This window comes from Melospiza georgiana, chromosome 1, assembly GCF_028018845.1.
Source record: "Melospiza georgiana isolate bMelGeo1 chromosome 1, bMelGeo1.pri, whole genome shotgun sequence".
Lineage (NCBI taxonomy): Eukaryota > Metazoa > Chordata > Aves > Passeriformes > Passerellidae > Melospiza > Melospiza georgiana.
In genome coordinates this window covers 48,746,268-48,890,446 of record NC_080430.1, presented here as the reverse complement: position 1 = coordinate 48,890,446, position 144,179 = coordinate 48,746,268, and the positions used below count along the sequence as shown (strand labels likewise).

At 39.3% G+C, this 144,179-nt stretch overlaps 1 protein-coding gene across 2 annotated transcripts; it reads left to right on the top strand.

Moving 5' to 3' along the window:
* Positions 1-64,965: 64,965 nt before the first annotated feature.
* Positions 64,966-137,769, top strand: STAC (SH3 and cysteine rich domain). 2 transcript variants are annotated; one of them, XM_058037756.1, is made up of 13 exons: positions 64,966-64,981; positions 65,240-65,330; positions 65,917-66,054; positions 89,460-89,736; positions 109,389-109,489; positions 111,636-111,717; positions 113,116-113,231; positions 117,537-117,618; positions 121,757-121,821; positions 122,738-122,826; positions 126,411-126,462; positions 126,588-126,725; positions 134,749-137,769. In XM_058037756.1, the coding sequence occupies exons 3-13, from the start codon at positions 65,938-65,940 to the stop codon at positions 134,845-134,847; spliced, it is 1,218 nt and encodes a 405-aa protein (XP_057893739.1). In that variant the 5' UTR covers positions 64,966-64,981; positions 65,240-65,330; positions 65,917-65,937; the 3' UTR covers positions 134,848-137,769. The 2 variants fall into 2 exon arrangements, with proteins under 2 accessions (XP_057893739.1, XP_057893731.1); XM_058037748.1 differs by lacking the exons at positions 64,966-64,981; positions 65,240-65,330 and having other exon boundaries at positions 65,767-66,054.
* Positions 137,770-144,179: the final 6,410 nt, after the last annotated feature.

Genomic DNA, 144,179 nt, shown 5'->3' with positions numbered 1-144,179 from the left:
GCATAGCTATGATGCATAAAATAATTGTTGCTAAAGCAACAGCCGTATTAGAGAGCATTTTAAATGTATATGAACAACCTCCTACTTAGGAGTTTTCTGGGGTTTTCTGCATAGCTATTTTGCAGTTTTGTACAGCTTGGCTGTTACATAAAAGGCTTTGTGATGTATTTTGTCTTGGAGAGTTCATGTGGTCCCAGAGCCCAGCAGCCAGGTCTCTGCTTCTTGCATCCCTTCTAAAGCAGTTTTGAAGGGTGGGGTTTTCCCCCAAAGTATCCATTTGACTATAACAGTCTACCATAATACTGCTGCTTGCTTCTGATTGTGAAAATTCATGTTAAATGCATGTAAATCATCCCTTACACCACTGATAGCTGATGAGACACACACTGGACTAACTGAGAGCCATTAGGTATAGATCCTCTAGTGAGAATGAGCAAGTAATAAATGCAGTGACTTCTAAAGTCCTACTTTCTGTTGTTAAAGACAGCTGAACAAAGTGAATAGATTTGGTTGCATGCACATGCTCTGCAAAAAGGTCTTGTGCATTTTTTCCCCCTTCTGGGGCTAGTTTTTCCTGTGGTACTGTAATGGATTCTTTTGCTTGACTTGGCCTGTGTTTTTGTCATACATGACAACCTTAATAGTTTACTCAATATTTCTGTTCATCTGAGGATTCGTGTAGAATATATTTGGCCCTTTTTCTAGGTCTACAAACAATCTCTGTATCCTTTATAACATGTTCCTCTGTAACATCTAAGGAGGCAACATTCCTTTGGCATTAAAAAAAATCCTCTCTTGTCCCCAGAACTGCTTTTTAAATTGATAATACTGCCGAGGTATTTTCTTCCCTGACCACCCTATGCTTACAGAAGGAATTAGATTCCTCAGACTCTGCTTTTCAGCAGGGACTCTGGCAATCGTAATTCACACACTCTTTGAGACCAGACATTCGTCTGCTGGTTTCCTTTAATACAGCAGAAGGTGTATTGATCACATTTATTGAATGCTTCAGAGAATGTGTGCATGTAATCATTTAAATTCTCTCTGTTTGGGTTTTCCTATTACAGATTTGTAACTGAAAATGCAATTCCTTTGTTTTCGGGGCAGGGCGGAGTGTTTGCTATGCCCTTGTATCTCTGAGTGCTTTCATGTGTCTGGTGGGGTACTTAACTGCTCTGCCCTTCCTCTAAGGATAGTCCAGTCTGGTTAAATCCAGGTCTCCAGCATTCTTCAATAATCACTTGGAGCCAAGCTGCCTGGAAGAGTTTGGGCTCATTGGGTGCCTGACTGTCCAGTACCGCATGGTGCAAACTGCTGCAGAGCAGTGTCCAATTACAAACTGCTTTCATCCTGGGGCTGCCCATATCATGGCTCCTTTTCTGAAGGTGATATATTTTAGCTCAATATTTCTTCTGTCAAAACACAGAGGAACAGAGATTCTCTCTGCTTTTCTGAAAATTAGGTCAGTCAGCCTTGCTGGTAGGAAATATACTCATATTCCTCAATCAGGCAAAGTAAGGCTGATGAGATAAGCATCAACAGAGACACCAGAATATATTTTGGGAGAATAATATGTCCCTGCATAGAAATTTTTCTTCTTAACTGTATTTTCCTTCCTATAATATTATTCTGTTTGGTGTCCTTAACTAAATGCATTCTTAGTTAAGTGCCTGTGTTTTAGCTATCTTTATGCTTGCATTGGTAGCACTTTGTGTCCTCTCTCTTATGCAGACATAAAAGCTTGCTGTCGTTTAGTTAAAACCTTGAACATATGTGTGTACATTTCAGTACTTACCCTTTGAACATTTTTAACTTTTGCCTAAGCTGGTCACATAAATGCAGATCCAGGAAAAATATCAAACTGAAAAATGTGTGTTACTACAACAAGAACTTTAAAAAGGCCTTTATTCCTTTATTATGGTAAGTAGAGCAAAAGATTATTGTCTCTAAGGACATAAAACACAATGATAAGCAGCAACTGCAGAACAATATATTTTAGTAAGAAAATGAGAGCTCTCTATAACGTTCACTTTCGACAGCCTCAAGAGAGTAAAATCTAGTATAACACAATGATAAATTTCTGAGAGTTTCCTAGCCCAGCTTTTGGCTTGCTAAAGAAGGAATGTAATATGCAGTGTGTTGTATAGATTTATCATAATGAAATAAAATGTTTTCTCTTTTTTCTGGTAAAAAACTCAAAACATTTTTTAACTGACGAGTTTTAAAGGATGACTTTTCGGTTTTGTTGTCAGCATTCCTGATATTTGCAATATTTCCTTGAATGTATGGTTGATTTCTTTGGCAACCTAGTTTCTTGTTTTGTGTGTGAAAATCTTAGCTGTCATAAGAAATGTTAAAAGGAAATATTTTTTAAAAAACCCAAACACTAATCAAACAAAAACAAAACCCACTTGGGCCAGTCATTACTGTCGTGACATCAAAGGTCACTTATCAAGCTTTTGAAAAAACTTGAGTCACTGGTCTTTTGAAAAATGTTCATAGCAGCAGTTCATCAAAGTTGTTTTAGTCTTGGGACATATATTCCTAGAATTTCCACCTCTGTGAATTTTACAAAGAAATGCACCTTTAATGCCGCTTAGTGTTATCATCAAATCAGTGTTCACAGGAGACAAATATTCTTTATCTGGGACTGAAAACTGAAGAAATCTCAGGGAAACTAATGAAAATATCTGGCCTTAGTGGTATCTCAGGATAGTAGTCAACAAAACATACTTCAGATGAAGGTGTTTAAAAGTTTAAATTCTACTATGCAAAATAATGAAGTAATTTTCTCAACAGGAGAGAGTGTTATTTGATAGCTTCAGAATGTTTTGATCTTGATATTTATAAGCCTTTCTACATTTTTTTCCTCTAAAGAATGCCTTGTGTTATAAAATACTTTGTGTAAATATTCATTATTATTAAGTTTTTAATTTTATGCAGAGTTCCCTTTCTGTATTCTGACAAGGTGAATGGATGACTTTGCATTTAAATTGTTCTGAAAGTCTCCTCATCCTGCCCCCTGCATGCAGTTTATATAGGCCTTTATTTCATTTTTCCCTTTGCTGGAAATCTTTCCAATTTTTTTTTCCTTTATTTTTACGTATTTTGTGATTATCTCCTTTTTAAAACAGGCCTGACAAATTATATGAAGTAGTCAGTGTGCAGTGCTGGCTTCTTACTAGCAAGAAAGACTGGAATCGGTGCCAGTAGCCACTGTTAGTTCGAGTTCCATTTCCACAGGTGAACATCTTTCTTTGTTCTTGCTGCCACTTTGTGCTGACAGCATGGTCTTGCTTCACTGCCCACTGTGGTACTTGGGTCTTCTTGAGTGGATACAGATGACAGATGAATCACACATGAGCAGCACAAATTGCTGTTTCCCCGTGTTCTCAATCTGAGTTCCTAAAGCAGAAATTTGTCTTCTGTCATGTTGTTCTGTGTAAGAGTCCTTTTCATCATCCATGTATGAAGTTAAATGTCTCTGTGCAGATCATGTGTTCTTTATTCCTCAGATGGTTTTGAACTCTGATATAGTCCTGCCTGTTATTCTGTTCCCCTGAAAAATTTTGTTCATACAGCACCTTGTCTCATCAATTCCCTTGACAAAGAACTGGGCCAAAACCTGAAACAAAAATGAACTAAACAAATGAAGAAAACTTGGGGGATGAACTTAGTTTAATCTCTGCTTTCCAAGTTTCAGAATACTTTTCCAAATATAGTTTTCCGTTTAAGGAGTGAAAGGAAGAAAATTTCTCAGACATTTAGATCATGAGGATAGTAATTTTGCTGCAGATAACATTTGTCAGAAAGAAGAGGAGGTAATGAAAAACAAGATTAAATATCAGAGAAAAAAAGGAGTAAATCAAGAAAAAAACTGTGGAAAATGATGAAAAATTACAGAGATTGCATATTATACCATCCTGTTTGTCAAGAGAATGTACATACTCAAAGGGCAAAAGATTTATAATTTTTGAAGCATCTGATGCTATTTAAAAATATTGAGCTATAGTACTGTCTCTACACAGAAATGGATTGTTTAACCTTCATCAGCTCATGTGAGATAAGCATGTGTTTAAGTGTACTTCTGAATTAAATACTTCAGTTGATGTTTCTACAGCTTGTCTGGTACTATTCTGAACAGGGCTTGATGCTATCCTGTTCCATGAACCTCTCTGGTCCCTCTTGAGCCCATTTTTACACGTGCAGAGACTGCTGTGCATAGAACTGAACCCACATTTCCTGGCAGAAGTGAGACTTCTTGTTGTGGATTGCTGCAATCCTTGGGTCAGAAGTGCCTCTGCACACTTTGCTGGGTGTCAGACAGAAGGGAGGGTAATCCAGTGAAGAGTACAGGATGGTGTTTCAGGCTGAGTCTTGGCCACCATGTTTTTAATTAAAGTCTTGCCTAGGAAATCCATCAGTTCACACTGCTGAGTGAACACACAGCACTGTGACTTTAATGTGTTTGTTTTGGGCTGTGTTTATGCCATGGCGAATACTCTGTGCCTCAAACCTCTACCACTAACGTGCAGAATAATTTTTGATGTACGTAAGGTACTCTAGTTCAGACAGCCTATGGAGGGAGTGCCCAATGACAGCTATTGAGAAGTGTGCCCTTTTTAAAATCTGACCCCATAGGAGACTGAGCTGGGGACTGTGCCATGTGTGAGTAAAACAGATTGCTCAGTGCAAACACAGAGGATTATGGTTCAGTGAGAATCTGAAGGCAATTGTTGATACGGGAGCCTGATCTGGCACATTTCACTTCCATTACGCGGAATTAATCCTCTGTTCAACTGAACCAAAATCAAAGCTCTTTTGCCTGTCTGATAATTTACCTCTTGCATATTTGCATCTCATTGTTTTTTTTTATCTACACTTAATGGCACAGCTGCCTTTCGCACAGGATAAAGGAGAATGGGTACCAGAAGAACATGTCAATTTGAAGGTAATGGAATGTCTAATAAACTTGTTACTTCTTGTTTGTATTGGTAAACTCCTATTAGTTCCAGGAATGCTCTGCTTCTTTCCTTCCTCCTTGTCTTCCCTATTAGTTGAAATAGAAGTTTGTTATATCAAATTTCCACATCAGCCTTCTTCAACTGAAATATCACCTCTTATTGAAAAGTTCCTACATCTCATGAGACATTTGTAATTGGTGTCTACACAAATCATTAAACATTAGGAAGGGGAAAGACAAGCAAGGTAGGGAGCAAATAGCTAGTACAATTTAGCAAGAAACATTTTTTGCTCCATTGCTGTTCACCTAAAAGCTTCCTAACACCAAATTAATAATTTCAAGATCTGTTGCTTCCATGCAATGACCATAAACTTTCCTTTCACATCGTGGTTTGTATGTCCTGAAAATCCTGCTTTAGCCAACAGGAAAACCAGCCAGACCCTGCTACTTAAAAATGTGCTGTTTCTCTCAGCCTTCAATGAAAATAATTAGTACAGTGGGAGAACTAATATAAACAAATTACTAACTCTTTCATTTGGATAGCTGATAAGAATTAAAGATCTTAATTAGGAAGAAATATCAGTGTTAGTGCATTGATTCACAGCAGAACTCTGTTGACTTACTCTGCCCTCAATGAAGTTGCTTCATTGAGGGCAGAGAGCCAAATACCTGGAGACAGGTTTCTTGGTCATAAAGCAAAGGAAAATTAGGCCAACTTGAGCTGTATAAAATTTGAATTAAAGGATGGAATCCAAACTTGTTCTGCACTGGATTGTGTTGTGAGAAAACGCTGCAGGAGAGCCGGGCCTGCAAGAACAGCTCTCTCACTGAAGCATTACCAAGGAATATCAGGGTTGTTTTTTCTCTGTAGTATTCCTGGGCAGCCTCAGTAGGCTCAGTATCAACACTGGACTCACTGGAAGTTAGTGGTAAATGGAAGTTTTTCTTAGGTAGATTATCTTGAAGTTTATATTTTCTATATTGATTTTTTCTCTAGATTCAAAGTACTCATGTGCCCAGTTTTGGTTTTAATATCAATGTTTCTCCTATTCTGTTCCAGTTTTCTCCTCTGACACGAAACTACTTTTTGTGACTACTTGGCTCTTATCAGATTGTAGCCTTTGTGATCAATTTCTTTGCACAAACAGTAAACTGAACTGCATGTTTTGATCCCTGTTTTTTCCAACCTTAAAATTACATTACTAGTTCTTTTACTCACACCAGTCAAGAAGTATTGAAAATGTCTTGACATTTCTGTTTTTTTGCTTTGACATTCATTAGTCTAAATCAAATGACAAATATGTGGGTACAACCAGTGGCTTAATTAATTTAACCTTTCACCTTCTCAGAATTTGTTACCATAAAAAAAAAAAAAAATTATATGCTGTAGATGGTGAGTTTGTTATAAAACCTGAAAACCAATAAAGCCAAATTGACAATTTTTTGTATATTAATGGAAATAAAAAGGAAGCATAGAAAGGTGGTGGTGTAGAAAGGAAGAGTAATCCAGCCCAAATTCTCACTGTTGTCACTGGTGCATTGAAGTCTCTGAAGTCTCCATAGCTCATGAGCAGAAGAACTGAAAAAAGGCCAACCATAAATACCTAAAAGCACAGAGATAACATAGCCAGAAGCTGTGTTGAGGGGGAAAAGGAAACCTGGAGGCAGTCATGAGAAAAACTGTTGCAAATTTAGGTGAAGAGCTAACTAGTTGAACATATGTACACAATTGGAATGGGTTTTAATTTGAGTTTAGGATGAGATTTTTATGTGCTATGAAAATTTTAAAGTGACTTTTTCTTTACAAGCCTTTTAAGGTTGCTGAGCACCTTTCCTGGATAAAAAGGCAGAGGAAAGGGATGACTCTGGAAAAAGAACAAAATAAAAAAAAAACCTTGACAAATCTGCAGACTCCACTGAATTTTAAAAATGCAAGAGATGTGGAGAAGCCATAAATAAATTGTTTAGATTCACTGGTTTTGTTAGCCAATAGCTGTTTGCCCTTACTTCAGAAAAGATATCCACCAGGATTTAGCTGGAAGGGATCATGCAGTCCAAGAAAGAGCAAAAGAGAACTGCAGTGTTGAAGATGCCCTGGGCTTTCTCTGGCAGGTACTTGTAACATTTATCATTGGTGTGAAAATGATAAGAGTCAGTTGCTTGCTTGCTTCTAAATTATAAAGATTAGTCTTTCGATGTTGGTGAACAGTGGTTTGAAATAATAATATTTTTCATGTGCAACTCTTATTTCTCCACTGAAAAGGAGGAAATTTCTTGTGTCAGAAGAGAGAAGGAAAGAGATCAGATCTCAGCAGATCTCTCCCTCCTCTTGCTAATTGCCAGAAGAGGAAGGTCTTCATTCCTACTGCCTTCATCTCAAGTAACCCTGTGCTGTGGGCTCCACCCATGTTATGTCATAGAAATTTGCATATTTTTCAAATTCCTGACATTAGAAAAACGTGGGAACAAAGTCTGGTGGACACATAAGTAGTATTTTGTTGTTTTGGGATTCTGTCTTTGCTAATTTTCAGGTGGCTCCTTGTGGTAGGGCAAAGGGAATTTTTTTTCTCATTGCACACTGGGAGCATAAATAAGGATGATTTTCTTTGAAGGCCAGGTAAGAAATTAAGAACATAGATAAAAGGGATGCAAAGGATGATAGTGCACAGTGGGTGAGATAAATGTTTCTCAAATACATCAATTGATCCACCTCACTAGCTATTAATATACCTCTTGTAGAACTATTGCAAAACTAGAAAATTCCCCCTGCTGTAACAACCCTGAGAAACCTCTTCTATTCAAAGATCCCAGTTTAAGGGACACTAAGAAGTTTTGGCTAAAATAGTATGGGTTCTTCTCCTATAAAATTTGTCATCTTGTTTAAAAAAAAACTTTAAAAAATAAAAAAGGAGGGGCAGGAGGGGTTAGAAGGTGATGTCTTGCCTAGTGAGGCTGTGGAAACTCCATATATGGAGGTTTGCAAAACCTGATGGGACAAGGCCATGGGCAACCTGCTCTAGCAGATGCTGCTTTGAGCAGGGAAGGTTAGCTATAAATCTTGAGAGGTCCTGTTCAGCCTTATCTATTCTGTGATTCCTTCATGACATTTGCTGCTATGTGGATGCACCAGTTGTGCTGGATAAAAGGAGGCAGCATGGAGAAGACTGTTCTAGATTAAACCAATAGAGATGATGTCAGCCTACCTTACTTGCCACCAGACCTTATCTCTGAGAACTCACATAATTTGTTGTAATAAAGTGGCTGCTCTAAGTGCATTTGCAACTCTAAAAATAGCATTTCTTTTCAAAATTAGCATGTTTTCAATTAAGGCTGTCTTGCCTATTATAAACCAGGAAACCTGTACAAAACTACTAATTGTTCTGACATGGAGCAATATATTAATTAACCTGAGAAAGGCAGGAATAGATCTCTCTGTAAGTATAGGAGTTATGTGTGTGAAAGCTGTGAAACTAAGCATGCAGAAGATCAAAAATGGTTAATAAGCTGGAGGAAGGTGGAAAAATGAAGGAGGTGAGATGTAGTCATCAAGGAGCAATACTGCCTATGGTGTTGGTTATCTTTCCAAATGTTAAGAAATTCTGAAGATTTCTGAGGGTAATCTGTGGAGAAATCATCTCTGTCACTGTTCAAAGATGCAGAAGCTGCTTGGAAATAGATGAAGTTGTGCTGTACATGAATTGATGATATGCGTACAGCTGGTGTACAAAATGACCAAATTTATTATGAGAGGAGGAGTACTATGTTCCTTCTCCCTAAATACGGATTTATTAATTCTAATCACTTTTCTTAAGCTACAGCAAACCAATTTGGGCAATTCTTATTCATGTAGATACTGTTCTTTTCTGCAGGGGATGCTCAATGCCAGCCTGCCTGGTTGAGCCCTGAGACAATCTGTGCAGAACACCAGACCCTGCAGGAGGTGACACCTCCCCAGGCTGGGCCAAACTTGGACCCCCAATTCCATCACCCCTCTCCAGGCACAGAGAAGAGTGATGAGGATGCTGGTAATTTACTAAGCCATGCTGTCACGTGCAGCTGTGCCTCGAAATTTCCAGCTTGAAAATTGCTAGAAATAAATAAATGCTTGCAAGACCTGACTTGCAGCTTGTAAAGGAATTTTATCTGTGGAACAGTATGAAAAATGAACCCACTAGAAAACAAGTTATGCATCTTATCTTGACAAGTGGAACCAAGCAAACATCAATTATGGATGAATTTTGTAAAACAGGAAAAATAGACACTTTGTGAGGGAAAAAGATAATCTAATAATTAATTTATATCTTTAGATTTGCAATTCTACAGGTTATAGCTGTTATTTGAAGAGAAACAAACACAGACGAGTTTTTTATTTAATATTTTTGTTTAGGGTGTTTTATTTTTGCTTGATAGTTTCTGGACTTTGAGATGCTGTCTGTTAGTATTTATTTAACCTGTTACACAGTTGCCTTGATCACTGTGTTGTGGGCTGGGTGTGGTTGGGAGGTTTTTTCGGGTTTTTTGTGTTGTGGGCTGGGTGTGGTTGGGAGGTTTTTTTGGGGTTTTTTTTGTCTGAAATGTTGCATATCTCCAAGAAACAAAGCCTCAATGTTTGGAACTAAGCTTTCAAAGCTGGAGATAAGATTGCAGGAGCTTCTTTAACTTCTTAGGCTTAGCAGCACTGTATACTTTATTTGTTGCAAATTATTTGCTCAGTTGTCATAATGAAAAAAACCTTCCTGATCTCCTTCAATGCAGATCTGATCAGGACAGATGGTGACATCACCAAGAAACTTTTCTGTGAAAGATTAATCAGTTTCATAACTAGGAAACCTCATTAGACAAGAGTTGTCATTCTACTTCCAAAGCTTGCACCTGTAGCCGGGCAGACGCTAAGTTGCACCCAGACTTACAGACTTTATTCACGTTTCAGCAATATTACTTCTTTCCAATAGGTTCTTGCATTGCCTTTCCCTATCTGCTCCTAAGAACTCATATTTTAATGTTCTCTCTTTGCAACAAAATTAATTAATCTAAATTAACTTTAACACATTTAGACAAAGTCTGGGCTCTGAAATTTGATCTACCTGTGCAAATGGTTATTTTTCTGCAGCTAAACTGAGACACACAGAAGCACACATACTATTCCACTGAGAGACCAGCAAATTAAACTGCAGTGGCGTAGGAAGATATGAGTGACCCTTACTGGGACTTGCTTTATTTAAGCAACTTTAGTACCATAGATAATGTTACATAATGCGTTCAGGCTGGGTGATACATTGCACTGATGCTTGTGTCAAAATCCCAGATGTACATTTTGCAAGAATTTGGATCTAATGGTTGTCTGTTGTTGTTTGTTTACTCTGATAGATAAATCTATAACAGCTTCTCCTTTCTCATTTGGCTTTCAGACTGTTCAAAAGATGATACCCTCACCACCATTTCTTTTATTACAGGAGGCATGTTCACAGGTAGTGTCAAGATAGAAGAACTGTAGAAACCAGGTGGGTGGATGGGCTGCCAGCCAGCCTAATCAAGCTGAGATCATAGGCACAAGACACTGCCCTCCTCCAGTGTTCTCTCACCACGCTATCCCTCACAAAGAACTTCTCAAAATACACCGCATTATGGCAAAGAGCTCTGAACTCTCAGAGGCCAGCTTTAACTTTGCTTGATGAGCAAGTGAAATCATCTGTGAAGGCTATTTCTAGGGGTGAAATATCTGCACCTAAATAGGTTGATGAAGTGCCAAATTTATGGATACACACACACACACACACACACATATATATATATAAAACGGTAACCCTATTGATCCATTCCAGTTTTCGTCTTTAATGAAAACTGGATACACAACTTCATGTTTGCACTATCAGGTTATTTGCAGGGAAGTTTATCCATCATCTTTTTACTCTTTGCCTGATAGCAATCTCTGTGTTAGCCCATCCATCAACCCAATGTGTATTTGAATTACTTGTGCTTTAGAAACTCTATGCAATATTAATGAGATACTTTAGTTTTCTTTAGCTGTAGACATTTTGGCACCAAATTAGCCCAGCTCTACAGTAAACTTTTTTTTAAAGAGGGTTTTATAAGATACTTTAATTATCATTTGAGACTATTAATTCCTGTCTTCTCTTTAGAAATCCACCTTAAGAGAATCCTCCAGGTTCAAAACTACTTTTCTTATTTTAAATTTATTTGATATTTCCAGCCAAACTCTCCATAAGAAAAGCTCCCTGATCTGAACATGAACATTCAAGGTGAATTATCACAAAGTGTATGTCTTGTACTTTAAATGCTGCTGCTGAAAATATTCTTGCTATTGCTTTAATTAGTAGCAGTTTATTTAATTGCCTTAAAGGATTGAACGTTTCAAGGTGGGTTGGCCCTCTGAGTGGTACTGCTTTTTCCTCCCACCACTTTCCAGGTAAGAGGCAGGGCTCCAGCCCAGCTGTTATATGAGTGATATACTAAAATGGGAATGGCAAAGGCCAGGATTGGCCTCCAAGTGGAGCAGAAAGCAAGTAAAGTTTGGCTGGTTGGACTGGGTTTTGTTTTCCTCATCTTCTTAAGACAAAATCCAGAAAGACCTGATGAGAAAACAGAGTTGAGAGGAGTTGAAGCAAGTGTGTGAGTTTAAAGCAAAATAGATGAGAAAAATCCCTTTTTCATGAAAAGCAGGGCTTCTGCTGGCTGTTCTTTTTCTTCCTAGCAGAGATTGGGAGATTCTGTTTTTTTGTCTAAATGTTATTTTCTGTTACTAAATTGAATCACAAGAAAGGAAGACCAGAGGAAATTATCTTCTGTTGTGGTCTGACGGATGCAATATGAAAATGTCAGCTATTGCTCTTTGAAGAAATTTCAGTTGGGAAAAGATTGTGGGGAATGGTTTTCTTTCAAACAACACACAAAGGAGGTAGACTCAAGCATACTTCAAGGTAGTAGGAGGGCTGTTTATGAAGGTTGGTAGACAGGTGGCATGACTATTATGAGTCAATGTAGGCAAATAAACTTCTGGATTGATCAAGAAGAAAAGAAAGATTTTATTAGGTAAATAATGTAAACTTGGCTATTTGTAAAAGGAGATATTTTTTTTAAAAAACAGGGGTTATTGGAGAGGGTTTTAGTGGAATGAGGGATGCATCTTTTTTTGGTTCTTTGCCACACGATATTGAATCAAGTTCTCACGTACCACTTGGCCTCATTGTTCTGCTTATGAAAACTCCTAGTAAACCTTGCCCTATACTCTAATTGCCAAGCTGCAACTAAAACAACATGATTTCTCCTCAGAACTAGTAGATCACAATGAATTGTGCTAGAATTGTGAATATTTTAGCTTTCTAAACATTGTCATTTGTTTCAAGCTTGAGCTTGCATGGCACAACATAATAATTAGTGGGTTTGTGTATGTTTGTGGTTGGTTTTTCTGAATGGTTACCTTGATCCTGATTGAATGTCCATGAATGTTAGTGGAAAGCTGTTTTCCCTTCTGTGACTTTCTTTTTCTTTCTTTCTTTCTTCAGGCTGCTCACTTAAAAATACTTATTTAAAATAAAGAATTTTCCCCACTGGTTCATCAGGAGAGGTAAGTGTCTCAAGTAACATTGTTTTGGCTAAATGTCTTACATTTTCTTTTGATTAGAATTGATTATAATTTTGGATATGCTTAAAATCTTACATCCTGATACTTAGGATTTTGACAGAAGTTTATCTGTTCTCCAGCCCCAGCACTGAAGTCAGTGATTCTCATAGAAGCAAATCATTTTTACTATGAGAGGAGTAACAGGTTGACCCTAAAAGATTTTTAAGAATACTGGACTGATTTTTTAACTACTAATTCTTAAAGAAAACAAGTCTTCCACACCTTCCCGTTGCCCAAAAAATAATTTTTGCTTTATGGACGCTTTAGTTTCACAGTGATTTCTTAGTGCTAGGATGATGCAGACATGTAATCCTCACACACTGCTTTCTCATTGTAATTTTCTTTATAACATATCCCTTTTTTACTGCCATTTATGATAATCTTGAAAATCACATTTTGCATTATTTCAAAATTGCTAATTTCTCATATTGGTGACTACTATCTAACCCTGCTCATTTAGGGAGCCATGTTCACATGATCAATTTGGACAGCCTCATACTAGCTCTGTCCAGGTCCAAAATCAATTCTCACCCTAGTATTGCCCATGCTGTTATCTCCAAGTGGACTTCTCATAGAGTGAGGCTGATAAACTTGCAGAGTCTAAACATGAAACTGGAAAAGGGTCAGGGTGTTATTTTTTGCCTTACGTCAAGTTGTGAATAACACAGACTTGTTGCAATCTAAGTTTCTGCAGCTACAGTCAATGTAAGTATTTTGGGTTGGTTAGAGGGAATTGGCAATTATGCACCAATATTTGCATTTCCAGTTCAGTGACTGATAGCACTTTTCTTTAGTTCTGCATGTGATTAGCTGTCCAAGTGAATGGAAACCTGAGCCTAAATGGCTGTGAATGGATAAAGTCAAGTAGGAAGACACAAATATCATCATTTATAGAGCTGCAGAGCATAAGAGCTAGAGTTACCTATAGGCAGCATGTGGCAAAAAGTTGTTAAAGCTGGTAAGAACTTCACTAGATAGAAAATCCTAGTTCTCTCATAACCTTAAACCAAAGGTAAAAGCAGAAATGTTTTCATTAGGATGTTATAGACCACCTGTGCAGTGATATTTTGTCATGATGCAGTGCCATGTGGAGCATTCAAGGATGTCTTATACAGCAAGGAAAATAATTTTTAACAACCTTTAACATCTTTGATTCATAGAAGTACTATTGCTATAAGGAGTCCTCAGAGAGGAGGGTTTGCCTCGTACCAATGATTTCTCAGTATTATTGATCATTAAAATAATTTTAGGTCCTGAAACCTCTAAATCCATTGCAGGAAAATTTAACTTTTCTCTGTGTGTTGTGTGCTTGATGTGTTCCACATCTTCCTCGCCCTTGTTCCTTTGAAAAAAATGTCACAGTTGGACAGTAGGATTTCGTGGCTAGTAAAAATTATGTTAAGAAACAGTCACTGCACTGCAGTGTTAGATGCCTAATTTCTGAATAGGTGTTACAAAAAAATAGCTTAAAATGGTGTTACATCTAGGGGTCTGAACACCACTGCAGGCATATTTTCCCCCATCCCAGAAAAAAACATTTGCCAAAAGATGAAGCATAGCACACAGTACCAAGTAGACTTAGTGGTGCTGAAAGAAAAATGAGATGGGCAGTAGGCTTGACATCTCTGAGTTTACGGATCATCTTTGTCAGGAAAATGAGCCACAATGATACATATAGGTTGTCCAATTTGCGAAGCAGGCAATTTGAGCAGCTGCCCAGACAAGAACCTATTCCGTGGTGCTGATCAGGTATCATGACATCAAGAGAGATGATTGAAGGACCTGGGCCTGACACCACTGATTAAACTCAGGCATGTCCAGAGGGGATTGATTACATATTGCCCAGCAGTCTGATGCAGTGAGAGAAAAGGGCAAGGCTGCTCTGTAAGGCCTTGTAGCACTCCAGTAACACCTATGAGTAAGAGACACAGAATTGTCTGAAATGTTCTAGCCTCAAATTGAAGTGGGCCCTATTTTCCAGGAGAAACCAGTCACTGTCACAGGCCATTTCTACCCTGGGACCAAAACAAGATGGTATTTGAGGTGCTGTATGTACAATATATTTATTTTGCATACGCAGCTTTATCATCTCTCTTGAGGTCTTCTGGGCTGTGCTAGTGAGGGTTGTGCTAATGTTTCCTTGGCTTCTCACTTGTTTTCTTCACAAGCTGAACTATTTGACTCCTTCCTTGACAGAAAAGTGCAGAATTTGTGCAAGCCATGTGCTTTACCATATCCCTACTTTCTTTGTCTACAATATTGATTAGAAAATGAATCAGCACATTGAGTTGTCCCTTTTGCATGACCTCTTCCTCTTAATATAAGGAAAGAATTCCCAAAACAAAGGTGGCACTTGGATTTCTTGCAGATCTGGATGATACTGCAGATCTAATGGGACCAAGTGAGATAAGATACTCTGAATATAAATGTGGATTCCTGCCTTCTCATTTCTTGCTGTGCTGAACTTGGTCTAAAGCAATGTGCTTTAAAATATTTGAATTGCATCCCAGAAATCTCCTGTGAAGCCTGAAATAATACAGTGCAGTGTGTGTGTAACAATATCCATATACATAATATAGTTCAGCAATAACATGGGACAGGTTCAGCATGAATTTTCTGCCCCATGGAGTGATCTCTGCCTTTTTCTACTTTTTACCTTTCAGTATGCATATAAGGTGCATGAAATGTCATTTTGTTTTCCTTGTTTCCTTTTATTTTTCACTTGAAAACCTGAGGTACCTGGGGTTACAGCAGTAGGCACAAAATGGCACTTAATTTGTATTCTGCAAGGGCTAGAAGAGATTTAATCTTGTAATTCATAATTAGCTATAAGACATTTGCAAAACTATACTCATATTGATGGAATAATTTTTATTTTAACTCTTCACACTGCTTTTACTTTGAATTCTCCTGCTTCAATCTGGGCTGTGGATCTCATACTGTTTTCCCACGAACCATTGGGCAGTTTAGGGCCCTTATAAAGGTGTGCTCTCCTCTTTGTAGGAGGATTTGCAAAAGCCCATATTCAAGAGCTGGTTAAGAAAGCACATCTTACTCCACATTCCAGTGGTCTGGGAATGTTTGTTGGCTGTTAGACTTCAGTATTTTAGTAAATTCTTAACAGCATAAGGAGACACTATAATGTATTATACAAAATTGTGCTCTATCTATCAGTGGGAATTACTGTGTTTATTAGACCTGTGATTTGTTAAGCTGCTTTATTTTTGCCTTGGTTTTGCCTGTTGTTTCTTTGCCTTATACCAATCAGTCAGTCCCAAGCACACTTGTAGCTGTACCTGCATAAAAATTTTGTAACCCTGCATCCTATGCTACAGATATGGTATTGATAAACAGACTTAGAACAATATGGTGTATGGGCAAGACTTGTATTTTACTTCCAATGACAAGTAGAGAGAAGCAGATTTTAAAGTGTTTCCTCAGAATCTTACTGCTATTCTCTCATTTGTATCACCTTACACAACCAGATAAAACAATCAGATTACCTTCCAGGACAGCTAGGCTTTTCCTCCATCCAGGGCTTGTGAATACATGGTAAAACATGAAATTATCTTCTTGAATAACTCTCTATTCTAATCACAATATGAAGAAGAAATTGTTGGGTGACTTATTTTGTTTTTCAATTAACCAAGAAGCTTAATATTCTGCTATGTATTTTGCAGCATACTTTCTATTATACCTGCCAGATGGGTTCAGATGTCTGTAGGGAGCTTTGGGCAAACTAAAACACTTGGCAATGTGGAGACATCCAGGGAACAATGTAATGAATTCCTATCTTCTATGTTTATTTAGACTTGTGAGGTTTTTTCCAGAATTTTCTCTTGGTTTTTGATATTCCAGCACACAAAAATTTCCATTGTATTTTTCAGAAAGCACTCTGAGTCATGTTCTGTAAATGCTGCTTGCGTAAATCCTGTATTTCAATTGATTAACAGTTTACAGCCTTCTTACCTTCAAGCAGTTGCTAAAATTAGTAACACCACATAAAGACTCTGTCTGTAAGCTAGGGTATGTGTTTGAAATAAAAGATTAGGTTATTCACTTGGAGATAAAGTTTATGCAAGCTCTTCTGGTTTTGTTCGGAGTACATTCTCAAGAAGATGAGATTGATTTAGTCTGTAATTAATGAACATATGGTGCTTTGAGACCTATCAAGGAAAAATAGCTGTAACAACCTCTCACTATTACATTTGTTGACAATTAGAAAATCCAGCATCTTAGAATTACTCTGGATGATTTCATTAGCTCTAATCTTGATGTGGAACATTATGAATGAGAGCTCCAATATTAACACTTTCAGAGTACCTACTGTAGAAACTATTAAGGAAAGTGTGCCTGTTTTCTAAGGACACCTAAAAAGCATTTCTCCTTGGTTATTTTGCAGGCATCAGTATGAAACACTTCTTAAAAATATGTAAAAAGTCTTCTGATATCTGGTGTTTCTCTTGTTTTTTCCTCCTCCTTATAATAAAATAAACCCCAAAAGCAAACAGCTAAAATTGCAAACTGTCTGAAACGGTACAAATTTTGAAAACTATTAAGAAAGTAATAAAAATTATGTCATGGTTGGTAGTAAGAAGAGAGAATTATTTGTATTTATAATGCAGTTCTTTTTCTCTGCCACAGTTCCTGGTCACATTTCATCTTTGGAGAACTTTTTTCTCTTCAGTAACTTCTAACATTTTCTATCATGTTTAGTCCTGTATTGATAGGAGGAAATTCCTTTTCCTCTAGAACACAATTAGACTTTCCAAACACTTGCCAATTCTTCTTTGAGTTAAATACCAGGTGGCCACACGGCTTATGGTTATTTTAGCTAGTCACGCATTTTAATGATTCTGAACTTCCAGGAAAGAACTCCAGTTTCACGTAATGCCCATCAAGTCTATGTAGCTAGAGAAAAAAAAATAACACACTTTGGCATACAAAAATATGCCAAGAATGTTCCTCAAGTTTCCAATGTCTTCTTGACTCTATCAATCCATATAACCCATGGTCAGTGTCTTCACTGCTTCTCAATGTGGATGAGTATGTCAGATAATGTCTTCCTTGTCTTAACCTCTGACATACTGATTTTTCATGATGTTTATTTCACAGCTTTATCAGAAGGTGTCAGGCACAGATGAACCAATGTAGGGACAAAAGAGAATGGGAATGGGAACATGTTACTTCTTATGTCCTTCTGGGATTGAAAACGCTGGTCATGGAGAAGTCAAGATTTCATCCTCTTGAGAAAAACTCTAAAATTCCTAATAGAATTATTTCTGAGTCTTCCATTGGTCTAAGTCAGTACAGTTTTCTTTTTTCCTTCTAATACCTTTTGAAAAGAGTGGAAGGAAATGGCTGTCTCTGGTACTTTTCATTATATAGTTTATATCACTGGGCTACGTACCATGGTTTCCAGATCTGTATATGCTGAAGTGTTTGGAGCTCTAAATGATATAAATATTTAATTATTAAACAAAAGACTCACAGCCACCGCATGCATATTTATGGAATTTTTCATCCTGTGAACTCATCTCAGAAGACTTTGAAGAACAAAGATGGACTTTAGTATTGTGACAACAAACTGTAATATAGTTTATAAAATGGAGGGTTATTTTTACTAGTTCAAAGCCTCTGTTAAACAAATGTGCCTCTTAAGTTTCAAAGTAGAGTAGGAAATGCTTTTCTCCTTTCTATAAAGGTAGACTGAGTTAATACAGTGAAGATGAAAACAGACCTGTTCTAATCAAACCAGAGGAAACTTAATACACATTTTCTGTTCTTTTATTCATCATTCTTGTCAATTCAAATTGAGTGTAGCCCAAATATCCTGAACCTTAAATATTAATTAATTAATTAATTGATAAAAGGCTCTACTTTTTATTGGCCTTTGAGTTTCAAGCGAGAAGATAAAACATGTAGTCTAGGTTTTCCCTGTGCATTATGCATAAACCCCTTTTGTTCTGAGTCAAGCTTTTTGCAAACCATGTATATCTGAAATCTGGACCTCTGAAGATGATTTAGCAATAAAGGATCTTCCCAACCGTTTTGTTGCAGAGTAGAAGAGGGAAAGGGTGTTGACGAACACTTCCCTTCTCTGATATGGATTAGATATCTTTAGAATATACTGTAAATATACTGAAGATGAGCAGTTGAAGTTGCAGTGCAGCACCCATTCGGAATTTTCAAAATTAATCTGCATCTTTAGGCAGCTAAATGCCTTTATAAAAAGTGTAAGTTCTCCATGATTTCTCTACAGCAAGACAGTCTTTCTTCAGAGGTTAAACAAGAAGTTTAGAGTGCCATAACACCAGTTTTCATTAGGTCCTAGAATGACCAGCCCTGTGGTACATTGAACTTTGTCAGTGGAACTTCAGCCTATCATTAAAGTCATTCTCCCTTGCAATTCAGCAAGACAGGTAACTGTTCACTCAGAGACTTGTGCCATGCAAGCCACTGTTAATCCCTTTTTAGCCTACTGTCCTGAAGGACATTCCAGTAGAAGCATGCAGCCATTTTGTGCCCTTGGCTCTTGGGAACTGTAGGTAACTTCACCAAAGACAAAGTTCATTTCTGTTTAAACCAGAGACTTGAAATATCAGCATGGATTTCTTTTGCTCTCTTTTTAACTCTACTGTCTATGCAATTTACTGAATGATTTCATCAGGTCATTGGAATATGGCCTTTTCTCCCAGGGCATCTGTGACATCCGTAGTAAATGCTGGCTTACAAGCTTTGTAATTTCTCTCATTTCCACCATTCCACAGACTGGATACAGCACGGCAAATTATTCCTAGGTGGGGATAAGCATAAAAGTGGGAACTTTAGGAAGTCCAAGGAATTAACATAAATATATGCTGTGATTCTGCAGTGTAGCAGCCAGTTTGCATTAGCATTGCAATTGTCCTATATTACCAATAAGTAAGGCTTTATAAAAGAGAGGCCTTGTAAAATCAAGTCTCAGCCTGTTACTTCAGCTAAGAAAAGGACTATGAGAAAGAGACTTAGCTGAGTTAAGGGTAGAAAAACATGTTGCACAACCATTGTGTGTTCACATCGTGGTATATGGTGGTTGGTTGAATTATGTTTGATATGATTTAAAAGTATGCAACTGATAAGCAGCTAATGGCTTTAAAAGGCCAAGTTTTTGGAATAAAGGGGCTCTCCTTTTCACCTGCTTAGGGACCCTGCATCCCTTTGGACCCTCACCTCACAGTCCTGTAATGTTCCAGTACTCTAAAATGCCATTAGTAATCAGTAAGTGGCATTCAGGCCTCTATGCAATTGTAAAGCTGCAATACAAAACATATTCATTTGCAAAGGAGGGCCAAATATGCCTTTACAGTTACACTGGTGGTCAGTCTCTTCTTTCCTATCAGAGTCTTTTTCCTAGAACGTGTCCAGGAAAGCAGTCCCCGAAGCAAAGATTCAGCTAGATCTTTGGCAATGCTGAGAAGCTGATCCTTAGGGAGGTATGGTTGATGAGCGGAAACATATCATGCTGTTTCTCTCAAAGATTCTCTCAGCTTTCAAATAATCTGGGCCTCTGCCACAAAGCTGTTTGGTTTTTTAGTGAAGATGGTATCTTTTTAATTGCTTCAAATTGGTTTCAGTTTCATGAACATATTCAATCAATCCTTGAGACTGCGCCAGCTTTCAGTACCTACAATATGATGCAGCAAGAAATGTCATTCTTGTGATCTGAGGAATTAATTTTTTCTTTGTCTTCTGCCTGATGCCTGTTAGTATTAGTCAATGTCTCTGCTTTTGAGAACACTTGATGATCACTCATGTTTTCTCTTCCAGTCCATCTCATTTGGCCAGAAGAGCTTGGTGGCAGTCTCTTCCTTCCCTACCTTTGCCCACGTCCCTGCAGTGATTTCCCAGGTTGAGAAAATCAGCTTCAGAAAAATAGTAATGTTTAGTCCTGTAACTAAAGTACTCACTCTGTCACAATACTTTTTTTTTCAGGTAGAATGTTCATCATAAATGTACACAGGGTGTAGAGGTTTAAGAGTGTTAATTAGGAAAGGTGGCTTGGGACCCCTAACTCATCATCACCTTCTTAAATTTTCACATCAACCGCTCCGTGTTTGTCATCTAATGTCACATTTTGTGCGACAGAGTGTCACTTTGCATGATCATCACTGTACAAAACAAGCCTCTATCCTTCACTTTTCATATTTCATACACTGAATCAAATGTCTCCCAAGGTTTTCTGCATAGTCTTACTCTTTGGACTGTTTTGGTAATGAAGCTGGGTCATAATATTTGATCAGAGTGACTGGTGTCTTATGGTTTATGACTGGAAGGAGGGAAATGAATCAAATAAAGAGAGAATTCAGAAGAAATACCTTGGCAGGGGGAGGGGGGCAGCTTGATTCCTTGTCCATTTAGAGATGAGCTCTGTCTCCCATGCAGGAGCTGTGGAATGGCTCCTTTATCAAAGGGACAGCAGCATCCATTATCATTGCATTAGAGGGTACCTTTCTGATTGTCCCCTATATTTTATGGTCCTGCTGAGTTTGAGTGTACAGAGAAACTCCTTTGGTAATGAATTTTGCAATTACCCAATTGTTGTCATTCTAGAGACCTCCTGTTCCTTTACAAATCTTAAGGGAACTAATTTGGCAGCAAAGAAGAGGGGGAAGAGAGTGAGGAGGGACAAAGAGTCACATTATTGCATGGCCAAGCAAAGGCTGAAAAACTTGTTAGTTGTAGATATTTTCTTATTCCAGTTAATTTTCTTTCTGACACTATTCTGGCAAAAAAATTTCATTTATATTGCAGTATACCTAAGAGAGAGATCTCCATGGACAGGGAGCATGCTGCTAGGAGCAGAGAGCTGATACACTGCTAATAGGCTGTGTGTCAAGAAGAGGATCTTAGTAGTATTGTGTTAAAATCTTTATAGGTTTGTGGGAGGGGAAGGCAGGAGTGAGAGAGAGATTAAGCAAAAGATACCACCACCACATGGATCCCTGCAGTGTCTTGCTAGTCCTTCTTCACCCTGGTCTTCTTATTGTTGGGGGTCCCAGAGTTGTTCTTTGGAGCTATCACTTTTATACAGTCCAAGTCTCAGGTATCCACAGGGTATAGAGGCCATGGTGGGAATTTTTGTTTAGATAGTAACCTCAGTCACTCCTCATACTGCTTGCTCTCCAGAGTCTTCAGCCCCTCTGTTGCCCCACCCTGGGAGCTATATGATAGTTTAATAACTTTCTTGTATTGTGGTGCCCAAAACTGCACCCAATATTCAAGATGAGGCTGCACCAGGGATTCTGCAAAACAATCTAAATCCAGAGTTAGGGTCTCTTGAAATTCTAGGAAAAGTAGATTGTTGTTTGTAATGTATAAAAGCTGTTTATCCTAGCTCCTCATGAAATTCCCATACTGTGCAAAGGGTTGGCAAGCAAACAGGCAACTTGAATTGCAAGCCTGCTACGTCTTCTCAATGACCTTTTTTGTGAGCTGATATGAGTGTCAGAGGAAGAGGTGAATCTGTATCTGTATCTTTCAGTGTGGGGGGCCTGAATCACAAGCAGACTTTAGAGTAACATTTCTCTAGAGTGTACTATTAGTTTATCTGACAGATGGAGAGCAGTTGGATTAAAACACTGGGGATGTTCCAGTGGATATAATTAGATTTAATGGGCCATAATGAAGACAAAGGAAATATGGGGAAAATACTGGGGAAGGCTAATTCTTTATTTAGTACTTTGTGGCCTCCTAGAGAACTTCAAACTTACATTGGTACTTGAAGAAACTACAAGACAGAGAGGTGAGGACTGAAGCAGAATGACAGCCAATCATTGAGAAATATGCAAGTTAGAAAGGTGGGTGAAAAGTGCACATAATAAATTAAAACTGCCTTGGTTGAGTCACTCTTTTGTTGGCTACTAGGAAGAAGTGGGACTTTAGAGGTGTTTGAAATCCAAATCCTGCTCAGAAGTACTGGAATTCAGTCTTCCAAATAACTCCAGGGTATCATCTGCCTAACACTTCCCAAGTCAAACCTACATCAACATCTTACCTGAAATGAGCTGGAATACACAGCAACAGAAGAGCAGTGTTAAAAACTAGGTGATTCTTAACCAGATTGTAGTTTGAAACAGATGAAAAGGAAAGTGTTCATCAAGCTTTCCAATGGCTGCTTTCATTACCAATTTCACCACTGTGTCTTCTGCTTGCTTCTCAGCAGAATAAATGCAACCTAAGTATGTACTTTTTAATGAAAGTCTTACAAACTCCTGGTATACTTTCCTTACTTTTATTTCCTGCAGAGGTTAGGCAGCACAGTGTACTTCTGGCATCTACTATATTTGCTGTGAAATCAGTTTTTGAAAATATTTTTAAAACTGTTCATCTGGAGTAAGTTGTAGAAGAAGAGAGGAATGGGGAGAAGCAGAACTTAAATGTGTTTCTAACACCATAAATTACTTACCTACAATTCTCCATTGCTAGGACCTGGTGCCCTAATTTCTGAAGGCAAACATGACAATGCCACTCTGCAAGAACAATAGTACTTAAATCCACTTTGCAGAAAGGTGACTGAATGTGTGGGATGAAGCCAAATATAGCCAGAGCCTCTGCATGTACAGATTTTCTTTTTACCCTACCAAAGAAAATCTAATCTGGCAGTGAATAGACCAGTGCTTTGTGTTTCTAATTCCTTAGTTTACTTTCCTGTAATGTATACTTCTTTTGAAAGTTTGTCTGAACTTCTCTTCTGCTTGTGATCCTCATGATGATGGATGATGACAAAACCATATAAAATATTGCCCAAACTTTTTAATACATAGTACATCATCTATCATCTAGGGTTTATATGCTCTAAAGTCATCATTGCCCTTCTTTATTTAACCATAATGTGAAATCATAGCTTTTTGAAAGCTACAAAATACTACCCACGCCTTTTTCAATATCAAAGATGTAGTATGAGTCACTGTTTCATTTAATTCAGCCAGTGACAGCTGTGTTCATGCAGCCTTAAAGCAGGCAGAGCAATGTTATGCAGCCCTCCAAAAAAGCACATTGTGAGAAGAATGACAAAGCCTCCACAGAATGACCAGTCAGTTGCCTTGGAGGGCTTTGCTTAGGAAAACAAGCATCACTTGAAGGAGAGGGCTTGCTCAGCTTTGCTATTGCAGCCTGTTGATTTGGTGGAGTAATCAGAGATTAAATTCTGAAAAGGAATTACAAAAATGAAGTTGTAGGGAGATGTTCTGTTTAAATCCACTTTGCCTTGAAAGTTTTGTAGCACAACACTTTCCCAGAACCACTTGTATTTTGTTTCAGTCATTACTACTGGATGAGAGTGGACATGGCAACATTACAAAGACATCTGGAAAATAAGGAAAAGCAGGGACTGCTTTTTGTTCCTTTGTAATTTGGTGAGTCAGTGCTGCTCACAAGCAGGTAGTGCTTGAGCATGTTGTTCTGTCTCACACTCTCCTCCTGCTGTAACCAAGATGCTTAAAAATATTAACTTCAAACTCAGAGAAATTCATTCATCACATGTGAAAGCTCTGGGACTAAGACTGAAGAGACTGAGGAAGAAGAGACCAAGTGTATCTCTATGCATGGGACTCTGAGGCAGCTGCAGATTTATCCCAAATGTGTAGTCTTGAGCAAGTGCGAGGACACATGTGCACTTGTAGTCTCAGCAGACAAGAGCAGTGAAAATATCCTGTGTTACTGACCAGGCCCCCAAAAGAGAGAATTGAAAAGGAGAGATGCAGATGTAACCTTTGCCAGCAGGAATGAGGCTGCTCAAACACAGCCCACCAGACTCTCTGTGCTGACAGGCCATGGGGTGGTCAGGGAACACAGGATTAAACCTGAATTACCTTCAGGAAATACAGCTGTCACAAACCTTTCAGCAATGCAGGACATGGGAAGCCATAACTGTGGCTATCCTGGACTGTGCCATGCATCCATTTCTCTAAACAACCCTTCTCCTAGAAAATGAGGGTCTTCTGGGAAAGAATTTTCCTGGGGAAGAGATACCAGCATTTGGGAGGGGGAAAACTTCAGATAGCACAGGTAACCAGCCGTACAACAACATTTTCTTGTTTAATTTTTCTTTTTTTAATTTGTTCAGTTAAGGAAGGGGGTGGAGGGGAAGGTATGTGTTGTCACCCATCGGTAGGGGCCATGATGTTTGTTATAAATTCTCATCACTGAGCAAAGATACCAGACCACAGGTCAGGGAATTCCTGTGCCTGTAATATACAGTTGCCTTTACTCTGGCAACCAGCCCACTATTTAGACTCAGAAGGTGTTGGCTAACAAGCTCTCAGGTTTGCACAATAGACCTCCACAAGTGACTGGTAACAAGCCCTTAATTCTGTACAGTACCCTTCAGTAAGCCCTCAGCTCCTCACAATAAATTTCTCGAAGATGCTGGCTCAGAAGCAGAAACACTCCTCCACAAGCTCCCTAGTCCCACAATAAGCTTCAGTACAGAGTATGGAGTAGAATATGAGAGCTGTGCTTTGCCCAGGCAAAGCAAGGGAGGGGAAAAATAAACGTGGAGAAGAGAGAGAAAGAGAACAGAGAATACAGTCTATAATCCATAGGTCCCATGTTGCTCCTGCTGAGTCAATGATGGCTGAAATTCCTTGGAATGTGCACGTGTTATTTATACCCAAGACTTTTTAAACCCCACAAACTGACATATTTGGCTGCATTAAGGATGATTCTGCTGAAAACACAGATTGTGTGATACAAAGATTTGCCTCATCGAATTTATGAATACCAAGTGTAGGAAAATCTGCTTTGCTCAGAATTTTTTAATAAATCAGCATATGTTATTTTGTCACAGACTTTCATTTGAGAAAAGGAAATTGCTCTTAAACTGTTAGCATGGAGGCCTTATATATATGTGGATATCTGTTTGAGAGGGATTTTCTCTTCTTGTATGAAATTTCTTTTGGCAATATCTAGGCTTATCTCTTTGGGGTTTCTATTTCTACTACAGAGAATTCTGAAAGAATATAATTCTATTATAGCTGAATGTATTACACCTTTCTTGTCAACTTTTTTTTTTTTTCAGTGAAACAAATGGCTGAAGTTAAGCCTGTTTCATTTTATTCTTTTTTAAGGGAAGCTGAATGTCAGCTGCCCTTACACTGTCTAAGTGTTCACCTACTGGTTTTAAGATTGTGTGGCCAATCAAGATTAAGAAACTCCAGATGAACTTTCCTGAATGACCTAACATAGATTAACTGTGATGTCTAAGATATTTTTTCCCCCCATTTTGCAGTTTGTGCTAATTCTTTGCATTGCTTTTGCTGGCTGAGCCCGTAGCTGTTGGTTGTGTACCTCAGAGTCCTGCTGCCTGAGCTCTCCATGTAGTTGCTTTCTGGTCTCTTCCAATTCTAAGTTCTCACAGGCCTACTAACTCTGTCATGTATTCTCACCAGACTGTCTGTCTCAAGAGGATATATCTGCAAAGGCCTATGGCACAAGAATTACAGAATTATATTGATGATGTGTGGCACACAGCATTGTGTGTATAGACTGGCAGACTCTCACAAAGCTGCATATGGACCAGAACTGGATTAATTGTGGTTTCTTCTTCCTGCACTTTTTGCAGACCTTTTATATAAATCTTTCCTCCTCTTTTCTCACCCCCCAAAAATTCAGAATTTTTTCACTCCACAAATATTTCTTCCCACCTCCACTTTTCTCCCCTCCCCAGCTCCCAGTGCTGTGGATGGAGCTGAAATTCTCTCTGCTATTTTTATTTGATAACTTGAATCTGCAGTACATAGCACCTTACTTGACAAAACATCACATTTGTGCACAAGCATCCAGTGATACCAGCAGGGAGCTGCAAACAGTGTTTGCTCAATGATGTTTCTATTAATTGTTAAAAATTTTCCCATTACTTTCTCCCAACACCCATGGTATTTGTTGAGAAAAAATCTTCTTAAGTCAGAAACTCAGAAGTAATCCCTTAATAATTTTACTGCTGGCTTCTTGTGCCAGTTTTAAATGGAGGACAAAGAAAAAAAAACTAGAAAAGAGTGCTTTATTACAGGTCAAGGTAGCAGCCTAACTTTAGACCTCAGTCAGTTTATTCTTCTCTCCTTAGTTAGATGTAGAAAGTTCTGAGTTCTGGCTCGTGTGCAATTTGACGGATCCTTTTTGTGGTGCAGCTTTGTCATTCAGAATGTCTTGCACCCTCTACTCATCCCAGCTTAAACTTTGGCACTGCCCAATTAAACCAGCAGCCCAAGAAGGGGTTGCACTGCTCCATCCCTGGCTCAGGGAAGAGGAGAAAGAGAGAGAAATTTTAGAAAGTTATGTCAAGGCCAGCCCTGGCTCCCAGAGGACTCAAAGCTGCTCCTAGTTTGTATTAATTCATGCTGTAGAGACACAGACCCAGCTGATCTTGGTGCAGGCGCAGATGTGATGAAATCCTCTGCAACACCGAGCCTGATGCAGGTCATCCAGTGGGAAGAGCAGAGGGAGTCTCTGATACAGGTTTCCTTTGTTCCTCGTGTTTTCCCTGCTAGCTGTTTCTTGAATGCTTTCAGACCTCTTCTGAAAATGTATTCTGCCTCAGCAGCATGCTTTGAATCCCAAATGAAAACTGGAAAATATTGTGCAGTTTGACTGAATGATAAGAAATTGAGAACTAGGTCCAAATAGCCCTGATTTTTTATGGTCTTGTTTACAGAAAGCTGAGCCATTTGCAATGGCTTTAATGTCAAAAGTCTTTTCAATTTCCAGACTACTCTGCAGCCTGTTGATTAATTCATGGGGAAAGAAATGAAAGTGAAAACACAATAAACCTGTTGAGGTTTTTATAAGTATTCAAATGAAAAAGTCAGAGCATCCAAAATCTTGTGCTTGGCATTCCAACAATCCATTTTTTGACTCACAGTGACAAAATCCAGCCCTAATAAAGTACTGCCAAGCAATTAGATTAATCTCATGAAGATTAAACTCTTCTTCCCCCTGAAAAACACTGCATTTATCTCATCAAGGGTTCTTACCACTTTAAAAATATTAAAAGGCAAAAGCTTCACCTCTCTTGCTGGTGGAAAATGAAATGAACATATGCAGTTGTGTTGGCAGACAAATGCTCACCTGCATTCACAGCATTGCTAGTTGCACTGAGCTGGACACAAGGAATTATGTCAGTGTGCCTTCCAACAGAGAATTTTAAATATTTTGGCAGGACTGAAATGACAGCAACTATAAAAAAAGAGTTTGTTCTTTTCTATCAAGAGTTGTAATTTAGAAATGTATTTTGTGGCTATTTTATTTAAAGCACTCCCTATCTTTTCATATTTTAACGTGCTTTGTGAATGAAAAACTTTTTTCTTTTAAAAGATAGAACATGAAAACTAAAATGCTCAAGAAACTTTCAGGAGTGAATATGAACTCTGAGACTATGTTCCTTTACTCAGTCAACTGCTGGTATTTCTCCCTTTTCTTCCTTGGATGCTGTAACACAAAGCAAGTCTTCACTCATGGGGATTTCACCATTGGTTTTTGCTGCACTTTGGTAATGAGTTGCAGCAAAATGTTGGACTTGATCTCTGCTACTGAATCTACAGAAAGTTGGATCAAGACACTAAATCTTGTCTTCAGCTTATTTGCTTATGAAGGGAAGAAAATCAACCCAAATACAGAGTGGTGAAAAACCACTTTTGAACTGGTAGCACCTGTTACAAAACAAGAGCTTACTCATGTTAGATGCAGAAAGATGCCTCTGAGGCTGAGGATGTTGTGGTGCAATATGTGGTGTGTAGTAAACCCTGGGAAGAAAGGAGAAAATTAGGTCTAAAATTGAAAATCCATGTGGTTTACATAGGCTGCTCTGATCTAGAACTCATTAATGCAATTGATGTACAGATGAGAATTCAACTATACACTAGATAGCTTTTGAATTATTTAAACTAAAAAGTTAGCCTTAAAATTAATATTAGTGTATCTGTGTCTCATAGTATTGTAGTTTTGCAAGAGACTTACCCTATTGTTCAAACGCTCTTAAAAATTTGGTAAAGAGCACATGCATCACACAGCAGATAATATTGTACAAAAATTTTTATTAGCTCTTATTTAATTCTTTGAAACTACACATTGAACAACAGTCAAGTGTTTGAATATTTGTCAACTGGTATAAAGACCTAGGAGCAAACACAGGGATAAAATTTTTATGTTTTAATACGATTTCAAGTATGTATAGTTCCCTTCTTGTTCCATTTGACCTATCATGCTGGTCCTTTCTTAATGTGTTACTAAAACTTGAATTAGACCACAGGGACAATTTCTTGAAGTTTTAAAAATGGAAATGAATGATGCAAACAGGGCAATGCTGTCCCTAGATGTCCTTGTAAATATGTATCTTCTTTCTGGAGATGAGATGTGAAATGTTGCCTGACACCATCAGTGTGTGTGTGTTTGTGTTTGTGTACACTGCAAAGAAGGAGAAATTATCATCCATCTTCCATGAGGGAATTTGAGGTGTTTTAACAGGGTTTAGTTACAATAATTGCAAAAAGAACCTGAACAAACAAACAAATTCCCACTGAACTGGTGATTTGTTGTGGTTCTAAATCCTGATTTATATATTTCAATAAAGCCAAAGAATTTTGCAAAAAAATACTGAAATGTCCTCTGAGAAATACATTCATTAGAAAAATTAATGATATGACAAATACTTGAAAGAAGAAATGCTTATGTTTGCAGCCTTTCATTGTTTGTCAATTCACATGTATCCTTATCTTAGAGGTCTCATTTCTTTACAGTACTAAAGGTATAAAAACAATTAGCATTTTTGCAAAGGCTTTTAGGCCTTGTGGTTACATACTGACGTAGAGGCTGGTTTGTTTTCATGGCCATCATGCTGCTATCTTTACATGAAGAAATATGGTTATTTTTAAGTGAAAAGTGGGACTTTCTAAGGAAAATAGTTCCATATTTTTCACCATATGCATGGTTAAAACGTGCTCTAGCCTTTGATTTTGAAGCTGTAGCAATGCTTATTCTCAAGTACCAAGTCTGTGGAAGAGCCATGGCTGACAATCAACACGGTTTTGCATAGTGCCAAGGAACTATTAGATCAGCTGCCTTGGGCGTTCCTCTGGGCTGAGATACTCTGAAATCTGTTTCCCTCAGTTTTATTCCAGGTATGGGAGAGGTGGCTCTTTCTCTTGCATACCATCTTCTCTGACCTTTCTGCAAGTCTGGATCCCACAGGAAACTTTCATAAGAAAACTCTTATTGTAGCTGTGGTGAAGACATAAAGTGTTTCACTGTTGTTATACTTGTCTGTGAAGATGGATGTCAGTAAAAAGCTGACCCTTTAATTGCTCTTTTGCTTCCCTTAAGATAAGTAAAGTTAATGACTGAAGGATTTTGACAATTTTGCTTCCAAATTTGCTCTCCATAGAAGCAGAAATTTTTAGAAGTTCCTATTCCTGGGCTCATTATTTCAGTGCATTCTTACAGCAGCTTCAAGGAGAGTTTTAGCTCATAAAAATAGAGTTTTATGATTTTAAAGTTACTTTGTACCTCCTTCTTTTTTTAATCTTAACCACTTCTGCTAATTGCTGGAAGTAGTTATTTTAAAGAAAACTCATGTCTTGTGTTTGATCCTTTAATGATGATGTAATAATGTTGTAACATCATTATGGATGACAATAACCATTGAGAAAGAACAGTTTTTATGTCCTCTCTGTGTATTTGTTACTTTTTCACTATTCTGCTACTCCTATACTCATTCTGTATCAGTCTGGGCTAGCTGCAGCAACCTTGTACCATAGCCTCAGTTTTTGAGAACTTGTGAATGCCCCCATCTTAAATGTAAACTGTTCTAAAGTGTTCACAGCAAGCTTTTCAAAAGAATTTTTTATTCACATCTATAAATACGGGCTATGCTTCTAGGCTGATTCAGTATCCACCATGATAAACTCACTTGAAAAGCTTGCCATCTTTTCTGCCATCTAAATGAACACTAAAACCTTGAAGAAATTCATCCCCAGTTATTTCTACTAAAATATTTCCAATTCAGGTGATCAATTTTGCAAAGTATCATAAAGAATTAACAAAATCTGCATGTGTTTCACTTCAGTATTGAAATTAAAACGGGAAATCTTTAAATGAGAGAAGATGCATGGCTGAGTTCTGTTCACAAAGAGTATCTCCCAGAGATATCTATGAGTTAGTGTGGGAGCAAGCTGAAGGAGTTAACAGCAAGTTGTCACCAAAAATGTGTACACCCCGCGGTATAATATCATACTTTATCACTTTTGCTATAACAGGTACACTTATTAGCTTTTGTGTTTTGCCATTTTTTCATTATGTAGGATGCTGTTGAATACCTGTGAAATACATGGAAAGCCCAGATTTCAAATGCTTTAAGCACTGTGTAGAAGAGGTTGTTGCAGTTGTTGCTATTTTAAGTGTGGGAAGAGATTTCATGGTCAGAGGACATTACGTATAACTCAGTGGTTAGAATCTCAAGGCATGGTTTAGGCTCACCTTATTTTGTATGCTATATAAATAGTTAGAAAGATTTTTTTTCCCCCCTAGAATTTAGAATAGAAAAGCAAGACAGATAAAGACAATTTTAAAGATGCAAAGAAATAGTTGGATGATGATGGGTGCATTTAACATATCTGTGGTCTAATTGTCAAGATTAGTTGTGAATTTGTAGGAAACAGGAGAGGAATAGATGCCTTTTTGTAACCTTTGAAGTAAGAGTTTTAGGGAAGTCAGTGGATGTAGATAAGAATGTAATACTGCAGTTATTAATAGGTTGCTCTTCCCCAACCCTCAGATGTAGAATAGCAGAAAGCACACAGTAAGATCATTTTCATATTTACCAGGGGAGCAGTGAAAAGCAGCAATGCAGGCTAAGTTAAATCTTTCCTCTTGTATAAAATTTGAGATAAAGGCTTGTGCAGGCATAAGCTGGGAAAGAGCTGACTGAAAATAGGAGAAATGATATTTCCAGTTGTCACAAGACAAACCATAATGGAGTATCACAAAGACAGAGAAGATGACAAAGTAAAATAAATAAGCTAGGAAAAAAAATAAAGGCATTATTTGGGTATTCTTACTAGGAACACATCAAGATTGTTCTTCTCTGGGCAAGCAATGTGGATATTTGAATTGCCAACTTAACTGATCATGATTTTGGGGCTTTGTTCTGGCAGCAGGAATTTCATTTCCTAACAGTCTATTACTCTAAGTAGAGTTAATTTGAAGTAGAATAAATGTGTGTCTCTACCCTATAAGAAAACTTTGCTTTTATTTTATTATTTCCTAAAAATAAGCTCTCTTGCTTACACACAAAATTTTCAGTTCAGCCCACTTAGAAAAATGTCATGGAAACTAGGTAGCAGCTAGGTCATCTTGATAATAAATCTCATATCTCAGTAGACTTGAAACTCCAGCAAAATCTCATTAGTGTGCAAAATAACATTTATATTCCATATTTCCTCAGAAAACATAATGATTTCCAGTATACAGATGCCCATTCAGAGCTCTTTTGCTGTAGTTTCTCCAGTGCATATATTGTATTAACATGCAGGAACAAACTGCAGTCTTTAAGAGTGGCACTTACTGTGGGCAGTAAGAGTTTGAGAGACAATTAAAGGAATTACATAAGGCACTATGTGTGACCCTAGGGAAGAGTATCTCAGGATAAGGTTTAGGGATGTATCAGCTACATCAGGACAATTACTTTTAAAAAAATCAATAGTGTTCTCCTTGACTGCTATGACTTATTCTACATTGATGGCATAAGCCTGAAGTATTTTTGTTTATATCTATTACTTTACATCATTATTTAAGTAACCTGTGCAGTCTGATTTGTATTACAGTTTTATGTATTATGTATTACAGATACTGTTAAAGTATCTGATGCATAATAGATTTTTAATCTGAAAACTATTTTAAATAATGAAATCAGTCTCCAGGTACATTTCTTCCCTCTTTCTTCATTTTCTCACCACAACTTCCCCTCTACAATTGTTTGGTGGTTTGTTTATTTGGGGGTTTTTTTCGATTTTTAGTTACTCGAGTCAGTTCCTCTGGCATGACCCAAATATCCTCTGTCAGCAAATACAAAAGCAACAGAGGAGCTGCTGACAGCTCTGTAATTCTCTTCTTGGCTAGAGACTGACCCTGCCACAGCATAGGCCAACTTCAAGACTTTTCTAAAACTTTTTGTCCAAAATTTGCAATAAAAAATTTGACAGGGATGCAGGGATGGATACAGTGTTCCTCTTATATCCATCTGCCCATGCTCAGCGTATTCAAAGTCCAGACACACAGTAAATCAGTCCCAAAGAACCTATACAATCAAACCACCAAACCCTGGGAAAACCAGGAGAAATATTCTGATCATATTTCAGTCACTGCTTTATGGACACTTTACGTTTTATGGGGTTTTTTAACATTTCTGGCAATATTTCTTTTTGTCTTTTTTTTTAATCTCTAAGCTACATTGTAAATGACTAGTGAAACAGCTATCTTTGGGAAATTTCTTGGTTTAATCATTAAGAAAAATGTAATTTCTTAATAATTTATTCAATAATTATTAAGTATATCTTCCTGCAAGTGCCCTCTACGCTTTATCATTTAAATATATTAATTTCTGCTAACTTTTTGAGCCATCTATTCAGTGAGACACCACAACTTGATGACAAGCATGCATGGTAGTTTTTCATGTATTGAGGCCATCAGGAGGGGCAGTTCAATGGCTAAAAGCATAGTATTGAAATTAGACACAAAGTCCACTTTCCAGAAATGTTCTTTGAGATTTTGAACAAGTCTTCTCACCTTTTTCTCATGAACACTCAAGTGAAAAAAAATAATATTGAGAGATTTATTGCTCCCTTCTTTCAATTTATGTCAAGTGCAATTTCGATGTATGGTTATTTATAAAGAGTGAGATTTTTGTTGACTTGGGTATCTAGCAGGAGACCATAGAGAGCAGTAGGTTTTGGAAAAGCTGTATGTCCAAGCTTTTTATAAAGTGTTGCAAATTAGGTGTGAAAAATGGCTCATTTTTAAAATTTTTTTACCAAGTCTGAGCTGGTTCTGTGAAGGCTGTTAAAGAGCAATTGCAAAGTATCATTATTTACATACCCAGACTGGCTTTGTACAGACTATTTGTATTATATCCATGCTCATGTCTGGCTTATATTACCTTTAATAGAAGGACATAGGTCCTCAGGATGTAGAAATGGAAACCCCTACATTATGCTTAATACACATATTTTAGAGCCATTATGTTATACAATGAAATTGCATAGCATATAAGACCTCAAGCAGAGAAGAGATTTCTCAGGAGTATTGGTAGCAAATGGCACTGGTTTAATGTGGGGTATAGAGGAGATATGGTGCTTCACAGAAGCTCCCTTTTCAGTGTTTTACTAACAGTCCCCAAGCAATCCTAGCTTTGGGATCCTGTCCCCTAAATGCCCTATCTTAATTGGATTGTGCTTTAGGTAATTAGTTTTCCTAATGCAATATAGTCAGTTCTCTCTGAAATTTTCTTTTAATGCCTAGGGACACACCATGTCAAAACCTGATGAGTTTTCTAAGCTTATATATGCAAAGGATGATTTATAGTCAAGCTTACTCCTCCTCTATACCAACATAGTGAAGAAAGGAAGGACTAGAAGTATAATCCTTTCGACATCCCCAGCAGGAATCTAAACTTATTCCTCTGCCATTATAAGATTAATGTCTTGCCATAGTATGAACTAGGGACAATTATCCAGCATCCCTGAGTATGGCAAGTGTTTTCCATTTCTATCTTTCATTTTTGCTGGTGAATCATCAACATCTGTCTTTGGGACTGGATGCATCAGCCATGTGCACTGATGGCCAAATAGTAGCTGGAGTAGAAAAGGGGAAAAAAAGCCCTAAATTATGTTACACCCCAAAAAATTTGTACTTTTGACTTGACCAAATTCATTTTCCAAACCTGTTTATTTTGCTGTACTGCTAAGAAAAGCAAAATGAGATTTAAATCTTTTGTTTGAGGCTTCTTGGAGTGACATTTTCCAAACTGATAGTGTCTCACATTAAATATATTTTTATGTGACTAACATTTTGAAAACAATTAACTTTGATGAAATCTGAGATTATTTTTTAATGTCTTTGCTTGCTAGAGATCTTTCTATACCCCCTAAAACATTGGAAAGGTCTAAATAATCAAAATAGAACTGAAGTGTTGAGTCCAACCCTTGAATATGATAAATTGCTTTAAATTATTTCAGTTGCAGCTTATATTGTTATACTCCTTGAGTATTTATCTAACTTTAAAAAAATACACAAAGGTTTATAAGGTATTTCTCTATATGACATCTGATGATACTGAAATGAACATCCAAAGGTTTCCTATCTCATAGAAAAGTATAGAATATTTTGTCAGTTGGTGAAAGTGGTAAAATCAGAATAGCTTTCAAAAGTCATTCAATTTAGGAATGTTTCAGCTGTTCCAATTAAAATTCTCAAAGGATGATTCCTTTGAAATCCCATAATACTTTGGAGCAACTTATCACAGTACATTTTCCTCATCAGTGTGAATTTTAAAAAAGAGGGAAAAAAAAAACCCTTTGAATTTTTCATCTTTCAGCATCTCCCTCCAAACAGAGCATCCTTCCCATGGGATGCATCTCCTACAATCCCACCTTCTGATTCATGACCCTTATGTTTATGAATCAGGAGCTAGGTGGATGGCTGCAGGGGCATTGCACAGGAATAGCCTGAGGGAGTGCAGCACTTAGGACTAAAGCCAGACTGAGATGTTCTGGCACTCATCTCCTCTTCCCACACCTCTGTGTTTGGGAAGATTTTGGGGGCCACAGTGTAAATCAGATTAAGAACAGGGCTCCAGTACAAAATCTTACCCAGTCCAATGACCAAGGTTAGAGCGTAATCTCTGAGTGAATGGCATTGGAGGTGGAGGACAGAAACCGGCAGATGTGGAATATCTTCTATCATTTTTGCTGTAGAAGGAAAAGTACAATATAACCTTTCCCTGAAAGAATTACACTTCCAGGAAATGCACCACCATGGGGAAAAAGTCAGACCTTACACTCATTTTTCTCAAGTCTGTGCTGTAGTGTGAAGAACAGCATAATGTTTTATCAAATATTATATGTGCTTAATGCTTCTTGATGAACTGGATAAACTGAAATATTCTTAGTTGAACAGCCACAAGCCTCAATAGTTTCTTTTCTGAATGTAAAATGACTTTTTTTTTTTCATATTGGAAAACCCTTGATTCCCCTCCTGCTAAAATTCCTGACAAAAATGTATTCAAGTCAAAATTTCCCCACTGGTTCTTATTAAGTAATATAAATAATAAATAAAATGGACACATTAAATGGTGTTTGTGGTGTCTTAGCCAGATCCAGAGAGTGTGCTACATTTTAAGAGGAGAGATGGTGCTGCAGCTCATAATACCCCTAAAATGGGAATGAACTAAAATGAACTCATTTCAACATTGTTTGTAGCAGGCTGTAAAGAACAAGCCTCAAGTAAGTCAGTCAAAATGTTGATTTTTCTTAATTTTTCTTTCTCGTGTCACATTAAGGAAAAGGCAGACAAAGAAGAAAAGACCAGTTGTTTTTTCACTTGTGGACAACATATAACACTGAGCCTGAAAAACAAAAACCCAAGCAGCACATTTCCTGAAACTGGGAAAATGAGACCTCAGTACTTAAAAGAGCCCATGAAAAGGGAATATTAAAGCAATTTCTCATTTGATTTGCATAGCACACTGCTGCAGCTGTAGTTCAGCTCTTTTAAGCTGGGGTGAATGTGATACAGAAAAGGAAGGCTCAGCACTTGGGCTGTGGCTATTTGACAAGGGAGGGACTGGTGCTCTGCAGCCCGGCTGTGACCCACATGCCCAGCTCCCATTTCTGTGAAAAGCTCAGCAAGGGGATGGAAGGCAGAAAAATATCTTCTTCTTGTCTAAAGTTAAAACGCCACCAGGTTGAGTTCTCAGCTTTGGGAAGTGACTCACACAGTTTATCTGCAAGCTTCTAGCCTCAGCATGCATTCGACACAGAAGCAGGGCAAACCCTTGGCACCCTCTCCATGCAGTATGTGGATGTATGCTGAGGATTTTAAGGCAATCTTCCTTATCTTCATAGCACACAACAAGGTTTCTCGAGTCTATGTGGGTACTTTAAGTTGGCATTTTTGTCGTGGGTGGTGTTCTCCCACATATTTTATATTCATTGGCTCTCCTGCTTAGGGATATTTTCTCATGCAGATTTCAAAGGCAAGGCAGCCTGGGAATGGGACATTTAGTCTGAGAGGCTGATGAGATGTTTAGTTTAACTTACTGCATTCAAGTAGCCAATAGAGCCCTTGAGCACATTAGTATGGCATTTAAAGACTGTTACACAACATGGCAGAAACCCCTGCTATAATTTTCACCTTCATTCTGTAGGAAAAAGTATGGGCTTGGAACGTCTCCAACACAGGTCTAAGTGATCTTTTGTGCCCTGTGTAGTGGTAAACAAGGGGTGACCACTTTGCATTGCAAAAATCTTCTGTCTTTATTCAGGACCAAAGTTCAAAATCAAAGCTCTCTACCTGGGCACAAAAAGGGGGAGGTTTCCTTAGGCAGCTTTTCAATGCTTAAGCAACAAATAAATTGCCAGGTTTTGGGCAGAGCTAAAAGAACCAAAGTTTCACACCAAAGATGAAGCACATAAAAGGTTCACTTAAACCCTTGGCTGGAAATAATGGTTACTATAACTCATATTAATTGTTAACTGAACTAATTAAAACTTTTGCATTTATAGCATTTTAGGCTTAGGGGGAAAAAAGAGTTTTTCCTCTTATTTCCTAGCACTTAAAAATTTGCTCAAAACTTGGAAAAAAAATATGAACAGCTTAACCTCCTAAATTAATAAGGGCTCTGAGAGGAACACTTTGATGTAAACCCATTCAGCCCTCTCACTACCAACACTGTGATCTCTTTAATTACAGGAACAGTATGTTTTATAAATATTAGTTTACAGCCTCCTACATGACAGCAAGGGGAAAATATTGAAAGAAATTTTTATAATTACAGTTCAAGGATCTGCATTTTAATTGAGATTTTTTTTACCAAATAATTTCATAGGAAGACAGGAATGTTCCAAAAAACTGATTCATGGTTACTCATTTAGGATTTAAATTGTCCTACTTTGTTATATTTGGACCTAAAATGACATGGAGACAGAGACATCAAAATATTTCTAAGGGTTAGGGGGTTTTTCCCTCACTTCTATTTGCAATATTCTAGAAAAACACATCTTACTTTCTTATGTCTGCCTACTTCTGAACAGTCAAATGCATTATACAGTGTTTTCAAGAAGCCCTGTAATTAAATTTGATAGTGGGGTCTCAAACATACTTGCAAAACACTTGACTCTGCTGCTGTTATTCTCTGAGATGCCTTCTCTGTAATTCCACTTTGCTGAAAAACCATACTTTCTTTATTTTGCATTTGCCTACTTATCCAGTTTCTACCCTGTTTTCTCATCTAATGCTTACTTGACAGGTATTGTTACTTACCAAACAGAGAGTTAATAATGAGATAGTAGAGCTGACAGAACTTCTTCCAAAATAATTTCTCTTGGTGTGAGAGCTCCTGTGTTGGCTAAGCAAGCAGAAGTGGACCAAGATGTCTAATGGCCTGTGATGCTGCTACTGAATCCTTATTTGGAGCTGTAGCAAACTCCTCTCTGCCGTCACTCTGGTCCAAAGGATAAACACAGCCCCAGTAATGCTAAACTTAATGCTTAACTCCATTAAATGGTGTTGGAGAACAATTTCTCAGAGTTCTTTTTTTTTTTTTTTTTTTTTTTTTTCTGTATTTCCTAGGTCAAGAAAGTGTTGAAAAAAAAATTCTGACTACCAATCCTCTCCTTCACTTATCTGTGACACCATTAGCCAGTCTTAAGCAAACTTGCCAGATACCTGGAACTTCTTTTCATGCCAACAAGCTGTGTGAGAGAGGGAGGCTCAAGATTGTGTCACTCTGGTAGAGGTGGTGAACTTGCACTCTGTTACCCCATTTAACACACTTCAGATGCAGATCTGCTAGAAATCAGGTCTCAACAGGTGAGGTATGGCAGAGCAATTACCAGTCCATTTTTTGCTCACTTTTATTGCAACTTTTTGCGTGTGTGTGTGTTCATATTTCAGATTAAACTCAGAGTAAAATACCAGATGAATGCAGCTCACTGTTTTCAAAATAGTCTAATAATTCTTGTTTCCCTACTGCTGTGTTCAGAGTTCTCAGCTTAAATGTGTTTATTTTCTTTGTGATTTTTCCTTGCTGCCAACTGCTTAGGGACTTAACACTTCCTTCAAACACGTTTTGTGATTGTTCATTTACCACAGGTGTGGGAAATTTTTTTTTCTTAGTATAGACATAGCAAATCCAAATGTTCTTGGTAAGTGCATCAAATAAAAATGCAGTTCTACCTTCATGTATGAAACCATTCAAATACATCTCTCTGGGTATGGTCCTTTTCCAGATGTGCAAAGTACTCTTTTGGACTGACAAGATCACAACTGGGACAGACACATTGAGAATGCATTGGAAATTGTGTTTCACTTTGGTTCTTGCAGAGATAAGGTTTTAATGTTGTATCTTTTTATGTTCCACTTTCAGTTTTCCCAGAAATCTTTTGAATATTTCACCTTCAATATCCAGCCTTGCCTTTTCTCTTGTGAGCTTTCATCCATTTAAATTAGTAATCTTGGTCTACAGTGACATAAACAGGAAATCAGAGTATTGTCCTTTCTGGGCATGGAGATTTGCAATTTGTGAATATTAACTGATTTCTGCCAAGCCTCCCAAGTTATAGAAGACTCTTTATTTGAGTGCACACTTGAGTTTCCAGCATGCACTCTTCCCATGAAAAGTTAGATTTGGAAGAACCACCTGAGTCACATGAAGTACGTGATGAGCAGAAAGCTCTGGCTCATTTTACTTCAGGTACTTTTCCAGCTGTGTGCATGTGTAAAAATAGGTTATGTGCATACACTATGCATAAAAGTTATCCATAAATAACCTTCTCATTTGGCTAAGAAAGAACCCTCATATAACACATCTCTCTCTTTTGCATGTAGCTTTTGTAATCCATGCCTTGGATATTATCCTAGATCTGATTTTAATGAGTATCTTTCAAATTAAATATCTCTTTTCCTTGATCATCTTCCTCCTTTCTTTTTGTAAGATAAGTTTTCTCTTCCAGGCATGATGTATAGCTGTCTCAAGTTATATTACAGCTGAGTGTCTCTGACTTTCATTTCCTGTGATTATCTTTGGTACCTGTGTTTAGAGAGTACATTCCATGCTTTGTCCTATGCTAAGCAGCCAGTCTGGTGATAAAAACCATGAAATCACCAAATAAACTGGTACTTAAAACCAGGAAAATAAATATTGCACTTAATTATCTGTACTCTCATTTAACCCTAGGTGATACTCTATTAGGTTCTGATTGAAGCTTCCAGCAAGTGTGTATGCACCCCAGGAAACAATTAGTGGAGAGTAATGCTGCACTCTTCTCCAGAATGAAAATACAATCTCATCACTGCAAATTAATGCTACTTATTATTGATGTTCCATCTCAGCTGATAACAAGAATGCTCAGTTGCATTAGATAAATATCAATATGCCATGAAGGCTCTAAAATTCGGTACCTTAGAAAGACATTTTTCAAAAGCCATAATAATAATTTTTGTCTTTTCTTACATCAAACTACTGACCACTGGTGGAAAAAAAGATAATGGCATAAAGTTAATATCACTATGGTATCACTGTGGTATCCTAAAGATAATTCATGTTTGATCAAATTTAGATGTAACAAGTTGAAATGTTCTTCCTGTACTAAAATCAGCAGCAGAATTTCCAGTGGGATTGGGGCAAAGTAGCTGAGTCACTTACTGAAAGCTGTAATTTTTAGGAAAAAAAAGACAGCTCAGACTATGATATTGTCCCATGACTAAATATAGGGGAAAACCAAGCCTTTCTGTCTTTTTTTTGTATGATTGCAGCGTGGTGAAATTCTCAGAGGATGAAAGGACAGATCTGAATGTGATATTTCCTGAGAGAAGAATATTAGTTTTATGAGTCTAAATATAGAGAGTGGACAGACTGCATGAGAGTCACAAACTCCTAAACTCAGTGTGAGAGAATTATAATCACCAGAAATATAAAACTGCTATTTGTGTAACGTCAAAAGAGTCCTGACCCATGCCAGAAAGAAAGAAACCAGAAAGAATCCATTTTCAGAAAGACACGTTATTCACTTACAGGAGCTCCTAATGTAGGCAGAAGGATGTGCCCTTCCATGTGAGAATGGATGTCGTACACAAAAGGTAGATATGCATAGAAAATGAGATTATGAGAAAATGCAACTTTTTTTGAGAATCCAAGATTCAAAAGATTAACTGCAGAAACTGAATCTAAACAAAAACCACTCCACTTCAAAACTGTTTTTATAAAGAGAGCCAGATTGTATTCATGAGCCTTTCAAACTTTTCTCACTTGACATGTGTTTGCTTATTACCAGGAAACATAGAGCAAATTCATCTTATTTTATTCTTCCTCCTCTTCAGAGCAAGAATTAGTCTTCATGAGGTTTTTCTGGTTTGAGCTGACTCCTGCATGTCCTTAGTTGGTGTTGGCTCACACTCAGAGTTATAGTAATGCTCAGGTAGGTTACTTGAGGAGAGTTTTGTGGGGAGGCATTGTCCTTTTGATTGCAAAGCAGCCTGTGAAGAAAGTACTGTAACTTTGCACAGCTTTATCCCAGGGGTAAAAAAACCTATCAAGAGGGCTCTAAAACCAAGTTATGAGGGTGAGAAACTTCCTTTCAGTCTAGAGAGAGGGTGGTTGCTTCACAAACTGGTGTTCTTCCCTCTTCTGCTGCCAATAGCTATTTCTCTTCTAATGACAAGACAGAGAAACCAGGACTACTCCTACACTTACTGCTGTCCCCATTCATTTTTTCATACTGTGGGGATTTGGGCAAGAAGCTCCTGCCCCTCGTTAAATGCAGAATTTGTCTGCCTGAGGCTGAGTGGGGTGGTGTTGCATTGAACATACTCCACTGCACTGATCCACTTCACCCAGGGAGGGCTGTTGAGTTGTACCCCTTTGAAATAAAAAGGTTGCTCCCTCTCCACTGACAGGGCTTTTTCCCTCTCTACTGACAGGGCTTTTCTTCCAAGTTCAACAGCATGGATCACTAGTGGGTTTTATGTGAGTTGCTAGTTAGGGAACAGTTCGAAAGAATTATTTACCTTGAGGGAAACACAATCAAAAATCCTTTCAAATCAAAAAGCCATGTCTCTTCTCTAACACTCTTTATTTTTTTCTTTAAACTTTAGTCACAAAATAAAAAAAAAAAAAAGTTGAAAATATAATGGGGAAATATTGAGGTGGTGAAGAAAACAATTTGGTGGCCTTAATGACTCATGTCACTGCTTTGCTTACCACCTTATTCAGTTTCTTATTAGCAGATAAATGGACATACAAACAGGAGCACTTCCTCCTACTGGCTGCTTATGATCCCTCAGCCAGCCATCTCCTCTGCCTTTGGATAAGTAACTCCTCAGGAAGCTACTGCAATGCTTGGATATTTGGCCATTTCCAAAAATAATTCCTTGTGCATGTCCCTGAGTTTGTAAATGAATCATTTCAAACGATGAATCACTGAGATGTGCTACAATGGGAAAACAATAGCCCCAGTCACAGTTAAATTTACAGCTCAAAAGCTATAAACCCAAGGCTTGTAGAAACAGAATTCTAATTTGAGTAAATACTCCAAACTCAAGACGGAGAGCGAGGACAAGAGCTGCCCCTGAGCAGCTTCTCTTCAAGCAGCTGAAGCTGTTGGCTGTGGATTGGGGTGCTGAGCTGCAAACCTCCCCTGTGCTGCTCCCAGGAAAGGCAAGCCCTCAGCCTGCTCTGCCTCCCAGGCTATAGCACAGCAAAGATGGGACACTCACACCTCCTGGGAAGCATTCAGATCTTCCTTAATTCCCAGCAGATGCAACCAGCCCTGCTGCTGATGACCACGACCTGGGTGTGTGTTTCAGGCATGGTCTCATTGGTATCTTCTCTTGTGTTGCCTGATATATCTGCAGCATGCAAGTTGTCATAATTAGGGCAAATAAGAAATTGCCTCTCCAAACAAGATTCTTTTGCACTGCCTCCATGAGCTGGTAATATCAGCCACAACCTTGTCAGTTTTAATGAGATTGTTGACACCTTCAAATGGACAAATAGAACAAAATAGCTCTCCTGGCTGCAGAAACTGCTGTGATTTACATCAAAAAAGCTCAATAGGCCCCAAGACTATGGTAGAGCATTTGAATTTCTGCTACACACCATTGTTCTTCAGCTTCATCAGTGAGTTTCAGGTAAAGGCAGGGAAATGTCATCCTATTTAATTATCTGTTTATATGTGTAGGTGTTTTTCTCAGGAGAAACATATTATGGTGTACCTACCATAAAGCTCAGAGCCAGGACATAAAGTTTTATAATCCTTTTATCCTCTCTTCTTTAGACCCCCCAAAATATATTCTTACAAATTATTTCTCCATTTTGTCTTCCTAATGTGTTTTCCTCCTCTCCCAGCCATAGTGGGACTATCTACCATGTTCCTAATTTTTTCATTAACCAGCTGCATTTTTGTACATTGTTGCATACAGGTAGTTTTTAATCTTTTCCAGCACTGCACTTTTGTAGATGCAAATATTTTTTTGCGTCCTGGTATTCTTCTTAAAATGTCCCTAACTGACATCACCACACATTTAAAGTGCACAGAATGCTAAGTGTGGGCATCAGTCTGTAAGCATATTTTATAAATACATTACTGTGCGTGGAGAAATGTTTTTTTCTTCCATGATTGTACATTTTTCATATATGAAAATATATGAAATGTAATATGATTACATTTAGAGGGACCCAGTGTGTTAACTCCTTGGGGATGATAGGGAATTCTAGGGAATGTGCAATAAGAAAAGACCAAAGCTTTTAATATACTTCATAAAAATGTGTGGTTACTGAAAAACATATGATTTAGTTGAATGTGCAATTACTACTTGATTGAATGGCATACCTGATTTTATCTATCTTTAAGTAAATGTTAGGGGATCTGCAAAGTAACCTATGAAATGAGGTTAGGATTGCTGAACTGTTTGAGATAAAACTGGATGGAATATTAGATTAAAGCAAAACTTTTCAGTCACATTGTTCACTAGATGGAAAATCAATTTTTGCATGACCTAAACAATCTCCCAGTGGGGAACTAAGTTCAGAAAAAAATAATTCCTTCAGGAAAAATGAGGATCTTATAATATTCTTTTTCATATTTCTTGCAGGATTTTCAAAGTGAAAACATTTCTTCTTCAAATCCTCATTTTAGATCATGATAAACAAAATTAAAATTTAAGAAAGGGATACCAGCACTAATAGAAAAGTGTAGCTTTAAATTCTAAAACAAAAATGGTTATGCTTTTTCTTTAATTTAGTGATGAGTTGGAGGAGGATAGCACCTTATGCAAACTACATTTTATTTGTTGCTGGTTAGTTTATGGTTCTAGTTACTAGCCCAAAATAATCAATTATTTCTGAAGTTCCATCTTTCCAAGAGCTGTGATAAAAAATAGCTTAACATATTTAAGACTTTCATTAATTATTCGTACAACTATGGACTCCAGTGTTCAGTGTTCATACAAAATTTGGAAAACAGCAGGAGAAAAGCCTAATGTCTTGCTTTTAAGTACGGAATTAGAAGGATGTGTCTAAGAAACTCATGTGAGATGACCTGTTTTTACTGGACACAGGAGAACTTGTCAAAATTGACGAAAATTTAAAAAAAAACAAAACCAACCCCTCCCCCCCCAAAAAAATACAAAAAAACCCCACCCACCCCAAACCCAAAACATTGCAAGACCTTCAGAGTAGTATTCAAAAGGCTCATCCTGCCATAACTGATTCCTGAGTTTCCCAACAACAAAGATTCTGCCACCTTTGATGAACCTGTTTCATTTAAGTCAAAAGAATCTCCTCCTGTCTACCTCTTCCAAGAAGAATGAGCTGTAGGAAAAATATAAAGTTGTTTTATGTTGGGGTTTTTTGCAGGATGTCCAGGTTAATTATTCTATGTGTTCTATCACATACCTCAGGAAAAGAGAAGCCATTTTAAAAAGTTTTCTTGATTCTGAAGTGATAAAAAAATGCTATAATAGGAAGTCTGTTTCTTTAATCTTCTTCTCCTGTTTTTCTCTAAATATGTTGTTTTGGCTACTGAAAAGAAGAGAGAGAAAAAAATCAATAACAGGAGTTCATCATATAATTTCCTTGTCAGCCTATTCAGAAATCAGCTGTCAGATTAAAAACAAAAGAAACTAACAAAACAAAACCATAGAAAACAAAAACAAACCACAAACAAACAAATTCCAACCAACCAACAGATAAAACCCAATGTGCTGTTAAAAAAAAAAAAAGAAAAAGAGTTTAGAAAAGAGTTCTGGGAGTTATTAAAGAGTAGAAAAGAGAAAAGAGTAGAAAAGAGTATCTGGGACTTAGCTGTTTAATCTTGTGGTAGTGAACTGCAGAAGTGAAAACTGCTTTGACATTTCATGGTAGTGACGGTGTCTACATAGCCCTGAGAAGATGTCCCCAGCAGCAGGTTCAAGGCCAAGGGCCTCACCTGTCTGCCTGCTGTGAAATTCTGGCAATTCTGTCATGCAAGCACATCACCATGTGGCATGCTGGCAGTCCACAGAGGACAGTTTTGGTGTATCTGCCCCTGTTGTGCTGGCAACAGGAGCTGGTGAGATCAGCATGGCTGAAGACAGAAGTCAGAAGTCCCGTTTCCATTCCTGTGGGTCCCTTCCAGCCCAGATTATTCCATGATTTGTGATCCTCCTCCCTCCTGGGGCCGTGCACTCCTGGAGCACAGCCATGAAGCACCAACTATGTCCCTGGACCACCCTTTGCCTTACTGGGCAGCCCTGGGGCTGTGACAGCACCAGCCACCCTCTGCTAGAGCTGAGCCTTCTGCAGGCACCTTTCCTGCTGCCCTCCCCACAGAAGGAACATGACACATCCACATGGGATGCCGGAACCCTGCCCTTCTCATCCTCATCAGCAGACCCCAAACCACAGAGCTGTAATAGTTTCAAACAGCTTTGCTTCTGGCAAAGAGCTACAGAAATATTTAATCATTATGGTCTTCCCTGATATGCAAGCAGCCTCTCTTTGGCTAAACTGTTTTTGGGGGTTTTTTTCCTTTTATTGGTTTAATGACAGATTAATTGGTTTTTAGAGTGCTTGTGTCTCTTGCCTGCTTTAGTGGTTCTATAGATGTTTGTGAATCTAATCTGAACACAAGTTAGGTGGTCCTCATATTCAGGCCAGATTCTGCAAGTTAGTTTAATTCACAGTAAGTATTTAGGCACCAGGCTAAGAGGATGGGTATTCAAAAGAGCTCAAGAAGCTGGACTGTGTAGACACTTAAAATTCCGCCATGAATTTCACATTTAAGATTCCCATTCTTAAATGTTCTGGCAGTACCTGAAATGACTCAAAGTTCAGTGTAAATGTAAAATTTTTAAAATAACACCATGAATCCAGCAGCAAGATGTTGAGAGTTTTCTAGTTTTCAAAACAACATACCAAAAAAAAAGTTATTTGTCTCAATAAGAGAAGAGAGAATTTGAAAAATCATCCTATATTTGCAGACACTAATTCCTGGAAATAGCACTGCGAATACTCCTGGATTGATCGTTCAATATATTTGGTGAAAACCCAATTCTTCCTGTCACTAATAGAGAATTGTGAGTCTTGTGTATTCTGCCAGCAGAGAAAATTCATCTACCTTTGTTACCAAGTTTTCTAGATTTTACTTTTCAGAATTTGAGTAAAACTTGTTTTTCAATCCAAAACAATGTTCAGGCAAGTACATTTTCACTTCTAGCTTAATTGGAGGCCAGCATGTCTGGTTGGAGTTGTTTGATGGCTTTTTCAATTCCTTGAGGTTCCAGTGATTTGTGATGTCTTTTATTTGTAAGTAAAGACACAGAGAGCTTTTTCCAGGGCTTGTTATTCCATTATAAAGCTACATAAAGGAGCTGTATAACCTATTGGTAATGAGCAACAATCAATACTGTTGTGTAACCAAGCCACCCCCTTCTGCTTCCTGTCTTTTCATTTACTCTTCAAAGTCCCCTTCTCTCTGCAAATACTCTGCTTTGTGCCAAATAGTTGCTGGTTCTCAGGGGATACAGAAAAAGTGAGGCTGGCCTAAAAGGTGGTGTGGATCTCTAACTCATCCCTTTAAGGGCAGGGCTTTAGCATAAGCCATGCCCAAGGTACTGGATTAAGTTTGCTCTTGGGATCATAGGCCAAAAGGGTCCTGGTAGTGGGCTACAGGGGCAAGGGAAACTGTGCAGGTACTGATGCTGGCTGGAGATAATGACTCACTTCTTCCCCAGCAGGATGCATCACAGTCTAATGTGGTTTGCAGCAGTTCCTGAGAGACCCGTGGGTATTATGCCAACTTTAAGATAAAAATTGAGAGAATGGTTCCTCAATTACACTTACAGAGGGGAAGGTTTCAGTTGTGTATTGAGGAAATGTATTATTTCCACAAAGTGGGAGCATTAAGAAAAGGTCTCCATCAAGCATCTAAAACATCCTGTATGCAGCTGGGAAAGAATGAGGACTGGAAAAATGGAGAAGAAATGTACAAAAATTGAATTAGGAGATTTAAGAACAGAACTGAGCACCATTTTTTCTCTTTTCAGCAAATTAAAGAGGTAATTTTGAAATCCCAAATTCCTTTCCATCTTTCCCCTTTTCCCCCATAAGAATCAGTTTGTATTACATGCCCTGTCAGAAACTCTGTTCAGTTTCTCTGTAGGCTCTGGCACATTCAGGACCCCTGCCTTTCATTCTTTTAGGTGACATTAACAGCCATTTGTCAGGAGTGCTTCTGTAGTGACATCCTCACTGAGTCTGCTGCTCAGGAGACAATTATCAAGCAGTGAGAACAGCATGGAAGGCAAGCATTTCAAAATGGAGTCAAAGCTGTAATGAAGCATTTGCCTCAAGCCAAAATAAGCCAGGTAGGCTAGAGCTGAAACAATAGCATGGTGCAGAGACACATGCTGAGTAGATGTAGCATTCTTATTTTATAATAAAATCTTCCACACTTCATAGTGTAATGTTAAAAAGGAAAAAAAAACAAAGGAGCATGAGCTACTCAGCACTACCATTGTGTACTATCTCACTATCTCATGGCTGATTGACACCCTGCACTGACTCAGGGCTCCCCAAGTATCATCCAGGTCCATGTAATAGAAAGCCACTCAGAATGACTCACCATTCAATATGCTCACATTCTATAGACTCACTATCTTTCTGACTTCAATAAGGTTTTGGTTTTTTTTTTAATTTCTTTTAAAGTCACACTGTTTTCTTTCTGTCCTGTTTGTTTTTAACCCAAACTATTGCCTATAGAAGTTTTGTCCAGAGTACCCAGCAAGGTAGCACAGGTAAAACATGCTGTGCTCCAGCTGAAATCAATAAGAGGACTTTTCATAACAACAGGAATCCTGGCATGCACTTAGGAGCCTGTGAACTGGATGGTGGCTTTTAAGCCAGTGCCCTGGTGTCTAATTCCTCACAGGCAGTGGGAGAGCAAGCTTTTAATCTCCGTCAGAAGCATCTTCTTGTCCTGTGTGTGGACCTGTTGTGTGGGTGGTGAAAAGGGAAGAAAGCCCTGTCACTTCTCCAGACTTCTTGTAAGATTTCTGCTTTCCCTTCGTGACAGTAACAGTGAAAGAATAGTTTCTGAATGACCTACAATATAGGGATTTCTCTTCTCTGACCTCCCCAGCTGGCTGGTTGCAGGGAGGAAAACTGTGCAATTAGAGATGTCAGAAAGGTAGATGAGGTGTTTTTTCTTCTTTTAGTTGGTAGTACAGAAGGATTATAGCACTTGAGCTGTTATCCTTCTGATTGATGTTAGCCCTGGGGCTTTCAACTTGTACAGTCTTACTGTAATGTCTGTATACATTGTTTTAATTGTGCAGCAAAGGAGGAAAAGAAAAACATATATATATATATATATATATACACCTACCTTTATCACCCTTAACCCTGCTGACCATTTATAAGGAGATCCTAGCATTTGAGAGCAATTGAACTTGTTCTGGTCATTCTCTAAATATATTACAGTAGTAGCTGTTTCTAAGATTCCCATTCTTAAATGTTCTGGCAGTACCTGAAATGACTAAGTTCAGTGTAAATGTTATGTGCTGTCTGCTCTATGTTGATATTAGGGTGGCATGTTTTCCAGTAGCAAAGTAAATAATTAGCACACAAGAAGCAATTATTTCTGTTAATAAACAGCCTACAGTGCCAGTTTGTCCAACATAAACCTATTGGATCTGTATGCAGAGGCAGCACAAATAGTCCATGGGGCCATGGCCTCAAAAAATTCTATAAATACAGATAGGGTAAGGGTGGGTGTTAAGTGGTTTGAAATCTGGAACCTTGGAGGAAGAGATGATTCTATATGTGTGCTTCTACCTCAAATTCACCAATGATCAAATTAGCTGTAGGGGACTCTCTCCCTCTGGATGCACTGGCAGATTAATAACACTCAAAGCAAGGGCTCTGAAAAACAGCAGGCAGAGCATGTTCTCATATATCCTGCCATGAGAGTGGAGTTTCCTATCCATTCTAGTAAGGATGATTGCAGTAACGTCTGTCTCAAGTTCTTCTTCTATCCAGACTCAACACGATCCAGTGAACCTGGCTGTGTTGACAAACTGGTACAGACCAGCTTGTCATACAGCAAAAGGCAGTCTAGTTAGGCAGAGGAGGCAGTGCAGCACCCTTAGGAAAAGTTTCCAATAAACCCTGTACCACAGCTCAATTTGGCTGAACAGCTGGTTTCTAGCCCTCCTCAAGAAGAGGTGAGGGTCTGGTTTTTCGTACAGGTGTCACTGAGAGGAGGGGATGGAGAATGAAGCCAACCTGCCTGGCAGGACACCAATCGAGTTCACTTTGTGAGTGCAAGGAGGGAGAGCTGAGTGTGAAGAGTAGGATGATGATCCCTTTTAATTAATTTACAGTGGTCCAGATAAGTTTAACATAGATGTTTCAGCCCCTGAACTTCTTGCTACATAATTATGAAAGGACCAAAAGCACTGGAAAATTTAAAGAACATCCAGAGTCCGAAGAGTCATCCTCACTAAGCTGGCACTTGCCCAAAAATGAGCCATGAGGAGGGAGGAAGAATATTATGGGAGAGCAGTGAAGTTCAAAAGAAATACATTAATTGAGTCTTTTCTTAATAGGAACAATAGTGGTGAATTTCCTTTTTCTTAAAGATGCAGCTTTCCAGAATCTGTAACACACTCTGAATGATTGCACTAGATGATCTTAGGGGTCTTTCCCAACCTAGAAAATTTTGTTGTTCTTAGACTCTTTCCATCCATCTGTCATACAGCTGTCAGATGAAAGGGTAGTTGGTTTGAGCTTGAAAGTGAAGCCTTCTTTACCTTGGAAGTACTATTTCTCACTCTTCCTTGCCATTTTTTTAACCACTGCAACATGCAAAACTGCTAACCTTAGCTCCCCTCCCTCTAATTAGGCAGCAGCATTAAAACTCTTTATTAAGGCACCCCTCCTGGGTGGCTGCAGATATATATACTTTCACAGAGTAATTGCTTTCTGGCCCTCATTTTAATTGGAGTCCGTGGGGGGCCTGTGGAATTCCGCTGCCTTCATCTCCCACTGGCTCATTGTGCCTGTGACACAAATTTAGAAACGGGACTACTTTCCAGATCTGCATCTGAAAGAAAATGTAAGTGAGGGGGGAAAAATAACAATAGTTAGTAGATGACATGTAAGAGGAATTACACTGGAAGAAAACAGTCTTCCACTTTGATTCCTTCTTTTACCAGGAGAAAAAAAAATTGTGAACATTTTTCTGGCATTTCTGTTTTCTGTCTTTTGTCTAAGATGGTGCAGCTTGTAACTAGGTTAACCAGATCCTGGAGGAACTTAAAGACCATTTAAAGCAAAGCTTAAATAAAACCTATTTTGAAAATATGACCCACAGCTTTCTAGGTCCTTGGAGTCTCAGGCAAGGAATGTAACCCAAATATGAAAGGAACTGCCTCTTTAAATTCAGGCTTTGTCAACTTTAGCTCCAGAAAAAATGTTTCAGCTTTATTCGAAGTTCATATTTTGTTTAAAATGGACCCTTTAAAGGCACTGAAATGAACTATTTGCCTAACAAAACATTTCTGTCAGAAGAACTCCAAAAAACCAACAGGTTGGAAGAAAAACATGTGTTCATGCTTGATTACACAGAATATAGTCAGGAGGGTTTTATGCATAGAGAAAATTCTTGGGTTTATGCTTTGAGTTTTTGAGATATGTGCTTTAGCTAGGTATTTCAAATTAAATGAATAGTAGTAAAATGGTAATTGTATTGTTCGTATATGTCTTCAGAGTTAATATATTCTAAGATGAGCTAATTCATATCCACCAAGCTATTGTTTCAGGCAGTAACTGCAGACACTTCTACTCTGTATAGTGCTCCAATTAATGTTTTCTAAATTATAGTCATAATCATAAGGACTGGAAACTGTAATTTTTCAAAAAAGTGTGCAGATACAACAGCATGAAAAGAAATTCTGTCTCATTTCAACATTTTAAAATAAGTTTTTTTCAATTCTTTTTGTATCAACACAGAAATAACTTCACAAAACTGCAGGTATATAATTGCCTCTTTTGGAGGTTTTTTTTTTTCCAACATCTCACAGTTTTGAAAGTTTTCAATTATTTCCACTAGAACTTAATATACATCCTTCATTCTTCTAACTCTTTTTTTTTCTCTGTAAGTCTAGGTACTGGGGCAAAGTTTTGCCACAACCTAAAAATGCCCCAGTGCCACACACAGAGAGGTTTTGCACCTGAGTGTCCGTGCATGGCAATTGTGGTGCTAGTGTTTTTGTTTATTCCAACAAGGCTGATTACTGTTGCCATCTCTGTGCGCAGCTGGGTCTTTCTAGAAAGGTCTGTAGCCCCTCATCACATCTATCTAATTAGGCTGATTGGTTCACAGCGCTGAGCCAACCTGATTGAGAGGTGTGCTTGGCTCCGTGTCCTTATTTCTAACTGCTTTTTTGTGTGTTAAATGAACCTTGCTGAGGCCCTTTGTGAGCCACTCCGCCAGCTTGAAGCAAAGATGCGTGACTGGTGTAATGCTGAAGAAATAAAACCTATCCTTCTCACTTGCTGTGGGCGAGCTGCACTACAAATACACTGAGGTCTTAGTTTTAAAGTTTTAAAGTTGTGGCTACATAGAGAGAAAAAAAAACAAAACAGCCTTGGAGTTCAAAGATTAAGGATTTGAATAGACATTCATAAAACAGGAATCTAATCTATTGAGATTAATGCAGGCTGATTAAACTAATTTTCCATTTAAAGGTAGTTTGGCCATGCCAGATTGCTTTAAATCTGTTGTGTAGAAGGTATAAACAAAAAGCCCACTGTACTTGTTTCAGGGGTTGTGAGCTTACAGCTGATATCGTTTCAGGCTGCAATTCTTGCAGCCCTTTCATAACGCAGTGATCCCATTCAATTCTCCTCCAGGGCCTCAGAAACTCAGCTTCCAGTGTTGCAAAAGAAATAGATTTTTCCAGTACAAGTATCATAAAAACACATGAGGAGGTTGATGATGGGTTACGCTGGAGCAAGTAGAAGGATGAGACAGGGCTGTGCCAGGAATGAGCTGCCTGACTTCTGTGCTGCAAGACCAAGAGGGAAACAGGGGAGAGAAGGAGGCTGCATGGTATGAAGCAGAATTCAGGCATTAGTTCATCTTTTACATCCAAAACTTAGAGATGTTTAGATTAATGAAATTTATTCACTCCATGGTGGTGGCCCAGGAGCTAATTCGCTGTTGGCTGTAATTTTGGTACTCAAAGGAATTATTTCAGCACACCGTGCCTAGAAAAGCACTTGCAGCATTTGCAGAATATATATATGTATATATATGTCAAATTGGATTTTGAACTCTCCTAAATGTGCAATTGCTCTATTCTCAGAGAAACCAACACTCTTACATTACAGCCTTCAAGTTATCCACTGACTTTGACGAGCAGTCACAGGAATGCTGGGCTGTTTAATATGGGCTGTGAATTTAATATGGGCAAATGTTCCTTTTTGTTGAACCTTGTAATGAAAATGTCTCTAAATATCTCTAAACCTTAAACTATCAAGTGCTCTACTGGCTCCAAGTTCTGCTACGGTTAAGTAACAGTTAATGTCAAGTGCATCAAAATTTGCAGAAATCATTCCTCTAAAAGAGATGAACCACCTGACAGATTTACATCAAAATCAGAGACACTTTTTGCAGTTTCATTTGATTGCATGTGAGAGTGTTTCATAATCTGATGTTCTGCTGTGCAAATTTAGAGTGCTGCCATTAGCTTTGAAAGCACTGCAGTAAATCCACCATCCACGTATCTGACTCAGCAAAACTAAACCCCACATTCCTTTTTAGAAACTGAGTTCTTAATATTCTGCTCTTTTACCTTTGTTTATTCTTAAGGAATCAAAAAAAAAATCTAATTGTTTCATTTTGGAGGAGAAGGAAGATGTTACAGCTTCTGCGCTGTGCAAAATTTGAACCATTTTCCATTTCAAATACACATTGTTATGTACAGCTGACATCCACAAAGAATTTTGCATTCAGAATTAAAAACTCATTTGCACACAGTATGCACAGTGCATTACCTCCTTTTGTAGAAAGACCACTGCTCATGAGTAGTTGTCTAGAAAAGGTCTTACTTCAGACACATGACAGATAAGAAATCTAAGCGTTTCCACAAGCACACTCCCTCCTCCTTTCATGCGCCTACATGGCTTGGACCAGGCTGTATTTACTCACAGGTTTGAAAGGCTTTGTCCACATCATAAATGTTAAACAGTGCAGAGATTTGTCTGAAGAGATGAGATAAACTGTGCACAAGTATTGCAGTCAAAGGCCAAGGCAGAGTGTGGGTGGGAGAGGGCAGTTTGCCCTGGTGTAAGAGTGAGAGAGCTAGGAGCTGTGTTTGGTGTCTCAATAAGTATTATAGGTGTTAGTCTTCATGCCTACATGGCTTAAGGCATTACAGCTGTTAAGCTGAGCTTAGGGAAGGCTCAACAGTCTTTGATAGGATACTTTACATTGCTGAATTAGAATTTCAAGGAATAAGAGACCACCTCTTTCTCTTCAGTTTGAATAACAGACCTTCATGCTAGCATCAAGCTGAAACAGCCAATGAGTCTATGGTGCAGAGCTGCTCACTTTAAATAAATAGGAAGCAGTTTTTACTCTCGCCTCCATCAGCTAACCACTGACCAAACCCTAGCTTTCTCCTAAACTTGTTTTGAAATCTGCTTGCATTCTGTTCCTGAGTCCACGTGGTGTGAACACAGGCTCTACCAAACACATTGATAGACAAATCACTCTATAACTCCATGGTCTTTCCTTCCCCACCTGGGAAAAGAGGGAAAATCCTCAAGCAGCAGATCAAATGCTCACATGCCTTTAGAAAATGTTCCCCAAGAAGGCTTACAGCTCATGGATTTCTTCCAGATCTCCAGTGAGTCTTTAACAAGGGCCAGAACATAGGCCATGCTCTTGCTGAGCAGCAATTCACCTCCTCTGCATTGGGAAAACTTATCCAGCTGGTTACAATGCTACCTAAGCTGGCAACCATGCTTCTTCACATTGGCCAATAAATCCCAATAGGGATTATAGTGTTGTAGTATAATCTGAGTGAAAAAAATAGTAGGTTAAATTTGTTGGAAAGACCTGGCAAGCCATTTGTTAGATAAGACCCCCAGTATCAAAGCTACAGTTGTGGGGAATATATAAAACATTTACATGTCCAGGACAGACAGTGAAATAGGAGCTGATAAGGTGACTAATTAAAGCAGAAAACCTTTGCTTCCTGAATTAACATATAACATTTGAATGGAATTAATAGGAACCCCTGAGGCTGAAATAGGGACATGGCTTTTAAACTGTGCTGAAATGCATTGAAATAGTTACACTTCTTTGTAAGATAGACTATGCAGAAAAATACAGAAAATAGGAATGTGTGTGCTAAAAACAGAGACTGTCCTTTCTCCATTGGAATGTCTGACAGCTAAAACAAATTGGTTTGGCTTTGTCATTTAAAACAGTGAATGATATTTTTTCAAGTTGTTCCCTTGTGGATAGAGTCTTACAAAATGAGAGCAGTGATTCCATTAATTTGTGTCTCATCTGTGGTCCCAGGTGATGTAGTTAATATAGTTTCTGTAATGTCAAGTTAATACTTGTTCCTCCTTTTGGTGAATTCTTTTACAAACTTGCCCTCAGCTTGTGTTATACCCTCTGCTAGAAGAGGAGTTGAACTTGGGAACAGAGACTTTAGGCTTGAGCTAAAAAAATTATAAGATCTAAAGAAATGAAACTTCCACATATGTCTTCAAAAGCGAGTTGGGTTATGGCTCTCCTCTTTCCTGCAGGGGGCCAACCCAATGCCTGGACAATTCACAGAGTTTTACATCTCCTTCCATTCATTTTTTTTCCATTTTCTGTGTGAAAAGCGCAGTCCCACATCCTGACTAAAGAGGAGGATGAGGTATTTCAGCTGGAGACAGTGGGACAAAGTTGCCAAATGCAAACGTGCTGTTGACATGGATAGTGCTTCCCAAGGGGGCTGGTCCTTGGCCCAGGCAGCCTCCAGGCAGAAGATGGGAAGAATTAATACTCATCATCAGAATATCTAACTAATTTCACAAAACAAGCTGGATATCTATTCAGAGAAAACTTATGCTTTCAAGAAGAAATTTCACCTAAATTTAAATTTCTATTTAAAATATTAATCAAAATTTATGACCTTAACTTTTCCACAGAGCAGTTATTTGTATTCTTCCATGCCTTTGGGAATTTTTGAGTGGTCTTCTCAGAGATAAAATGAACACTGGTGTAAAACTGTTTCACAAAATAAATTTGTATGTTTCAGGAAATGCTTCTCTCACAATGATAGAAAGACAAAAGTAATTGGCTTAATTTGGTACAATCAGATGGTACAAAAGGCACTAAGAAGAAGTAAGCACTAGAGAGTGATAAATCCAAGGGTTTTTTTTTTCTATTTTTCGTTCCATTTGGAAAAAAACCCACATCATAGTTAAAGCATTATCAGAATTGATGTTGATCTCTCTGGCTAACATTTCAATGAGTTAAAACTTCAGGGATGTTTGGCTGTATTCCAGTTTTTTTCAGTTCTGTGCTCTTTTAGGAATTTTAATTTTTCTTGGATAATTAGATCTCTGACATTAGACGCATATAATTAACAGGGAAAATGGCTTGCATGCTGGCTATAATAGCACTGTCTGATCTGTTTGCCAGATAACTGTTATGACCTTTTTTTTTGGAGCCAATTTGTTCCTACAGATAGCAGCAGACATGCCTAACTGGAACCACTTCAATTTGTTTGAAAGGATGAAATCCTGGGACCTTTTACTGATTTCAGTGGCCTCAGGATTTTGCATGCATCCTTAACATTTCCTTTTAAGATAATAGTTTTTCAACATTTTTTTTTTATATATATAGTTGTATCTAAATGACTCCCCCATGTCAATAGAATAATAGGGCTGAAACTTCATGTGCAAAGCTGTATTGCTCAGAGATGTTTCTTAGAACTGTCACAGATGCTTTTACGGTAATTTTCAAAATGCGCCTCTCTGGGTGGGAGAGAGATGTGTTCTCTTTAAACTAAAATATTAGCTTTATCTGTCTGTTGTTAACCAAAGTTCAGGACTTGAGTGTCATTCACGTCTTTTGCAAAATTGTCCCCAAGACTTTTTAATAGCCTATTTACCAACTGCTAAATAAACACCACCTGACAATAAAGGACTGGAAAAAAATGTTTTCAGCTGCTTCTTACCATGTCTTTTATGCTACTTACAATTTTCTGCATTTAGATCAAGTTTTGGTTCACTAACATAAAACTTTTTCTCATCATTTTTAAGGAGTAAAAAAAATATGGCTATGAGGTGAGTGGAGCCAGCAGCATATTAATTTTTTATTTTTGCTTCTGAGCATGGGGTTCGGGGAGAATTTTTAGGTGACTAATAATTGTAATAAAAAAAAAAAGAAAGAAAAAACCAACCAAACAAACAAACAAAAAAAAAAAAAAAAAACAAAAACAAAGAAAACTATATCATAATAATAAAAGCCTGAAAAATAGGCTGAAAGTGTTTTGGACCAAAGTGGTGTTAGGATTTTCAGCTAAGTGCTTGAATATGGTCCAGCTTTTCGGTCTAGGCCAAAGGAAGCAGGTTTCACTTCTGTGGCATAAGAGAAAGGTCCATTAAGCATTTTTGAAAATCCCAGGATGATCTGACAACAGTGTATTACAGTTCATGGAGAAATGACTGTTAAGACACATTCCAAGTATCCTTATATTCCACTGGGTGCAATGGATTAAAAAAACAGATCACAGAGAACTCAAAACCTTTACCAACTCTGCAGGTAAAGCATATCATTCACATTACCCCATATTCTTTTCTTTTCTATGTGGAAGATAAAAACAGATTTCCTACACGAATCTCACATTAGAGGGTCAAAAAATACAGAGCAGAATTTTTTTCTAAATCAGATAATCCTCTACAGTGCTTCTTTTGATGTATGGAGTTCCTAGTGCAGTGAGTTTTCCCCCCATCTCTCCTGACCATAATTCCTTATCTTTCAACATGTCTACAATACATGAAGCCACTACTGTGCTAAGTATGCAGCATGTGGACATATGTGGAAGTGTGTGTCTATATAGTTACTGTTTAGATTCCACCTTTTTTATTTCAATGTCTTTGCTTAAGGTATCGGGTTTGAAAACAGCACTGCTTTTTTTCTAAAAAGAAAACTGGTTTTATATTTCTTCCTCCAGTTTCTAGTAGTCAGTGCAGAACAGCACTCTGTTCGTCATAACAAACTGTGAGGAGGGGAGCAGCAAAAGGAAAATTTTTGGTGATAAAATTTTTGAACACAATCATTTTATTGCACAATTTAGATTTACAGTGCCACTGGGATTGAACATATCCATTTTTAAAAGATCCATTTTTCCTGCAATATTTAAGACCAGACAGAATCCCCAACTATCTGCTAGTTTCTGTACATGCTCAAATTAGAACAATACCTATCTTGAAGAGCTCACAATTTACATACAAATTTTCTATGTTTGCAGAAGTTCATATTGGAGGGCTGATCACATCCCTTTTTGAAGAGATCCTCCTTTCTATCCCAGTTTGATCGCTAGAACTTTTCATATTTTCCTGTGAATCCAAGTCTCTTTCTGACAGAAAATATCTTTTCCTAATGTCTTATCTCTTGAATGTTGAACGTGGAGTTCAGAGTTACCTGGATTTCCTTGTATCTGGCATTCCAGAGGAATGCCCTAGTTTGAAACAATCCCTTACACTAGGAGATGGTGAGTATCCCTTCTGCTATTAACTTCTGCTTTCTTTAAATTTTGGACTACTGTGTTTACATATGTCCAACCACCAGCACTCAGTTCTGCTTGTTCTGCTTTTGGCTAAATTTCAAACATCCTGATGCTCATTGCTCAGTAGGCTTTTCTTTCCTCATGGTCCAGGTAAAGAGGCTAATAAGACACATAAGTGTTATGGACTACAAAATGAAAACAGAATTTTGTAATTATAGAGATATATTACCTGAATCATTATTAATTAACTTTAGATATCTCAGTTATCTTAAAAAAATCATTTTGACCAATTATATGGATAAATCTCCAGCATACTTTAGTACCCAGCTTATTCAAAGTCTGAAATCATAGACCTCAGTGATTAGCCATGTGAATTTGAGACACCCCTTTCCATGGAAACAGCAGGAAAGATCCAGCTCTTACTGTGTCCAGCGTGCAGTTCCATTCTGCCTGAAGAATTCAGACAGATTCTGAGACATCAGAATGACAATTATTGTGTGGTTTTACAGCAGGTGGTATGACTAACATGTTTATAAGGAAACCTTATGTTTATAAGGAAACTTTATACGGAAACCTTGAGTGATTCTTTCTTGATTCCAATGGAAAAAAAATGAAAAAGTTATGAATGAGGAAGGTAAAGGCACTCATACTTTGGACAATTTCCCCCTCATTTTTCTTTTATTTCTCCTCCTTTATGACATTTGCACTCTGAAAATCTTGAATATCTTTGCTAGTAAAATCATTTGCTCTTGTACCTGAGCTTAACACCTTTGAATAAGAGGCTGTGATCTGTAACTCTCAAAAGGAGCAGTGAGTCCAGGCTGCTCTGTGTTGAGATTTGAAATGGACATCAGTCATCACAGATAAAACAAGTGTATGAAATGAAGCACAATAAAAGTAAGTGTTATTTCTATGAAGAAACCAGGTTTTAAAGGTTCTCAGCTGCAATGCTTAGTGGTTTAAATATTGCTTGTATTCTTAATAGTAAGATCTGGTTTTTTTCTATGTAAATTAACCTGAATACTCTAAAATGGTATATCTCATAGGCTCATAGGATTGTGATAGTCTTGTCTTTATTAAGAAGACAAACTTACCTTCCTATTATAATTTTTCAATGAGCTCTAAGACTTTTTATTGTTTCAAAACAATACAAATCATTATAGATAACTTCTTGCTGTGTTTTTTAAGTTTACTTTTTGCTCAATTAAAATTTTATTTCCATTTCTCTTTTGAATTGGTAAATATGTGGAGACCTAACAACCCAGCTACCAGCAATATCTTTTAAATTTTACATCTTATCAATGATCAAGGAATAAACTGAATATATTTGGTCTTCAAGATGTTCACTGTTTTTATCCAATTTATAAAGGGCTGAACAATTACTTTCTTGATTCTTGTTTGAGAGCTGTGATAGATCTTTTTACTGAATTATGTAATTGCAGGAAACCCTCATCATACACACTTCTATTCCAGTTGACACATGCACTAATCTGATAGAGCGAAATGTTAATCTTGATAATAATTTCTTCTATTTCTACAAAGCTTTTCATTCTTTAATGTCCAAAGGCATTTAAAAGATTTGCGGTGCACTATTGAGTTCTACAAACCCTGTAGAAAAGCCCCCTTCCATGACCAAGGTCATTAGAACAATGAAAAATATTTTTTTCTTCCAAAGCAAAATACATTAGTACAGCAGTTGCAGGTTTGCAGTCAACAGTGAGGTTCATTTTGCATTCAGCATGCATGTTTGTGCCTAAATATTACAGTGACAAGCGTGCTGTAACTACCTAAGACAGGAAATACTGTGCATGCACAGCCTGTTAAAATTTGGTGCATACCCGTAAGATATCAAAAAAAAAAAAAAAAAAGCAAACCATATATATGGAACACATCCTTGTGTTCAGCATGGGTTATGCTGGGAATGTTTGCCAGATCTTATTTTGGATTCTATTTACAGTCTAAGCAAAACATTGCTCTCAATGCATTTTCACTGACATTAGTTAAGAAATAGCTCATGATGACGGTATTCAGCACCAGAGTAAATGGAAAGAACAGGAACCTGAAACAAATCCAGTAAAGCTCTGCAAGCTGTAATACCCAGCTCATGCCTGGAAAAGCTAACCAGACAAAGGAATTTAAGGAGCAATTCAGGTCAAGAAAGGTCGAGGGAAGAAAGAAGTGATTGAAGCCCCATTCTATCAAAAACCTTTCTAAAAAGAAAAAAAAAAAAGATTGAGATCCAGCATGGTTACCCTGTTGATCCTTCCTCCCACCATATCCTGGAAAATGCTGAGGATAAAAGAGACACAGACCTGGCTGAGATGGTATAATTATGTGAAGCCATTATGCCTGCTACTGAGAGTCACCTGGAAGAGTTTTAATGACTATCCAAGGAAGTAGAAGTGAAGCACAGTCTCAAAAGAATAGAGGAGATTATGTTATTTATCATAATTCTTTTTCCCTTAATTTTTTTTTTGTGACATACCCTGAAAGGATTTAGTACATGGCTAAATCAGCACTTCAGCAACCCATTGAATTGGTTCAGGTCATTCCTGTTAACAGTCATATTGGACCAAATCAGTAAATGGCTATTAAAAGGCAGGAATTTCTAGGAGCATCTGTGCGTTGCAGGAAATGTTGCTACTGATTCTTCTTTTTATATCGCATTCCTATAAAAAGTGAGAAGGAATCTTATTGCCAGCGAGATGTAAAATCAGGTCGGGACTGTCGCTAGTTATTTAAAGGTATTGCCATGCTTTTTGTAAGACTGAACATATTACATGCTGTATCTTGGCTAAATTCCACCTTTTATAATTACATCCTCTTCTCCCCTTCTCAAACATTTCTCGCTGTCACAAGAGGATGCAGCACTCTTCGTTTTCCTGGTCTAGATGTCTGTGTAGCAGTGTTTCAATCTCATCATGACCACCCTGAAAGAAATATTCACGTCGCCCAAGATGCAGCATGATCTCTTCATCACTCCCTGTGGCATTGTTGTGGATGGAGAGAAAGAGGGCTTTGGAATTAATACTCAGGCAGAGGTTCTGGGTTTTTTTCCCGCTTAAGTACAAGCACAAATCTGTTGGTTTGGGTTCCTCCACAGTTACTCATTTGCTACACTCCCTGGAGCAGTGGGAGGCTTAATACTTTACCTCTAAAATATAATTTGAGATTATTTAGTCAAAATGCAGGCCACCAGTGTTCCATTAGTACTGGGAATGCTTTCAGAGCATTGACCAGCTTTTGCTTCCAGCTTGATGAGCTGATGATTGTAGCCCTCAGATGGCATTTAGATAAGCAGAATCCACAGGGATTTTTTTAGTATGTTAGCTGCTCAATGAACTGCCAAGATTGTATAGTAAGCAAACAAGGGATGAGTGATTATAAACAAAAAACCCAGCCATGTGATACTATTTCAATCTTGTTTTCTTTGCAGATCCAGTGTTTGCTGGAGAGGAGAGCCCGCTAGCCTGACACTTGGAAACACAGAAGGATACTCTGAGCAGTGGTCCTTGCAGTCTAGTAGCCAGCTGTGGGTGAAGCAGATGTTTGAGAGAAGGGTAAAGATACCAACCAGTACACCTGGCCAAAAGCACCATGCCAAAAGTAAAATTCTTATCAGAGATGGCACAGAGTATCCTGCTGTCAGTTTCTATTTGACAAAGAAACACAACTACTTCTCACCTGGAATATTCAAGAAAGAAAACTATTTCTCACCTGGAATGCTCACAAATTGGACTGAGGGGCTTGAGGTGAGGCTGATCAAGTTTCACTTCAAGTGCTACTAGGACAACATTTCTTTTTGTGTCTGATGGTTTCTGCGGCTCTCAGTCTGCATCCTCTTGGAAGTTGGAATCTGTGGACTTGATTCTGCTTTCTTTCAAGTGTCTGCTTTAGAGGAATCCAGACTGCAGCAACCAGACTGATTCCTCACTTGTAAAGCTTTGTAAACTTCTAGAGTGTGGTACATAGTAATTTGAACCAGTGCCACCTACAAGCAATATCATCTCTACGTGTTCCCTTAGACCCTCTTAGCTCAGAGGCATGGGATGGTTCATGCATCAAGCTCTGAATACTGACAATTATATCTCCCTCTTCCCTTTTTCCTTGTTACTTTTTCTCTACTAACATGGGAGTCTAAACAGAAATAAAATATTTGGTAAGTACTGATTTCTTATCATTCCCTTAGTGAAATACAGCACTGTGCATGTATATCATTGGCAGAGAGGTGTTTAATATTTCAAAGGAATGTTCATACCAAAAAAGCAAAAAAAAAAAAAAAAGGGGAGGCAAAAACCATGGCATGGGCCAGATCCCACCAGCACCAGCCTAATCTTGCCACTTTGGAGGTCTCCAGCAGGTAGAACTTGGCAGAACAGGAAGTGTGGAAGTGTGTATGTATTCCTGGAGTCAGGAATCTTAGGGATGCTCTTATCAGGCTGGCTTCAGCCAGAGCTTAGGAAGAACTGCTGCCCAGCACAGAGGGCTGTGCCACACCACACCCTGTCACCTTTGTGTGTGGGACCAGAGAGTGAAGGCAGACAAGACATGGCACCCATGCAGCCAACGTCAGACCATGGCACCCATGCAGCCAGCATCAGGAATGCTTGGCAGGGACTCCAGGCAACACACAGCAGCCTTTACACAGCCAAACTTCAGCTGGGGGCTGGGAACTGGCACTCATGTTTTATTCATCCACATTGCTTTTCCCCACTCCAGAAATCTACACTCCTCTCTACACTAGAGAAGCTGTTTAATTTCCTCTTGTTTTAGCACAGAGCTGCAGTGCTCCTATTTCCTCTGAGCCCCTCCACGTAGAGACTGATTACTCGGCAGTAATCACAAGTCCAGCTTCTCAGGAGTGAAACGTGGGTGAGAGATGTTGGTTCCTCTAACTTGATCAGTCTGTTTTGTTATACTGTATATTAGATCTTCCATAGCCAGCTCCTGTGGAAAGAAATAAAAATGTAACAAATCCAGTTTCCTTTCCTTTTTGCATTTTTGGTAAAATTTTAGGTTTGACTCATCTTTCCCAAGCTAATTGTCAAGAAACTGACAAATCCATCGTGGTTGACAAGTGAGTAATTGGGGGAAGAGAAGGAGTGCAGCAGGTGTTAGTACTAATTTGGTAAAACAATTAAAGTAAAGAGTGGTATGATAGTCACTTACACAATCATGACGTTACAAGCTCTTCATACAAAATGTGTGCAGGATTTTACAACACTCAGAGAATTAACTATTAACCAGCCACTCCACACCCATTTCAAAGGCAACCTGCAAGTTCACCATAAGATGTTTTTGAGCCTCTTAGGAAAGAGCAGATCACAACAGGTGTGGGGAACCAGGCAGAATTCAGTTTTATGATTCTCACCTGTCAGGTTGCTGGGCACCCAGAACAGTCCTTGCAAGGGGCAGACCCCATGTGCTGGCCATGGCTGGGCTGTTCTAGGCTGGACCATCAGGGAAGGATGTACTGCCAGGGCTGGAGCCTTCAATTGCTGTTGCCCTGCCAAGATCTCTGTTGCCCACAGCTGCCCTAATTCTCCAAAACTGTGGCTCTAATGAGTCACTGCTCATTGCTAAGAGGATGATTTTAAGGCAAAGCTCAAATCTTATTTGCTGAGTGAAGAAATTACCTTTGCACCTGGAGAATTCCTCCAGCACTGAAGGGGATGGTCTGAGACACTGCTGCATTTTAGAAAGCAAGCCCTTGGAAATAAATTCTTCTACTTACCTGCCAAATCTGCCCCTCTGAGCTGTGTATTTCCTTGCTTCAATCTCTGTTGTTACTGCCACTGCCTCAAGAGCAAACAGTGTTCTCTTTTTGATCCCTGTAATCGTGTTAGTGACTACAGGCCAAATAATGGGTTCTACTGGCAGACCCTTAAGACACTCTTTTGCTCTGAAGCAGCTGTACAAATAGCATTGCAGCATTTCATCTTTATTGTCTGCTAAGGATTTTGGTATCTTATATGCTCTGTTTCAAAAACATAAAGACCTTTTCCCCATCTAAGTTCTAGTCCTGAAGATTCACTGGGGATTCAAAGAAAAGCTGATTTTTATTTTTTTTTCTGACTTCTGCATAGTTATTAAGAATACAGAGGCTGCAGGGCAATTTCTGCTCTGGCTTTCATCTGTAAAACCCCTACTATCTTGTAAACTTGCTTTAACTTTCACACACTGATTATTTGAGGTGAAGGGGGCCTGCAAGGCAGCTCCAAGTAACAATTGTGTTTCTAAGGGATGGGTCCAGAGGGGAATCTGGTGTCCTCTCCCAGAGCTACAAGGCACATCTCTGACTTAGACCCCATCAAATCACCTCCAAACACCTGTACTGATCCACTGAACAACTGGTTTTTTTTCTCACTTTCCAGGATGTAAGTATTGCTATTGGAAACATATTTGGGTTGCTTTTTTCTGTTTTCTTTAAATGAAGGAGTCATCTCCACCAGCCATATGGAGTGGCACCCGCTCAGCAAAGCGTATCTGGTGGGAAGCAGATCCATTCAACCCTTCACAATACAGACCTCAATTCAGCAGGGAAGAGAGCTGACAAGCACCTTTGCAGCAGATTTAAATCAGAGGCCAAACCTCAAGCAATATAAAGCAATCTGAGGCAGACAGCAAAGTCACACTGACCTTCTGCCAGCAGTACTGCAGACCCAAGCATGACTTCAGGTGCTGCATCCTCAGGAATGACGGCATGGGGGAAGCCAACAGGCTCTTCCCAATGGCTGCCTCTGCTCTGCTGCTGTCTGATGGAGTGTTGTCACTATGACAACCTACAGGTATAGTATGTGCATGATAGTGGGAGCTCCAGATGACCCAGATTGCGTGTGCATGCCTCAGAGCGGGGCTTCCCTGCCTGGGAGGGGAGCGAGGAACACGTGGATCCACAGGTAACTCTCCCCTGACTCTGTCTTGTCATTTGCTAGCGAGTTTGGGATGTGGACAAAGTGGGAGCCTTAGAGACACTGAATAGCTAGGATTTAAAATAATCTTCTCTGGGACAAGGAAAAAGATTAATTTTCCTCCTCTTTTTCTAGAACCCTTTTGCTGGGCTTCTTTTTCTTCAGTAAAAGACATGAAAGAATATAAGGGTACCCTTCAACTCTGTCCTCACCAGTCTGTTAAAAGGTAAAATATTTCCAAATTTCATACACACTGCCGGCCTCTGTGTGTGTGTGTGTGTGTGTGCATGTGCATGCACGCGTTACTTTCTTTCACTACTATGACAGCACATGCTCCTCCAGTGCTATTCACAGCATTAGAAACACAACTCCTCCCTCCAGTGCCATGCGTGTGTGTGTGTGTGTCTGTGTGTGTGTCTGTGTGTCTGTCTGTGTGTGCGTGGCTCGGGCTCGCTGCTTCAGCTCACTGCCCTCTGATGGTGGGGCTGGCGGTCACGACGCTGCTCCACACCTCCAGGCTTCGTGTGGAGGGGAGGAGTGCCGGGGGAAAGCAGGCACACAACTGACCTACAGAACCATCGGTAACTTACTCCCTCGCAGCACAATCGCATAGCAAAGGGGAGGGAGGAAGGAGGAGAAGGAGGAGGAGGAGAAGGGGGGGGAAAAAAAAGAAAATCCAGAGAATTCTAGTCTGGCAAATATAGTGAAACCAAGCGGTCGGAGTTCATTTGCTCTAGAAGAGCAGAGAAGAAAGAGGACGCTAAATGAAAAAAAGCAAGAACCATCTGTAGCTTTTTTTTTTCCCCCGATAGTAGCGGTGTTTTAGAGGTAAAATGATTCCTCCGAGCAGCACGGCTGAAGTCAGCGTGGACAGTGTGGAGAAAGAGAATGAAGTGGAGAGCACGGAGCAGCCCCCCTCTCCAGCATCAACTACCAGCCAGGAATCAAAGGTACTCAGAGAATGAGATTTATTTTTCCCCTCTTTCTTTGTTTTGAAAAGAGATGTATTGCTCTGATTTTCATTCGGAGCCCTGTGCCAGGAGCAGCGGCAGAGTGCAATGAGCCACCTCTGACTGCGGTGCCTGCTCCGACACTCCTGCTTCCGAATTCTGCCTGTCACCTCAGGAGTCTGAGCTGGGAAAATACCTGCCTGCTGACATGTTTGGGTTGGTGGATTTTTGCCTGTTTTCTTCTCCTCGTTACAGTGACATCCTGGGCTAGTGACGGGGCTCAGGGAGGGGATCGTTGTCAACGGGCATTGTTTGCTATTTTCACACCAAGTATCAGATCACTTAAAGGGTTTTTGTTGGAAAAATTTATTTTCCTCAGAGGTTCAGAGAAAATAATTTTGTCTGGAGGCTTGGGGTATTTCACCTGGGTTTACTTCTCTGGCAGACTCATCAGTGAACTTTCACTGTTTAATGAGTCTCTTAAAGCTGGAGATAAGTCACAGCTTTATCACAACGCGTGTACATCACAAAGAAAAGGATTTTTGTTTTCACAGCCTTTTTTCTGTTTGTGAGTTTTTCAATGTGGTTCAGTTTACCTTACTGAAAATCAGCTTTCAGCTCAAATGGCATGGCCTCTGAATTTTTAATTGACTTGCATGTGAAAAGTTTTTCTGACTGCCAGGCTGTTACTTGGAAGACAGAGAGGCAAAAGGCAAAGTAGTAAGCTTACATAATCAAAGTTCCTTGCAGCTGAGTTGGATAATATGCTTTCACTGATCCTCTGTTACTTATGGTTGATACCATGATAGCACCTGACAGATCTTTCTGTGAGCTTCATAGTGATGCTGTGTACACATGTAAAAATAGGGAGGTTCTTGTCACTAGGAGCTTACAGGTGGGTAAAGCCTCAGGAGGTGTGAGCAAAACAGCTGCTTGACAAGGGAAGCTCTTGTGCCGGCCTGTGTTTAAAGGCAGTGGCTGCCTGGGTCTAATATAGAAAGATTGCTATGTTATTCTGCAGTTACAGCTTTCCACTTTCCGGAGAGTTCAAATTATCTGTCTGTGTGGGTAGAGTTTTGACGCGGGCTTTGGGCTTTTTTATTTTACATGTTTTTTCAGAAGCTGTACTCCAAGGAGGAGAGCTGAGGTATTCCCTGTGTGATACAACCTCTTTAAAAGAGAGGAGCTTTTCCAGTAATAAAGCATACAATATTCACTGTACTCATTTAGTGGTACTGGAGTCTCCCTGGTTCATGGGAAATGAAAAGTAAATGGATTATTGGTATAAGCCTGGGCTCTAAAAGGATACGGTACCTAAATCCCACCCCCCTGAGTCCCCTTCTCTGGAATTACTGAAGTGTTATATGGGCAGTGGAAACCTTTGCCCCTAGTGAGGTCCCAGAAGTAGCTGCAGGCTTCACTGCCCTGCCAGCACCAGCTGCTCGAGTGTTGTGGGCTGTGCATGGTGGGCTGTGTGCTCCCCGTGATCCCAGCTGGGATCCTCACCCTGTGCCAGAGTGGCTCAGGAGCTCCATGTGCCCCTTGGTGACAACAACGGTGCTTGAGGGACTCTCCCGCTGGGTTGCAGAGTGCTCTTCCCAAAACAGGCTGGCATGGATCCAAAATTCTGAGAAAGTGGAGAGCTGCTCAGAGGGTTCCCTCTTGCTGTTTGTGCGCCCGTGCGCTTCCAAGGATGACAACAGGAATTGGGCACATCTGGCAGGAGAACAAATAGGCTGCAAACTAGTTTATGATCAAACATTATCATCATCAATTTTTTTCAGTCTTTTGAGCATCTGAAGAAATACACTGGAATATGCAAAAGCTATGACCATGAAGTTGATTCCATTGCTTGGATAGAGATATTCTTAGCAAACAAATAATCTGTGTATTCACATTTTAGAATTGCAAATATGATCAGATAGCATGATGTATTGACATTGCAATAGATAGAGTCAAAAGAGCCTTCTGATTACTGGGATAATAAGCTTTCTTTTTTTGGTCCAAGAAAACAGGAGGATGGAAAAAATTCTGTGATTTCATAAAGATACTGTTTATGCTTGGGGTTTTTTTTTATTTTATTTTCTAAGATAACTCCTAAGGTACTTCAGAAACTAGAGTCTGACAGAAGCATAGGTCAGTGCTTTCATCCTGTGATGTCCCATGCTGAGGGAGCTATCCTGTCATTCGCAGGAAATTAGGCTTTCTTCAGGAACTCTCTGTGCCCATGTTAACAAGTTCTTGTCTACTGCATTTACTGCAAAACTGTTTGTGCAGTATCTAATTAGCCCACAACGACTTTTTTCTGTGGCAAAACACTTCAAACTTGACATTTTTTTCCTCTGGCAAAATTCTCCACCTATTATGAACTCCAAATATACAAACAGAACCAACATGGAGGATAGCAACCTTCAAAATGCCTTTGAAAACACTTCAGCAGATTAGCAATTTTGAAAAAAATGATGTAGAACTAATAGCTGCAAGCTTCATCCAGTCCAGTGCAATCATAGACATTGGTGGCACATAATCCCTGCTCATATTAAAGTCCAGAAATGAGTTTCATCTCTCACCCTCCAGAGTGCACTTAGAAGATGACAGAGAGCAGGTGCAGCAACTTCTGACTAGAGCTGAGTTTGAGAGGCAGAACTTCAGGCTGCCACCAAGTAGCTGAAATTTGGAAGGATGACTCTCGTGTTAGTCACACACCTCTGTTGCAGGCAAGCAGCTCACTCTTAAACACATGCTAAAGCCTCCCACCACCTTTTCCTGTGGATTAGGAGCATAGCTGCAGGTGAGCACGCCCTGACTGTTCAAGGAACCATCCTGTGGTACTTTATGTACTGCTACTGTGCTAAAAACCCTAGAGCCTGAGTGGCTAAGAATCTTGCAGAACTAATAATTAATTTATTAAACTAATTTATTGGCTCTTGAAAGCATTTACTTCACACCTCAGTATGACTCGAGTGGATACTTTAAAGTTTACCCGGAGAATGACTTTAGGAGGCTACCACAAAATTGCAATTGCTAAATTTTTTACATTTATGTAGTTGTAGTTCTGGCTCCCACCTGTTTGGGACATTTACATCTGGTTTCCAAGAGAGCAAATTACTAGTTTGCCAAAGCCTTTTGTAAATTTACAACTCAGCAAGGGAGGAAGTCATTAGTTAATGAATCCTTAGGGAAAATTTCTTCTGGATGGTAGCAATTAAAGACATATTGCATATTTATTTAACCACTAACTTAGCAATATAAGCAGAAATCTAGTGGAAGTAGCGATCATGTTCCTGATGTGTTTTATCTAAATGTACCTTGGAATTTTGTAAAGAAAACTAAAATTTGAATAAATATGTGTCCAAAGAAAGGAATCCTACACATGGCATGATTTCTTTGTGTTTTAGTGTAGCTGGCACGTAATTCTTTATTATTAACTTTATTCTTGTTTTATCTTACTGGCATTTGTATACGAAGAGGAAAGAACCCACTTCTGCTCATTTCTTTAGTTATGAATCAAGTTGTTATCCATCTTCTGTGAGCAATGGCTGGGGTATTCCTAGGAAAAAGGTTATCTTTGAAAATTCCTTTAGCATTTTTAAGTTTTAGGGGATACCTGAGCATGTACAATGTTTGAGCTAGTGCCACTAAGATAGATTAGCACTGCTGATCTTCAAGATATTAGAGTTCCATGTCAATATGTTAAAAGTCTTTCAGGCTTTCTCATATACTTCAGAAGGGTTTATCAAGTCCTACCCCTACCACAGCAGGCCATCTGTCATGTAAAAGTTACTTGTTTGAAAATATTGATGGATTTCTGTGAAGATCAATTTTTTTCCCCACAGTTTTCCCATTTCTGTCTACTGTATTTGCTAAAATACAGCTATAATTGTGTTGTTCTGTAATCACACATGTTTGGAAGGATTCAAAATTTTCCTCTGAACCACGAATTCATGGGTCAGAGAAATTGCTCACACTCAGGTCAGCTTGGTAATTTGAGCAGCTAAAAAACTGAAGGAAAAAGATAAATTAAATCTCCAAATATATATGGTATCCGGAGTATGTATTTAAAAAAATAAATGAGTCAGCCTCAATCTGACACTTTCCCACACTGACTACCTAGTGGACAATATTCAGGGAAATGCAGCCCATTATCTTCAAATTCAGGTGTGGCAATTCAGGAGATGCAACAGTTGTTCCAACATGAGCTAACCTGATAAGCAGTACATAAAATGGAAGCTGAAAAGAGTAGGAAGCCAATAAAAGGATTAAGCATTGAAGTTCAAGGTGTGAACTTCATTTATGAATATCCCCACATCAATCACAAAGACTGAGCTTACATACCTGTCCTGCTGGATCAATAGAGTAATATTGCTTACTTGAGGTTCAAAGTCAGGTGTAATTTTGGATATTGGACTAACATAAACAGCTTGAAACTCTTTGGGTTGTGTGGCATTTAAATCACATAGAGCTTGTGCCATGCTGTTAAGCAGAGATCTTCCCCACTTAAAGAGTTAATACTTTATGAGGCTGCATAGATGGTTACTCATCAATATTTTAAAAGGGCAGGGAGTATGGTGTGCAGTTAGTGTTTCACCCTCCACACCAGTGATAAATACACAGCATGTAAACTGGTGCTCTAGTCTTCAAAGGAATACCAAACAGCTTAAAAACATCCCATGAAAGAGGAAGAAAGAACAGTTTTCCTTCTCATTGTTACTTCCATGCCTCTGTTTCAAATGGTGAGTACATGCTGTGAAGGTAAGACTAAAGGAAAGAAATTAGTTTAAGTATTTTTACATGTTTTGCAACAAATTATGAAAAGGAAAGTTTCAGTAAAGCAGGAAAGTAATACTCTAACCAATCAACGTCTCCTCAGCAGACTCATTCTTGTGTTTACACTTATTTTGACTTTCTTCTTCTTGTTCTGATTGAAACTCTCTGTATTGTTTTTACTTTGATATATGTCAGATAAGTTTCTAGGTACTTTGAGATATCTAAGACAACGTAGAAACGTGATCAGTTCATTCTATTCACACTTTCAATGGTGTCAAAATGGAGAAGACATCTATTACATTTCTACAACTGAAAATGACTTGACTGAAATCTGGTGTGGTAAGAAAAAAACAAATGGATTTTTAAAATTGTGAAAATTTTCACTGAAACAAAACAAATTATTTACACAGCTGGAAGAGAGTGTCAGTCCACTGTCCAGTCTCTTACACTGTATTCCTCTTCACAAAGTAATTCTGTTGAATTCAGCTTTTATCACTACTTGTAAAAAGCTCTGCCAACACCTGTATGGTCTAAAAATGGCTAAGGGATGTCCTCTATGCTTCATCCTCTTCTAATTCCAGCATACATTTATTTTTTTGACAGCTTGTGTGGCATTGTAATTTTAATAATATTGCTTTAGCTTAAGCATTTCCTTTCCATTCTTGGTGCAGGTTTCCATCACATAATAGACTTTCCTATCTCTTACCAACCTTTATTTTTTTATGCTAGATAATCTGGGCTGACATAAAATAAACTCGCCATTCTTCATCTCATTCTGGTAGCAGAGCAGTGCCTCCATTTCAGTATTGAATAATCTTTCTTGAAAAAGAGTTTGTGCATGGTATTTTCTGAGAGCTTGCACAGTATCATTAATTCCCAGAAACCTTGCTTCTAACCTTTGTGTCTCCTAGTCACCCCTTGGTGAACCAGAGGTCTCCATTCTATTTTTCTGGAGTTTCCAGGGGATCCAGGCAGGATACATTTGTCTGTCCTCGTCTGCAGTGGTTTGAATCAGGTCTCAGGCACCGAAGTTGGCGTTTCCAGGGCTGAACTTCCACCACATTTCCCTGACTCCATCCCTCAAGATCCAGGCCTCCTCACATGTGACAATGCTTCCCACCTCATGTTAAAGAAGCTTCACTGTCTGACCATCCAGGAGTCGCTCTGGCACAGTCCCTCTTGGACCTCCCAAGCTGGGACCAAGGCTTCTTCCCAGCTTCACATCCCACACTCACACAGTCACATCAGGTTTCCTTACCCACCTGACCCCAGAATTCCCATAGCCCATTCTTAGATGTTTCGATCCTTAAAAAAAATGTAATCACGGTGCAATAGCAAAATAACAGCTTGAGGTGGTTGCCTCCAAGATGGGACCCCAAGCCAAGGAAACCCTGGGGGTTCACACCTTCACAGGTAAGCGTGGGAAAGCCTGGAGTCCTCAGCCCTGCCGTGTCTCTGTGTCTGGTCACCAGGCCGTGCCACAGGTCCCCATACCCTTTGTTATGCAAAGGGCATCAGTTCACAGTCTTGCCTGGGGTCCTGCCACCCAGAGATCAATCTGCAGCTGCACACACGGAGCTGTCTGTGCTTAATGCATTCCTCAACAATGCCAGAGGGAAATGGCCTTATGACCTGCGTAATCTTTGCAAAAAATCCAGTAATAAAAGTAGAGAGCACAATATTGACCCTAAAAGTATGTCAGTGCTGTTCTTGAAGAACTCCACCAATGACCAACCCTCAGCCTCTCCTTTCAACAGAATCCATCTCCCACTGAACTTTCCACAAAACTTATTTACAACTTTCCTCCTTTTTTGTCTTGGCTAATAGATTCCCTTTCAGCAACATAGTCAATAATTTAAATGAAATCCAAGTAGACATGGTCTACCTTTGACCTAATACATTTTCTAGAAAATTGTCTATAGAATTGTTCATCTTGTTCATTACAACTGATCTAGGAAGATTTCTCTTTTTTTATTGTTTCATTTTGATTTGGTTTTGTCAAATTCTGTTGAGGTCAGATCTACAAATCTGTATTTGCTGTGATCACATTTCCTGCCTCTCAACAGAGACCTCCATTTCACTTTACATCATTTCTGTCTTGATAAAACATGTTAAGGAAACCTGTTTCTAGACTTTCAAAGTAAAATTTAATAACAGAGCTTAACTAGTTTCTTTTCTCCCTTTCACCTCAACAGACACATTGAACTGCTTTTTTAATGGCATGCCATAAATTTCTGTAATCTCTTTCCTATTGTTCCAGTTGTTTTTCCCCAGGATCATGGTTCTGGGAAGAAGGTAAGCTGAAGTGCTTGCTGAAGGTCCAAACCAGCCTTTTATCCTTACAGTCCTTACTGTACCACAGCCTTTTTCTTCTTTTTCTTTCTCTAGCCCAAAGCTGTCCATTGACATCTCCTAAAATACATTTTCAAAGGAATCAGCTTTTCTTGACAATTAATGTCTTTTGACCTAAGCAACTGTGCTTGAAAGATCCAGTTTTATTTCCACAGCATTTGTTTTACTTTTTTTGTTTTCTTGTTCCCTTCCCCACCTTCTTTGTAGACTTTTTCTTAGTCCAAAATTCCTTTTTGAGATAACTGTTTTCATGCAGTTTTCCAAGAGCACACATTCACAGAGTCTTTCCATTTATCTTCATTTCATAGCATTAGTATTAGTAGTAACAGCTTTGGAGAAATTATATGTATCTTACACATCCAAGCACATTCAAGGCAGCTCTGCTGTTAAAAGTTTGGGTCCTTCTGTGTCACACTCCAAAGAGTGATACGGTCTAAAATATGCCTCTAAGTATCTGAGAGTGCTGAAGGTCTGAAATTTCTTCAGGGTAATGGAGCACATCAGTTTTGGATTTTTGAAATCCAAAACATGGCTTAGAGGTTCATTTTTCCCATGCACTTTATTTAATTTAAATGCAAGTAAGTCCTAACCATTTGATACAAAACTGCAGTTCTTTGTAGGACAAGGATTTTGCCTACTGCCTAGGACCCACTGCTGATACTGCATACTCCTGATGGGTATAAGATTCCATATTTGATAAATTTATACTCATGTTTGTCAGGTAGAGGACTAGGCTTATGGATGTGAGCGTGAGTTGAATATTCTTAACACAGTACTCAGTCCTGCACAACTTCCAGTTGCACAGGCAAGCAGCCATTCAGTGTTTAATAAGCACTTCCCAGGAAAGTGCTGAAGCATAAGCAAACCTTGCATGTTCATTAGCAAAGAGAACCAGCTGTGAAAATGAGAAATCTATGTGTGAGTGACTGAAATAATTTGAATTTGTTTTCCTTTGACATATGCCTCTGTTGGAGGAAACTCCCTTTGATTCAGTAAACCAATTGAGAGAGTAAATGCTCCTTGTCAGGGAATTTAACTCAGGAACGCTGTAAAATATATTTACAACGGATGTCTGAAAAACAGATTTCTTGTGTCTCTGACATCAGCAGTTAAATGTGACAAATGGCTTGCCCATCTTCTTATTTATTAAAATAAAATGAGTTTCATGTCTGAAGTCTCACATTACTAGAGGCTCATGGAATTTTTCTCCCTGACAGGTCAGCATTTCTTAGCTGACCAGTTTTTAAGCGATGAGAGTGGTTTGCTAAGTACTGTCAAATGGAAGTGTTACTGTTTAGGGGCTGCAGTGGTGTTGAAAATACCATAGCATGAATAATTGTGAGACAGAGGCATTTCCCAGCCACAGGAGGCTGCAAGTTCAATATGGAATTGCAGTCCTTTAGGCAAGTAACAGCAGCAATTTTAATGCTTTACTTTTTTGTAGACACAATATGCTCCATCTCTGAGTGCCATTTAAAAGCTTTATTAAAATGCCACACATGTAATGCTTTATTAATAATGATCATTTTAGCAGTCTAGGATTCTGAACAGAAAAGGAAAATGAAGCTGACCTACAGTAACTGATGATTAGGCTTAACTAAGAAAGGAGAAAAATTACTATAAACTGGTGTTCACAGAGCTATTAAAATATGCATTTAGAATTTTTTTCCACTTATTTATCAGAGTAAGACAAAGAAATGTATGCTTTGGAGGCACAGGTGCAGGTGAGAGGGCAGAGTCAACCTGACAGATTGGTATAGCAAATACTGTTAAATATGGTCTTACAGACAAATGCCCACTACCTCAGTATTCAACTTCTCTTTTTTTTTTCTTTTTTTTTTCTTTTTTTTTTTTCTTTTTTTTTTTTTTTTTTTTTTTTTTTTTGCAAAAATTACTCATTCATAGTGAAGGGAGGCATCAGCTTTTTTCAGCCAAGGGAAGGATCAGATTTCTGGCACAATGCAAACAAGTCACCTTCTAAACTGTCACTTATATAGGTGTACTATTTGTCATTGATTTGCCAGTGTTTTCCCTGTCAGTTTAAATTCTGTGGTTCCCAAAATCAAAATATCTTGTGACTGAAATGAGAGTCTAAAAGTCCTGACCCAGCCTCTCTTGCCTTTGTGCATACAGTGAGAAATAGCCCTGGACTGGGCATCTCTCTGCTGATGAGTGAACAAAACATTCATAATGGTAAACTTGTCAGAGTCCCTGACTGCTGTGCAGTTCAATTGAGAATCCAGTTATTAAGGGGTTTCAGGCTCAAATCCATTTTTAAAAAGCACTTGCTCTCATCAGCTAGTATTAGTCAACTCAAGAACCTGGCATATAAAATTTTTGTTGTATCTCTTAGTGTATGTACTTATTTATATTATTTATAAGTGGTATTAGATAATTTCTCACTTATGTTCACACAACATCTTTTAATTTAAGTTATCTAATTAAGAAATAATTTACAAATAAACATAAGGTGACTTGTAATGATTTGCCAAATATTTCTGATAATGAGCATTCCAGTGAAATGCATGCTTCTGGAGTGCTTTAAAAAAAAAAAAAAAGCACTTACTGCTTATTTTTCAATGTCAAAACATCTGGTCCTGAGGATTTTTTCAGTTTCTTAATTGTGTAAACTTTTGCTAAGGTGCTTTCCCTGATTGCAAGTGAAATTTCCAGACAAAAGAGGAGGGAAAAATGCATCCCAGGTTACACTGTACAACCTCACCTGTAATTAGAGACCAACTACAGGCAGGTAAGTTAGGAGTTCAGTCCTCCTCTGTTATAAATGGAGCACAGACCAAAACTGTTTTATCAAAGGTGACTTAGAGGAAGAGCCTGCTTTGTGTGATCTAAATTAGCCTCTCTGAGCAGAAATCTTTTTTCCATTGACCAGAGCAGGCAGCCAAAGCTGAGTTAAAAGCTCAGTTTTAAGTGAGGTGAGCACCACTGAGATTCTGTCAGAGTGAGGTCTTGAACCTTGCCTACAAAGACTGGTCAGCTGTCTGTCCCCCTGCATGGCTAGTCTGTCTGACTTTCCCCTCCCCTGCCCACAGGTCTCTCAAAGACATTCTGAAAAGCTGCAGTTGTTTGTTTTTTTGGTTTTTTTTTTATGCCAAAGCAGAATAAAATCATTCAAACTTTGAAAATATTTGCTAAGCAAAACAGCTGTTTGCAGACAGCCCTATAATGGAAAGTTATGAACCTATGAGAAAAAGAGAGCAAAGTGTGAACCTGTCCAGGCTTCAGAGTGTGAAGTGCTGCTGTTGAGCTGTAGCCACGAGATGAATCATGTACCAGTTTCACGAACTATGGGCACACAGGAATCTTTGGCAGGTTCACAGCAGTTAGATCTACCTCCTGGAGCTGGTTATAATGACAAATGGATTTCATCCTCCTGACCATTAAAGATCCAGTTAACTTTTGTGCTACCTCTCCCACTCACACTCTGCCTTTCAATGATTCTTTCTTCCCTCTCTGCTCCTATTCTCACACTAATGCTTTAAACCACGACCAGGGTCTCTGATACAATGAGTCTTTACAGGAAAAACTTCCACGTTCCCAGGCTTAGCCAAGTTTAGATATTTCTGTTAAGAAAATGGATGGTGGTTCTTCTGTTAGAGAAAAGGACCTTTCATAAGCACTGTGTGGATGCTGACACTCAGGCCAGAAGTACTCTTGGAAAAAAAGCAAACCTCACAGTTTGTACTTTCCCTTTCACCCATACTCAAGCTGTACTTGCATTACTCACAGAGGAATGCCTTCAGTTGCATTTAACTTCCTCACATATTCTAGTTTTACATGGCCTGTTCTTCGTGTGTGGATACCTATTTATCCCTTGATGTAAACTCATTGTGGTTTTATATGTCCATACAGGAAACTATACACACATTTAAACCCTGAACAATGAGGTGGTACAAAACATTCCTTATGGAGAAGAAATAAAGCCCTCTTCCTAGTTTCTCCATCTTTTCCCCTCCTTTTGGGGTAGGTAACTGAGGACCAGTGCTACTCAAAACAGCCCTTTTCAAGTGCACTGCTGCTGAAAAATCTTTTGAGCTCCTGCCTTCCCCAGAAGCTAAGGTTCCCACAGACTTCTTCAGGCTGCAATTCTGCCCTTAAACAGCACTGGCTTTTTTTAACAGTACCTGCCTGGCATCCAAGAAAAATGCTCTGGCCATCTTCCTTAGAGATTATCAAAGCTAACATGAATGCCAACAGCTGTAATAGACCTACCTAGCATCCTGCTAGAATGTAGAAAAATTAAAAACATTTCATAAAGGTCCAAAAAATGACATTCAAACCTTAAATGAAAAAAATATCTGAATAGAGTAATTTTCCTCAGAGGAGAATGCACCTATGACTAGATGCTGCCATAAGAAGTAGCCACTCAGTCCAGTCAAAAAAGCATCAGTTCTTTTTTAAACAAGATGAGAAAGCTAGTCTATTTTTTTTTTCTGGCATTGTAGGGAACACACTGTAATAAATACAATATTCCCAAAGTAGCAATAGAGGTAATGTCATTTTGTCTTTACTACCAGCTGCTGAATTCTAGAAAAGGAAAAATCTCCTTTCCATGAGTTAATATCTCACCAGTACAGTCCCACACATAGCCTCTGCTGCATATTAAAAAAAGGAACTGATGGGAGAAAATTGATATAAATCTCAGAATTTAGCACTGCACTTGCTCTTTAGTTCAGCAGTAGACAGTAGCTGTATTTCTGCTGTAATATTTCACATGCCTTATAACTCAGTGTTACTCCGATAATATCAAGAGTTCAAGAACTGCACCTACTCTAACAGTAGAATAGATGAGACAAAGGGAATCTTTTCATGGAAAACCCCCCCACTTTTATAGGCTTCATATTCACATTCTTTAAAACTCTTTCTATTAACGTGACTTTCCTTTCTTCTTCCTTTTATGTCCCTTCTTTCCTGCCTGTCTGAATCCCTCATGCAGCCCCATGCAATATGCTGCTCCTCTTGAAGTCAGATAGTATTTTTGTCAGACAAGGCTTCACAGTTTTAAGATCCCTGACTTTCCTATCAAAGCAGTAACTCTTATTAAATTAAACAATTGATAACTTATGTCAATGACAGCAGCTCTTTTTTCTTGCAATACCAAAATTATGAAGCTTCATTTATTAGGTGAACACAACATCGTGACAGTATTACAAACTTTTTTCAAAAACATTATTACAATTATTAGAGGTTTTTGTGCAGGATTTCATTAGCAACAGTTTAAATTTAGACAGTTTTGAAGAACTTAAAAAAAGAAGTCTTCATAGTCAAAAAAAATGTAGTACTTCAGAAAGAGTTATATTCTCTACTTTTCTACATATGGTATCCTGTATGTAACCATCTTTTTACACAAAACCAGCTATCTCAGTATGAAACCACATTTTTATAGTTCAGTCATTATAATCTTGAAATTTTGATAGAGGTAATTTGAGAAGGAAAATTGTGCAGCTGGTGAGGATAAAAATAAAATGGTTTTGTTTTGCCGGGTTGATCTTGAAACAGTAGCTGGCTGAAGATTTGTTCAGCAGCTTGGAGGTTTAGGAAAAAATATAAAAGAAATGGATTAGCCTGAGGCAAAAGGAGTCAAAGATAGATCATAAATCTCATACTTAACAACTCTTGCTAACTAACATCTCCAAATATACGTGTTTACATTGTCAACTTCTTCAAGCAGTGTTTAGGCCTTCAGATGTCTCCAAGAAGCGCCAAGTAACTGTGTGTCATCTGCATGACAATATCATCACCGAGTTAAACAGATTTTCCATGTGGAGAATTGGCCTATTCTTTATGTAGGACATTGAATGCAAGTTTTGCTTGGCATGACTAAAAAGTCATAACACAAAGACAAAAGACAGAGTTAGACAGAAACTTTCTGTAGCAGTAAAAGACTCATTGGAAACTGGTACTACAAGCATAATTTTACCCTAAAATTTTTTGAAGCGCTTTTTGAAAATTAGAGAGTAGATTTGTGTAAAGGAATAAATGCATACTGTAATTTGCACTTTGAGAAGAGCTTTAATGGAAAATGTACCAAATCTGGACTGGATCTGAAAATAAACATATTTTTGTCCTGGTGGACAGTAAGATAACTGGATGCAGAACAAATGACAAGGAAAATGTTATCAAGGTAGAAAAAATTTTAGTTGACACAGCATTTGTTATGTATGTGGTAGCTGCTGTCGGACTTAATAACTGAAAATATGAGATGGAGGACACCCTGTGGGTTCCCAGGTAAAGCATGAGGAAACCCAGAGGACTAACTAGCTTTGCTCTTTGTGTGCTACCAGCTCTGCCCCCAGATCCAGGACTTCATGCCAGAGTGGTTTCAGGGCAGCAATGTGCACCAGGACCATATGGATCCTGTCAGATTTGTGGTGCCTGAACCAGCACTGCCAGGGTGACCAAATGCCCTGGCTGGCAAGAAGCAGTGTTCACACAATGAGGCGTTGTTAGTCTTCAGGAGGGGCAAAAGGAAGATAGAAGGCAGCAAATTTGGTACCAGATTGCAAAACTATGTGCAAGAAGAGGAAGGGAACCATGAAAAAGAAAAATCAGAAGGGAACCAACAAACTGTGCTAATATTCTGTAAGGTGTAAGTTCCTACGCCATCTCTCATGGAGTTGTGTTTGAAATGGAAGCATGAAAACAAATTGTAAAATATGGATTTGAATCCCTGTTTGTGAACAGGCAGCAAAGAAATGAGTGAAGAAACCTGTGGGATCGTGTAAGACAAAATAATGGCCTGTGGGCTTCTTTTAAGCCAATAGTCTATACAGCACCCACATTCTTGCATTTCTCATGTTCTATCTCTTTCTTTGACTGAAAAACAAAATAATATAATCTCAAAGTTAAAGCACAGTAGCTAGGCAAGAATTGGGCAGAATGTATTCACACAAAGTACGAATTGATACAATTGTCCAGGAAGGACAGGAGAAGCAGAAGCATAATATCACCTGGGTCTAGCTATAATTGGTTTCAGAGCAGCACAGTTTAGAAAAGAGTAGTTTAAGAAAAAGAGGATGGAACTTAAAAGGTAGATAAAGTCAGCCAGGTAACAGAATGCCAAATGTGGCCAGCTGTTTTTTTTCATGCTGCTTGCAGAAATTCTTTATTTTAAAGTATAAAACACAGTATAAAACCTAAAAAAAAATTTTTTTTTCAAAACATACAAACAACAAAAAACCTCCAATAACCCATCCAAACCCTGAGCCTTTACTGAGGATACATGCTCACTGAAGTCAGTAGGAGTTAGCAGTAAGCAAAGACCTTTAGGATTTGGCCCAGTGACAATTATTTTGTCGTAGAGCTGAGAACTTGAATGTTTTCATTGCAAAGCAATTTTAACAGTGTAAGTTTTGAGCCCCAGAAGTAAGAGTGGAAACACTGACAGAGTATTAACTGTAACAACTCCCAGCAGGTCTTGGACTCGTTTTTGTTCTAAGATGACACAAATGTGATAATTCAGTATGTGGGTTGTGGTGTTCATGTTAAGTTGCCCTTAGTTAGTATCAGCGTCTCTGCAAGATGTATTTCCATATTTGCTTCAAGAGATAAACTGTTATTTAAAGTATTACAAAATATCTCTGTTAACAAAAAAGAAAAGAAAAAAAAAGAAAATAAAATTGATTTATAAAACATATAAACATATTAGTGGAAACTATTGCTGTAGGTAGCCCAGCATTTTTTAGCAGAACACTGTTGTGTTTTGGGTTGGATTTTTTTGAGGTCTAAGGGTGTCATACTGAGACAGAAGATCAGCAGGGAAAATGCACATTTCATAGAGGTAATGCACATTTCATAGAGGTGCAGACATGAGATACAGTCAAGGATGATTAATCTTACATTCACAATCACATTTGTTCCAGATTATTCATGAGAAGGAAAAGAAACAAAACTCAGATCCTATTATTATCAATCTGGAAGACTCTCAGCAGGTAGTTACCAGTGTAGCTTCTTTCACCTCAGCAGGGCTGCCTGGATTTACATCACTCTGAAACCCAGCCTTTTAATCTCCTAAATTTCATTGTGCCACATCCGCCACAGCAAAGATTAATAAATGACTGAATCAGGAGTTACCAAAGGGTTCTAAATGTTCCATTTAAAAGCTGAAATGGAAGAGAGCTATCCAAAAAGAGATACAAAGTATGGGATTCCCAGAAGGGACTCAGAGATAACAGTCCAAATGCCTTCTACATCCAAAGGCAAGAGATAACAACATCCTGATAGAGACTAAGTATGGAGATGACTGGCTGCTTAGCAACCAGGTGCCTGAGGTGGACCCCAAAGTATAAAACAAGATGTTGTAAACACTTACCTTTCTTGAAATTGAAAGTACAGGCTGATTTTTTTATTATTATTATTTTTTATGGAAGGACTATTCCTAACCATCTCTTGCTTTCTTCGTGAGCTTTTATTTTGGTTTCAGGAGGAAAAAAATGAGACAGTTATATTGTCAGACTATGAAAGGGAGCTACATAAAAGTCTGCACCAGACACCTTTCGTAAACTGAATTATAAAGGATGTCCTGCAGCTGTTGCCACCTATGTGGAAACAGTTATTTAGCAGCAGGGAGAATAGAATCCTGGATGTAGCTGCAGGATTTGTACTCTTTGCTCCTGAGAGAAGCAGCCTGTCTTTTGTTAGGTGAGGCAGCAGGGGAGATCAAAGAGACAAAATATTTTGCAACCCTGATATTTGATAATGACTGAAGTGTTCTTTAGTTTGATTTGCAAAGTGTTTTGTTTTATGCGCATGTTGACAAAGGAGGGAGAACTGATGATCAGTGAGCTCAGTAGATCTTACTTGGGGACTGATAATCTGATTTTTTATCAATTGGATTACAAACTTCGGAAAGCTACAGTACAGATTCTCTGAAAGGTACTGTGACTTGTTATCTTGAAATACTGCAAATTTGAGAAAGATTCTCTGCTAGAAGCAGGCTGAATGCAAACCATGGCTAAGGGTTATTACAAGCATTTTCCCCACAAAAAATAAACTTGAATAAAACCTGTTAGGAAGTTTGAAGAAATACTGATAGACACTAGACCTCATTGAGATAATTTAATATGCACTCCTTTCTTTCTAGATTACTCTATCTAATACAGTTGGTTAAAAGAAATCCAAGGAATACATCAAAATAGAGCTGTTGAAAAACATAAAAGCAAAAATTATGTCAGATATAAAATTTGAGAGTTTGGGTGTGGATTTTACTCAGTTTTTAATTAAAGAAAAGCCTTGCATTTTTCTTCATTTTCATTCATACAAGTATTTATTTTGCATATGTTTCCTCCTTTTTATAAACTATTTTACACTTTTTAAATGACTGTGAGTCTGTTGAAGTTACAATGAAAATATAATTTAGCAGGGAAGGTATGTGATCTCAGGGTAAGTCACAATTACAGACAATCTAATAAAGTGTCTACCCTTTTTATATCTTAGGACTAAGTAGACAGTTCTGAACATAATAGAGAAAAGAATTTCCCTGAGATTTGAAGTCACTTGATACACTTAATAAATTGTGTTTCCTCAAATCTGTCACTCAGTGGACTGCATTACCTTATTCTATCATATGTGAAGCTGAATTTTGAAGACATATAAAGGAAATCAGATCACATAGGAGACTTTTCATATTTTCAGGCCTTAAAACTTCATGTACTTTATCTCATGTTTACCTCACATATTTGCCAGTCCTGGTTCCTTGAAGAGTTAGAAGACGACACACATTAAAATGTAGGATAAGTTCAAACCAAATGCAATTCTTGGTTGAGGAGCAATTGTTGAGAACCAGGTGAATTTTTAGCTTGGTTTAAACCAAACCAGAGTCACAGAGAATGAACAGCTCTGCTAAGCAAAGTGCCTGTGTGGCTGCATGTGCAGGCTGACCTCTGGATAATTCAGAGGTCTGCTAACTAGGGATGCAAATGCCCAGCTGGCAAGGATGCAGTACATCAGGAGAGGGCTGAGGACATGGGATTCACACAGACATTTGTGAAGGTAGTGACACCTGGGCATCCCTTCAGATTTCATGCTTTCAAACCCTGAGGCTCTTTCAAGGATTTTTGCCGCTACGCTCTGTCATGCCAATCAGAGCATTTCATTGTAGTTTAGGACTCTATGTGTGAAACAAAATCACAAAAAGAGGCCTGCCTAGAAAGGTTTATATTCTTAATAGGTCTGGGAGTCCGTCAGCAGATTTAGAAAGTAATATAAGACAGGGAGGAGAATCTGAGGACGATGATCAGAGCTGCGAGAGCCAAACAGAGTAGCTGAAGGTACACAATGAATCACTAATAATATTATTGGTAGGTATTATGAAAAATGACTCCTCTTTGACTATTTCAATACAATATTCAAGCAGAAAGATTGAATTATTTACTTTTTAGAACACCAACAAACATATTTGTTCTAACAACAGCTAAGCAACCTGTTTGGGAAAATACACAAATATAATACGTAGCAGATTCTGCAATAATGAACACTCCCTCTTTGTCTGTAGTGGATTGAAAGGATACAGCTTCCAAGAAAGCTGGCTAGAGCAAACACATCTGCATGATAGGGCCAGATTCTCAGACTGTATAAATCATCTGCAATTGAAGTCAGTTTAGCTAATTGTACTAGCAGAGTACTTTGACTATTTATTATTTAGAAAGAAGATGGTAGAAAAGAAATCAGCTTTGCTTACAAGTTTTATCATGGGTGCTTTGCCAATAAACAATACAGCCCCTTAAGTATTAGAAATATCCTTTTATCTTGTTAATGTTATAAGACATGATACTCCTCTCATCAGCAGGCAAACACACATATTGTTTATGAAATTGCATACTGCCTTTAGGCATGTTATAATCTTATTTTTGCTCATTAAAATGTCAAGGCAGAGCATTTTCAACTCAAAATCTGTAAAAAACCCGCTCTTGTCTGTCCTCAAAAATCACTTGCTTTTGTATCTCTCGGTTTTAAGAAGAAAATCATTAGCCTTCCTGCTCACAAAAAGTAAGCACTCCTATTTGAGCTGGTTCCCTGTTGGCTCCAGATCAGCACAGCTAGCTGGGGCCCAGAAATGCCGCCAGGGTAGCTTAGACCCTGGTAACATCCAGTCCTTCAACAATGCAAGTAAACAACTGAAGTATGTCCTGAGAGTTGCTAATACAAATTGAATGTTCGTTGACCCAGAAAATGGACTGTACTCAGTAGAGGAGATGCCATTCATCAAGGCTTTGTTCTCTCCCTTATTTGAAACACTTTTGGTCTGAGTCCCTTTTGGTCATAGCCCCTGTACCTGACATTGTCTCTAGCAAATCTACACAACATCATCTGAACCATGTGTGTTGAAGTCCTTCTTTTAAACCAATATGAGAGTCAAATAATTTGGAAATTTGCTCTAAGAAGCTGCAAGGAAGAAAAAATGGCTCCTTATAGAAGGTGGATGTTTATCTCACAGCAGAGTGAAATCTGTTGACAGAGCATTTTTAGTCTGCGTACTAAACAAAATAGCCACATTTTATAAGGCTTGCAGGATTCAAGCTGGCTTGCTGGCTCATTCCAGCTCTGTTAATACCCTGAATTACTTGTAGTGGATCTAATGATACTGTTACACCAGTGTAAAGAAAGGGATAGAGAACAGCAAGCAATATTTTTTTTTTATTTATTGGTTGTCCAGTAGCAATATAGCAAACAGCTGATGTCTGAAAACAAGGGCTGGGTTACATGGTGAGTCAGTGGATTCGGGTTGATAAATAGGACTCATTTATTAATTTATGCTGGAAAGTAGTTAAGAGTGGAACTGTACAAACAGTCTCCCCATAGACCCCACATTGCCCAGGAGCCTCTGCTGCTGCCAGGGATGGCTGGCAGTGACACAGAGGGCAACAAGACCAAGCCTGTTGGGAAATCACCTGATGTGTGCACGCTGGGTGCTCAGCAGCCCCTGCTCCATCCCTCCCAGCCTCTTCTACTGAGCTGGGTGCTAATGTAGGCAAGCTGGAGAATCAAGGGGAAAATTGTTCCTAGATGTCAGGGAGCACTTAAGAGCCTGAATAAAGTACTCTGCGGGGTGGATGCGTATCTTTGTAATTGCAAAGCTAGGGATTGTGAAACAGCTCAAATCACATCTTTACGATTTTCGTGGGAACTTCTTAAATGAAAATTGTAGAAAAGCATTGGGTGCTTCCAACAATTACATCAAATAGAGTCCTGGTGAGGGCAGGTGCAATTCCCATTCACAGCAAAAGCAGTGGCATGTAGCTAACACTAGCAATGAATTTGAATAGCTGTTCTTTTACTGCCTTCTGTTTTCTGCTTACAGCAGCTAAAGAGTTGTAGTATAGGGGAATTAGGAACAGAGGAATGCTGATAACAGAGCTTCCTGATCCCTTGAAGCTTGAACATTCAGTGACTTGGAGGAAAATTGAGATTGTGCTGCAAGATACAGGAAAAAAAAAAGGTTAATCAAGCTCTGAGGTTGAGCTATTGCACTTATCTCTACCTTGCCTGTGGGGTTAGTATGTGCAGTCACAGTGAATCTGTGTGGCTGATAAAAAGCTTTTAACCAGAAACAAAGATTTTTCCCTTACTCTAGTTTCAAACCACAGGAACATCCTGGCTTTGATATTAAGGGCTCATGTTCCTGAAGTGTCAACATTGTGGAGTCTCGTGATGCTACCACGAGTCTAGAAAACCTCCTGTGCTTTTGAGAATGTTATTTTTATTTAAATGAAAGCAAATTGCAGCCTTGCTCACAATGGAGAAAATGTGAAAGTCTTAGGAGATTTATTTCAAATATGTTTCTTAAAGCCTTCTTGTGCTTGGTTTAGGGGTTGTTTCAGTCTCAATACATGATTTTTCACTGAAAAGTTGAAGTATTGAGTGTAGAACAAACCCAGCTGCAGGGCTTTTTCACAAAGTTTTGTTATGTGTCTTCATAAGGTTTAACTTTGGACTCATTCACTCTGCAGAAATAAAGTGTAAATATTAAAATTTGCATACGTTCCTCTCTATTGAAAGATTTTATTCCCACCTCAGGGGAATGTTATAGCAGCTGTAGCATCACAAGTGCTTTAACTCAGTTTACAGCAGACCAAAACCAGACATATATTACATACCTGTATTTAATTGCATTTGAAATCTGGCAATAAAAGAATGGGGATAATCCACAGCAAATTTCAAAATGAGAAGATGGTGATATTTAAGTAAGGGAAGCGATGCTTACTCAAGTGTAGTCTAATAACTACTTAAGCTTTTATGGTTTTATAGTTTATACAATATGTATAACAACCAGCCCTTGCCCTTGCCTGGGCCAACTTTTCCTAAGTAAACAATCACATACCATTGCCCTATTTCAAATTCTCTCATGAGCCTAATATGAGAAAGGAAAGTTGGATCTGATATTAAAACCTGATGCCAGTCTGCTGTGGCCCTGTGTATGAAGAGAATATGCATGAAGAGAATAAAACCTGATCTGAGAGGTATTCTTAACAGTAGAGGTGTGTAATTAGCTGTGCAAAATGCTACATTTTGCCAATATTCTTCATTTTCTCCAAGTCACTTCTCCACACATATAACCTGTTTGGGATGTAATAGTCCCAGACTTCCACTGGTGTTTTAGGTATGCAGCGGAAGCCGCACGTGCAGCTGTCTTCCAGTCTGAGTGCAAATGAGCATGAAGTCTGTATTTTGGCTAATGAAATGGATGCTCATCTTGTCTGGGAATTATTTAACCACAGGAAGCCAGGATGGTTCTCAGTGAGTTTCAGAAAGGGCTATCAGCTTGCAGAACTGCAGAGGTGCCTCCCAAATATGTGAAGGTAACTTGCTCAACTCATTCTTGGGGATGTGTCCTCTGAACATTCTGGGAGGGAATGCACAGAATCCAGTTTCATGCCCTTTAGTGTTTATCCATGAATTTGGGCAGGTATAGCCTGAATGCTGGATTATTCTTTTTTTTGAAAACTTGACTTCTCTGCTTGGGGGAGGAAAAGCTGCTGGTAGATCCCTCAACTGGTAAATGGCTGTGCACAGGAGAATGGGATAAGGATAGTAAATGCAAAGCTTCTTAAAATGTACTGCATTCAGTATCCAAACTAGCAGGACTGTTGTTTCATGATAAAACAAATACTGTATTGCACAGCTTAGGTTTCCTTCTCTGGCAGGAACAGCATTTTGAAATTTAATTAGCTTCATGTGGCACTGTAGAAATGGATGGCAAATCAATAACGTATGCCATTTCAGTCACCTTGTGGTGTTGTAATTCTCTGTGTTTTGCTACTCTAATTAGGTCTGCCTTCAGTGAGAAATGTTTCAGGAGCAAGGAGGTGAATTATTGTTGAGTTCCTGGCTGTCACTGGGGAGATGAAGTAATCTCAGAACTGACTAACCTCAGTGACTTCAGGAGCTAGTAACTTAACATCCAAGAGGAAAAGGGAAGATCTCACATTCTCATGGTGCAGGTTACAGTGAGTTTTAGGCTCAGTCAGTCCATGACTTAAGCTTCAGATGAAAAAGCATCAGAAACCATAAACAGCACTTACCTCATAGTTGGCATTTAATTACTTAATTGCTCTTATTTTCACATTCCCCTACAGAGTGAGAGTTTCTTGCAAATAGGTATTTCCTTCCTTTGGATCCAGGGCTCCTCCTCTGAACCCTGAGTGAATTGTGGGTGCAGAGAGGTGCATGTGAGATGGGCCCCGGTTCTGATGCCTCCCTACTACCAAAACCATTGTGAAGGAACAGCTCAGGAGGTAGAATGCAGTTTGCTCCCATGTAGCAAACCCAAACACTGTTAACTGGAGCCAACAGCAGCTCCTTGTCCACTTATTTGACTCTGGGGTTTTATTGGGAAACACTGGGTAGAGAGCTGGTGTTTCCTTCTCCAGGAACAAGCTGCTTGCTTCTGAAGGTGGAAGAGATGCTTTCCCCCAGTGTCTTGACTCTCCTCTCCAACAGTGTGCTGTCAGCCACATCATAAAGAAAATGGATGGATAAGGAACAGAATCTAGGGAGAGCAAGCACTCTGAGGCCTCTATGTCAGTGTGACGTACCAGCTCCATGCTTTTTTTGGGAAAGCATGTAAACTCCCTCCCTTTATATTAGTGTGAATTATGATTCCAAATAATCATTGCTTCCAACATAAACAGTTTCTAATATAAACCATTCCTGCTGGTTACCACAGACAGCCCGAGCAGCATGGAAAATTTCAGTTGTTACATCACAGTCACCCAGAGAATAGCAGCGGTGATTGAAATTATTTTGCAGTGGTTTGAATAATGCTGAGTGAAAGGTGATACAGAATTATTGCACTTCACAGAGGGCAAACACAAAGCAGACTCAGAGCTGCCTTTCCTTTTACCTGGCCCCTCCTTGTGGGATGTTGGAGCTGACAAACCCACAAATTCGTGTGGGTAATTTCCTAATCATGTCAGTGACTCATCCAGAACCCCTCTCAGCCTTATACAAAACTGGGGAAGAGCACGAAAAATGAGACGATGGCTGATATGGCACAAGAGAATTTACAGATAAAGAATTTAAGTTAACAACTCCAATTAAGTAATGCCTTATTGTGGTGCTTGATAATCTGACAATCAGTGCAATACAACATACAAGAACATATGTGAATGTGTGTTTACTAGTGTTAATTAATGCATTAACTATCAATTGGCCAACTAATTACACTCTTACTGCTGTTAAGACTTCTGTCCTTAAAAAAAATAAAGTAGAATTTCTTAGTCAATGCTAATCAAATGCATATAATCTTAAATATATATGATTAAAAAATGCATATAATCTTTGTTTCTGCCAAATTCAAGAACTTTAAGTATATCAAATATATTCACTGAATTCACTTGTCATGTACCACCATTTAACAGCTATTCCTGTAATGGCTTTACAGACTGATTAGGTACTCTTAGAGGATGAATAATACTCTTAAGTTCCCTCACACTTGAATACAAAGGGTGTATTCTCCCATGCCCACAACTTTCAGCAATACTTCTTTGCTGCTGTAACTGCAAATAAAGACCAAAAGAAACATTTTTTAAGACTATCAAGTTTATTGTCCATCAGAAAACATATGTAGGTTAGGTTGTTTCTGATCAGGATCTGCTTTCTTTGCTCAGAAATTGCTGGTTAAATTTTAAGGTCAGTTTTATTGTTTAGGTGGTTTAAGGTCTAACAGCATCTCCCAAGTTCACTTGGTAACAACACGCCCCAAAACCAGGAGCCTTGCATTGCTTTTAGAGTAGAAAAGATAGTAATTATAATTGGTTTATTTGTTGCAGCTGCAGAAACTGAAGCGATCCCTCTCCTTCAAGACTAAAAGCTTGCGGAGTAAAAGTGCAGACAATTTCTTCCAGAGGACTAATAGTGATGTGAAGCTGCAAGTAGACTTGATGCCTGAGGTGAGCACAAGCACTGGGCAGCTCCCCAACTCAGACAGCCAGGCATCTTCACCCACCAGAGCCCAACAGCTGCCAGAAAACAGCAAGACTCACATCTTCCAGGAGCACATCTTCAAAAAACCAACCTTCTGTGATGTCTGCAACCATATGATTGTTGGTAAGAAACAGTTTATTTAAAATCTCATGTGTGTCCCTGCTAGAAATTGCAGGTTGACCTTTCTCTAATTTCTGTGAGCCCAGAAGTCTCCTTGAGAATATTCATGCAGGGAGGTTCTGGATTTGTGTCATATCTGCCACAGGCTAACATTTACTGACAGATGTCTTGCCTTGTAGACACATACCGTAATCACAAATTACAGGTGAGGGATTCAGCTGGAATCAAACTCTTCTGTCATCCAGGTTATACTGAGCACCAAGCACAAGTTGTATGCTGCACTAGAAGCAGCAGAAATCCATATTGCAAATGTGTGCACTATCCTCACTTTTTCCTACAGCAGTAATTTTAACTTTCTTCCTCCTCACGTCTGCCCTCACGCACTGCATCACCCCCAGTTCCCTTTCACTGTGGTGACCATACCTACCTCCCCCAGCTGTCCTACATGTCACTTAAGGGACAAGAAGTAGCATCTGCTGGGTGGCAGGCTCTTATCTGCTTGTGTGGGTGTGGGTGTTGGCTGTCTAGGATAAATATTTTAGGAGACCAGGTCAAAAACCAAATATAACAACTGAATTTACACTGCAGACTTTCTTGGGATTATTCTACCTGATCCCTCCTATGCACAAAACCTCACACTAACTTTATACCTTTGAAAGATAGGCCTATCTGCTCTCTGAAGCAGTCCACGAGTACGTAAGTTCCAGCCAGGTACTGACTGACTGACAGACAGGAGAAAATTTTGCTATTGTCTCTAGTGTGCAGAAAAAAACCTCCCTGCTGAGCCCTGCTTGTAAGGTAATTTTCAGTGCAGTGTGAAGACCTAAAAAGCCAGCCTTCATGCTGATCATCCATGGGGCTGTGCAAGGAGAGGTCAAAAGAGAAGTGCAAGTGCCTGGAGGTGTAGAACCTGCATGGCTACCACAGTGGGAAGCTGCAGGAGCTGCTATTCAGCAATCTGATCCTGGAAATTCACATCCTCGTGGCTTGTGTTGTGCACATGATTTGGTCTTTCTGCTTGCTTACCATCTCCTTGTCCCAGCACAGTAGAGTGGAAGTAAATTCAGTGGCAATTTACCAATGTGAAAGTGAGTGACACAACTTCCAAGCTTTTAGGCAGGACAGGGAGGTAAATGTGCTAATGATTTAGCTTCATGTAGAAGTAGTACAGGCCTTTGAGTACAAAATATTGTCTGTAAAACTTGTTATACAAAATTTGTATAACTTACAGTCAGAAGCTTACATGCCCTGGCATGGAAGTCACTGCTTTTTAGGTAACAGTATGGTAAGCTTTTGAAAGATGCTGATAGGACTGATCAACATTTTTCAAATGAGGGTGCTCAGCGTTCCCCTCTTCTGTGAGGAATTTGTGGTCTTTGGAAAAGGCAGCTGTCTACAGAACATTAAAATTGATGCAAGACAATCTTGCTTCCACAAATTAACTTATATTCTCACTTCACCACAGCTGTACTGAATCCAAGGAAGCTAAGGAATTTTAATCACTTTTTTTTGTGTCATTTTTCCAATCTTTTAAGGTTGTTTTCTACTTGAAGTGGTAAAATAAATTAAAGAGAGAAGCAGTAAAGTATCAGTATCAGGGAAGTTCATGGTCCAGAATTTGACAGGAAGTCTGGAAAAGTAGTTAATTGAAATAACTTTATATATGGGAAAGGCCCAGGAGTTGTCTCCTTCAGTAATGTGGATGGATATTCTATCAAAGCTTATTTTCACAAATATATACTGCAAATATAAGTTCCTTGAATTTCTGGCAGCTTCTTGTGAAGTTGTATGGAGATAAATATCATCACAAATCTGCATGACTCAGCACTAGTGTTTCAAAATAGTGCTGCTCATGATGGATTATTGCTGACAGCAAACTTTGCAGAGAGTAAATCCAGTTCATAAACACTCCTGCCCTTCTCCTTTGCTGGGCAGTCTGTGTCCGCCTGGAATAGGAAAGTCCTGAAGCACAGCTCTAGGCTTCAAAACATCAGCTTAAACCCCCTGTGCTTTCTGAATTTTTTTCTGTTCTCTCTGCTGAGAGCTTTGTTTTTCTGTTCTGTGTCTTAGCCACTTCATTAGCTGAAGAAGCCTCTTATAATTGCTGAAGAAACTAATGTGACCTATTTTGTCTGGTAGCAGTCTGAGTCAGGTGAATTGCTCTGACCTCCTCCAGCTCATCTTTGCTTGGAGGTAAGGCAGAGAAGATGTTGGGAGTGTTACCTTAAGATGCCTTAGACTGTAGATGCCCTGATTTTCATAGACAAACGTCTTCTCTATTCCTGCCGTCTTCTCTTTTTGGTCCTTACTGCATTTGTGCCTGGTTTTGCTGTATTGTTATTTAAGTTGCATGGTAAATCTCGATGTTAACTGGTTGCTGTTCAATTAATCCATATAGGTTTTGCAACTGTGGGTTATAGGAATAGAAAAGCGAAACAGGCCGCTTTCAGAGAACCCTGTCAAGCCTGCTCCCAAAGACAGACTGAAAAAGCCTCATTTCTGTTCAGGGACTCTGACTGCTTGAAACATGGAGCCGATTTGTTCTCTCTATTTGCGTTTTTCACAGGCAGTGACATTTAAGAGTAATGAGTCTATGACTTTAAATTCCTCATTGATGAGAATAAAGGCAAAGACAGATACATGTTTTGAAAGCTGGAGGAAAGACTCCAGGAAAATTGTGTCTTGACTTTAGATGGCTTTAATTTTGCCACCAAGAATGATTCCAGGCTCACCTTAAATGGCACTCTGATCCATGAACTAAGCAGCTCTCTTTGGTACATGGCAGCGTAAAAAACAGTGCACAGCATGAATGTGCAGCGACTGCTTCGGTTTTACTCATGTGGCAGAATCCATCTGTAGCTTCAGAGTGAGCAGGACACATGGAGCAGAGGCAGCAGGTTCCCTGTGCTGCTCTTTTCACAGCAAAATTAAAGAACTTGAAACATTATCTTACTAGAAAAAAATACACGCATCACCTCTCTTTGATCCCTGGGCACTAGGAGCCAAATACTGCCTTTGGGATGCAGTGCAATCAGTATATATATATATATATATATATATATATATATATATGAATGAGTAAACTTACTCTTTCAAATGTTTTTCATGCAGCCCAGAGTACAATGATGCAACATATTCAAAAGCAAATCTGTTTATTGATGTGATTTCAAAAACGAAAAAAGAGTATTAATAGTGTGCTTCATACCGCGCTTTGAAGGCAGGAGTTGGACTGTTCCTATTAATTGTACTAGACTGAGACTCAAGTTCCACCTCAGTAAACAGAAGAAAAATTTGATACAGAAGCAGCAATTTTCTGTTGAATGAAATAATGGAGGAAATTTCACATTTGAGGGAGCTTTGATGAGTGCATGCAGGATCCATTTTACATTAATGGGGCTTTCTTATAGCATCCAATTCTCCAATAAAATCATCATTCCTAATAAGGAATTCAACAGTAATAATTCACATAATTTCAGAGCAAATCAATAGTGTGTTGGAGCAGACTCTGCACTCCTTTCTCCCACTCACTGTTTTGCTGCTGTGAGTGCCTGGCATCGGTTAGTTTAGGACTGGGGTTTCAGCTGCATTGAGGGCTACATATTTTCCTAAACATATCCACCCTTGAACATCCTCTCACAGTATGTCTTTTAGAAAACCATTAATTTGCTGGTTTTAGTAGTAGTATTTATTACTATTTTAATATCTAACTCCAGCAAGGGAACATTTTGAAAATCAAAGTGTCTTGTGGAATGTATTACTAGATCATCATTTAGGAGACACTGGTTTTATGGGGTTTTTATTTTACATCACAGTGAAAAGAAAACCATGTCAGATACCTCAGATACCTTCTTATCTACCATTTTCTGTGATTAGCAAGAATGTGGAAAGCTTTGGCAATGGCAAATTAAGGGAGGCAAAACCACCTAGCTGCAGCGAAGATAGATACTGTTAAATTAATGTTGCTTCAGATTATGGTCCTATGTCTTATCTTATTATGTCTTATGTTGTTATGATCAGAAGCAAGTTCTTGCTTCAGTCTCTGGTGTGTCATCAATCATCTCTGTAACAATTTGCTGTTGAAGAAAACATGATGTCAGTACTCTGGAGTTGTAAAACATTGTGCATTTTTCAGAAAAAACTCCATCTGTAGAATTCTCAACGTTTTACTCATTTGCAGTTCATTTCCTGTGCTGATTCACATGGAAAAAATGTTCTTTTCCACATATTCCAAGCATATTACATGCAATTAATGTATTCCCATCAAAGTCAAATATAAGTAATGAAGCAAAAAAAGAAAGTGCTTTGCTTTTAAAAATATATTACTTTGTAGTCAATCTTTCAAAGCTGTGTTTTAAAGAAATATATCCCTGTTTTTATTGTATCTTTCTTTGTGTTTCCAAAGTATGTGTAACTGTTTCACTCCATTCTTAACCTTAACTATGGCACAAAATTTTAATCAAACACCTGGGGTTTTTTTGGCATACCTGTTGGAGCATGTTTGCCTGGAACAAACTTGCAGGAAGAGCAGAAAAAATTGTGGTTTGCAATGTCCAGTAAGTCAAAACCAGGTCCTTCTGGGTCATGCCGCCCCTGAAATATATGCATTTATAGGTGTTCTCAAGGCAGCTGGGTTTCTGGTTTGTATGAAGATTCTCTGAGCCTTTGCAGCTCTGGAGGTAAATAACTCAGTACCTGTCCTCTTGGGGAGCTAACCAGATTGCAGTTAGAGAAACCTGTGGAAAACAAATAAGCAAGTAAAAAAGATAAAACCAAGACATGGCTGTAGCATAGCTTCCTGTCAGTCTATTAATCAGTAGTGCTTAAGCAGTGAAGTTGTGTTATCCCTTCAGAATTTACTCACTCCTACCACCGTCTGTTCTGGTTTAGCCAGTCATTCTGGAGGTTCACACAGCCAAAAAATTACCATGAATAATTCTTTCTCACTTCATCTTTTAGAAACAACCCGTATTTCTTTATTTCACTGTGCAGTTGTGGCCGCTAGAAATTTCAACCACTTTTATCCCCAAAGCTGTATTGTAAAATCCTCCAGAAAGTTAGGGTCAAAGTTGATAAATTGGGCAAGCTTTTCAAATGCAGGAAAAAAGGAAGGAAAGAGGTCTAGATTGAAGCAATGAAGCCTTTTTCTGTTATATTCTGCATTTGAACTTCTTCTCTTAGACTATCTGTAACTGCGACTAATAAGTACTGGAAAAACTCCATGGTTAGAGGAAGTGTTTATATAACTGTAATTTATGTGGATGTTTATTAAATATAGAAAAATTTCACAGGAACTATGACACAGTGCTTTCTGCCTCCAGTCTGATCAGCTCTCTCCTAAAAAATATGCTTGACTTTTTTTAAGCTTGCTGCCTCATTTCATGAAGTAGGAATTCTGGTTTGGTCCAAACCTGCCTATATCCAGCATTACCCAGGTAGACAAAGGTGCAGTAAATGGTCACAGATTGATCACCACTTTTTGGCAGCAAGACAAAGTAGAAGTACTCCTGGAAGCATGACTGTAACTGGCTTTTTCCAAGGCTATGGTAGTTTGGAAGGCTCTTTGGACAGAGATCTTGGAAAAAACAAAAAAAGACATTTTTATTTATCTTGCAGGATGAAGGATAAAAATGATGTTATTCATTCAGTCCTGCCCTCCACTCTTCCTAGTCTCTCTAGCATCTCCCAACACAGATGACCTTGAGGGAAGAAATTTGTGTTGCCACTTCATCAGAACAGAGTTGTCCCCTATAGAGAAGGGTAAAGATCTTCCACCAAGGGGGACATACCCTTGGAGCAGGGCTTATGTAGTCACAGCCAAGCCTTCCCACATCTATCCTCCAGAGACATTATTACTACTACAGCATAAATTTGTTTTGTTTATTATTAAGAGTTTCCCTATTGAAAGAAACTTTCAAAAGCTGCTGAATCCTTTTTTTTTTTTTTTTTTTTTTGTGAGGAAAAATCATAAAATGCTGCCTGACCAATCTGACAGCCTTCTATTGATGCCATGACTGTCTGGGTAGGTGAGGGGAGAGTGGTGGATATTGACTACCTTGACTTCAGCAAGGCTTTTGGCACTGTCTCACCTAACATCCTTGTAGGCAAACTCAGGAAGTGTTGGATGAGTGGACGTTAATTTGGATTGGGAATTGGTTGAATGGTAGAGACAGAGTCCAGTTGGAGGCTCATTGCTAGTGATGTTCCCCAGGGGTTGAGACCAGATCCAGTCTTGTACAACACATTCATCCATGACTTGGATGAAGGGACGGATGCATCATCAGCAAATTCACTGACGTTACGAAACCAGGAGGAGCAGCCAATACCCCAGAGTCCTGTGCTGACACCCAGTGAGACCTGGACAGCTTGGAGGGCTGTATGGATGGAAAGATCCAGAAATTCAACAGAGGCAAACACAGGGTCCTGCACCTGGGGAGGAATAATCCCAGGCATCAATGCAGGCTGGGAGCTGACCTGCTGGAAAGCAGCTCTGCAGGTCCCTGTGGATAACAGTCCCAAGCTGTCCAAGAGCCAGCAGTGTCCTTGTGAACAAGAAGGCCAATTGTATCCTGGAGTGCGCTAGGAAGAGCTTTGCCAGCAGGCTGAGGGAGGTGATCCTGCCCTGGTGAGGCCTCATCTGGACTACTCTGTCCAGTTCTGGGCTCCCTGGGCAGGAGGTACATGGAATTCCTGGAGCAGGTCCAGCGGATGGCTACGAAGATGATTGGGGGCCTGGAGCATCTCACTTAGAGGACAGGCTAAGGGAGCTGTGGTTGTTCAGCCTGGAGTAAAGACAACTGAGAGGGATCTCATCAATGTCCATAAGTACCTGAAGGGAGGTTTGAAAGAGGATGAAGCCAGGCTCAGCAGTGCTCTGGGAGAGACAAGGGACAACAGGCCCTAACTGAAGCAGGAAGATCCATCTGAAAATGAGGAAGAACTTATTTACTGTGAGAGTTACAGAGCACTGGACCAGGGTGTCCAGAGAAGTTGTGAGGTTTCATGTTACAGAGATATTCAAGGCCCACTAGGCCGTTATCCTGTGCAACCTGCTCTAGTAGAACCTGATTCAGCAGGAAATTGGACTAAATGATCTTCAGATGACATTTCCAAACCCAGTCACTCTGTGATTCATTGAAAAAGGACCATTGTGTAACCTTTTCAATTACTGGTACCAGGTGCCATCCCATATATTACTAGGTGATCTACAATCCCTGTCTCTACCTCCTCCTTCCTTCCACTGAATTTACTCCTGGATTTAGGACACTCCATTTCAGTTGATGACAATGAATGGCTGTGGGCACTTTTGAGAGTCAGTGTGTGAGTATTGTTTAAGTCATCTCCCTCTGCTGTGCTAAGGTTTAGGGGAAACAAAAACATTGTATTTTTTTAACACACATCTGCTAAAAATTGGTGTAAAATAATTATTTTACCCTATTAGAGTGAAATTGAACCTGGCTTATCCTACAATCTCTTTCTTGAGTTAATATGTCTCCATAAGCATAGACCTCTCCACTTCTGAGTGGAGCCCTGTAAGAAGGGCCAAACAAAAGCCTTCTGGAAATATGAAGTACTAATTTACTCAAACTGTACAGCATGCATTTAACTGTTAGTTATGGACCAGTCAAGTATAGGTAATATAATCTGGACTCTCCAGAATTTCCCAACAGTGGATATTCTGTCTGTTAGAATAAATAAAGTGGGAATAAACAGAAGTGAAAACATAGAAACAAAATTGTATGTGCAGTATAGATGTGCTCCATCTACTTTTATTTTTTGATAAACATGGGGAAAAGTATCCAATTCATGCAGTCCCACATTTGTAGAAATGCTACAGCAGCCACACATTATCCCTGCATCAAATCATTACTTTTCTTTGTTAACAAAGAGTTAAAACATGCTCTCAAGCAAATATTGAAAAGAAAATGTTTAGTTTGTTTATCCTCTGGGAGGGCTTCCTCCTCTGAGATGAGGCAAGAATGTTATCAGTAAATTGGATAATCAGGAACTGCTTAGCTGAGAAAAGAGGGTGGAAATATATTATAAATTCTAATTTGTCCTTGAACAGCATCAGACATGTTTCACATTTGTTACAAGATAGTTTTCAAGCTCACTTTAATTTGGGGGAAATTGCTATTAATATGAAACTAACTGCAGTTAATCCCTCTGTCAAAACAGACTTTAAAAAATGCTGACCAACATTTGCTGTTTAATTAGATGGAGAACAACAAGCATTTCTAGCACATCTACAATTAATATTTTAATATTATGTTAGCCATGGTGATTTTTAACCAAAAAATACATTAAAACCACCAAATACCCTATTCAGTAGTGAGTAGGCTCCTGGTACCATTGCTCCTGGTATCAGCTCTAGTGAAGAACATAATGGCAAGCTCAAGGTTTTTTAAAGGCCAAGGGATGAAGCAGAATGCAAGTGCGGTTTTTATGTCCTGCTATGTACTTTTCCAGAGCTCACATGGGATGTTGGGTGTTTACAGATAAGCAAATTAAGTGCATCTTCTTTCAAGCTGACCTTCTTGTAAAAACGTAATTTTTCTCTTTAGAGTCCTTATCTACCAGAGTGTGACTGTTATGTGGATAATTACAATGCTGAATAGCTGACAAAAGCATTATCCAGAAGCAAAATTATTAGAAGCTTTACCTTACTCTGAGTTGCAGAAATCTTAAAAGGAGGCACTTAACAGAAATGCTTCTGCAAGAAATAGCACACTGCCATCATGTAGAGTAAAATGCCTACCCACATGTGCTAGTTGCTGTCCTTAATATAGAAGGTTGTCTCAGAGAGCAGTGATCCTTGCGGCTCACATGGATCATCGCATGTTTTCCTGCTTTGGTAATAGGAGTGAAAGTTACTGCAACTTCACCAATGCTCTTATCTGATCTGCTGAAATTTCATTTCTCCAGGTATACACAATACGGAGCAGTTTTCCCCCTTGACATAAGTTTATCTTGTACACTGAAGGATGCTGCAAACACATGAGTCCTGGCTTTTAATTCTGAAGACAGGCTCAGTTAAAAATGACATGTAGTTGAAAATTGTGGCTGCACTGGAGTTTACTTTAGAACATGCATGAAGTTAGCTATGTCCATCAATTGAGAGAGGTTTTTCTTATTCATTTAAATAGTAATTGGTGCCACATGTAGGTGTGCTCTGGGCCAGTACTGCTGTGTGTCAAATAATGAATTCTCTCAGGTTATAATATCTGTTTACAGCAGCAAGGTGAGATATTGCCTTTCTTGCGGTGTTTAATACACTGTTAAAAATTCTAATGTGGAGAGCATCTGGGTACCAGGTTTTATTGAAGAAACAATGACATTACAGATTTTACCCTATTTATTTTTTCTTACACTAACTTCCTCCCTCCCCACCAGCCTTTTATTCCCTAAGTCTCCCCTTCCCTGCATGGAGGGGTCACTACTAGTGACATTGGGGCAGAAAGTCATTTTTTATTCCTGCTGTGATGCTGCTTGAAGTTGTCCATCTCAGGCACAGTTCCCGGGCATCCCCTGGCTTTGATGTCCGTCACTGATGTACAACATTGATGTCCATGGCTTCTTCATCTACAGGATCTTCCTGCATTTCCCAGATCCCACCCCAGGCCAGGATCTTCACCTTTGGCTCCCTTCTTTTTTCTGAGAACACTTCTTTCTTTCAGGAACTTTTGGCACCAAATATTCTTTCTGGAAACCAAGCTTACAGTTCCTCCAGTCTAAATAATGTATGTGCATAAGAACAGGACATAATCAGCCTTTTAACTAGTGCTCTGGTCTCCTGTCTCTTTATTAATTGCAGGATTTGGGATACACTGCTTTTGTTTAGTCAGAGTGTTATCAACATTTCCAGCAGCTAATAGTGGTTGCAGCTTGCAAGTAGCAGCCTCTTGTCTGAGAGTTCAGGGGTTCAGTTTCATACATTCACCCATGCACCTACACAGCAGTTACCTGCTGCCTGTTCTGTTCACAATTTCACCTGTTCTTTGCCAGTGACAGTTCCTAAATCTCAATACCTGTATTGACATTCAGTTCTGTGCCAGTACCTTCTGACACATTGATCTGCTCTTTGCTGGACTTTAGCTATATGTTACAGCTTTGTACACTGTACAATTGTACAACAGACATAATGCCTGCCAAGCCTTTTGCTGTCCCTCTGGGTTTCACTACCCTGATAGTGGTAGCCCAATCATGGTCAACATTAATTAAGGTTTTTGGACAACAAACCACATAGCCATGCTGGTCCAAATCATATGTAGATGATAAGATCTATGGCTTGTGTTGGCTTGGCTTGTTCCTACTAGAAGCCAGGGTGAATTCTGGTAAGGTAAATACTGTCTAAATATGGACATCTTATGAGTGATGCATTGAATTATTCATGTTGATTGACAAAATCTTAAAAAGCAGATCTTTGGTGTTTTTGATTAATGATTTAATTATTTAGCAATAGAGTGAAAATTCAGCTTAATGTCCCCATTTTTTTCACTGTCCAGATTGACCCTTGGGCAGGTAATGTTCTTTTTACTTTGCTGAGATACATAAACTTCTGTAAAATCACTTGACAGAAGTTTTTCTTATTCATTTAATTATTAATTGGTGCCTTATGGAAGTGTACCTGTAGGTGTGCTTTAGGCCAGTACAGCTATGTGTCAAGTAATGAATTCTTTCAGGTTATAAGAGTAGAAGACTGAGATTGCCTCTTTGACACTTGTAAATGAAGTTTTTTTACTGCCCAGCCTGTGTGATCTCACTGAAATCAGTAGCTATTTCTGGAAAAAAATTACCAACACCCTGCCCCACCTCACTCTCCCCCAGCCTGCACTTGGTGTGAAAGGTTTCACTTGAATGTTTTTCCATTGCTTGGAAATCAGAAAGAACTCACAGAAAACAGGAACAGATATTGGAAGGGGCTGCTGGGGCAAGTGGTGGAGTCACTGTTCCTGGAGGTGTTTAAGGGAAGACTGGATGTAGCTTTCAGTGCCATGGTCTGGTTGACAGGGTGGTGTTAGGTCATAGGTTGGATTGCTGACCTCAGAGGTCTTTCCCAAACTAGTTGATTCTGTGATTGTATATCCCTCACATGGAAAAGAAACTGAAACACATTTTGCTATAAAATGTGGTTGTAAAATTCTGAAAGGTAGAAGCACATTGTGACTAACTGTAGAAATAAATTCCTTGAAAACTGATCCCACCAAAATGGTGTAACTAGCCAGTTACTTATGGTCGTGCCCTGAATTCCCTCTAGTCCAAGCAAATCATGCTGTCAATGCATCTGTAGCTTCTGATGAGATCCTCCTTAGCTATGTGTGATCCAAGGGAAGAAATGGCTTTGGAACAGAAATCTGTGCATGTGGCCAAATCCTGACCAAGCGCTAGATTTTAGCCACATGGTGTCACATCTTACCTTATCTTCTGTTATCTTCTCTTACTCCATTTCCCATCTCTATCACTAGCTACTGTGAAATGAGAGAGGGTGGAAGAGGAATTGTTGCCCTGGTAAGTCACACTTCAGCACTTTGCAGGCAAGGCCCATTGCTGCAGCAGGCACTGCCAGTCAGTTTGTGCCAACACAGACTTGCAACAACACTGGGAGCTTGCACTGGTGAGGGAATGGTTTTAGTGCAGGAGGAAAGGGCCCAACCCCTCAGTAAGTCTGAAACAGCAGAAGGCCAGTGAACAACCACACACACACACACACATACACACACACACACACACACATACATATATATATATATAATGGGAACTAACCGTCCTATAGTTTTAATTGATTTTTCTGATCTTCTGACAAATAGCAGTCTCTCATTTTCACTGATGACGATGGAGCCACATAAGCAGCAGGCTTATGTCAGAAATCCGTTAGCAGAGAAGAGAGGACATCAAATCCCTTTGCTGAGGACACATTTCTTTTGTTCTGTAATTCTTTTCCCACATTTTCAGCAAGCTCATGATCCTGCTCTTCATTTCACATCATAGTTTTTTGTTCAGATTTCTGGTTTCTGTTTTCCAGTTCCTCTGTAATGATAGAATATCCTTGGAAGATAAAGGTTTTGGCACATGTGAGCAGCCTTACAAAATTCAACTGCTTTTTCAAAGCATTCAAAACACAGGAAAAAAAAGGCTGCAACTAATGACTTTTCATTTCAACACAGGTGTAAATAACCTGAGCCTGTCGAAGTGGAAATCTTGTTTGAAATCTGACTTTCATCATCTTCACCTCAGGAAGAGTTACTTCAGATGCTATGTTTACTAATACTACTGGGACCAAGATCAGCCATTCATCTCTGCTGACACACCAAGCTTAATTTCTCCATGTTCCCTTTTCCTGTTTAGTTCTGCCACCATCTCCTCACATAGCCAAGTTTATGCCTGTCCTCTCTGGAATGTTTTCCTTTTCAGCAAAGCAGCCCAGTTCAAGGACCTATAAGCACAGGTTCATCAATCTTGAAAATTATCCAGAAGAGTAGGTAACAATAAATCAGTGCCAGTTTTTTCAAAGCACGGAATGTTAGGCATGATTTAGCATGTTTAGTGTTTAGGGGACAGGGACTTTTTCTTTCAGTAATAGCTGTTGGTTTATTTACCATGGTGTTCCAGCATCCTAATTAACATTTAGATGATCAAAAACCTGAGATGATATTTTAAGAAGTGCGGAGGTGGATATTTCCTTTCAGGGATAGACTTTTATAGCAAAGCTGCTGAATATGTGAAAAATGCATTTTGAAAAAAATTCTTATGGCCAAATTTTTAAAAGGCTTTATTTTAGCAGGGATATTTTTCATCTCTATAACCGTCTTGCAGAAAAACCTGCCTATTACTGCCTCATTTTTTTCTCAGCATGTCATTTCTAAAGAAAACTATGCCACTAGGAAGTCAATTCTAATTTTATGCACTGTTATGTAGCCTGCCTACACATAAGGCAACTTTTCTTGCTATTTAAACATTGGATATTGTTATGGAGAAACTGGGGTAGGCACTCAAATGGACCCACACCTCTCAATGAGATATAATCTAAAATTTATTCATTTGAAAGGATAGGTACCATGATTGGATATCAAGTCCTACTCTACAGAACAGAAATATGCAAGCTCCAGCTTCTCTACACATCCTGTTTGGTTTAGAGTGGCACAAGGTAAACTCATGGGAACAGGACACTTTGTACACTTTGTACAATGTGCCTCATCCCAAGAAAATATAAATTTAACATGCCCAAAGCTCTGTACTTTTTGAAGTGGCGGATTTAACTGTAAAAAAATCCAACCCACCACTTAATAAAGAAAAAAATGTCATTACTAAAGAATAACTCTCAATTTAAATTCTCAATCAGGTATCTGGCAGCAATGACTTCCAGTGTTCAGGCCTCTAGGGTGGCTGGGGAAATCTGTGTTCAGGCTTTGATCTATGGCTCACCTGATGAACAGGTGAGGATCTGAGCCTCTGTACTCTCCAAAATGCCAGCGTGGGAAAGTGATGGGGCAGCATCAGTTAAAAAAAAATATAATCAGAAGGGTGCCAGGCATTAGGAGAGAGTGTAGTTCCCAAGGTGGCAGGAGGCACTCAGGGAAGCTGAGGCTGAGGAAGGGCGAGAAAAGGACTTCCCAGCTCATTCTTACAAACCAGCCTGGTGGTTTGGATGAATTAGGCTCAAGGTTGTTAACTTTAAAGATCTGGATGTCTCATGTAGAAAATGCCATTTTCTGATCTCCTCACAGCTCTTAATTGAGATAGAGCAGGAGAAGGAGAAGTGCTTGTCCAGCAGCAGCCAGCCACAGGGGCAGGAAGCTGCTACAGAGGAATTTTTAAAAACAGTTGTCTCTTTCAGCATCAGAGCTTTTATGCAAAACCAATTAATTAAAATCTAAGAAGGGGGCATGACAGTAGAGTACACAAAGGCTTAGAGATAACTGCAGAGGCATCAGTCCCATTTCGGGGATTTCCTCTTTTTAAGGTGACATCCTAAACCCTTCTCTGCTGCAATACTGGCCCAGCTTGCTTAAAATTCTCCATTTCCCATAAACTTTGGCATGGATGAAGCTTTCTGATGACAACCATAAATGCATTTAGGGAGAAAGGGGCAAGACACTCATTATTTTTATCAGCCTCCCACAGCAGAAGTTGAAGTTCTATAGAAATTATGTAATTTTAAATATGTTTCTTTTTGAAAGTTTTAAATCAAAACAATTTCTGAGTGCTATGTTCCTCACAGCTGGAATAATAAAAAAATAGTAGTTGGGCCATAGGTAGATTAGCTGGAGGTGACAGCCTCTCTGTGTCTCTTTCCCTTCCTCATTCTGTCTTTTATAGACCTGAACGTTTTTATCCTCTCCTTTCTGTTTTTTTCCCCACTTTGGCATAAGTGCCTAATATAGTTATGTTTATACAGCCAGTATAACATCATGTTGTTACCAACATCTGCAGTTTTCTTTGAAATTTCTCCAGGCTGTAGGGCTCGTTCTCCCTCTCCGGTTATTAATCTTATGTTGAGACTTGGAACAACAGGCAAAAAGCATCAGCCAGCAGTGCTGTGGCCATAAAGGGGATGACACAGGTTCCTGCCTTTGTGTGTCTGTAACCAGCAGATTGTCATTTGCGTTCCTTAGGAAAAATGTGACTTTCCTGAAATGCACAGTAGTTACTAAACTGCTTTTGTAAGGAAACACAGGAAAAAAAAGAGTTGGAATCAAATTCTGCCCTGTTCCCTCTGTCTTTCTGTGCCTACAAATATTTCCGTTCACCTATATTGAGGTGTTCTGTTTCCATTTAGGCTTCCTCCAAAAAAGATTTAAATTTATAAAAGTGATGCAGTGTGTCCTTTTAGTGGTATTTAAGGTCATATTATCAGAACAGTTTAAGATTCAATTTTCCATGACTGTTCTGGAAAACCTAGCCTCTGGTTTAGATATTCAAATGGGAGCTGACCCAGTCACAGAGTATTTCTAGTGAGGTGTTATTAAACATGACCTGCTTCTCAAAACAATGCATCCTTCCAGACCTAGGTGCCTGGATACATTAGCTGATATCTGAAGAAAATTACTGGGCAGAACCTCATTTGTAAGTTTATTTAAGACCTACTCAGTATTCTGGCCTGAAATGTCCTCTTTTTTTCCAGAGAAATACTGTTTCTTTTGTCAGTTTTGCCTTTTTTACTGTTTGAAAAAGGAATACCAGCCTCTACAGACTTGGAGATAGTTGATACATTAATGACTAGGACACAGAGGACATTTATTCTAATGTCTGTGTGGTTTTTTCTCTGTATGAATTTCATAACCACATAGACACTACTTCATTGACCAAAGAGGACACGTTAAGGGTTCATGAACACTATAAGTCAGCTAAACATGTCTAGTAATTTTCATTCTAAATCCCCACTTTTAGAATTTTCAATTTTTATAACTTAAACACCAACATCTGGGCCAAAATAACATTAGTGCAACTTCTGACAGTTTTACCCCTTACTCCCCTAAATGAGAGCCATCTCATACAAGTTTTGGCAAGGGACAAAGACAGTGAGCCCATAAGAAAACTCATGAGGCCGTTAATCACTTTGTATTTGGAATAAGGTAACATGGGACTCAAGAGATAATGCTTAAAGACACACACTGACTGAGGAAAGTAAAAAATAGCTGTTGAATAGAACTGCCCATTCATCAAACATTGTCTGCTCCGTTTGGTGAATGAAGAAGTAGTGTGCCTTGAATAAAAATAGTGAAAATCACATCCCCAGACAGCAACCAAAAAGCAACTGAGCAGAATTTTGTTCTGTCCTGCTCAGTATTTACCAACAAGCTTAAGTAACCTTAGTAAGGGTTTTTGGAGAAAAAGGTAGGAGGGATGATTACTTTTTGAAGGTAATAGCAAAGCTACCAAAGCTGTTAGTTTACTTCCCCTTTGAATGAAAACCAGAGAAAAAAGTAGTTAGGTTACTCCAAGTGAAGCTTAATTGTAAAGCCTTCAGTTCCTATATTTCTGATCCACCACTGACTGAAATTATTCCAGGTGAGCTAAGATAAGCAGTGACTACTGCATGTGAGCATCAGCAGCTTCCAGCTTTGCTTTAAGGTTGGTATAGGGGAATATCTGCTGGTGGGAATACACAGTGGGCTGCAATCAAACCATCAGCTATTTAAGGGGACAGAAATCAACCTAGACAGCGATGGTCAGGCTTGCAGATCATCAGTGTGTGCTCAGCACATGTCCCTGAGGAGACTGTGTTAGTGTCTGAGACTTCACTAATTGGAACACTGCACCTTCCAGGCAGTGCTTTAACCAGCTCAATGTGTGAACCCTCTCCTTACCCTTCCCCTGCCCTATGCTTCAATCCACAGAAGGATTAACCCAGTGGGAGTAACCACGCCACAGAGAGGCTTTCAGCTTCAAACAAGGCCTGGTACCCTCTGGCAACAAAGGAAAATTATCCTCAAATAGTCTCTATTGTGTGGTTGTAGCTATTGCTATTATTGTTACTATCTTTGTCACTGTAATTTATTTTTTTTTTTACTTTTATGAGTCATTAATACCACTTATTTTCTAGTATTTAATGTATGTTCAGACCAAATTCCTAACTTTCTTATGATTTCCAGGAGAATTTATTGGGAAATAATGTTTCAACACATTACTATATCCTGTGCCACTACTTTAGGCATAATGAAATAACTCTCTTCTACCAATGCATGACTGTGGAACTGTCACTGTACTCATTCAGCTTTAAATAACATCCTTTCAAGATCTGTGTTCTGCCTGCTTTTTTCATTATTTTAATCTACCAGATATCTCCTAAAACCTGCCCCATTCAGGCATCTGCATGGTCAATAAGTATGCATAAATAGGAGGCCAGAAATTGATGCAATGAGTCAAACCCTGGTCTCATTTACACCTGTACTGAATGCAATCTCCTATCTGTGATGTGAGCTGTGATTGTGCCTCATTTCTGAATCTCAGAAACTTTTGGGTCAGGTACATTGCCAGTATGTAGTTATCTGATTCCTGGCATGCACTAGTTTTGAAACAGCTTAGCCATAGTTCCCTGAGTGATTTAGTGTAATGGGGAAGAGAAACTGAAGAAAGAATTGTTTCTTGTAGAAATGCCATTTTCAGACCTTGAGATATGGTGATTTAGCATAAATACAGCATAAATGATTCTTCTCCAAGCTCCGTAGTTATTCCTCAGTGGGAGGCAGGGAGACGCGGGGAAGTTTTTTCCAAGCTAGCTCCACTGTAAACCAAGTAGTTAGAACTGAAAATGGGTTGAAGATTGGAGCTTTTGGTAGTTACAGGGGTTTCATTTTGATTTGATTTAGCCTTCTTGTAGACTCAAGTGTGTGACAGAAATACTTTTCCTCTCTTTGAAGCCACTACTTAGCTACTCAGATATAAAAATATGGCACTCGGCAATGGAAATACAGTGTTGCTCTTTTGTAATTGTCTTACTCATTTTCACATGACCACAAACTCCTCTTCTGAAAGAGTTGGGTGTTTGATTTTTGAAAGCAACTCAGATGCTTCACATTCATTTTGCACATCATTTTTGCGCACACTTGTTTTGACAGATGTGTATCTTCTGTGATCACATGGTTATAACATGTAAGGACCAACATCCACCTTATAAAGTTAGCATTGGCTGGAATGGCTGGAAAAGCATAACATAGTCAGCAGGAAGGACTGTGAGCCTGTCTGCCTCTTCACAGCTAAATCTTAGGAGTACCTTGGTACAGAGCAGCATGAGAGGAGAATTAGACCTGGTGTAAGCGCTGACGTGTTGCATAGGCCAACTGTGATGTCATTTTCCTTTTCTCATCCTGCCCTGTAAATATAATGAAAAACTGTGAGGGAAATACTCTTTTTTCAGTGCCAATTGTTGATCACCAGGAAGGGTGATTCAGCATTTCATCATCAGTAATAAAAGCACAAAGCCACAGAAGTCAATATTGGTTTGGGCATGTGTAATTGGAAAGAAACTATAACTGAAAAAATCCTCTCAGCACACTAATCCAAGTGCAATCATGCAGGAAAAAGAAACAAATAAACAGGCATGTGTTCTTCTAAGAAATCCTGTGTTTGCTAGGAAAAAAAGACCTCAGAAAAAGAGGATAGAAAGCATGTCTGCACTCACTGTTGCTAAAAGGGGCAACAAGTGGGGAGCAGGCACTGACTCCACTCCCTTGAAGTCCCTGGGGCACCCTCCATACTCGACCCCATTCAGTCCCTATCACTCCAGCAGTCTATAGAGGGAAGTGGGGAAGATCTTGGTTCCCTGTCCTAAAGGAAGCACACAGGTAAAACATCTGAGCCTGGCTCACTGCAACAACCCATGGCTACCTCAGCCTGCCTTACCTGGCTTGCAAATGGCCACTTCAGACACCTCGTCCTCTGAAAGTGGAACACAAGGCTTGGGTTTTAGCAACAACTTAATGAAACCTTCCCTGCAGTGCTTCTTTCTGAGGTAGCACTTCACTGAATGAAACTGGCAGCATGTACATAACCAATGAGCTCAATGAGTGCTTTCAGATGCAGGATCCTTCTGACTAATATTTATCATGTCTGACTAATGAGGGCTGTTAAAATGTCAAGAGTTTTTAGGGTTTTTTATTAACCTCATTTCATACTAATTCTCACAGTAGATATAATGAACAGATATGTTGTTTACTCATTCCATTTACACAGTCCCGTAGGGGATAAAAGAGTTGCTGCAGCATCGCTACTTCTTCATAGATTAGGAAGTGTTATGGTTGTATGAATAAAAGTGACTGTTCCTGCCTGGAAGCAAGCAGACTTGGGTCTGTCATTTAAGAGTAGGTCCTCACTGAAGCTAATACAGAACTACATTTGGCCTAGTGGGAGAATTCTGCTTCTTTAAAGCCAAAGTTCTGCTGTAGCTCCCCTACCTGTGGCACGTAACTTTTCTACTGTCAAGGGAGTAGAGTATGGTCAAACTTGTGGCACCCTCACTGCCCCACTCAGGGACATGCAAGGAGCCCTTCCTGCACCCTCTGAGCACTGGCCCAGGATGGTGAGAGCAGCAGTCCCTGGGAGCAATTGTCAGTATTGTTTTGAGCATGTGTAATTGAAAAGAAACTATAACTGAAAAAATCCTCACAGCACACTAATCCAGAGCAACCATGCAGGAAAAAGAAACCATACAAACAGGGATGTGTTTGCCTGTGAGTGGGAAATGGCAAAGGAGATGGGTTAACCCTCTCACATATGCCTGGAGCTAACTTCATCCACAAAACCTGGGCCTCCACTGATGGCCCAGCTCCCCAGAGCTGCTCCAGAGCCTGGGTGCTCCTTCAGTGGCTCCCTCAGCCATGCACAGCCACGCCAAGACCTTTCAAAATAACAGAGGGGGTTTGCTTGGTGTTCATGAGGCAGAGACACTATTGGTCAATTATCATATAGCAGAGCATAATCCAGTATCAATCTAAAGGCAACAACAGCCTGGGAAAGAGCCTGGGGGACAAATGCCTAAAATGGAGAGGCTGTAAAGAAAATGGGTGTACGAATGTGCGTTTTTAAAAGCAGGTAAGGCAATGAATGCTGCCAGTATTTGCTCTACCGCAGCTGACCCCATCAGCTCTTTCAGGTCACTTGTTTAAATGGATGGAAACTATTGATTTTGTCTAATTCAATCTTTGCTGTGTGTTTCCTAGGGACGAACGCTAAGCACGGACTGCGCTGTAAGGCGTGCAAGATGAGCATCCACCACAAGTGTGCCGACAGTATCGGGCAGCAGCGGTGCATGGGCAAGCTGGTAAGTGAGCAGCCCAGGGCAGCTTGTGCTGGGGCTATTTTTGTGTGCCTGAATGCCAGGTGTGCATTTAGCTGCTGCATTAACAGAACCCACACCAGGTCGCTTTACTGAGGTGGGAAAAGCTAAGCCAGGTGGTGCCCTGCTGTCAATTTCGGCGATTGCTGCTGCACAAGGATGCAAACAAAAACAAGGCACAAATCCAGTCTGCTTTGTGGATGTGAAAATACAGTTACGGAATACAAATTTAACTAGCTAAAAAAATTAATTACTTTGATTTCAACAGTGCTTGCTGTAGTGTAAACCTCTCAAAGAATGCTATAAATTAATCATAGTATTTCAGTAGGGTTTAACAAATGAAAAATCCTTCAAATTATGTTTTATTATTTTCTCCACAGTTAGGGCTTGAATAAAAAAACGTAATTCACCTTAAAAAGAAAATCAAGGGATATTTTGCAGTAAGACACAGCAGAGTTTGAAGCAATCTCTCTGCAGGAGGGGCTGGGAGGCGCCTGTCCCTGTAAGGGCACAGCACTTTAGTGCCTGGATTGCCTTCCAAGCAGCAAAATCTTGTGGTTGGCAATGGCAGTAGACTATGTCTGAGACAATTCTAACCCACCTTGTTGACTATTATGGGACTATGGTTCCTTCTGGTTACTTTTGGTAAAAGAACTTGGAATAATACCAATTGGAATATGAAAAGTGAATAATACATAGATTCATGTTTCAGATGTTCTCAGATTTGTTGTGACTTGTAGACGCTTGAGACTACTGAGCTAAAACCAAACAGTTTTACTGTGTTAAGTGATGGGAAAATGCAAGCACTGACTTCAAAAGTGCTACAAACCTCACCTTTCACTGGAAAGATCTTTTCTGTCCAAGAGGGCTCACTGAAAGCTATTGTTGTTTACATCCCCAAGTCTTCATGTATCTAAACCATAATCATAATTCTAGTATGAGGCATTCTGGTATAGGAAGATAGGAAGTTGGTCTGTGAAAAGCTGAATGACAAGCCCTGGACAAGGCAAATATTGTCCCATGTTAATTGATTCGTGCATGTCTTGATTCCAGCCTCAGCTCTTGTGGTTACTAGTTTACAAAAACAAAAAAAGAGAGACCATATTTACATCAGGAAGTTGTCAGCAAAGTCGCAGGAGTTTTGTGAGCTCATGCTGATGCTCTGAATTTAGCTTGGGTGCAGACAAAGGCTGAGGAATCTGGAATTTATTCCTCTAAGACTCCAAGACTATCAGTCACCTCAGTCTTTTTCAGTCCTTTCTGCAGCTCATTACCTGAAGAACTGGTTGTCTATCAGGTTTTGATGTACACTGAATAGAGGATATGGAAAATATGCATATCTCTTCAAATCTTCCTCACTTCTCAGTGTGACTAGAAGTTCTCACAGCCTGCAGACATTACAAATTGGAGAGACCATTTGTGAAATTCCAATGTCTTCAAGGCATTCATTTTGAACGGATGCCTAAAATTTTGCCTGAACTGAGATACATTTTTTAGAGCGGTATAGGCACCATTATTTGCCATATTATGGTACTCTTTAATGATATAGCTTGAGTTTTTATGGTGCATTTTTCTACACATCGGCACTATGGGAATATCTGATAACAGCTTAGAGAGCTTCTTGACCTTAAAAGCAGTGGAAGCTGCAGTCAGTCAGCAGAAAACCTTAGAAAAACCTGTAGGAAGGTTCTAAATTTCTTGTGTTTCACATATGTGTATGTGGGAGCATGAGGATTTGGAGTTAGGGTGGGGAAGGATAGTCACATGTTTAACAAATACAATACAATGCAAATTCACATTATATATATATAAGAAGATAGGGAAACTTCCCAGAACCTCTAATGATTCAGCACTTCTGCTGCAATTAATTAGTTTTGCTTTTGTGTAAGACAAAAGAAAAAAGAGAGCTGAAAATGAGCCCGTCCTTCCACACAAATATAGGAAATTGGTTTTTTTTCTAGGCAAAAAAATAAACATCTGATCTCTAAACCTCACAGTGACTGAACAACAGGAGGCAAATTTCCAGCCTCACCACAATGTTCCACCATTAACCAAAGAGCTGAGGCTATTTCTATTTCATCAGTCAAGGCAAGCAATGCGCTTCACTCATTTTTGCTTTTTCTCCCTCCAGCCAAAGGGGTTTCGACGGTACTACAGCTCACCACTACTCATTCACGAACAGTTTGGCTGCATCAAAGAAGTGATGCCTATTGGTAGGTTTTGACTGCTTTTCCATTCAGTCTTCCCTTGGCAATGGGAAGACTCCGTCCAGCTCCTTTCAGTGACTGGGTGCCCTTCTGCCATCTCAGGAAAGGATCACTTCAAAGATACAAAGCTGGAAGAGGACAGGGTGTGTTCATTGTGTGTTTCACTCAAAACCCTGTGTGCATACCTCTTAGCAATTACCCTGCTTATCAGAACAACTACCTGAGATCAAGGTAGGAACTTAGAAGTGAAGGAGCGCTGAAATATTGAAATGAGGGTCTGAGCTGGGAAAAAATGGATAAAAGACAGGGAGATCAAAACAACAGGGGGCATTCAAATCACTGGTCCAGCTTTTGAGGGATGCTGCTAGGTTCCTGTCCTTTTTCATCCATATTTCTTACTTTCCTCATATTTTTCCTTATTGATCATGTCTACACATTGTCTGAGTACTTGAAAGACTACTTGCTTCTCACTGTAATAACAAATTTCTGAAAAGAAACATTTTGAAATGGAGAAGTTAAGTTTATTCTGGAAAATATTTTTCCGCACCAGTACTCTAATCAGGCAGACCTGGAAGTGCAAAAAAATCAAAGCTAAAACTAACAATCCGCTTGAAACTACTTGTCTGAGGACATTTGCATTCTTACTGTCATCAGTTTAAAAAAAATTAATTACAATTATTTCATCTAAGTTTCTCTTTCTCAAAAACACCCATCATTTTTATCAGAAGTAATAGAAACATTTCAAATAAACTCTGGCTAAAAAATGACGTGTGCTTTCCTCCAATCAAAATCCAAAATCTGTTGCACTTTCCCGGTACTTTGGCTAAAATTTTCCTCTTTGTGCATAGCTCTACAAATGTACCATTTTCTACATGCCTACAGCCTTGTGTCGCAAGGGAAGTTGAGGTCTAAGAATGCATGATGTAGAAGAGAGTTTGAACTGGATTTTCTTGTTTCCATCAAAGACATCCATTTCTCTTCCATGGGAGATTATTTTTGTGGCTAGCTACGAGGGAAAGCCACTGTTGAGAGCAATCCAAGAAGTCACTGGTAGAGACAAACATGGATTACAACCTCCTGGTAATCTGTCTTCTTTATCAACACATAGGTGGCACCAGTGATGATTAGGGGAGGAGAATGGCGGGTGAAGAGAGACAAGGCGATGGCCGAGAATGGAAGAGCCAGGATGAGAGGAGGATGATCTTTATGGGAGTAGAGAGGCAGCAGAAAATTGATAGCAATTCCATTAAGTTCAACACTCACTTTTTATCAGCGTGGTCTCTCAAATTGTTTCTAAGCATACAGCTCAACCTCTTGGTAGAGGCATGTGTTGCTCCAAGTTAAGCAGGAAGATATCCTCAAGGTACTGATTGAATGATGCATGTTTTGCTCCTTCTGTTGCAGCCTGTGGAAATAAGGTTGACCCTGTGTATGAAACTCTTCGCTTTGGGACTTCCTTAGCCCAGAAAACCAAAAAGGGAAGTTCTGGAAGTGGGTCTGACTCTCCCAACAGAAACTCTGTAAGTATCCCACATCTTTCTTCCGTTTTCTTTGTGGAGGAGCAACAGATAATCATTCACATGAGATTGTGTCAGAGTTCACAAAACTTATATTTCAAACCGTAAAAAAAACCTAAAATCTTACTCTCAGCTTCATATAGGGACCAGAAAATTTCTTAGTTTTGCAAATTCAAGTTTTATGTATCTTTTAGATGACTTTTGAGAAAAAGAGAAAAATACTAATTAAATTAGTAAACTGTTTTTATCAGATTGGAAAAGGAAATATTAATCTTTTTATTTTGCATATCCATTTAGAAGGGTAACTGAGATATTGAACTGTCAGGCTGGAGCAGATGCATCGTGCCCGTTGTTGATGGTGGCCATTTGCCCTTCATACAAATGATAACGATGAGTTGGAGTCCTCAGAACCTAGATTTAAAAGTACATTATCCCAATACAAGCCCAGAAAATATTAAGACACTGCTACTGCAGCAAAGCAAGGGACTGGGACCTCCACCCCTTCCCAGTGCAGAATCGTGAGGGAGGCATTACAGACCGGGGCTTCTCTCTCCAAACCCCAAATAAAAATAGACAGGTGTGATAAGGCTGATCTATCCAGACAGGGAGGTTTTAGCCTTAATGTTTGTCATTCACTCCCTCCAATCATAAAAGTCACTGTCCTAAGGACTATGGCAGAAGAGGTAGAGAACAAGGGAAGTGACAGTTCCCGTGGCCATGCCTTTGCTATATCCATACCTTGTTCAACGGTAAAAATTGCCAGTTTCTTCCTTATCCTAGTATTGGGATCCACAAGATCAGAAGCTCCTTCATGATGTTGAAAGAACATTTCCTACCTTCTCAGCCTCTCATAAACAGGCACTCACACCTATGTTTGAGGTTCTCTTCTATTCCCAAGAGATCCTCCCCATGCCATCCCTCCCCACCTCAAAAAAAAATAACCATAAAAAGAAAACCACGCCTGAATCCACTGGAGGCTAAAGCTGATTGTCATCTCTAAAAATCTGGCCCACATTATCTGACAACCTCTTCTGCTCACACTCATAAGAAAAATCACTGGGCATAGAGACATGATGAGAGTTGGTCTCCAGGTCTCAAAGCAAATATTTATATGCTTAATATCAAGTCATGCTAATATCTGTATATATTTGTTACAGCATTTCCCTGGCATTTAAATGCATGCTCATTCACATGGCTCACGTGTAATCTCAGGTGGTATAGGTGGACTCTAAACAGGCACCAATTCATGTCAGATGGGAAAGAAAACAAACTCAAGCAAGAACTAAATGAAGTCTGCAAGAGATTTATTAAAGGACATGTCCTCTATCCACCCCCATTTGTGCCTTAAAAGGAATTTGCTAATTCCTTTTTTTTTTTTTAAACCCAAAGTGACTCAACCTTCTGTCACATTATTACATTTCTTTCTTTCAATTATTTAATTTCCTTTGAAACAAAATTTCTACAAATGTAATTATTGCTTTCTAAATCAATAAAGTTTATGTTGAATTATAAATGAAAACTCGAGCACAGAAGTCACTAATGCTGCGTCAACTTACTCTAGGGAGCAGATCATAACTAGGTGGGGTGTGGGCGTAGAATTGGGAACGCAAGCTCATTACAGGAATTTCTCCAGGGTATTGAAGCTGAGAGAGAATGTAACATGTGTCAGCATACAGGAAATAGAGCACATTAGAGAATTCAATAAGCAGACCTGAGAAACCATAAATTTTGCCAGCACAAACTTGTGGATCAAGACAAGGATAAAAAAACAGGGTACACATAACCCTGAATGAAATGATGGAGATGAGGACCTTTAAAACTGGTGTGTGACCTGGGAATAGGTACTGACCAGTGGCTGTACAAGGATGTGGCACAGAGCCCTTAGAAACATGTGTAGTTAATAGGGGTCAGAGGGACTACGACCTTTCCCCAGTGATCCTCACTTCTGGGCTGCTTTGCTCCTCTCCAAGCAGAAGCAGCAATGCAGCTTTGAGGCTGTGCTGACTCCCAGCCCTGGGAGATGGAATGTGCTTCAAGGTTCTAGGGACACCAGGGATGTGGGGACACCTGGGATACTACTTCACCTTGCAGGTGGTGTCCAAGCTGTCCAAGGCCTTGCTGTGGGTCAGCACAACAGAGGTGCTCCTGTTGAAGGTGATGAAAAGCAAAGGTGACTGGCTTAGGAGCTGTACCTTACCCCTACAGCCATGAAACTGCCCTACTGCATGCATTTCATGTAGACAGCCTCTACTCTCTGCAGAGACAGCCACCTTCCTCTAAACTAGCCAAAGTATTTTTAACATGACTGAGCTGTGTGGACGTACTCATTGATTTTTCCACCCGGATTCTGCATTTCCCATAAAAGAAAGTGGCCATATGCTCCAGATTTACTACCTACTGCTTGCTTCAAAACTGTGCTTCTGCAACCCACATTTATACAAAAAGGCACTTGAGGTGATGCAAATGTGAATCTAGTTCTTGTTAGTTTTTTGTGGAGCAGGTCCTCTCAAAAGCAGCTTTGCACCTATCATTTTTATTAGACCATTTGTCACGTAGTCATTCAGTGAAAAATCATTAAGGGTAAATGAGGTTGCCTCAGAAGGTTTTGGATGAAGTAAATACTGAAGAGACAGTCACTACACATCCCATATGCACTAGAACTTAACAAAATAATATTAATTGCTAATCAGCAATAATGAAGCTAATGTGAAAACTGAGGAACATATTGTAGCAATGAGAGCAATGAGCTGAAAATTAGCTGGGACTTAGTCTTTCAACAAAGCTGGTCTTTCTCTTCTCCACCCAGCAACCAGAATCCATAGATATGCTCTGCACTGGATCTGTGTAAACTTTGCTATTGCAATGCCTCCTCATCCTCGGGTGGCCTATTTGGGCAAGATGCAAGATAAACATGACCTGCTGCAAAAGGCTGAGTCTAAAAACAAGGAGCAACAGAGCAGCAAAGTATATATTCTTAAAACAGCAAGGGAAACAAGATAGCCACAAGACACCTGTGGCACAAATCTACTTTCAACCCCTTTGTTCATTTGTTTCCTTTGTGGAAAAATAGCTAGGAAAGTACTAGATAGGAGAAATAAAATTGTGAAAGCCCTTTCTAAAAAAAGCTTTGCTGTCAACACTAGTAAAAGGGGAACAAAACAACATGTAAAATCTATAAAACAAGTCAGATTCTGCTCCCTGAACAAAAACAGAAATGTTCCTGTGATACAGGACTGCAAAGCAAAAGAGCTTTGTTTGTACTGTGTGTACAGTACAATTGTAAAGTGTCATACAATAACATTAAATCCTTCTTGTGTCTTGAAATTTGTGAGCTGGAAAAAAAATAAATCTTGGGAAAGATGATTTGCAATAAATTTACATTTATTCAGATTAGAGAAAGCACCTGACTCAAGTTCAATCTTTGGGGTTTTTCTAGTTTTCAAAGATGTAGAGAGTTCAACGACTGAAGTTTTGTTAAGGTCAGACTTGCACAGAGTTGTTTGGAGCAGCTCCTAATTCCAGTTGGGCTATACAAGGAGAAGCTGACTACCCAACCAAGGAATCTGTATGCAGAGTATACTTCTGAGGCTTGAGATTATGTCATCCCACGTTTTCCTATGCCCTGGAACACTGGGTCCCTAATCATGACTGACATTAATATGGTACAGAAAAGAAATCGTAGTAATTCTAAAAGCAACACTTAGGTTTCAATTTCCCTAACCATACTGGCCAGATGACTGTTTAAAAAGAAAGTGAGGGCAGATATTTAAAGACTGACTTCGTCCACTTCATTACACTCAAAGCTCTTTCTTTTACAGCATTTTAACAGAATTAAAATGACCCTTACATTACAGTTATTTTACTGAATAATGTATTTGGGACTGGCATATTAAAATTCAGTAGTTTCAACTAGTGTTCAGTCTCCCTGGATGATAGCTATTTAGTACACCTGCAGAATCTACAAATCCCCTCGTGCCCATTCTGTTTTGTTCAGAGAAGCACATTGCTCAACACAATCCTTTGTTCCTTAACTTTCACTTTATTTTATACTGCAGAAATCTTTTGTGCTCCAGACTCCAAACTTGGTTTGGAATTTTTTGTCAGGGCTTCCACTGCTCCCTGTGCAGTAGGTATGTGCTGTGCATCATCAGATCCAATGTTTCCTCCCATCCCGCTAGCCTGACTCTGCTCTGCTCTCTCACCACTCAAGTACTGCGTTTCCCAAAGGTCCTTGCTGTGGTTTTATTTCACTTCATTGGTCCCTTTTTCTGATTTATCCTGTCTCATGTGCTGTTTCTGTCCCTGCAGACAGCTGACTTGGTAGAAGTTCCTGAGGAAGGCAATAGCTCTGCAGGCACCCTCGACCTAAGCAGAAAACGCAGCAACAGCGGTGAGTGCCCCCAGGCCAGGACAGCCCCCACGGTGAAAAGGCCCATGTGCAGCCTGTTTCAGAGCAGGGGTTATGGCATGGACAGGTTTTAGCAGTGTTCTGGTTTCCAAAGCAGGGGGTGAGTTGGTGCAAAAAATTTGGGGAATGCTTTTTTGCCATTCAGATGAAATGGAAGCCAACACCTTCCTTAATGTGGTGTGTCCAAAAGTGCAACTGGACAAGGTTCAGGTCTATTCCCTATCTCCTATATTTGCTTCATGGTCATGACTGTAGACTTAACATGCTTCACTTCCACATTGGCAAAGTGGAACAAAAAAAAATACTTCCTTTTCCATATGTTTGATTTTTCCACGCGATTTTGTATATCGTAATCTCTTTGGGACAAAAAACTAATCATAAAAGATCTTTGTGTCTGTCAAATACACAACACAGTGAATTTTGATTATAATTGCATCTTCTCAGTACAACTGTAGTATGTACCAGTAATATTAATGGCCCAATTCCTTTGTTTGATTTGCAGTACAAAAGTAATCTTTTTTGCAGCTTTGGTTTGATAGCATCAAGGGTTTAGTAATGAAATCTCAGCCACCAAGAGTTGGTGTTTGTGACCATGTTCTTGATTTCAGCCATGGCAGTGGAAGTCATGCACAGAAGGAGTTGTTGCTCAGCACAAATTCAGGCCCAAACCATCATGGCAACTTCTCTAACAGCACCTGAAATCGGTTTTGCTGAATCTCACAAGATGTACAGAACAAAAACAAACCACACCGAGCATAACTTTTTTTCTTTGTGGTACCCCCAGTGCTCCGTACATACTGCTACCAATTCATGTAGGTGAAGGGCCAGCTTTAGCTGTCTGTTCCTATATTATGCCACCTCCTTACTCCTTTCCTCCCCTCTTGGTCCTATCATCTCTCCTCACGGTGTTCTGTCATTTCCTTCCTCTTGTTTTGTGAATATCTCATCCATATTACCTGATTTCTCCTGAAATTTTTATTAAGTTTTCTGTCTTGCAAGTGCAAGTTGACCTGACCTGGTTAAAGATAGAGAGTTCAGTCTGCACTACATTGTTTAATCCTGGCCACTTGAGATTGAATTGACCCTGTTTGAATGTTCAGATAACTTTTTATTTCTTTGCAAGTCAATAGTTTCATTTCTGAAACCCAAAGAAACTTTTTTTCTCTGAAATCTGTATTCACTGAATGCACAGAAAAGCATTCAAGGAACTTACTTAAAGAGATTAGTTTAAAAACTCAGCATGTGTCAAACCTCCAAATAACTTCCTCGGCACATTAACGATTCCTTTGATCAGCACTGGCTTTTTTACAATCCATCCTTTAGGGGCTCAGAGTATAAATTATGCATCAGTCACTCCAAAAATTTCTTCTTGGTAGATTTTTAATAAACTGTCTGCACTGTTTGCACAAGCTATGGAAATGGTAAAATCTTTTTCAGAATGTAAAAATCCCTGGTTTTTTCCTTTCTTTTTTTTTTTTTTTTAATAGATGGATTTCTGTTGTATGGAGATATGAACCACATACCTCTATGACTTTCAGATTCGAGTGCCTCCTATTAACATCCAGACACCACAAACTAAACACAGATTAAAAATATAAGTACATTCAAAATGTTATTACAAAGTGACTCATGGCTCCTTTTTCTTCAGTTGTCTACTGCTGCTTTATCAGGAAGTTGCACATTAATGCCTCAATGATTCAGGTCCATTCCAGTTGAGTTTGTGTTGTTATATTTTTGCTATTAAAATACTGTTCTACAAATAAGTATTTGGGAAAATGTACATTTGATGCTCTTTGGTAAAGGGAAACAGCAGAAAAGACAACCTCCAGATGGGTAAAAGGACCCAGCACATGCATGGCCATGTAGTTTTCCCTGTAGAACTCCTATGACAACAACTTCAAGGGGAGATTCTTTCATTCAGGCCCTGGCATAAATCCCATGAAGCAAAGCTTCCCAGTTTACAACTGCGAGATGGCATACCTAATTTCCAGCCCATCAGCCTCCTCTAAGCCAGTTAGACTCTTTCATGCTGTGACCTACTATCTGTTCCAATAGCCAAAATGTACTTTAGGTGACATCTGTGAGCCTGTTATCAACAGTGATTTGAGCACTTTCCCCTTGAATCAAATATGGGATATCCTCCCTGCAAGCCCAGTTTTGAAGACCGCTTCTCAGCCAACACAAGGACACATTTCAGCCACCTCCCCATGTGCTGGGTCAGCTCCACAGTTCACGAGGCTGTACATTAGTAACTTGCTTTATTTTCTGTCACCAAACAGGAATTACTCCAGACAGGAGGCTGAAATACTTTTAGTTATTAGTTTAGTTTAGTGAATGACTTTTTGCAAGTCCAAAAGGCTCCTGGTTACCCAACTCAATTCTCACCAGAACATCTTCAGTTTGCCTCCTAACTCCTGTTCCTCTGAACATAAAAAGCAAAACATAGTGATTTGAGTAGGACTTAAACCCTGCCAATCTGTAATAGCAGCACTTTAAACCCCTTCATACAGATGCCAGACGTGTATATACCCCTATATTAATGATGCAGTAAATTGGGTTTATTTCTTAGCTTTTCATTCTCATATCTATGATAGTCTGCAGGGTCAGACTCCTTTGCAGCAGGACTTGTTGAGGAACATATTGAGGCCTCAGGTACACTGTGGTCAGGACAGCCAGACACAACTTGTGTTGACATTTTCACCCTAAGCGTGGCAGGTATCAGCTCACATGCTCTCTTCACGTTCACAGATTGAACTTTATGACTACAACATTGTCTTACATTTTGTCAGAGAAGATGTGTGTGCTCATGAATGTCTGTCACTTTGTACCAAATCTTTCATGTTGTGGCTGCCGTGTGCTTGTCTTTTATCTGTTGCAAGAACACTGTCATGTTTTTCAATATCCAAGTACAACTCTCTTCTATCGAAGAACCTTACTATTTCCTTCATAAAGCTTCTCCACAGACTCTGTTAGGTTGTCAACTACCATGTAGACTAGTCCAAGAAATATGTGTAAATGAAGTAAAGGACAAGCAAGTGAAAAAGCAGGAGAAAAATTCAGAGGATTGGTGTTCTCTGTTCTTTTTTACCCCTAAATCATGTAACTGTATGACAGAGAAACAAAAAGAAAATACCCCCAAGTCACCTGATACTACCACTTTGGAGACTGCCAAATTGTTAGAGGCTATAAAGTCCAGCTTCTCCTCAAAACACTTATAGAAGTAAATGGTAGCAGAAGACTTTGATGGTTCTAATTGCTCAAAGATTCCAGCTGTTAAAAAAATCACATTCTCATCGAGAAGCAAGAAACACTGGGCAATTCTTAAAAATGTGAAGGGGAAATTCAGTCAAAAGGATAAAGCCACAGTGTTTTTTCTAGGGAGATAACTGAGAACACGTATCAGTCAGCTCATTAATTAATTGCAACAGAGGGTAACTGATTACTTAGCAAGTATATTAGGTGCTGTGACTGTTGTCTTATTCTATGAGTTTCTGATTTAGTAACTTAAAAGCAAATTTTTACATCTACAGGCCTGTGTCTGAGTTTACCTACCCTGATTTGAAAACAATTCAGTTACCTCCTGTAAATTCAGAGGGAGAAGTAGTGTATCCAGTGTACTTCATGGACTAGTGGAGAGAGGGGCCAAAGAAGGCTATCAAATGCTTGGAGTTAGAGGTCAAAGAGGGGAAGGAAGAGGTTTTGCGTACAAACTTTCCCAATATTTCTCATATATTATCATCAGCTTTTGCAGGTGCTTTAAAATGGTAATACTGCTTATCCTACACATGACAATCCAGTACTGAACGTGAGAAAAAGCCTGCTGGGCTTTAAATAGTAATGCACTTACAGTACCTGGGTTCTGTTCATAGTGCTGTACTTGTGGTCATTCATCTGATCAAAATGGTTTGTTTGTTACACTTGTAAATTCTGGAGGACAGAGATTGTGTCATGTGCCAATGACATCTGAGGTTTTGTTGGGAGTGTAGAAGGGCTCAGAGGAGACCACAAGGACTCAAAGAAAATAAGGGAGAAAGGGAAGAGATTAACAAATCCAGGTGATCCTGTTTAGGTGAAGAGTCTTAAACTACTCCTTAAATGTCATGTGTTTTCTTTATTTCAGTGTTTACATACTCTGAAAACGGCACAGAACACTTTGGAGAAGAACCAAAAAGTATACATTCCCCGGTATGAGCATAAATTTTGTGATGACGCAATGGTAATGGGAAGTCATGTAAAACTCTTGTTTTTATGGCTGTCTGAGGACGTTGACTAGGTCTGATAGGTCACTGATACCTGACAGTCATGTTCTTACACCATTTCTGGGCCACTGGCCACAGCTGGAAGCAATACATGTTACTGGATGGCTTTTTGGTTTATCCTTTGTCATCACCTTATGTTTTTCTGCTTATTGCAAATTGATTTGGGAATGCAAAAGATCCAGTGTGCAGGCCATGTAATTACAATAGAACTCCCATAATGTCAAAATCACAGATTTGATTTTGAAAATTATTTAGTGTTTGCTTTAGCTGCCTTTTTTTCTTTCTTTTCCCCCAGATTAACAGTGGAAAAAGTGAGAAGAGAGAGTAGCCAGTCTTCTCTGTTGAAAACCAAACACAAAAAGATTTCAGATAATTACATCACTTTTAAAAAGTTATTTTCCTGCTCTAAATTTGGGCCTGTGCACTGTACAATTCTAGCCCCATCCATAATGAGAACTGTAGACTAGACACCTTACATAATGCCAATACTACACTACTGGGCTCGTAAGAGCTACCATATGTACTACTGAGAGAAAAAATACACACTCATTTTTGAGATCTTGTCCCAAAGAGCAGCCAGTGTAAATTTTTGCTTGTGTTCTTTGGAAGCCTGGAATTTGATCTTCGAGTTCAAATAATCTTCTTTCTAAATTGAGATAGTTACTGCCTTAATGGCTTGCAATGTACCTGGGCCATAGTCCTCCAAGCTGTGAGAGCAGAGAGATGATTCCGGATAATTTATTGTAAGATCAGGTTCTGGTTCCTCTGTCTGTAACAAAGTGAACCAAATTCCTTTACAGAGCAGATATTTAAATTTTCTCTTTCTCTTTTTTTTTTTAAAGGGACCATTTTATAAAAGCACGTTACAAATGAACACCTATGTTGCCTTGTACAAATTTGTACCACAAGAAAATGAAGACTTGGAGATGAGGTAAACTCCAAAATATTAGTTGATTTTACACATTTGCACTAATGGTCATATATGACTTTAAGGAAGGGAGAGTTTCTTCTGACATTTTTAATATACACTTTTATAGATGAAGCCATTAAAATACAAAGATGTTCTTACAGTTAAACAGAGCAGATGACCAATTCCTTTGGAAAGGATACAATAGATTAAAAGTTTCAAAAACACTTATATCACTTTAGGAGCAAGATGGCTTTCAGCTATAAAATGTTCTCAGCTGCTTTGTTTTTCAATCAGAAGTTTTCAGCTAGGAATTCTCCACCACTTCTCATGTTAATGCTAAAAACTTTACCAGTCCTCTTTGATCCTCCCTCTTATTCGGTTGTGTCTGAAAAAAGAGAATGGTGTCCAGCTGCTGGATGGCAGTGTTTTCAGTGAGAATTTTGCAAAATAACCTTGTTAATTGCTATTTTTAGCACTTACTTCCTCAGTTCTGCATCAGTTGCTTGCATTAAAAGGTCCAATCCAAGCCCAGTGAAGCAAAAGGACATCTTTTCTTTCACTGAAATTATTTTGTTCATGCCGCTCACATTTTGCATGGTCTTGCTGGAGTTCTTACTTCGAAACATGTCACCTGTCTTCAAGGCATCCCTGTATCAAAATAATCATGCATGTGCCACAGAATTTAGGGAATTGATAGAGAAATGTCCCTCTCCTCAGCCTCTCCAACACTGAAAGCCTTTTTCCTGTTCCCAGCTGTGCCTTCTCACTGCTCTGGAACTAAAGGGGGGGATGTAATGCAGAAATTACAAGTTTTCCTATCATTCTCCTTTAATGGCATTTCCTGATCATTAATTTAGGAATGTCTCTTCAGGAAATAACCACAGTACATGGCAAACTTTAGTGCAACTTGCCAGCTATTCTGCTTGAAAGATTCCACTTTGCATCCTGCTCTTTAGCAGTGTATTCCATCTTGTGCATTTCTTCCATGACATAGAAAATCTCTCAGACAAGCCTGCACTGGACTACCATCCTCACCCAGACACAGAAATCCAGAAAACACATCAACCTTCAAAATCTTCTTCTTCCACATTTTAGGAGAAAAAGCAGCCTGTGGTCTGAAACGTTCTGTTTCATGGAACACCAGGCTCTTTCCAGGGATACCAGCTAGGATTTAGACTAGTGGTACTCGACCACAGCAGTGCTGTTTGTCCCTTGGTCAGAAATTCAGTAATATTTGTGTTAACATTGTTCCATAAGGGATGCCCAATAGCTGGTAATGTTGTTTTGTTACTGCAGAGCCAGGCAGGATGCAACTCTGTTGCAGGAATTCCCATTTAGCTGGAGGTGGGTTCAGTAGAGCAATGTTGTCAAGCTCTGTCCTGGGAACCCAAGCTGGGAACCAGCCAGGCACTGATCAGCTCCATCATACCAAAGGCAAGTAGCTGGGGAAGGACCTGAGCTGAAAGGAAGAGTTAGGGCAGATTTCTCAGCTCATCTCTGAGAGGATACAGTGAATGGCAGATTACTGCAGTGAAGATGTGTAGCCCTGATTTCAGCTGAAATTTGAATTTGTCACAACCTGGATTTCTTCCCTAACAGCAGGAGCAGTCAGATGGATTTTCCAGTGCTCTAGCATAATTAAAGTAGGACATTGGAGTACTACACTTGTTCTAAGAGATGGCCTTACATTACCAGAGAGAATCCTGAAGACAGGCAACACCATGTTTCAGACACTGCAGAGAATAGAATAGAATAGAATAGAATAGAATAGAATAGAATAGAATAGAATAGAATAGAATAGAATAGAATAGAATAGAATAGAATAGAATAGAATAGAATAGTTGGAAGGGACCTACAGGAGTCCCTGTAGGGACTTGCCACCTTGCCACCTCCTATCACTGAGGTAGAGCAGACAACTTATCCAAAGCTGTGATTTACGGAAGAAAAAATGAGATCTCACTTATTTCAACTAGTAGTAAGAACCAAGTGGGTTAGCCCCTATCAGAGATTAGCAGCCTAAATCTAGGGTGCAAGAATAACAGGTCCAGATGGGATTTCTATTTTGAGTCCTTTTTGGAGATTAAAGACATTTATATTAGCTCTCTTCTAGGAAAAAGAAAATCAACAGGCTTTCAACCTGAAATTCTCTGTGCTCAGGCAAGTGACAGGGAGAGACTTTAGGTTCTGTTGCCATTTTTCTCTGACAGCCAAATAAATTTATATTTTCTGGGTTATTTTCTAACAACCAGGCTGAGGAGTATGGGTTGGACAAGGCTCTCTAAATCCTTCTTGTTGAAATTGTTTTTCCTTTAAGTGTAACAGCTCCAATGCCTGTTACCTATTTGAGTGTTTATACTAAATATTAACTGCAGCAAAGGATTCATATATTCTTTCCTATTGAAAAAAAAAAATCTTTTTCCACTGGGATACCAAATTGTCCATTTTCTCTAGCTTCCTTCCTCACCTCAGTAACATTTAATTATTCCAAACACATTGAAGCAGGGTCTCGAGGAGGGCTTGAAAAAAAATCCTGTTTCAGATTGCACGGTTAGAAGACTAAATGCCTGTTTCTCCAGTTGTCAGCAGCAATGATAGCCACTTGGAAAGTGGACCAAGGATGCCCACCACTGACCACACCTCCAGCTGCATGCTGGACAGATCCACATTTTCTAAGCATGCTCTGAAAAAGCCTGTTAAATTGGACCTGTTATCCACCATAACAGATGCTCCAGATGTGCTTACAGGCTCTTGTGATGATACCTCAACAATACACTGAGCCTAACAGGGAAGGTTGAATAATTAGAGGTCAACAATTAATTTTATTAGGATCACAAAATGTCTCTTATCCAGCAGACAGCGCTTTCTGGAGTTAATCCCTTTGGAAATAGTCTCTCACTTAATTTCTACAACATACCACTATTATAAGTATGTAGGAATGTTGATGAAGTGCCACCAGTGGGGGAGAAAAGGTCAAATAACTGTTCAACTACCTGCACAAAATCATCTTAGCAAATTTTGCTATTAGTGTTTCCAGCCAAATTATTCTCCTAGTTCTGCTTTGGAACTAGTCAGCTGGATGCTGATACTTAGCAATTACAACTCAGCACCACACATCAGAAAGGTAAATATGTCCCATTCAAATCAAAAAGACATTCTTGGGCAGAATTATATCCCTGCTGACTAATTGCCTTTGTCAGTAAAATAGATCTATTTTCCTGTCGCTTTCCTTCTGCAATCACAGCTTGAAAACACAGATGATGAAGTAGTGTGTCCCAACAGTGTGAAATGTCTTAAAATAAAGCAATAATGTGTTTAATAAAGAGGGACTGTATTTTAAACAGTTCCTTAAAAAACAGGAAGCAAAACTTCCAGTCCATAGATGTTGTCTCAAAATATAGATCTAGCCCCAAGATACAGAGACTGCCTTTCTACATTAACATGTGTGACTGAAGAAAGCCTTGCCACCTTATTGGGTCTACCTTCAGTGAACACTCAAACAAATAACCATGTGAGGACCACCTTCCTATTAGAAGGGAATTGTGAAAGCTGATTCAACATGACAATTATGTAAGTCATCTTACATCCTATTCCTCTTCTAATCACAGGCCAGGAGATATGATTACACTTCTGGAAGACTCTAATGAAGACTGGTGGAAGGTATGTGATAATCACTTTATATCTGTTTTCTTTCCAAAAGGAAAAATATCTTGTTTTCAATACTGAAATTGTATTAGAGCTTCTACTGTTAACAATCTTCTTCTATCAATATGTTTCCTTCATAGGGGAGAATTGATGACAGAACTGGATATTTTCCTGCTAACTTTGTTCAGAGGGTGCAGCAAAACGAGAAGATTTACAGGTGTATCAGGACATTCATTGGCTGCAAGGAACAGGGACAGATAACTCTGAAAGAGAACCAGGTAAGATCCTCTGTGCTGGACACTCACTGGACTCACCAGAGCATCCAGCAGTCTTACCAATGACTGAAGGGAAAATTATGCAACATGAGGACAGGCAGATGTTTTTACTGCAGTTTTAGAAGGTTTATTATTTTAATGGTAACAGTGTCTAGTAGCCAGTTAAGTGCAGTGTTTGCCTTGTGCAAACACATACTTGATGCCTAGCATAGCCTGAATTTTCAGTTTCACAGACATTCATAGTGTTACTTTATATATTTCTCATTCTCTTACTGACTTCAGAGAGATGAACACAGAGTCTTAGCAGTAGACCTTGAGTGCCAGAAAAATGATGTGGTTTTCTCCCCACTAGTAGAGCTAATCTAATAAAAGATAGTGCCTCCCTCTCCAGATCCTAACTTACCTAAAGATCTAAACACAGCCCATTGTCTTTGCTTCAACAGGAAGAGAGTTAAGACAGCATGACACAAAGCTGTAAATCCTAAATGTGACACTTATTATCCAGTTGCAAGGTGTATTTAATCCTTTTTTTTGTGTCTGTCACCACTTAAATACCCTTTCTACAGACTGTAATTTATTTTAAGCTTTAAGTGCTCCTGTGAGCTTAGGTACTACATACATACAGTGAAGACTTGCAGGGTCCATTCACCCAGGTGTATTTTCAGCAACTCCTTCTATTTTTGTCCTTCAGATAGGTTCACTAGGCACAAGCCATGACCCAAAACCTGCATTAAGGGACAGGTTTGTGGCATATGCTCATCTAATTAGGATGATGACATACTAAGGGCACACACAGCTTGAGTTCTCTGAAATCTGGATGCAATAGAAAGGTAGATTTTCTCACTGCACCTTGCAAAGCCCTTTCCTGTGGCAACTGTGTCACATCACCAGAAATGGTTTGCCTCATAACCTGAACAGCCACTGATTTTAATAAAGCAGAGAAGAAGTCAGAACCAGTGTGGACTGGCTGTAGATTTTTCCATACAGAACTTCTTTAATGCTTCACTGCACTGGTGGATAATATTAACTTACAGCTTGGCTGCTGCTGATTTGTGGGCATAGCAAAACATAAAAGTGCTAACAATCCTTGGGTGCACACAGCTTTTTAAGGAAGGCACAGAAATACAGTGCCCAGAGTATATTTTAGCTGCCCCTGTACACATAGTACATTGGGCAGCTCTGCAGTTTCTAGAAAGAAAGTTCTTACGTTCTTTTTACCCAACATCTCTTTTAATTTTTTTCTCTCTGTACACACAGAAAAAAAATAAATATTACCAGAGCAGAACAAGAGCTTTTGGAGGCTTTATGTTCTAAAATAAGCAATACACAAGGGCAAAGGTAGGAAATGGTAGTGTTGGAACATGGCATGCCAGCATGAGGGAATGGTCAAGATCTGTGTCACTTCTCATTAGTGGGTGTACCAGATCATCTCTGTCAGCATGGCTGCTGATGCAAGCAGTGAGAGCCCAGTTGCTTCCCTCAGTTCTCACAAAAACTCAGTTTCCAGGTGGGCAGCTCTGGCAGCTTCATCTAAACACAAGGACCATCCTATTGTCCCTCTTTCACAATAGCATCACAAAGGGAGCTCGGAGTCAGGGTGCCTCATCCTCCCTGGCAAGGCAGGAGGTAAAGAAAGGGATGAATAGATCCTGTACCCCTACTGCCTCCTTTCCTTAAAAAACTTTTTCAGCTCTATCTCAAGCCCACACAAATACTGAGGCTGAATATCAATGCTGTCTGCTGCTTGCTCCATGTGGGAGAGGCTTCAGAGGAAGAAATAAATAAATATTTGTTGTGAAACAGGGGGCAGAGATCAGACTGCACAAACACATGAATGCAGAGACGTGAGAGGAAAGGAGCATAGCAAACAGATCCTGCTCCTCTCTCACACGAATTATACAAAAGGGGGACATTTAAGTAGCTTGAAGGTCATTTTGAGTAATTTCCAAGTGGGACTGCCCCAGTGAGGCCATGGACACTTATCTGCTTCCTGCTTCCCTCCAAACTGGGCACAATTTTTTATATTTTTTTATAAAAAACAACTCTGCCTTCACTGTGGATAAACTCCTATTGTAAAAAAAAAGATTAATTGTTATTGAGAATTTTTTACTTAAAAAATTTATTTTATATTTCCAAAGTCAAATTTCCTTTCTTCTTTCTTCAGCCATTTCTCTTATTTTCTGGCCTTTATTTCTCCACTGTTTTACACATGAAGCAGAGAGAGAGGTGCAATAGGGGAAGGCATGGCAAAAACAAAGTTATCTGAATGGGACTTCTGGGAAAACTTAGGCACAATTTTTTTTGTTTGTCTTTTGGTCTGTTGGGAATTTCTGTGGAATGTCATCAGCCATGTTCCCTGTCTCCAGGCACAGTGTTCAGACTGCTGTGAATGCAATACGTGTACTATGTGCAAAGCACTGACTTCTTCCAGATTAGCAAGCAGGGGAGATTATTCATCCCTACTTATTCCTGTCAAGTCTCACTTTAGCTAGAAAAACTCATTAACTGGTCTAATAAATCCCTGTGACTATAGGACGGCAAAGTTACTTCACTGAGTCACTTTCCATGTGGTCTAAAAAGAGCACAGAACCATTCTGACAATGAAAGCAAGGATGATACACTAAGAAAAAAACTGATCCAATATAATTTTCTTTATATTGCTTGATACCTCCCATGGTTTATTCTTCAGGTCTCTGTCCTCTCATGCCCTATATGAATTTTTCTGGGTAAAGAGTCTACTCTTGTAAGGCAAAAGGCAATAAATTCATATCAACAAACCTACATGGCTATCCTAGAAAAAGCCACTTTAAGATACAAGCAGAGATACTTTCAAAGTTTGAGGCACAGTGAGTGATACTTTTTCCACAATCATTTGGTTTCATGCCATGGAAATAACATTTGAAGTTTAAGCTTCATGCACCCTTTCTGGCAAAACCAATATTCAGGGAGAGGGCTGAAGAATAACCACAGTTTGTTCACCCATCTTGAGCAGTATGCACATGCTAATCTTCACAAAGGATCCCTTGAAAATTTCACTACACAATACGAAACCCAGGCTGGAGGATAAAAAGTGTACTGCTTCAGAGATGGCAGCATCTTGGAATTTAAGGTTCACTGGCTGATTTTTGAGTTTCAAACCAGTTCAGAAAATGACTGGGCACCACCAGGCTCGATCAGGGATCTGTAGGATGTAGGCAGGCATAGCCCCTGTCATCAGTAAATCAAGATTATCAATAAGGAAACCAAATCTGACCAATTTCAGTGGGTTTCCACACTTTCCAGCTGTTCTCACAAATAATATGAACTGCATCATTTTCAACTCTGATTGTATCATCACTTGTACATATATAATATTTTCCCCAGCCTGTAACTTCTGCCCTAGACTACCCAAATTCATTACCAAACATTATACAAATACTTCTTTGCATGACAACAGGCTCTGATTTGACCTCTATTTACAAAAGAAAAAAAAATTACAATATCTAATATATGATCAATATTTGGAAAAGCATCTCTTAAAATGCCTTTAAAGTGTTTGATCATCCTTATTTTTAAAGAATTCAAAATAATCTGCTGTTTGAATGTCTGTTTTTACATTGAAAAAGATCCTACTCACACCTGGCTGCCTCTGACACCTACAGTCACACTAACACAAATTAGTTTAGAGCTGGGCTTTTTGTATTTAAATAACAACAATCGATTTTAAATTGTGGAAGTGATCTTGAGCAACAGAAATTACCCTAAACCATGGCATTTGTAGCAAACTGGGAATCAGAAGCTCTTTACCTCATCCAGAGTGCACTGTGAATTTACATAGAAGTCAGTGCAACTTTTTGTGATGGGTTTTTTACAAATGTCTCATATCCACAAGGCTGGGCATAACAAGGCAGGATTGGAGGACAGGAAGACAGGAAATCCACCTCTCTCAGGTCTTCTGATTAGCCTGGTTGCTTTGTTCTACCTGGCTTTTCACCTCATTTGCTAGGAGTTACTTTATCTCCCCATATTTTTGTGATCCTGTAAAAGAAGCTGAGCTTCTAAGAGCATGACTCAGCTGCCTTTGAAAACCAGTTTCATCACAGTGACTTATGCATTCAAATTAGAACACTTAAAAGGCAAACTCATCACTGAAAGTGATGTTGCAGATCTTCATGTGCTCCCCATCTCTAAGTGCTGCACCTCACAGCTAGGCTGAAAGGGAACAGGGTCGTTTTCCAGCTCTCTCTGATTTTCATGGACATCAGTCAATGAGAAGGGATGGGTGTCCCCATTCATTCAGGGATGCTGAGTGGCACAGAATATTTGCAAGAGTCCAAAACAAGGGCACAGATCATCCAGTCTAGTCCAGGTCTTCTTTGAAACCTTAGGTGATATGGGTAAAACAAGACCGTGTTCCCTGTCCAGAAGTTAGTAAAACAACTGATACAAAACCCTTCATCATCATTTGCACTATGTCTCTATGGGTATGGAAAGTGAACTGCTCAGCATTTCCATCCCAAGGCTCACACAGGCGAGGACCTTGGTGCACTGGCAGCAGCAGATATAGAAGCTCACAGTGTCCCTGTGCTGTCACTCTTGCAAACAGAAGACTTGAACTTGTGGACCTCTTGACCTGGCACTCTCTATGGGCTCCAAGATAGCTTTTGAAACTGTACTGCCCTCATAACCAAAGTCCTACTTCATCAGAACCAGTCTGTGGCTGTCACATGGGTTAATTATGTGGAAGAAAGAAGAGCTGCAAAAAGCTACGGCAATTTCAAAATTACTCCCAGAGAGAACTGGCCATTTAAGCCCAAATTCAAAGCACAGGATTTAGAACAGGAATGACCATGCAGGTCAAAGGACAGTTTCCTAATTGCTCATCTCCCCCACCTGCTCAGGGCTGACTGACAGATAAAAAATTCTCAGGGCAGCTGTTGACAAGTTCAGACAATAGTCACAATCTGAATGTTTGGGGTTTTTTTTTACTAACTTTTTAAAGCTAATGAGATGAAAGAATGGGGAAGTAACTTTATAGATCCCACTTTCAGAGAATTCTGAAGATAACTTTTTGAGTGAGAAACAGCCTGAGATGTGGTTTCTTGCCCTGTGGCTTACTCCACTACTAATCTCTTGAGCCAAAGTGCAGGGGGAAAATCCCAACCATCCCCCTTTGTGTTCCAACCAAATTCACTGAAGAGTGGTTTCTGTGGCTCACTTTTGTGGTCAGGCCAGCAGCTTGCCACCCAAAACATGCCAGCCTGAGTAGCTGCCATTTGAAGCAGTTTCCAATTTAATTCAGAAAACCATAACCACTTGTTGGTACCTGTGGCACCTCATTCCTTCACAACCATCATCTTTGCCATCTCTCATCAAGGCTAATCCTCAAAAACAGCTGGTCCATCAGGTGAAATCCAAAACTCTGGATGCTACCATGTTCTCATCGGGATTACTCTGAATTTACACCTATGTAAGAAAATCAAGAGCCAAATCTCCAGGATACAACTTGTGAGTGAAATCCGTGGCAGCATACATAAAGGGATGAGAGCAGAAGTGGCCATAGATGGTATTTTATTCAGTCTTCTCTGAAGAGTGCAGAATTTGGAGCAGCTCCAGGGCTTTGCAAAGTTCCAGCAGCTGTCACAGACCCAGGAGACCTCCTGAGTGGCACAGGATTATGAAAGTGTGACATTTTGTGGCCAAGTTTACTCTGCCCCTGAACTCTAATCTTCCTTGGAAAGTAGTGAGAAAAAACTCTGCCATCTGGGGTCTGGCACATGCAAGGCTTAGTGTCTTAGCATGAGAGAATTTTAGCTGGAATTTGGGAGAATTCAGATATTGGAATGTAGAGTTCTCACATAAAGGCATTGTACACCTCATGCCCAGTGAAGATCTGAAGTTACCACTGTAGCACAGGACGCATTGATATTAAGGGGCACTCAAATAAGCAAAAACAAAAAAAATAATACCTCATTCCACTGAAAATAGAAGAAATCTGCCATATTTTTCACTCCAAAAACAAAGAAAAACAGTGTTCAGAGAACTCAGTATTTTTCTTTCATCCACAAATCATTCTGCTGACAATACAAGACAACAGGGGAAACCACTCTGTTCTTGCAGTATGTTCTGCACAGCACCAGAGAGGTTAAGCAAAAAATTGCACCAGGTTTAGTGAGCAATGTAGACCTGCTGGAGATGTGGTAATTTTGGGGATTCTATCAAAAAGCTAGAAGTCTTGCAGACATCTTCAGTTAGGAGAAAAATGCAGTGATGTAGTGAATCACTCCTTTTAACCATTCAGCTTTAGTTATGGAGAAGGTGCAAAGGCTCATGGCAGTAGGGATCAACTGAAAAGGGGAACTTTGCAACTAATGCTCCTTCCCACACTTGGATAGTCTTCCATACTTAGCCACCCTTAGTCTTGTGCTTCATTGCAGGCTTTTTCTCTCATCGTTTCTTTCTCAGGGACAAAGACCAACAGAAAGCAGTAGTTAGAAACATCTTTCACTGTCCATGTGCTTTGCACTCTCTGTTTTGAATGGTGATGGGACTGCAGAGGAAGCAGATGCTGTGCTGGGAATTCATGACATAAATGAGCTTGGCTGTTTTGCAACAGAACCTAAACTAGACAGCATCAATTCTAGACCTCTCCCACGCTTTCCATATGATTTAGCCCAAACAACAATACATTATTCTTTCTAATTGCATGTCAGCCCTGTTGGTGTGCTCAGTCATTCTGCCCCAGGGATCCAATTCCATTAGTGTTGAGTAGGCAGGATAAGTAAGAAAATTAATGAGTCCATTTTCTTTCCAAAACTTTGTCTGCAGGTACAGAGATCCACCTACCTATTTACAAACACTAGAAGTGGTAAATGTGAAGCAGCTTCACCACCTTCTTATAACTTTTCGTTTCCTTCTGGCAGCATCAGTGCTGCTAGTAAATTTTATGCAGCAACAGGACAAGCTGGCCTAGAATTCAGACATGGTATTTAGGTGTCACCCATAATAGTAATGCTGAAATGGATTTATCCAGGAATACATTAGAGCTATTTTTGTTCATTTCATATCCTGTGAATTATTGTAAATAAACATTGTAAATACTTATCAGACAGAGATGAGTGTTAGTCCAGATAGAGGGCTGGCGCTGACATCATGAGAAATCAGTGTGTGGAGTGGTCTCAATAGGACTGTCAGTTTTCCAGCTATATTTTAACCTTGTTTGACTAGTAGGAAATATATAGTTCTTTGGCACAGATGTTTGAAAACAAGTCTTTATTTGGTGTGGTGCTGTGCCCAGTCTAATGTGCCTGTGCCCCTAGGCTTTCAAATGGCTCAGCCATTACCAGATGTTTCAAGAAGGGCCTTAAAGTGGAAATGCCTGAGATGAGAGAGGTCAGGAGGAAATGAAAGTCTTTACCACAGTGTAATATTTGTGCTGTTATAAAGACCACATGGTTTCATGACTGCTTCCCTGTGGAGCAGGTGTTATGGAAACACTCTCAAAGAGCTGGATTTGGGTCACACACTTTGGTATCCAAAACAGGCAGGTGCGAGGGCTGAGTAAATATCATAATCCGCTGCTTGTCTCAGAAGTACTGGGGCTCCTTTAACATGCAAAAGAAAATATGCTTGCATTCAGATCAGCTGCTACCAGGACCCCTGATTACTTTTCACCATTAGGTGCTGAGGGAGTCAGATAGCTCACGATCTGAAATACCCATTTTTCTCATACACAGACAGCTTCAGCATGATCATTGCAGTAGGCTGAAGTCAACATTAAGTTTCAAAATCTTTTATCCACCGCAAAGTCCTTAAAAATTTTGATATCTCTCATGCTTATGTGGCACTTCAGGGAGATAGGGGAAAGGTAAGTCTCTAAATATGTGAGTCTGAGATTCTTATCAAAGCAATGAGAGTCCAACAGGGATTGTTCTACTTATAGACGTAACTAGCAGGATGTCTAGCCTGCCTGATACATACCCTGGAATAATTTGTGTCTTTGATCATGGCAAAGAGTTTAACATTTTGATACCTTTTTTGTATTCAGATTTGTGTGACTTCTGAAAAGGAACACGATGGCTTTATCAAGGTATACAGCGGGAAGAAGAAAGGCTTTGTCCCCATAGACGTCTTGGAAAACATCTGATTCCAACAGCCCACTCCCTGCAGTGGGAGCCCTTTGTTGGCAATGCCTGTCTGCCTCATCTCACACTGTGTCAACCCAGATGGGCTGTCTTGCAGATGTTCAGGGAAATTGTGAGAAAACTGCAACAACACGAAGAAAAAGACATTTAGACTGCCACAGCAACACAAAAAATATGAAAAGTTGAATGTTTGAAAGAAAATGTAGTCAGAAACCACCAGGGAAATAAGAGGCCCTTGAATTGTAACAGGAATAAGGTAAGGGAGGGAGAAGAGCAAAGCCTGGGCTGATTTCTGGTGCAGGATGGCTGCTACAACCCTGACGGAGACAGACAGCTTGTTCTGAAGGACTAAACTAGCGTCCTGTTCTTGTGTCTTAGAAAACTGTTGGACTGCTTTCTTGTTTGAAGTGTGTATTTTGGGGGATGGGGGAAAATACCGTTCAAACTGTCCTCGTACTACAGTCCAATGCTTGTAGTAGAGTGTGGCTGTGGTTCTACAGATTTGTCCCCAATACCACCCGAGTTTCAGCATTTAGTCCTGGTGTTTAGTCTCACAACAAATCAGTTTGGAGACACCATGTGAATGTCAGTTCGAGAAATGCACTGTGCCCTGGAAGCTGGCAACTTTCTCTTTCTGTGCAATCTTCCCATAGGAAAGAGTAGCGAATTTGTGTGTCCTTTGTTTTCTCTGTATATGAACAAAAGCTCTCAGCGTATGTTGGGTGTGTGTTGGCTGCTCTCATAGGTCACAAGAATAGCTGATCCTTGGATTCACAAGCCTGCTTGGAAGCATCGCTCTGTGTTTCCTTCACCCTGATCTGGTGATACAGAAAATGGGTAAAACGCTGGGAGACAGCCACAGGCTTGAAACATTTTATATTTTTCTGTGTTTATTGCACTTAAAACATTTTATATATTAATCCTATTTATAAAAAAAATAAAACAGTTATATAACCCACTGGAAGGCTGAAAATGTTAGGAAAGGGCAGGCTGCACACAGGACTGAAGTCTGTAATTATCAAAATGCAGAATTCGTGACAGAAAGGCACTGAGTGTCTTGGTGGTGTGCTTGCACACCAAAGCTCTCTTCTCCATTTGCTAGATAGAAGTTTTGCAGATTCAGCAGTAAATACACCAACATAAATTTTTCCTTGGTGTAAACGACCGTGATCATCCCTTGAGTCTTTTCCATGCTGGTGAGACTGTGCAGACATCCCTCTTTTGTCCATCTTCAAATGTGTTCTGGGCACAGGAATCTTTCAGGGAGTGGTCTGTGGGACCTGGGAGTCTTGACTAAATTACACAAGTCAGTCGGTGCCAATTCTGTTGTAAAGCAGGGGCCTATGATATTTGAAGACAGGGAACCTAATTTCCAAGTATTTAATTGGATGTAATTGCACCAAATACACTTAAACAGCTTAGCATGTATTATGACGTAGAGATTAAGCCCTATCCTAAAGCTCCCTGCTGAATTCATGCCTTCTTTGACTAGCTTGAAACTAAATGCCTGTCTTTTCTGTGACTAACCACAAATTGGTGTCCTAAATCCTGCTGCTGCATGCCAGGCTAGTATAGGCCTTTGCAAAGTTGATGCTCTTTCTGAAAACAGCAGCTGCTGATCCTGTTCCCATGTGTTGAGTCAGGTTGAAGCTGTGTTGCATAGCCCAGGTCTCAGTAGCTGAGTTGCCCTATTTGAATTGCTGAATTTGCTCAAAGCCTTAGAAAATCCAGGTGAACTCTACAGTTGACCAGAAGTTCTCAGAGCAGATTGGTCTTCAGTCTCTTAGAGACATATTTTGCTGCTGCTATGCACCCTTTATTGCAGAAGAAGTTGCAGGGCTGCCAGCTGCTGAAACACGGCCCTTTATAATGCAACCAGTCCATACTGATTATCAACAAACTCCTGGCTGATCAAAGGTATCTGATACCTTCTATGGGAATATCAGCAGGGGTTTCTTTTCCACTTCAAACAACATTTGCTCAGCTCATTTTCTTAAACAACTCATAAACTCAGTGGGAGAGGATTCTGATAATCCTTAAGGATCAAGAGGAAAAGCAGTAGAGACATATTAATCCAGTCTGCTTTATAAGATTATTTTTTATATATATATTCACCCATTCAAAGGAAAAACTCAAATGTTTGTTACAACTGAAATATTTGCTACTTTTGATCAGGCCTGTCAAGTGAAGAAAAGGAAATCTGTATTAATCTATACATACGTGCTGTTGTTTACATGATTGCGTCATACTGTGATTCCCCCTTTTTCAGTCTTCTATGACTCTGATTTATCCCTACAATGTGCATCATACTATTCAAAGAATTATATGAATATTACCTACAATTCACAATGGCCTTTAATCAATGTCAGTTTTATTCCTTTTGATACTGAGCAATAAATAATAAAGTGAGTAAAAACAAAACAGGCCTTATGTGGACTGCATTACATCTGAGAAACTATTGCTTCTGAACCAAAGCTTTCATGTTTATGTTTTCTTTGTGATTTTGGTTGCTTGCTTGCTTGCTTTTGTCTTTTTACTGGGCTTTTGCTGCCATTCAATATGTAGATGTAATTTATGCCTAATTTAGCAAGAAGCACATATCATACATGAGTCTTACTTTAAGCATGTGATTCATTGGCTATTTCCATGCTTAAAGCTGAAGTACTTTGCTAAATTAAGGTCATTTTACTCAAATTTATTTTGGATGCCTTACTCTTAATCCAGAGAAGTATCTCATCACTTTTTTTACTACCATATGCAGTTTGCAATAGGTACTGTGTTAGCAAGCAGTTAAAAATCAGACAGAAGATGGAATGGATTTTATACGACATATGTTAAGAAAAACTGAATTTTAGGAGATAAATGCTGCTCAGATTTAATTTAATATTCTGCTTAATAAAGACTATGTGATGGTTGGAAGGAGAGTAGAAGTGTGTGTGTCTTGGCTTTTTTGCATCAGACTATGGAATTTTCGTTACCCAACTTGAAGCACAGTCACTAAACCCATCAGCAACAGATGTTACTGAGCATTTCCATTTAAAATTTACAACACTTGCACTTGCCACATGTAGCAAACCATTTCTAACGTATTTCTGCAATGTATGTAACGTGTGGATTCAGAAGGAAATTTTGTGGTGGGGCCACCCTGAACACTTGTTTCTGGCATATCAGAAAGTAGTTTTAGCCATTCAACATCTCAACACAGCATAAAACTGCCTATAGAATATTTTCCTATGTGCTGAGAACAGCTGAACAACATGAATTGAGTTTGAGCTGCCCAAATCGTCATCTTCTCCCTTCAGCAAATAACACATTATCACAGTTTACTATGACCTCTTCCTGCACTTGGACTCAGTGACTCCATCTGGAGATGAGTGCTGCAGCACAACACCATTCAGCTGTGGGTTCATTGTCCCAGTGGAACTACCACATTATGCCTACAAACTTTGGATACCTTAGAAATGCTTACAGCCCTTTTTTCTAGTTATTTGTTGAGATTCGATTGACTAAATACAGCACTCAGTGCCATCAGAGGAGCACGCACAGGGTTGGCAGAAAGTGTCATGGGAGACTTGGAAGAGCTGCAACCTTCTAAAGAAGCCACTGGAGACCATGTAGGTTTTCTAAAATGGAACTAGACAGATGTCTTTGTAAAATTAACCCGACTCATTTATTTTAAATATGTGCAGACAAGTCTGATTTATTGAGCATTTAAAAGACATCTTTCTTTCCGTAAAGGATGCTGAATAAATGCAGTATGCCATATCAATCTTATCCTATTTAAATCCAAAGTAAAAAAGAACCCTTGAATGCCATAGGGACTAAAGTTCATTATTTTGCAAAAGACTCGTCAGTGTTACTTTTCTCCCAAAAACCAATGATGTCATTCGTCTGATCTATTTATATCTGTACCAGATGACACCTGACTACCACATATCTTGTACTTTTTACAGTAACTCTGAAGATACTGCTCATGATTATTGTTAGAAATGAGGAAAGAGATGCATTTTTCCCCTTTTTCTTTTTATAGAATTTCTTTTGCTGGCTGGTGGGTAAGGGTCACTTCCTAAATAGAACACATAAAATATAAGGAGGGAGGAGTGTGAATGATATTCCCATGCATACTCCTGTACTTTGCTCTACTACAAATAGGATCAGACCAACACAAGTGTTTCATTTCATATTTGAGGCATTTCATAATAAATGCGGTCCCAAATTATCATCCAGATTTTGCACACTGCTTTTTGCAATGCAAGGAGAATAAATATTTTCCCCAGTGGGAATATATGTCATCACAATGTTGAGTTTTCCATAGCTAAAAAGAGCATCTGGATCTAAGAGGTACATGGAAGTTATTTTTAAAACCATCCTTTATATAGAAAACTGCTATGTGCCTGGAGAATGAACACTTGGCAGTGTTGGTACAAAAGAGGCCCAGAAAAATTTTAGTAGGACTGCTGCAGGTCAGCATGTACATCCATCTCCTGAGTGCCCCAAGAAACTCTGCACAGCACTTGCCTACGTTAATGTAATTTTTTTCAATCAAATGAGCATAAATTAATTTCTTATTTTATTCATGTACCTACAAGCAACACATGCATAAATATGTATGTATATCTCATATATATTACCATCAATCCAATTACAAGAGTACATACCCTTAAATAATCTGTCATGACTGAATTTTTCCTTATCTTACTGTGCTCAGCACCAAGTTACAGTAGTGGATGGTGCCCAGTAAGTACTGAGACAGGCAGCTAGATGGACAAAGTCTAGAAGTTTTATCTGTATCAGACAATGTGTAATATATAAAGCCAGAGTTGCAGCAGTTGAACTGGAAATAATGCAATACATTGAGCAGAGTCTAGATGCTCACTGCTCTGAAGTGCACATCGTTCATCAGGCAAAGACAGAGGACTGCATGCCATGTACAAATTGGCAGCCTGAAAACATTGTCAGAACATCATGTAGATCATACTGCTTTGACCCAGTGACTCATAATAATGAGATATTGAAAATAAAGAATTACTTCTCCTGGGACACCTGAAGGAGAGGAAGCCAGGAGACTTTAAAATGTGCTAATCAGTCACACACGCATACCATGAGAAGCACACCTAAGTATACCTTCATTAGAATGAAGTAAATCAATGTCTGGATAATTACTATGCTACCAGCAGTTTTCCAGCTGACAGGGTCAGAGGCTGACAACACAAAACTGAGAGACCATGAGAGTTATTTCAGCTTTGCATCACAAACAGGAAAAAATGAGACATAGCTGTGAGTAAAATTCAACGTTTAACAGAAGCAGGGCAGCAGTGGTACTTAACCAAAACCTTCAATTTGTGTTGTCTGTTCCATGTAACCCTCTCTCCCTGGCAGGCCCAGGCAGCAGATCCCACCCCTTGCTCTCTTCCAAGGGCAGCTCTACAGGAACATGGGCACAATTGCAAAGCAGAGCTCTGGGCTCTTTCGAGACTGCCCACCCCTGCCAACACAGCCAGCCACTCTTCATTTCAGCCACTGTCTTTCCAGCCATTCTTCATTTCAAGGGTCATGCCAGTTCAGCTTCTGGCTGCCAACTGCTTGCCCTTGTGTCTAGGAGAGGAAAACAATAACAACAACAACAACAACAATAATAATAATAATAATAATAGTAACAATGATGATAATGATCCCAAGGAAAACAGCAGTCAAACAAAGCAGCAGTCCCCAAAACCTTGGAGTGTGGCCCTCCTGCAAAAAATGGTGGTTCTTTTTGCCTTCCTGAGAGGTGTCACTCACCTCTTCTGCTCCTGGTCCTTCTCTGTCTGGGCAGGTTGCAGCATCTTTCTCACAAGCTATCCTCATTTTACACCCACTAAGTTTCACTCTGTTCTGCCAGGAGAAACCTTTCAGGCTTATCCAAAGCATCTGCTCTGCTAAATGTTTGCTGTTGACCTAGTTGTCCCAAAAAAGGGAAATCTGGCGTTGGCCCTGGCTCGGCAGCCTTCCCACATGGACATTTATGAACTGCTTGAAAAAGCCTCTTTCAGAGGGGTGTGGGTCTGCTGTGAGCCCCATCCCCACCAGCGCAGGGTCCACTTCAATGTGATGAAGTATGGAAGAGGGAAACTATCTTATTTTAAGCCTTTGGAACAAATCTGTGTCTCCAAGCCCAAGTGTTGCATGAGTCATACTAAACATGGGAGACCAGCTTCTGGTTTTAGCCAGTCCACATTCTTTAATACTTTGTATCATCACATTTGGGCTCAAGAAATGAAAAGTGAATGCAAACCTTTCTTGCTTTCTCTTTCATTCACTCCACATCCCAATCAGCTGTTGCCTTGTGTCTTTCAGCTCAGTCTTGCAAAGGTCTCCCCTCCGTGGCTTTTCCCTTCCTGTCACAGGTGATGCTTTCTGTGTATATTATCCAACATCATACACCTTTATCTCAGCCAGGGCTGAATATGGCCAGCACAGCCACCTGGTTTGCAATTCATCCTGCTGCAAGGCCACATAGGCTCATGTGGGTTCTTTAAAATTCCAAGGTGGACCACTTAAACATAAGTAGACCCTAGATGAGTACTGAGAAGCTGAATTATTTGACTTGTGGAATTGAGTGTGATCAGACCTCCATTAGTGTTATTGGTATTTATATGGTTTGTAGCCTTTTACCATGTAAATAAAATGGTAAATGCACAAAAATATTCAAGACAAAATTAATAGTGAGTAAGCTATTATTACCCCTCATATTATACCTCCAGCTTTTAAACTGCCTGCTGTACTTTTTTCTGTAGAGATGCATACAGTCCTGTGGCTTCTGGAGGTTATTGTAAGTACAGTATTATTAGTACAACTGGCAGGCAAATCTGCTTTACTGACATCCTGAAACTAACTCACAGGTGCTTTATGGAAAGAACATAAAATCTGTTTAATTCCTTTACATAAATCTTCATTGGATGCTAAGGCATTTTTTGCAGTTTTCCTTAGGAGTGCAAAAGCTCCCATATACCCAGACTGAAAGAAAGACATTTCTTCCTGAAGACTACAGCACCAAGAGCAGTGCTACCCTCCACATCACTTGCAAGGGTCAGCTCTCTAAAGACCCCAGAGACATCACAAAGAACCTGTGATGATCCTCCACTCAAGCATCAGGATTACAATGGGACATGCTAGCCTGAATGAAACGTTGAGGGTTTTTCTGTATCCTGCACATTTGCATGCATTTTGATCAAATAAAAGGTGTCAGCCTGGGCACACCTGTATCTATGAAGATACAGAGTTTTTTCTTAGGTTAGGTCTCAGCTGCCCTGCGGCAGGGCTGGAGTGCAGGGTCAATGTTAGCTGTGGAGAAGGCACTACTTCCCAGTCTGGGGTCAGGCAGCACCTGCCCAGGGTTGTCCATATTGTATTCACAGGCCGTGATGCTATAGCTTGGTGGTTTCTAAAAATTCCCTGTGGCCTTTATGTCGGCTCATGTGACATTAGTAAAGTTTGTGAAAATATAGTCTGCTTCTCTACATAATGCACCTCCCAGCACACAAACCCAATCACCATAACACATGAGCTGAGAGATCAGATGCTGGAGCAGACACACAGTTCTTCATCTGACTGCACTGTACTCACCCCTCAGACTTCAGTTACATGAGATCTGCTAATTGAGATGGAAGCACCTTAATTTCTTGAGTTTTGAGTGCTCTTTAAGAAGTCTTCCTGCTTCAGTGTTCCCATTACGCCCCTCATAGAGTTAGCTCACTAGTCACATTTAATGCTAGCAATTAATGAAACAATCTGCAGCAGACCAGGGGCATCAAAGGAGCCTCTTGTCTTCAGTGCTCTGTGAGTGAACTCCTCTGCTGCCAGATCAGGGTAGAATGGGTGGTAAAGGTAATAACAATTGTCACTTTTGCTCTCATTCTTTTGTGAGGATTCCAGGTTCCACCTCCACACTAAGCCACATTGTCAGCCCCTAAAAGTCCTTTCTGAAGGCAAGCATCACCAGGTAGTGGTCTTTGCATGTTTAAAGATCCGGATGATACCCTCTGGCCCCTCAGAGTAACACTACCTTCATAGCCAGCTTTTAAAAATGTTACCCTTTTATAAGTCAGATTTCACCTTCTTTTAAGCAATATCAATCACTGTTGCCTTGGTCTCTGACCAGCCAGTCAAGCAAATTCCTGACAAGTAGGCAGAGCAGCATCTAATGTAATGTTGTAGTCTCTGAGCCTCTCCATGAAAAGATGGAGTCAACACCTGCTTAGTGGAAATCCACACACAGGTGGGGTATGTGCCTTGCCTTCCCCCACCATTTTGGGAGCCAAGGATGAGCTGACAGTGCTAATGAGCAATGTAGCAGGCAATGTAATTATCATCTGAGAGCCTGAGTAGGATGAGACAGATGTTACTTTTAGGGTTCATTGCTTTATTAGTGGCACCTGCTAGCCAGCTTATGTGATCCACCCCTTGGCACACCAGATACAGACTAATATTAAATGAACTGGTTTGAGTCAAACCAAATAACTGCAGGTGATACCAAAGCCGTACTAAAGGGTTCTCTTAAACAGTGGGAGTCCCAGCAGGAACTGTAAACAGGGACATAAAAGACTCTTAATTAAGTAAATATGCCATTCCTGCTTCCTGAGAATCTGTCGTGAATCATTCATGTCACCACAAGTCCCTTATTCTCAAACCAGAATCATCAGCTTTGCACAGAGCTGCTGAGGAATGGTGACTCTCTACCCAACTGCAGGCTGAGAATAATATGGTTAACCATGGTTTTGAGGTTGTTGTAGGAAGGAGGGCCCAGCTGGTGTTCACCTGGTCAGACTATGTGGCACTGAGGAATGGAGGCAGCTCTCACCATGGAAGGAATGGCACAAGGAGCCTTCAAGCATGCAAAAGCCACAGGTGATTGTCAAATCACAGTCAAGCACTTGAAAAAATGCCCAAGATGACAGATCATCACTCAAATAGACAGGATATGTTTGAGCGCTCAGTGTTGCCCTAGAGAAGATGAAGGGAAGAAAGACTTTATGAATCAATTTAATCTCCTGTTTCTTGCATGGAGTATCACAAAAGCAATTGTATTCTGTGTGAAGTTTGGATCTCTGTTCATCTTTGCTACTGAGAGCTAAGAACAAGTGGACAAGAAAAAAAAATCCATTAAGCATGGGACAAGGTGAGTTCAGACTGTAAAGCACTTTGACTCTTGTACCTCTTAATTCCAAAGTGTTACCACAAAACACACACTGGGCAGCAATTAGTGCTCTATAAATCACTGTAGATTGAATTAGATTAACTCTGAAGTTACACACAGAAAAAGCATTGTTCTTGTTCTTAAGCTTATCTAGATTTT

Excerpts from the sequence above, each read along its gene's own strand:
- STAC (XM_058037756.1), top strand. The coding sequence starts at position 65,938 with ATGATTCCTCCGAGCAGCACGGCTGAAGTCAGCGTGGACAGTGTGGAG. Across the intron at positions 117,619-121,756 it reads CAGAAAACGCAGCAACAGCG|TGTTTACATACTCTGAAAAC; the intron begins GTGAGTGCCCCC and ends TCTTTATTTCAG. Across the intron at positions 122,827-126,410 it reads AATGAAGACTTGGAGATGAG|GCCAGGAGATATGATTACAC; the intron begins GTAAACTCCAAA and ends TTCTAATCACAG.